Here is a 144,179-nt window from a genome sequence, read left to right as displayed (position 1 = left end):
ATAAGAAGAGGTAAGCCTGATAAACAAAATATTTATGCAGGGAAAGTAGATTAGTAATTAGCTGAAAAAGTATTTTTATATATGGTTTTTATATTTAAATATCACAAGTGTTGCTGTCATAACTAAACAAACAGATATCGATAAAATCTTCATTTTTGCAACTTTGATGTTGTTGCTGGTGCTGTGTGAATATTTTCTAGTAAGCTTTCTGGTGTATCTTTAGATCTGTTAGAATTATTCTTCTGACTTCATTTGCATCTTTTCTAGGCGTAGAAGAGGTATAAATAAGTCACGTAATCACGTCCCACAGACAAAGAGAAACTGGAGATTTACGGCTATGTTTCGTGATACATTATTTATACACACGCAATTTCTCGAGTACTCGGAACTGTTTTATTACCAAATATGCTTGTCTGATGAAACAAAGAGAGGGCCGTCTTTGCAGTGTGAACTATGAACAACGAGTACGTTATATTGCATCTATATAACATTTATTCTTAGTTTATGACCAGCTAGAAGTTCCGTTTGAGCTCTAAAAGTGTCATCAGTTTCACTTGAAAAATATACACTGTATGTAATTACACTATAAAAACCTCGGGCAATAGTACCGTTGCCTCAGTTACAGTCGATTTTGTACACAAAAGTTGGCTTCTTTCTCTGTCGTAATTTTACTTGTTAAAAAGAGAAAAAAAAGATTTGTTTGTTTTTGAATTTCGCACAAAGGTACTCGAGGGCTATATGTGCTAGTCGTCCCTAATTTAGCAGTGTAAGACTAGTAATCACCACCCACCGCCAACTCTTGGGCTACTCTTTTACCAACGAATAGTGGGATTGACCGTCACTTTACAACGCCCTCACGGTGGAAAGGGCGAGCATGTTTGGCGCCACGGGGATGCGAACCCGCGACCCTCAGATTACGAGTCGCACGCCTTAAAAAAAAGAAATATAATGATAAATATATGTCTTATACACAGTCACAAAAAATTCTAAGCTCAAAGTTACGAACGAAAAGTTCAATTTGTTCTTTTTTTTTCATTGAAATAATATTCTTGACGTCTCCCTATAGAACAATCAATTCTCAGATTATTATAAAACCTAGTAATTAATAGCCTGAGAAGATAAAAAACAGTTGTTTCTAATTGCATGCATCCTAGTTGTAAGTTCCAGAGCAGTTAATATTATAATTTTTTATATTATGTAAAAAAACAACTATTATTTTATTATAAAGCCCAGTGTCATCAGCTCTCTAGATACTGCTGAGGGTCGTTTGTAGTTAAATTTTGTTCATCATATTTATGAGAAAAATAATGTAAGGTCTAACAAAATATCATCACAAAACAGATAAAATCCTCAAACCTAGGATTCTCCCATGTTCAAAAAATTATAGTTATATTTAGAGCCCACGTTTACGAATGTCAAGGTCTGTCAAGGAAATACCTTGCAGGCTCGGGTTGGTAGAATAATGATACAAAAGCGAATCGCCACACCTTCTTCGGCAAGTTGCCAGCGTCAGCAGTAGAGTATGTGAAAGATAATCGTGTTATGGTGGTCACTTGTTTGAAGGATTTATCGCCTGTTTCTGCTTTTACTACACGGTTTAGCAAGAGTAACCAACAAGAATGCAGACCATTAGGAGACTGAGGGAAAATTCAGTTTCATGTGAGAGTGCCTACTTTCAGCAAAATGTTGGAGAGTATAAACATATAGGACTAAGTGTCTGAGTGTTTATGGATACGTAGCAACATCTGCCACATCTTGAGGGCATGTGCGTTCCCATAACAACGTCAGAAAATCAATATTTTTTTTCTGTTAGACACAAAGTCTGATACTCCTGAGAGAAAACAATGAAAGTCATTTGCAGGAATCATCTCTTTATATATATCCTGATGACTGTTATACGTGGAAGAAGAAATGAAGTAAACATCAGCTGTTATAAATTTCATTTCATAGGTAATTAATTAATAAAAATAATAATTGATGGCTTGTATTTCATCCGATGTCAATCCCCCTGATGGTGTCTTACAGAACTAGACAAATCGTGAGTACAATGATGCTTTCTGCTACTAAATTTCTAATCGAAGAAAATCTTAAAAAGTTTAAAAGGTATAATTCGTTCGTAAGATGAAGATTAAATGTTAAATATTTGATTCTATTAAAACTTAATACGTTTTAACCGTTGAGTCTGAACATAATACATAATACAAGTGTTTTATGGAAGACAAAAGCTTTTGAGCGTAATCATCAATCGTCAAGATGTTCATGGAAGAATAAAGGTTTTCGCGAAAAGTGTTTCGTTAATTTCACTATTAGAGAATAATCCAAGTATGTATATCCTGTCTATATATGGCGTTCATTCAAATCTAGAGTTACAAGGTTATCTTTTGATTGTTGAACGAATTTGTGGGTACCAGATGTCTCACGTAGAAACAGTATTTGTAAAAATGGTCTCTCCCACTTCCCCTGGTATACTGTCTGGTATATACAATGGAAAAATGTTGCTGTTTTAGGAAGAGTGAAGTTGATAAAAAAAACAAACTCCAAGAGTCTGTGTTAGCACAGTTATAGCTTTTCAAAAAACGTGTTTCATTTATTCCCAAATAAAAGAAGTATGATCAAAATCAAAACCAAAACCGAAAACCTGATCAATAGCAGGAAGCCTTAGTGAATTAACTTGAAAAGCACAGGTAGAAGAGCTAGAAGTAAATGACTCTTGTTAAATGTACTATGGCGAAGGTTATTTGACTCTTCATCAATCGTCAATGGATTTTAAACTTTAATATTTATCCATAAAGTGTTATTATTTATAAACAAATAAAAAGAAAGACTCAGTGCTACTACTTGAGTCTACACAGATACTCACGGAGTAAGTTTTACACATCTTAGTTTATCACTTCTTAAAGCAACCATTTTAAGTTTTATCATCATCTTCATCTTTTGGTTTATCCAACATGCACTTTATCTTAGCGATAACGTTATTTTTCTTAATTATATAATAATTATTAAATATACACTTAAAAGTAGTTTAATTATCGCTTTAGTTACCCAAGGCGTTTTATAACACATAAAATAGGTTTTTGATAAATAAAGTATAGAAATAAATAAATTATTCAGCTCTTCAATTGCTCGATGTTTTGAATTGTTGCAAAATAATAAACGCTTGGTATACTGATAGCATTTGATTATTGGAGGATTATATTTCTCTATATATTTAGCAATTATTTATTTACTCTCATATGTATATTATTTCTATAATAGACCCTGTATTTCGTAAAAATAATTTGACATTCCATCTTTCCACGTGCAAGTGAGAATTACATAAATTTTGATGTTCGTATTTTGGAACATTAATTTTTTGATAAATTGTTTTCTTCTATTGTATTCAAGTTGTAATAACTAGTTTTGAGTCTTGTCACAAAAAGTAAACTTTAGTAAAGTAGCTTTATCTTTTTTTTGATAATCAGTGGGTTAACTGAAAGTATCACGTAAGAAAAAGACGAGACAGTTTCCTACACGGTGGTTTGGTTTATACGTAGTGATTGGTGACTAAATGGTGATTGGATCCTACACGACTGTTTGGTATCTAAAAGATGGTTTGCTCCAACATGATACTTGTGGGCTACATGGTGATTAGTGATCACATGGTGACTACATAGTGATTGATTTTTATGGTGTTTGTGTACTAAATGGTGAATGCCTCCAACATAAATCTCCGTGAGTACATGATAATTAGTGACCCAATGTGTTGCACACATTGGAAAACGCTTACACTGAGTGAATGAAAATACTCATATAGTCAGAACATATCAATATGAAAAAGAAACGATAACTTACGAATAAAGTGCCACTTATCCTGGAAGACAGCGTTTTTATTATCTTGAACTAAAATAACTACTAAATCATTACGGTTGCTGATGGTTTTGATGGAATATTAATAATATATATTTTCCCTTAATCACCCATTTGTCACACAGTGGAACAGCGATAAGTTAAGGACTTATAACAATAAAATTCGACATTCGATTGTCGGTGATGTTTGTTTTAGAATTTCTTGCAAAGCGACAGGAGGGCTATCTGCGCTAGCCGTTCCTAATTTAGCAGCGTAAGACTAGAGGGAAGGCAGCTAGTCATCAACACCCGTCGCCAACTCTTGGACTATTTTACTAACATGACTGACCGTCACATAATAATGCCCCACTGCTGAAAGGGCGGTCATGTTTGATGTGATGGAAATTCGAACTCGCAACCCTCAAATTACGAGTCGAGCGCCCTAACCACCTGGCCATGTCGAGCTCTCTCCGTGATGAACACAGCAGATATGTTTTCCTGTAAACCAAACATCAGTCATACTTGTAATCTGACTTACAAATGATGTTATGCAGGAATATCCGCCACGAAGTTAGTGCTTTAAAAAAGTAGTCGGAAACACATTTAGCTTTTTAATTTTAAAACTGCATTAATTAAAGATTGGATTATTACAATGTCGTCATTTTCAACATCATTAACTCATATTTTGTCTATTTACTGAAAAACGAAGATTAAAATATTTTCCACAAAGAAAATAAACTCGATTTATACATTAACTTTTTTTATCTTATAACATAATTTATATTAACTGTGGGTTTCGTACCTCGTTATCGATTTGTTTTTGTGTAGAATTTGATCTTTGACAATCAATAGAAACGAAACCAACCAACCAGAGACTTCGTTTCGGATATGAAACGCATTATTTTTATTGTGCGACTCTCTTGTTTCTAATGGCACTAGTTTTCTGATAAAATACCAAATATCTCCTGCCTTCCAGACCTGTGTAACGTTAGAACATGTTTAGGTTCTGCGGGTATACAGTAACTGACACGTATCTGTGACGTGACTATTGTTTTTGAAGGGGATGTACCGACTGATGATTGTAACTACCTAGTGTATGAGGATTTAGTGGAAACAAAGCCACAAAACCAAAACAAAAACCAATAATGACCTCAGAAGCTGAGTCACTGACTTTAATTATTCAAGGCGAAGAAGCGGTTAGTTTATTTTATTCTCAGCTATTTCTGTTTCAAAAATAAAAGTATAAAAATTGATATTACACAGTTATGGTTTGTTTTTTGAATTTTTCGTAAAGCTACTCGAGGGCTATCTGCGCTAGCCGTCCCTAATTTAGCAGCGTAAGACTAGAGGAAAGGCAACTAGTCATTACCACCTATCGCCAACTCTTGGACTACTCTTTTACCAACATGAGTGATCGTCACATAATAATGCCCCACTGCTGAAAGGAGGGGCATGTTTGGTGTGATGGAAATTCGAACTCGCAACCCTCAAATTACGAGTCGAAAGCCTTAACCCATCTGCCCATGCCAGGCCCACAGTTATGGATTGACTGGTTTGCAATAAAAAGAATAAGTCGCAATAGGATATATGGCCAATTAAATTATAAGAGCAAAAACTCCTGATGTTACCTTCTTGTCCCCTACTAGGACAGCGGTTTTACAACGCTAAAATCAGGGGCTCGATTCCCCTCGGTGGACACAGCAGATAGCCCGCTGTGGCTTTGCTATGGAAAAAAAACATACACACACACACTCACACGTTACCTGTGTAAAGATATTATTGAATAGCAATATAAAAAAAAATGTTCATTTCAGTGGAACAATGCACTGTTATGTCGAGATGAAAAGAAAAGTTCCAAGTTGTTTTGTTGTTAAACAGAAAACTGTACGATGGACTATTAGTGCTCTGCTTACCACGGGTGTCGAAATTTGATTCTTAGCGTTGTCGTAGAGCCAATGAAGGGAAAATGTTACAACGATTTCAGGTTAAAAATATGGGAGTATAAAGAATGATGAGGAAGTGTTATTACAGCATTGTTCGTTTGTTTTCCTTGACTTCTAGTTCAATAAGTTTTAAAATCCAAGATAAGGAACATTACTTTGTGACAACTATTGGGTGGCTTCCGTAAGTTTTAAAACTACGTTGTAATAACTTTGTTCTCTCTTTTAACAATTTAAGTTAAAGAAGACACCTTTGACCTCATTTATGACATTTCTATCTGACAGCTTGCTAGGCCTGGATGTATATAAATAAGCATATTATTCATTCCCTTAGCCTTAAAACTGAACCATTCTTCACTACCGTTTCTCGAGGTTAATTAAGTGTATATTTAAAGCTACCGTTAACTCTATTTTTGCGCATGAAACTTTTCAGTAAACATAAACTATCTTGTGATTGGTAAGTATTTGAATAATTTGTTTGTTTGTTTTTGGAATTTCGCCTAAGGCTACACCAGGACTATCTGCGCTAGCATCCCTAATTTAGTAATGTAAGATACGAGTGTGAAGGCAGCTAGTCATCACCGCCAACTTTTGGGCTACTTTTTACCAACGAATAATGAGCTTCACTGTCACATTTTAATGCCCTCACGGCTGAAAGGGCGAGCATGTTTGATGTGACGGGAATTCGAAACCGCGACTCTCAGATTAGGAGTAGAGCGCCCTAACAACCTGGCTATGCCGGGCCTACTAGAATAGAGCTAATGAAAAATTCGGATTAATACAAAAGGGTCTGAGAATTCAATCATTTATTGGAGTAGTTTTTAATCTGTTCCACAGCTTTTCCACTTACTGGCAGAGTTATATTTTAGTGCATTCATGTTTTCATGTTGTGTTAGATATATGAATATTGCTATAAGGTTTAGGGATTTCTTTTAAACGGTACAGTTGTATTTAGTTATCTACAATGTGCCCACGACAAGGATTACATACCGGACTTTAGGGTTACAAGGCCTTTAAGTTTAACGCAAAATTACAATAAAGCATCATAAGTTATTATCTACATCACGTTTAACGGTAAATATTTCATTTAATATACGATATATTTATCGTGTCCTAGTTTACATTTTTTAATTTGTTTTGTAAATCCCAAGAGTTTTAATCAGTCTTACTTTTCTTTTCGTTATATTCCCTCTGGCCTGTGTTTTGTCTTCAGGTTGACTCTTAAATTTGGTTACATTTATTATTATGAATTCATTTATAAATTCTGCCTAAGCTTTTAGCTAATATTGCAATACACTTAAGAATATCCGTTTTGTTTTCAGTCCTAACTTAACATCAACTCATGTAAGAAAAACAGGACACATTTATGGTGATTTAAAGATAGATCTGAATAGTGAAAACAACACCTTACAATACAGTGATACCATTACAAGTTTAATGATAAAGCATTTCGATGCTTTGAGAAACTGTTATTTATCCAAATATATTTTCAGAATTTGGCAAAATTTTTTTGAAATGTAATTATTCTGTTTGCATTGCTTTCTGTCACCGCTTTTTAAAAATACACAAATACATATTCACCGTATATACTATATACTAAAGTTTGGATAACGCTTATATATATATAAGTGTTAATCTAAAAACACAAATAAATTATATAAAGTCATCTTTTGGTTTTAGCTTACTGTAAATGGACTGCCTTCGTAGTTATGTATAAAAACGGTTTATTCTGTATTTTCTGAGTGGTTTCAGTTTTGTACTTCATGATAACATTATCGATAACATTTTGAATTTATCGTCAGTCTAATCTGTATATGGTAATCTTTGAAAGTGATGACGTTAGAACATGATTGTTTCAGATTTTGATATAACCTTTTATCAACTCCAATGTAGAGGAAACAATTTTGAGTGTTTTCACGTCGCGTACGTTTAAAGCTAGGCAGGTCTATCTATCAAAAATGTTTTATTTTTGCCTAAAGACAACTTTTCGCCAGATATCACGACACTCCAGGCACTATCCAAAAATTCCGATCATCCGGAGTTATAATTCATCCTGCAATGACAGAAGAGAAATAAAATAAAACCGTCCCCAGTTGTCAGGATTTACACTTAGAAAGGCTCTTTGAAAGTCCATTCTAATCCAATGACGTAATTCACATTCTAGAGTCCCTCGTGTTTTTGTGACTTATAAAAACAAGTTAAAATAGGTTAAATAGAACATTTGTTTGAAGACCATGTGTTTGAATAATATAAAACTATCTGTCAAAATAACATCCTACATTATTCTATGTAGACATTTCTTGAGGTATTTGCCTTTCAGGAAAGTTTCATCTCAGGCTTTGAAAATGCATTTCCATCTTTTTCAAAATATGAATTTTCATTGGTCAACACAGAACGAAAATGCGGTGTTTAATATATCTTAATATTGTTCTCACGTTTCGCCATATTTTACGTATAATTGAAGCAAAAAGTCACAAAACACTTGCAAGTTTGGGGTTTGCTTTATAACTATGACCTTTCCCTTTTTTAATGAAATAAAACCTCTTTTTCTTTGCAACACAAACTATTGTTTATTTGATCTTAAAATGTGTTTAAAGGTGCATTAGTAACTGAGACGTAAATATGTTGTAGCATGTAAGTTTAATCTGTGTAATTGGTTTTGTTCTCTTAACCAACTGAACTAAGGGATTAAGCCACTAACGTTAGTTAGTAAGACAGTTTTATAAAAAGTCAAACCACTAAAACAGGAATAGGGTTCATGCTTATCTATTGCTCATCTACATGTTTCAAATCGAGATATTAAATAATGTAGCACGTTTATTTTATAATATATGTACAAAATGTAACATAAATAAAATATATGTGTTTTTAAACTTCAAACTTCGTTTATAAATTATTGATAAAAACATAAAAACTTTCATTTTATACTTTCAGTATATAGACTAACAACAATATTATGTTGTACTTTTGTTGGTAGAAAACGTGACATAAAAACCATTTTTGAACACATTGGTACAAAAACACACTGAAGTTTTTATATATTAGAAGTTTATAATCTAACTGACATACTTCAGGGTATATTATGGGGCAAGCATGTACGCATGAACCTAGATAACATAAGTAACAATACTCAGGTACACACCCTTAAGGTCCACTTAGTACACCTACAAAATTTCAAGTTTCTAGATTCCTTCCTCTTGGAGTTGTGGTGGTCACACAGAGAGAAACGCCCTTTTATTATTATAGATAACGCTTTGGTCGAAGTTAGCAATATTCTAACATTTAAAAAAATCTGTGGAATTACTGTATGTGAAGTCAGATGCCCAGATTTGATTCTGGGTATTTCTTTCAGAAAAAATAAAAAGTGTGCTATCAACTTATTTGAATCTCCCAGTGGCAGAGCGGTAAGATTACGGACTTGCAACGTTAAACTCTTGAGTTCGATTCTCGATTGTGAGTTTTCAATAAGAAGAACAAACAGAAAAATAAACCATTTACTCGAGCTCTCACTCCATGAGGACTTAAGTAAACTCACTATATCGAGGACTTAAGTAAACTCAATTTATAAATGGTTTCAAAAGGGGTATCTTGACTCACATGTTAAACTGACTAAGTTTATTATTATTTATAGATGTAGAGAGTCTCTTTTGTTTTTTCTCTTATGTGTTTCATATCTAGTTATTTTAGTATTCTTTGATTTTATTTCACAGGAGTTTTCTGTGACATGATGGAATATTGCAGTTAGATCGATATTACAGGGTTTTTAAAATTTGATATCATCTTAAGTTCTAACTTTTATTGGTATACTTTTTCCTAATACGCCGGAGTCCACATTTCCTTTTTTCTACATCGAAGTTTAAGCTGATTTATGGTAATTAAAATCGCACTCTGTTTTGGCTTCTGAGTTAAGTTATGAATTTGCTGGTTTGTAGTTAAGCAGAACGTTATACAATGGGGTATCTGTGCTCTGTTCACCACGGGTATCGAAACCGTGTTTCTAGCGTTGTACGTCCGCAGACATATTGCTGTGGCACTGGGGGATGCAACTTATGAATTTATACTTTTTCCATATCTTACATACACGATGTTAGCCGGATGTTAAATTAGTATGTAAGATTCCCGTTACGATAAAATAAAAGGAATAACAAGAAGACCCATATTAATACTAGGACTAAATAACTTTAGAACATCAAAATGTTGTTCTTATTTAATTAGACATTCAATATTTCGCTTTACTGCTTTTCCTGGATCTATCACTGTCCAGCTTTGTAATGTCAGCTTCGATTTGTCGTGAATGTTTCCGAAGAATCTGTAACGCGAAACTGTCTAATTAATTAAATAAAAACAACTTTTTGGTGTTATAAGATCGTTTATTCCTAGTATTAACATGGGTCTTCTATACACTAATATGCACTTCAGAAATGAAATATAAAAAACCTGTGTCGTCAAATAACATTCTTAAAATACTGAAGACTCATGTTATCATGACGCGCAATACAAAAGAAAAGGATGACACAATAGAACTATTTATATCATCATTATGAAAAATCAAAATAACATTTTACGTCTGAATGTATTACACTGAATAACATTTATCAAGCTTTATGTTAAGAAATAAAATACAATAAATGTGCATCAGTTTCGGTGTAATATAAAACGTATGGTTGATAATAAAAACACCTAAATTTGAATTGTAGATATTAATTGAAAGGTTCAAATCATTAACACGTGTGATTGGAAAGCCTTATCATACGACACTGAATACATACATGCTTTCTACAGTGTAACGTACATGTTCTGCGTGTTTGCTATTTCTAATCTGAACAGTACCTTATGATGGCATAGATAGCCCAGTTGCTTTGCGTCATCAAACGTCAACCAACCTTATATGACATATGAGATATACGGCAAAGTAAGAGATCTCGAAAGGTTAGGCATAATCCGTGTCTAATTTTGAATTGCCGGTACCTTACAGAGAGAAATCAAATAGTAACACTAGCTGTTAAGGCAGCTGCTTTTTATAGAATAGTGAGATTCATTATCATATTTCGTGATACAATCATAGCTGAGAATATCGTGTCTGTTCAGAGACATATCGAGGGTACAAACCTTGGGTTCTCCGACCCACAACTTGGGACGTAAAAAGAATTAAACAAAATACCAAAAAATATATGTGCTCTAATGTCAATTTATCTTTAACAAAATTATGTACTGTATTATAATATGCACATGCAAGTTTGTTTGTGGAAATCAAAGATAAGAACATATATATTCTTTATCAGCCAAAGTGCAAACACGAGCATCAATCGTAACCCATGCATGTTAAAACATTTGAAACAAATGATGGTAAAAGCAAAACATTTTATAAAGAAAAGAGATGTGTCATCATAGCGTTTTGTTTTTATCCGTGCTTTGTAGGTGGTGGTTACTTTTAAGGCAGCATATTATCATTTGTGAATAACAACTGTTATGTTAGTGTCTTACTACAAAGATATGCTGGAGAAACGACAGAGATTTCTCTTCCCATAAAACGTACATTGATCTTCAAATTCATTAAGGAGAAGAAAGACTGTAGGTTAGTGGAAAGAAGAGTATAGGTCGAAAGTGGCGCAAGCGCAGATCCTCATCAGCTTTGAAGCATAGTTAATACAACTTCGCTGCTAAAATAATTAAGAACTGCTTATTCTGGTTGGCGAAAAATATTTCTCTGAAGTGATAGGTTTAACACAGGAATTTTGAAAAATAAGTATATGCTCATGTATCGTAGCCCCAACGTTCTTTCCTTCTTAAGGAAAGAAATCTTTCGTTTTCTGATAGAGTAACGATTTCTGAGAAACTGTGAATAGTGAATGCTTTTTTTATTTAAATTGTTTAAAGTTATTTGTTTGTAACTGTCAAAGAAGAAGATTTTATTAAAAACGAAAGAGTTGAATAATAGTTTGGAGAATGACTGTTAAACTCGATTCTCTTAAAGCCTTTCAGTGACTTTTTTCTTTGTTTGTCAGATATATATTCCCTGTAAGATCCTGATGAAGGTCAGTAGCCAAAATGAGCTATTTTAACTTCTGTTTCCTTTTACAACGATTTTTTTGCTATCTCTGTGTATTTCAGATTTTATCGCGCAGCAGGTATCTTTGTTTGCTATGCATGTTTCATTAAAATAAGGTCAGATAATAATGAATGTTACTACTAGATCACTTACTATGGTGGTTTATGTTAGTTACGAATGAAATTTATAACTACGTTAGGCTTAGCAACGAGAGTTACACTGAGATTAGTTAAAATGAAAATGAAATCTAGGTTGGGCTTAGCAATGAACTAATGTAGCAGAAGGATTATATACGATAAATACCTTCGGAATACCACAAGTGTTTAGCAAACAGAAGCTACTGAATTAAAACGAAAAGTTAAAGTAACATTTCATTTCTTAAACGTCTCATATATTTTGCCTGTTTTTAATTTCAAATATTCCATAGGATGGAAAAAATCGGCCATTATTTGATAAACCTATAGTTAGTTTTCAAGGATATTTGACATTTCAGGTTTCTCATGACACTATTTGGTGTTTAACTGCATTAGAAATATATATTTTATATTAAGTAAGGAATCGCTATCGACTATTTAGCATAAGAAACGCAACAAAGTATTTAGTCGAAAAGTATTTTCATTCTTTGGTAGTGAATTAAATATAGGAAAATATTATTATTGAACCTCTGTTACCAATTACGATAGGTTCGGCATGGCCAGGTGATTAAGGCACTCGAGTGGTAATATGAAGATCGTGAGTTCGAATCCCTAGCACACCAAACATGCTCGCCCTTTACGCCGTGGTGGCGTTATAATGTGACGGTCACTCTCACTATTCTTTGGTAAAAGAGTAGCCCCAGAGTTAGTGATGACTAGCTGCCTTCCCTCTAGTTTTCCACTGCTAAATAAGGAACGGCTAGCGGATATAGCCCTCGTGTAACTTTGCGCGAAATTCAAAACACACCAAACCTCTTGAGTTAGCTTTTTTGGTGGTATTTCGGTCTCATTATCGAACTATTCCTTTTTGCTATCAACACGTTAAACAAACAAGAGTACCTTGAAACTTATTATTATCGTAGTTTCCCATTCACTCAGAAACACAAGGCTCAAGAAGGTTGTCTCAGTCTTCATTGACTTTAATAGGTCTCAGAACTGTGAAGAAAAAAACAAAGTTTTTTTTGTCTTGGAGTTTAAAAGCTCATCCACAACCTTTTTTTAAATAAACTTTACAAAACTATACTCGCTTGACTATATTGTCCTTATTAAATAGAGATATTGTCTTTATTTCAACTGCTTATGCGACGACTGTAAATTAATTGTGTTTTTTATCTTTGTCAACAGATGGCGATATAGGGATAGATAAATTAATAACTGTTTTCTTCCGAAGCGAAGAGGTAACATACAATGAACTATCTGCGCTATGCTCTCAGCAAATATCGAACCCCAGTATTAAGCGTTATAAACCGTTAAGCTTAACGCTGAACCACCTGTGTTAAAGACTCAGTAATTATAATATCCTGCACACGAAAAGTAAAAATATCGCACAACTTTTAGCACGGAACTATTAAGCTTCAAGGTGTAATAAAATCAGGAATATAATTGAAAAATCAAATTGAATTTGAATTACATTTTATAATTCGATAAATTTTCTGTTAGTTTCTATATTTATCACTATTACCTTTCAGTTGCTGGAATAATATAATTTTAGTTTCTGGTAATGTTTAACATGAAGAAAAGGCATTGGGAAAGCTTCCTAAATGAGATAAAATACATCGAGCTGCACCAGCTGGACGCAGTTTTATGTAATTTAAGCGCACTTCTTTGCTAATTGATATAAACAACATAATGCAAATCTCATTTTGTTTTCATTAATTCTGAAACAAAACTGAAAGCTTTTTTGTTTTGTTTTTTGCTGTTAAACACAAAGCTTCACAATGAGATATCCGAGCTGTGCCTACCATAGGTATCGAAATCTGGTTTTAGTGTTATAAGCATACCTTCATCATTAGCTTGTCACTTATATTAAAAGATTATATAAAACGTGGAGCTTGGAATCCACCAATTCAAGGGATCGACTCTCAGTATGAAAATATATTTTCGCAAGGAACAGAAACATCGTACTAATTTTTGCAGTGGACCAATGTCTTTTTTTTACTATATTAAACCTTTATAATAAAAAGTTATAAGATGAACGATAAAAAATATTTTCAGTTAATTTCTTTTATCGTAGGTGTGTGTTTTTCGTATAGCAAAGCCACAAATGGTTATTTGCTTAGCCCCTCGAGGGGAATCGAACCCACAATTTAAGCGTTGTGAATCCGGAAACATACCGCTGTACTAGAAGGGAGCTTGCGCTGATGTAGAAGATGTTTCTCTCTTATATGATACATATCATGAAGATTTATGATCATGAAATTCTGTGTTCCACAATACAGCTTAATAATTAATTTCGCGTACAACACAAATAATGTTGTAATTTGTTTGGTAAACAAGTAAGCATAATTTCTATGTCTTTAAGTTTTCTTTAAATACGATAACTGTTTTACCTCGTGGTGTACGGAAATAAGTTTTGGACTATTATTTGTTTGTTCGTTTTTGAATTAAGCACAAAGCTACACAAAGCTATCTGTGCTCTTCCCACCACTGGTATCGAAACCCTATTTTTAGTGTGTAAGTCTACAGACATACCACTGTGCCACTGAGGGACGTTTTGGACCATAAGGCTAAGTTATAGAAACATTGTCCTGTAAAGATTATAGTGACAACACATAGGAATAAACACGTGTTTAAAGCTATTATGATTAAATTTTAGTCACTTTTAAAGATTCGAATTCAACCTAGGGTCTTCTTCTAGGGTCAGCAGGGAATGTGAAACGTCATTTATCTACCTAAATGTGATTTTTTATTTAAAATAATATTTTATTTTTTATAAAATAAATATTTCTATTCGTTTTAAAAATAGTTGCATTGCTATCATTACGCTAAGTTTGATATGACATCAGTTAAAGAAAAATACAGACTTAACGGACATAAATTTTGGGTATTATATTTGAGTTCTATAGAAATATTTTTTACTACTTGAAATATAACCAAGAGTCATTTAACCCTAGGACTCACAGTTATCCTGCTGTTCTGATGATTGACTGTAATGAAAGCCATTAAACAATCGATACCAATGTGACCTACATACATTTGGCGTCGAGCCCTTCCCACCTTTGTCTCTTTTCCTTTCCATTTTCATCTTAATGGAGATTTCACATCTCTTATGAAACAATAAATCTGTTAGTCATTGTTAATGAAGTATAGAACTATGGGTACATGGTATTAGTTACTGACCTTTTGGACGGTTGACATCCCTGTAGTTCTAGCATATATACACCAAATATATTTGCAGTCACAGTCACGCGCCTTATTGGATTTTCTTTAGATAGGTTCTTGTTTTAATCGTTAATTATTTTTTAAGCTGCCGTATTTTAAACACTTTTTAAAGTATCTCGTTCTTAATTCAAAATAGTCTTTTTTCTAAGATCCTTGTTTTAAATTACAAATAGCCTTCTGTTTCAAAAATCTGCTTGTTTTAATTTGAAAATAGCCTTCTGTTTTAGAAATATGCTAGTTTTGAATTGAAAATAGCCTTTTGTTTTAGAATTGTGCTTGTTTTGAATTGAAAATAGCCTTCTGTTTTAGAAATCTGCTTGTTTTGAATTGAAAATAGCCTTCTGTTTTAGAAATCTGCTTGTTTTGAATTGAAAATAGCCTTCTGTTTTAGAAATCTGCTTGTTTTGAATTAAAAATACCCTTCCGTTTTAGAAATCTTTTTGTATTAAATTGAAAATAGCCTTTTGATTTTGGATTTTGCTTGTTTATAATTAAAAATAGCCTTCTGTTTCAGAAATCTGCTGGTTCTGAATTGAAATTAGCCTTCTGTTTTAGAAATTTGCTTGTTTTAAATTGAAAATAGCCTTTTGTTTTTGGATTTTGCTTGTTTATAATTAAAAAATAGCCTTCTGTTTTAGAAATCTTCTTGTATTAAGTTGAAAATAGCCTTTTGTTTTTGGATTTTGCTTGTTTATAATTGAAAATAGCCTTCTGTTTTAGAAATCTTGCTTTGAATTAAAAATACCTTCCGTTTTAGAAATATTTTTGTATTAAATTGAAAATCTGATTGTTTCAAATTAAAAATAGCCTTCTGTTTTAGAAATCTGCTGGTTCTGAATTGAAATTAGCCTTCTGTGTTAGAAATATGTTAGTTTTAAATTGAAAATAGCCTTCTGTGTTAGAAATACGTTTGTTTTAAATTGAAAATAGCCTTTTCATTGTGAGGCTTTTCGTTTTTATTCGAAATAATCTTTTAGTTTAAAAATATTTTTGTTTTTAATTACAAGTAGATGTTTCATTTTAAAAATCTTGTTTTGAATTGAAAAAGGCCTTTTCTTTTACTAATCTTCTTGATTTTAAATGAAAAAATAGTTTTTCTTTTACTAATCTTATTGTTTTAAATGGTAAAAAATATCCTCCTTTTGACAACTTCTTGGTTTATTCAAAATGAGACTTGATTTTGGAATAGGGCCAAGCGTGACCTAGTGGTTAGAATACCGGTCTATAAGACTCTAAGCTCTTTGTTCGAGTTTCGTTATTTCAAAATTATGAGTTATACGAATGGCGTTCTAATATCATTATTCGAACAGATGTGACTAATATGTTAGCGGTGGGTTTAGTTGACTACCCCCTTTCTTTCTAATCTATCAGTTAAAATTTGATGCGGCTAGTGTCGATAGCCCTTACTGAGCTTGGAATGAATATTCAATTAGACACCTTTTTTTTCTTTAGAAGGCTTCTTGTTTCTCTTCGAAAATAAGTTTTATCCTAACAACTTTCTTGTTTCTTACAGAAAATATTTTAAAAAGCTTTAGAGAATTTGCTATAATGTGTTTGCACATTTTGGTTTCCTGTTTTTGAGATAAAATGCCCTTAAAAAGATACGTATACAATGCAAAGTTCTTTACTAGTTTTCTCAAATGTTTTCTGAGGCATTATTTCATTTTATACTTTAAAAACAATCTGATTTTTATAAAGGTACAAAACTATCAGGTTATCCCATAAGTAATGTTCGAACATTTAATACAGAAAATACACCATCACTTCTGTCTGTATAAAAGGCTGTATTGACTAAAATATGTAGTAGGACGTGTACAAAAATGTTCAGACATATAAGAGAAACTAACCCAACTCCACTTTTTCAGATAATTAATCAAATAAAGCCTTATGAAGTTGGATGAGTCTGAGGAGCACATTAGACTTATTACACTTTATGAGTTTAAAAAAGGCGATAGTGCAGCAGAAACTACACGAAATATTCAAGATGTTTATGGTGCGGAGTCTCTCAATGAAAGAAAATGTCGAAGGTGGTTTCGAAAGTTCAGATCAGGTGACTACAGCTTAAATGATGCGCCAAGTTTAGGTTATCCTGTTGAGTTTAATGATGACTTGTTGCTGGCTGCATTTGATGAAGATTGTGCTGTAGCATTTGAAGAACTAGCACAGAAATGTAATTTAACCCATTCAACAATCCACTGTTATTTGCAACAACTTGGAAAGGTGTCAAAACTTGGAAAATGGGTCCTCCATGATTTGACAGAAGCCAACCTTAGAGCAAGAGTGACCATTTGCACTTTTTGAACTTTAATGAATGTAACTCATCTCTTTTGGACAGGTTATTGACTGGAGATGAAAAAAATGGACATTTTATAAAAATGTTTATCTCCGCAAACAAAGGCTCAGTGCAGGTAAATTAGCTAAAGCACAACCCCAAATGAACCTCCACCCAAGGAAAGCCTTGTTAAGTGTTTGGTGGGATATTGTTGATGTGATCCACTTTGAGCCACTGCCACTCTATGTAATGATTACACCAGACTTCTACTGTCAACAGTCAGAGCGTTTGAATGTTACACTGAAAGAAAAGAAGCCTGCTTTGATCAATCGTAAAGATCCATACAGCAAGGATCACATTTGCAAAAATTGAAGAGCAAGACTGGGAAAACTTGCACATCCTCCTTATTCTCCAGACCTTGCCCCATCTTATTATCATTTATTCCGAAGTTTGCAGAACTACCTTGATGGAAAAGAGATTGAAAGAAATGAAGATGTCAAAACTACCCTCTCTACATTCTTTTCCTCCATACCCCAAAAATGTCATAAAAGTGGCATTCAGAAGCTTGTGAATCGTTGATAGAAAGTAATTGATAACAATGGAACATACTTTATTGATTAAATAACATTAAAAGTGTTTTAAATCCTTTCCATTTTTCTGAACCTAAAATCGGATATTACTTAAGGGATGACCTTATAGTTCAAAGTTGACAATAAAGACATGCAAATAGCGGTTTCCACGCAATGTACACTTTAAGTTTTCTCTTTTAACGTGTAAACTGTATTAACAAGTGACATCTCTAGGCTCTATTATACAGAAAAATAATTTTGGTTTATTTTGTTTTGAATTTGGCGTAGTTATACGAGGGCAATCTGCACTAGCCGTCCCTAATTTTGCAGTATAAGACTAGAGGGAAGGTAGCTAGTCATCACCACCCACCAACTCTTAGGCTACTTATTTATCAACGAATAGTGGTATTGACCGTCATATTATAACACCCCACGGCTGAAAAGGCGAGCATATTTGGTGTGACAGGGATTCGAACTAGCGACCCTCAGATTACGAGTCGAGTGCCTTAACCACAGAGCAATAAGCATTACACAAAAAATTAAAACACCCATATGGTTCTTTGAGTTAGAATCAAAATAATGAGATTTAGTTTTGTTTTTACTTTCAAAACAAAAAAGGATAAAATATTTCATTGATTCAGTGGTGTTTCATTTAGAAGGAAAAAAATTGAATGTAACTTCAAAAAATTATGTTAAAATCAAAGATGGTCTGTTGTTTATTGTTTAACTGTGTACTAAGTATTCTCTTTGTCGTTAACTAACAGCTGTTTCTAATGCTTTGGAGAATGATTTTGGAATAAAGAAACAAAACACGTTTATTGAAACTTTATAAAAGGTTTGGAAAATTTTAGAAAACTTGTCCAGAAAGGGTAAAATAAAGATAAAAAAAAACAGCCGAAAATAGTGAAAGATAATCGACATCAAGAAAGAAAGAGGAACAGAAGCCTGAAACAAAATGAGTGAAAGTAACAATATTGGAGAAAATTGCATGTGTCAGTAGAGAAAGTAAAAACCTATAAACAACAAAAGTATTAAGGTAGAAAGTAAAAAGTGGTAAAACTGTAGCAAAAAACAACAACAGAGTAATGAAAAATTAAAACTATATGGTAGAGATAAAATTGATAGTTCAAGGACATCAAAGTGAGGTGATGAAAATGGTACACGCGAAATCGTGGAAGAAATGAGGCTGGGAAATATCTGAATGAAATCAATATGGACTCGAGAAGAATCTTAATTCTTGGAGAAATGATATTAATAAAAATAAAAAAAATATTAGAAAAGGAATGACTGTGAGCAGTAAAATGAGATATAAAACAAAATGATTTGAATTAATTATAAAGGTTGTAATTCCAAAATTAGAACTTAGAAACGATTAAACAGCACTGACTGAAAAAATAATTACCCAAAAACGACTGTTATTTATATTGCTTCATGATTGGCTAAAATGTTGAACAAACTTTTCTACTTTAAGCGTCATTCTAACTTTTATTTGGACTTAAATAATATTATTGTTAAACAACGCAATTAAACCTCAAAACTAGACGTGTAGTTAATGATATTTAGAACATAAAAAATACTGGGATATTATAAACAGTTATAGTGACGAAGGATGATTGGACCTCTAAAGAAGGTGAAAAACGAATGAAAGAAGTGCCATGAGATCGACAGGAAAAACTAAAGAAAAAATTATAGGGCAAAAAAAAGTAGTGGCGTTAAACGGACAGGAGGAAAACGGAAAAATTAGAGAAGAAAATTACCGATTACAAAATTGTATGAAATGCATCAAAATGGAAAAAGAGATTCATAGACAATAATACCTTTAACGGTGTTTGTGGAGACATCAAGTGTGGAAGCAAACGATAAAGAAGAAAATAACGATCTGAAATCATTTGTGTTCATAATAAAAGTACGCCCCCTAGCGGCGCAACGCTTTGTCTGCGGACTCGTACCGCTAGAAAGCGGGTGCCCCCCAGTGGCTCAGTGGTATGTACGCGGACTTACAACGCTAAAAACCAGGATTTGATACCTGTGGTGGGCAAAGCACAGATAGCCCATTGAGTAGCTTTGTGCTTAATTCAAACCAACAGAAAACCGGGTTTTAATACCCGTAGTAAACAGAGCATAGATAGCCTATTGTGTAGCTTTGTGTTTAATTCCAAACAAACAATAAAAGTACAAAAGTAATAAGGTATTGAAATATAGATTTGGTGAATGGAAACTATTTGCTAAAATGTATGTAATATTAAATACTCCTATATAATATGTGAAGACCATAAAATTAGTCTTTAAATATAAGTTATATTTAAAACGAGAATTTTTTAAAACGGCGTCTTATATAGAAGTTCAAAATAACACTGTGAAATTGTATAAAATAAATGATACAAAAGTAATTATTGCAATTACGTAATAGAATAATTTTGACATAATAAATTCGTAACTGTTAAAACTAACAATTTGAGACCATGGTTGAAAGTTCAAAATGCTGTTCTCCATCAAAGAATTTTATTAACTCATAATTATTGTATTTATTTTGCTACACTTGTTTCCAAATGTATTTTTTATCACTTCACAGTTATGGTCAGAAGACTACATAATAATATAACCTTTTATCTATTGTATATATGTCATAGAATTATGCTAATAATTGGACAAAACAGATAGATAGCTGAACAAACTTTAAACGGTTGGACATCGTAAAATACACAAACTTTGTCATCGTGTTTATATGAAAAACACAGAGATCGTTATTGTGTCTATTAAACCACCGCGGATAATGTGATTTTCAGTGGACCGCAAGGTACACTTTGTTATAAGAGATCGACATATAGTAACTTCAAAAGACATTTGAACATAAAGAAATATTATTGCTCAGAAGTCTAGAGGACATGATAAAAATTTCATAAAGACCACGTATCAACCTGCAACTGGATAACAATCCATTATACATATACGTGGGGAGAGAGAGAGTCTCGTCAGCATGTGACATTTATTGACTCACGAGCTAGATGTCACAATAAAGTTTTGTTTAGAAATAATTATAGGAATTAATGTATGTAATAATTCTGAGGTCTGCTTAAGTAAATGAAATGAGTTATTTTAGGCATGCATTTCTGCATACAGTTGGCCATCATTACTTTAGTTTAAAACAGGAGTGAAGCAGAGTAATATGCTGTGAATACAACTCAGCACACTGGCGGAGATGCAGTGTAAACGGTAAAAACTGTTTTCGTCGTGAGGCGAAGTTAACTGTGTATATATACACACACACACGCACATATATATATATATATATATACACACACACTAAGACCCATTCAATACATTAGTGAATGAGTGTGTATCGTTACCTATCAAAATCGAAAAGAGCTGTTGGGGAGATTTACGAGTCATTTCGTCCAGCACAACAGAGCTGACTAAAGCAACTGGACTACTCTCGATCCAGGTTTTCTCACATTGGTTTGACGTCAAGTATTCCGCGAAAGGAATCGATATATTGTCGAGTTGTTAAGTATGTTATTGATGTGCTGAGAAACATGCCTCTATCTGCGCACTCGTGTCTACTACATGAAACCAAAACCCAGATTAATAACATCGATTGATGTTCTCCGCCTAGATTTTTTAAAACTGTTTGTGTTTTTATAGTAATATTTATTTTTTTTTTGTAAAACGTACTGTTTCAATTGCAATAACAAAGTGTAATTGCTTCAAAATCGAAATCGACCAAACTATTTCCAATCAAATGATCTACAGTGATGTGCTGTAAGAAGTACTGAAACAGACTAATATAATCGATTCTCAATACGTTGAGTAAATTGTTAAGCCTAAAGTTCAGTACATGTGTCAATAAAGCATTTTTTTCCCGATGGTGACAGTAAATAACATTTAAAAGGCTGATACGAGTTTCAAAAATATTCCGCTTATGAACTATGAGACTATGTCATAATATGGATAATCCTAAAATATTGGTTAATAAGTATGAAACAAGAGTAGAAGCATATCATATTTATTTCATAGTGGAACGTAACGAAATAAGAACACAATTGAATAGAATATATTTTATTAACGTGGAAAAAACACGCTGAGAATAACAACAAGAGTAGAATAACAAAAATATATGTACTGCCATTAAAAACATCTAACATAAAAATCCTTCGAAGAAATTTAACTCGAAAATATTTAATATGTATAAGGTGTGCTTTCATAAATATTTAAATAGATCTTATGTGAAAATATTTTCAACGTTGCATTTCATACACTTCTTTTAAAATAATTTGAAGCTCGAAACTCTCTACTAAGTATGATATACCTCAAAACTTATTCTTACTTGAAGCGAGTGTGTAGAGGTCATAGGAATTATTTTCCACTACAGTGATTAAAATGAATACACATTTGGTTACTTAACATTTAGTCTTCTAACCACTTCTGTTACATAATTACCAACAATGCCAACGTAAAAACAATAAAATAAGTGTGAACTTGCTTTAAAATCCTTTTCGCAAAGAAAGTTTATGCATTATTAAACAGATATCATAGTGTTGATTTTAATATTTAAAATCAAGATACCTTAATTTTTCTAATATTTTTTGATAGAAAGGATTCTGCCATTATTTGTTAATATTGATTGTCTCTGTCCTGTCGGTATCCTATGCATTGATAACTCCTGTCCTGTTAATAAAATTACACTTTTCTAATCATTGATCGCTTTTTTATTAATTGTTATCAAAAGTTTTCATTGTTTTATCACGATTTATTTATTTGTTGTGGAATTAAAATTATACAAATAAATATTACCAGTTATCTCATTTACAATCAAAATTATCTTCATTACTGAACTACAGTTTTCTATAGTGAGTTGAGAAATGTATTTAAAAACATTGTCAACAACTGTGAATACTAAATATTATTCTGTGAAATTTGTGTATAGTAAATTGTAGGTTGTAAAAAACTAAACTCTTTGATGTAAAACAATCTACAGGTAATTTACTGAATTAAAATAACAATAGTATTAAAACAATTAACAATTATAGCTTTAATAAAACAATAATGATAATTTAAAAATCTACAAGTTATATGTCGGTAAAACAACAATAGTATTAAAATAAATCGCAAATTTTATCCGAAATGTTAACAAACTATTAACAGAGTTAAACAATATTAGTGTAATAGATCTGTAAAGTTATATAATATTATTAAAATCCAAATGGCATGTACTAAACAAAATAATAATGATATTAAATTAATTTATAGTTTACCAGTTGAATAAAACAACAATAGTATTGAAACAATTGGCAGATGGCTTTGTCCATACAAGGTAGTGCACTTAGTGACGTAAAGTTCACACTTCTTTAGCTGAATAAAAGCAACAATGACGCACAAGTAACCTGGAGATTATCTCGAAAATAGTAGTTATTTATAATGTACATGCTGTTTGTGTACGCATTTATTTGTTACAAATAGTTTGTGTGGGCTACCGCTGTAACTTTGTTTTCACATTGTAATTTGGTACTGCAAAAAACAGCATTTTACAGGGGATGATTTTGTCGTAACAGTATCAATGTGAAAATGACTAAAACTGAAATAATAAAAAATTATAATTGGGTTTGATTTCAGACACAAAACAAGACATAAAAATAAAAGTAATGGAAACAAAATATCAAAGAGCTATATTGGAAAATAAACACTTCAACATGAGAAACCAGAGTACCTCACACGTAAATATAATTATTCATTATAAATTAAAACAACCAAGACGTCTTACATACAAGTATGATCATTTATTCTAAACTAAAACAACCAGGATGTTTACATATAAATATGACAATTTATTTTAAATTGAGGCATCCAGGATGTCATAGACGTAAACATTATCATTTATTGTGAATTAAAACAATCAGGATATCTTACACGTAAACAAGCAAATTTACTCTAAATTAAAATGACAAGAACAACATCATAGATTAAGGATAAAGACTTTAACGTAGTTAAGTATTAGATCAAGTTAAATATAAGCCATGAAAATGATGCCAGAAGATTTATTTTTCATTTGTTCTTAAAATGTTATGCTTCGGAATTCAAAAAGTAATTTGTAAAGGATTAAAGTCTGTTAATACCTTTTTTATTTGTACCAGAAAAAAAACAACAAGGAAAAATCATTTAAAACTTATATGAAGTTTATATATTTTTCAGGGAAAAATTATAGTTCATTAGGTGGTGAAACAACCTGGAAATCAGCGAAGATAGATGTGTTCGTTTTAAATCAATTTACATCCTGGGCTTAAGTGCCTTATCTAGCTTCTCCTAACTTCATCCAGCCTCTGCATAGTGGACCAGGAGCTGCCGATCTAACCTTTCTTCTCTTCTATCTGTAAACTAATGCGAACGATCGCTCATCTACAGTATGAAATGCGATACATCTTATGGAGCCTGACGTTTATTCCTCTGAGAGTTCTCGCTTAAGGAAGGCTGATGGATTAAAGTAATGCGCCCAACCCTTTTCGCCCGCAATAAATAACATAGCTACCATTTGCTAGTAGGTATTAAATTTTGATAATTAGGGGCACTAATCTGAGAAGGTATGTGGGTTGAAAAAGGAGGTATAGCAGCTCTTCCCTCGTCATCTGGGTTGTCGGGTAATCTACTCCTGCCGCTTCCCTTTAGTCTAGGCTAGTAGGCAGTGCACAGCAGATCTATCCGTGTGTTCATACGCTGCTCGTGAGTTGCCTGAGAGGACGTGTTCTCGATAAGCTCGCAAAAGCGTGTGGCTTGATGCGCACGTGGAGGACCTTCGTATCACAGGTAAGATCCGTTAAAAATATCAACCTTTGAGAAGTTACATAGATTGTGATAAAATTACACTTTTTTTATATTAGCATGACGTAATAACTTGGGTTCCGAAGTACCCTCTAGGCGCACGAGGCTTAGCTTGCCTGTGAAAATGTTCCTTTAGACCGGGATGAGACCTGTTTGTTAAGCGGTCGCTAGGACTTATTATACGGCAGATGCGGTCGATTCATCTTCTGGATTGTGTTGCTGAAGGCAACTCTTAAACCCAACTTTGCCACTAACGAGTAGTAGTAGTAATAAAGCTAATACGAACCATGTACATCCTTCTGATACAATCTAATTTGAATTTTCTGGTAAGAGAAAATATAAAATTCCTACAGTTAAAACTCAAATAAATGTATCGATTTAAAAAAAACTCAATAACTTCGTGCGCAAATTATGTAAAAAAAATTAATCACAACTAAGCAAACGTTTCGAACACTAACAACGTAAAATATTTGGTTTGAATAAAGTTAAGCATTTTGATTAAAGTTAAACAAAAATTTATAATACGAAGCAGATGACATAGCTTGATCTCAGACAAGTAAAAGTTCACATTGGAATGCGACTCAAGTAACCTATTTTGATACAGAGACAACATAATATTCTAATAAGAATGAAGAAAAGATATCTGATGCCAATAAAGTGAAATATTTTTGGTTAAAAACTAGTAACATCTTTTGATACGAAAGTGAAATATTTTTTAAGATTAAAATGTTCAGAAGCGAATCAAATAATACATGTTGGTAAGAATCAAATAAACATGTTTATTAGATCCAAATATTTTCTGATAAGATTCAAATCAAAATGTTGTGACACAAACCAATTAAGGAAAAGTTCCTGCATTAATTAAGTATAAGTAAGTGATAATATTCAGATGAATGCGTGTTTTAAAATTTATTCAGAATATTTAAGATTTTCTGATAATCGGAATTATTATTTTCATTATATTTCATCTATAAAGATTTTCGCATAAATACCACATACATATATATATATATATATACATACATATATTCTTGTACGTGAAAGTAGTTATTGAGCTACAGAGATTCTAAACTGCTTTTACTATAAACATCCAGTTAAGGACTTGTTGTAGTTTGGATTCAAGGCTAATCTACAGATATTATCAATGCTAACTGACACCTAAGGCCATAGACCATTGACATTAATCCTTATCTGATGAGACTCCGAAGCGACTTTGTGTAGTATTAATCAACTGTTATTTAGTAAGGATCATTTATTTAGTCCTAAGTTAGAGTTCAAGTGTAATAATGCATATAATGCATGTATTGTGTTTGGTCTGTTATCTGTCATGTTCTAATTCGGTGGGTATTAAACTTCTACATTGTTCACTTGACTCTAAACTCCGGATAGAGTTGTTCTCTGAATGTTGTGACAGTTACAATAAAACGTCGCGACATTCGGAGTAGAAATCCTTACTTGGTTTTCAGCGTAGTTGTAGACTCAAAAACTGCAGTGCTCAATTTCGTGATGGTACCACTACGTTATTAACTCTGAGAATATTCCAGATGGCTACACCAACAACATACCAGTCAGACCTTGAGGAATATATATATTTTATTTCATATTCTACCTACATTGTAATGCTCTCTCAAACCATCGTTTCTTGAGTGATTTCCTTTCGGCCATTTATCAAACTTGCTATCGCCCATGTTATATTTTCTGTTTGTTTAAATCTCATGCCTTACAAATGATTGAGTGTTCAATTTCACAAACTAAAAACGTTATTTCTGTTAATATTCAAAAAATTTAAGGAAAAATCACCAAACTCATCGGTGTAAATATTGAATTTAAAGAGTAAAATAATTATTCAAACATATTTAACATCAGTGTTATGCTGAAAAGACCATTTTGAGGGTTTGGTTTGTTTTAAATTTCGCGCAAAGCTACACGAGGGCTATCTGCGCTAGCCGTCCCTAATTTAGCAGTGTAAGACTAAAGGGAAAGCAGGTAGTCATCACCACCCACCGCAACTCTTGGGCTACTCTTTTACCAATAAATATTGGGATTGATCATAACATCATAACGCCCTCACAGCAGAAAAGGCGAGCACGTTTGGTGGATTCGAATCTTTGGTGGAGTCTAGTGTCTTAACCACCTGGCCATGCCGCGCCTCCATTTTTGAGGGTGGAACTTATCTGCAGTTTTTGTAAATTAATTTAACGATTTAAAGATGTCTTTTCATGTACCGTTATGATGATCTTATTCAAATATCGTTTATTTTAAAAAATAATGATACAATACAATCAACCTTGACTGTTGAAACATTTGTTCGACGTAAATACGATTTTTATTATTGTAGCTTTTTTTTTGTAAAAAACAAAACAAAACACAGCTCTAGATAAACTTTAAAATACAGAGGTTTTGATTTCAATGAGTTTTTCATTCGATTTTAGCGCTAGTCTTTGTAAAAATATTTTGAACTTTATGAAATGTTTTCAGAATTAAGTTACTTTTTCTTCAGAGTCACTTTTTTGAGCGAACTTGCTCCAACAAAATATTTTGACAGAATTTGTTACTCTGTGTTCCCTTTTACCGTTTATTCTCAATAATTGTACTGTAGTAAACAACTGTTTTGGTTTTTAATGTTTGACTTTCAAATAATTTTACAATATAAAAATGTTAATATTTATAACACTAAAATAATTTTACAATATAAAGCAGTATTAATAATTATTACATCAAAATGAAAATATTACAATTTAAAAACAGTATTATTATAAATAACATCAAACGTAAGTAAATTTAATAAATTTGTTTGCCTACAAAGATAATTAACTTTAAATATTTCACTTGTCATTTCAACATTAAATATTTTCCATGTTGTTTACACAGGCAGGCGCGCACCTAACAGTGGGCCTTTATTCAAATATAACATCTCCTTGTTTATATTGCCGACCCTTTATTATTTCACTGTTTTTTCTTATTAGTCCTCTCACAGCTTTTTCTTATCTACCCAGTGCACACTGCCGTAAGCTTATTTTTACCTTTATATCTTTTGATATGCAATTTTATTGGTTTTTACTCTCTACTATTTTGTTTACAGCTATTGTTTTCTCTGTTAGTTTCTGTTAATAGTACGTTTTTGTCATCGTTGTTTTTTTACTTTCTTCTGAGAAGTTTCGTTATTAGTAAATGTAGACATATTATTGTGCTAATATGTTGTGACCCAGAATGGGCTCTCGTGTGATCTATCCTTCAGTTTTGGTAGGGATTCAGTGTTTGAACCAACGGAACCCATAAATCTAGTGTTTTTGTTTGTAGCTATGCAACCCTAAAGTCTCATCTTTTGTTATACTGACTTGTTTATAATAGAAAGTCAAAGAAATTGACAAAAGCTGTAAAGGTTTTTGATAACTTAATAAGCGATTCTTAAAGGCTAGAATAAATAAAATGTTACAGAAGGCTCTTTCCCTTATTTTCTGAAAAAATCGTAATTCTCAGGGTCTGAATCTTTTCAAGTAATTAGTATAAGATAGATATTAGTTTAATAATATATTGTACCCTTACCGTAAATGTACATATCAGATTGAAGTGGAAACTTTTAAGATCAGTTAATAAAAATCTATGTACTAACTACTTATCTGTCTTACTCACAAAACGTAAAATGTTTAAAAATTACAAGTCAGAACACACTGGAAATATTCATTGTTGCTTGATAAAGATATAACTTATATATGTAGTACTTCTACACGCAAACTCACTGAAAATTTAAAAAAATGATATAATGTTTTATCCTTTTATCAACCTCCCCATAATTCAGTGGTAAATTTGAGGGGATTATGTTAATTATGGGGATCGGTTCCTACCTTGTACAGTCTTGTGCTTAACAACAAAATAAACATTTCGATATTTTATTTTCTGAGGAAATGATTGTGGTTATAATAGTTTCTCTAGCTATTTCTCTGAGAAGCTAAACTCCAAAACATCTGTCATCTATGTTCATCTATGTATGGCTGAGAATAGCCACCACACGTAAAGAAATGTTCAAGTTTAAATATTCTAAGATAATAAGAACGGTAATCGAGGATATAATAAATGGATTTATATGGTATTTGGTATTATTAAGATTATGTTAGTTTCTAGTTTATTCCTTGTAAGTATATATTATATGGTATTATCAGGATTGTGATAATCTATAGTTTATTCCTTGCAACTATATGGTGTATGGTATTATTAGAATTGTGTTCGTTTCTAGTTTATTATCTGTAGAAAATAAAGTTATAGTTAATTAAAGTTTGTGTACTCGTAGTACTGAAACACAAATGATTGATTAAACCTCTCTGATAGATCTGTTTATTAATTATATCTCGCTTATCACACCTGAGTCAAATTATTCTAAGGCGAAATCTCCCTTCTCTTGTTAGGAAAACACTAACGGGTTGTTTGTATTTAGCGAAATGTCTTTTCAACGCCATTAAATTGACACATTATAGATGTGAACAAATTCAGCTAAGGCACGTGTGCTGTTCTATTTTCTTACACTCGGGGTCATGACATTTGATAAAAACAACTTCTTTTGACATTAAATTTTGAAATTTAGAGGTTTCAGGTTCTTATTTTAACGTAACGTTTTTAAATTTTACAAGTTCGCAAAGATTTTATATCTCATCAAACTAGTGTAATTAATGAAAACTATTCGAAGTAACTTTAATCTAGTCTCCAAACGTCGACCTTCTTCTCCGAATGTATTCTAATAGTTAGCGTCCAGGGATACAAACTGGAAGAACATGATATACCGCTAAACAAGATTCGCAAATTTCAACGTTAAAATGTGACAGTCTATCTTTTGTTTGGTTAGCCATATAAGCTGCTATTTTTCTGACTATTAGACCTGAACCTCACGCCACTCGGCCCTTCTGTGTATAAATTACCGTTCAGACTGAAAATAACAAAATTTCCCTGATATCTCCTAAATAAATCTATCTACGTGTTTTATAAATCTGTTTTTGCGTATTTAGTTAACAAAACGTTTTACGTTCTTCAACGAGATGACCATCTATAGAAATCATAGAATTAATTTTGGTTTTTTTCTATACGCTAGATTTCTGAAGAAGAAAAAAACCTTCACACATAGTATATCAAAGATGACCTTAATTAAACAGAATATGTCATAAACATAAGATCCAGAAACTGGAAAAAGTCAAGTTTCACCAACAACCTTAATCGCAGGAATAGAGATTGAATGGTAATCCTAATTAATCTTCTGAAATATAACTCAATATATTAAGCTTTCTTAAAATATAGATCAAGTCTCTTTACGGTCAACACAGGTCAAGTACTCTTACAATAATATAGTCCAAATCTCCTTACAAAGTATACTCGTATACCAAATTTCTTTGCGACGTGCATACAACAGTATTTCTTAGACCCAACTTTCACCAACTTCCCTTACAACCTGCTCCCCGCTAGTACAGCGGTATGTCTCCGGATTTACAACGCTAAAATCAGGGGTTCGATTCCCCTCGGTGGGCTGAGCAGATAGCCCTCTGTAGCTTTGCTATAACACGCACACACCCTTACAACCAATAAGGTACAAATCTTCTTGCGAAGTATATACCAAATTTTTTTGTGCATTAATACACCAGTCTTTCTTACGACAACTTACAACAAATATTTTAAGACTAGTTGCAAATAACATAAAGAAAACGTGTTTTTTTGTCATGTTGCGCCTAGCATACATAAAGTCTCTCAGTAACAATCGTGCATGTTAATATCGGTTAAAATATCTCTATGTGTCAATCAATATTTGTTAGCTTTGTGAGCGTTTAATCTTCTCTTCATACACATCTTGATAAACTAATGTGTTGTCAAGTTTATTAACACTGAATAATGTATTCATACACATTTTAAAGAATCAAAGTGTTTTCAAGTTTATTAACATCGATTAATGTATTCATACACATATTAAAGAATCAATGCGTTGTCAAATTTGTTAACATTGGTTACTGTATTCATACACGTCTGGATGAACCAAAGTGTTTTCAAGTTTATTAGCATCAATTAATGCATTCATATGCGTCTGGATGAACCAATGTGTTATCAAGTTTATTAATATCTATTAACGTATTCATACACATTTTGATGAATCGATGTGTTGTCAAGTTTGTCAATAATAATTAATGTGTTCATAGATATCTAGGGCCAGTTTTGACAAAGTATTTTAGTAAAGAAGTTTCCTTTATTTAAGACACAATTAGGGTAAGACCCCTTTCCCAAGGGTATTTCACGATATATTACATATCTTAAAACCTTCTTTAATTTTTTCTTATCCTTAAGAAAGATTAATAGGCGTCTTAAGGAAGAACTAAATGTGGCCACCGCCTAAAACGTAAATCAACATTTTTATCTTATTTTAATATAAGTCATTAAATTGATATATTGAAACTGTTTTTAATTAAAATATGTTTTGTAAGTTGAAAAACAAAGGAAAAAGTAAACGATTTTAGACACGACTGAAAAATATCGCGACCTGAAATAGTATTTGTAATAGTAAAAGAAATAATATTTTATAACTCTACAGTCTTGAAGATTATTACTTTTCCATAAGTAACGCCCCACCCACCCACACTACTCTTGTTATATAGCTTTGGGAAACATTTTAGAACATATTTTACAAAGCACTTAAGTTCAACTTCAAATATTGCCTTAGAAAATAACTTGAGAAATATCTTTAGGAGATATCGTGAAAGTGAGCCGTGGGTAAGTCAGTAAAGTTTAAAGTTGAATATCTTGGTGTGAAGCCAATCATGCAGTGTGCTGTTGCTATTGATAGGGCAAATAGGATTTTATCTTGTATCTACAAAAATGTGGAATATAAGTGTAAAGAGGTTATAACTTTATTTTATAAGCTATTGGTTAAGGTAGGTTTGAAATATTGTGTTCTGTCTTGGGCCCCTTACCCTTGGGAGAACATTGAATTGTTGGAAGAGGTTCAGAGAAGAATTACTAGAATGGTGCCTGAATGGATAGGTTTTCATATGAGAAGAGATTAAGGTCTCTGAAGTTGTTTTCTCTTGAGAAAAGATGGGTTACTGAGGATATGATTGAGGTGTTTAAGATTGTAAATGGAATTGAAAGTGTTGATGCGTTGTCGTTTTTCATACTTAAGATGAGTTAGAGAGGATCTTATTGAGGTGTTTAAGACTGTAAAGATACTTATAGGGTTGATGCATTATCGTTTTTCATACTTAGCAGTGTAAATAGTAAGACTAGGGAACATAACTGTAAATGTTGGTAGAGTAGAACTCATCTTCAGCTAAGACAGGTTTAATTTTTTAGCACGATGTTTAGTTTTAGAAATGTGTTGCATTCGGATGTTAATGAGGCATTAAATTAAGGTTTATTTTTAGAGAAAGCTCGATAACTATATGAAAGATAAAGTCTGGTTTTAAGAGTTTTTAATTTATTTATTTAATAGCTGTAGTTTATTTTAAAGGAGGGGATGGCCGAGTTAAACTGATAAGTCCTTTGTCTGAAAACATTATATTACGTTATTTATTATTGTTTTCATAGACATGTGTGTTGAGATTGTTACTTTTTTTCATAGACATATACGTATGAAAATAATAGGGCCATTGTTAACTTTGTTAAAACTGATTGTATTGTTTATAATATATAGTGAATTAGTATATTGTAAATTTATTAACATTGGTTAACGTTTTCACAGACATTTGTATGAATAAATTCGGTTCTTTGGTAACTTTATTGACATCTATTAAAGTGTTCGCTGACGTATGGTGAATCGGTGCATTGTTATGTTTGCTACCGATGGTTAAGTTATTAATCTATATTAAAAAGTGATACTTCTATCTTATACTTATCTAGTTTTGGAACTTTTTACTACATACGTTCTTATTTATAATAATCACAGAAATTTTCAGATACACGTCTTACTTAAACGAAATACCTAGAAAGTTTCTAATTTTACTCAGCTCCAAAATATGTCTGGGCAATTCGTTTTTAAAATACAACTAAGAGAAGTCTTTTTCCTAAGAAAAGCGTTTAAAGTACAGCATTTTATTACAGTGTAACTTGTATAAATATACAGATACACGTACTAACCGATGGACGTTTCCTTCCACTTATTTTTATTTAAATATAAAAGCGGAATGGATACTGTACGATTAATGAGTTTTTCTTTCTCCCTACATAATAAATGTGTGTTTGTGACTTCTTTTCACAGAGTGTTTGTCTGTAGTAACCACGGCGATGCTTTACTTACATAAAAAATAATTATTTCTTTTCCTAAGGGTATGTGAATCGTACTAGTTTCTATCTCATTATTCATACGAAAAGATAAGCTATTTTTAGTCTAGTTCGTAAAAAAAACCCGACATGGTTGGAGTTTTCCCTTGCTTAAGAGGATTTGAACACATAAAATATTTTGAAATAAAAACACCACAAGTTATAATTACAATAGTGTTTCAGTTACAGATTGGTGTTTTTTCACTTAATTTAAACGACAAACTTTAATTTTTTTAAATTCTTATTCGGTATTGTTTTTCTTAAACCGCATTATATTTAAACTTTGTAAAGTAGAAGTGGTTTAAGAATTGATAAATGAAAACCCGTTGATTTAAATTAAACTCTTTCTACTGTATGTGGTTCCAGCCAATCAATCCTTGGAGACTGCAATGACGCAGTAAGGAATATATTCATGTGTAGGCGGTTGGAATAATGGATCGGGTACGGTGGTAAATATTTAAGTGGAGAAAGTTGCATTTCGTTTATTCGTTAGTTACTACCAAATAATTTAATTGCTTCGCTAAGCACGCCTTTTCTGTGTTTCAACTTATTACCCCGACACTTCTTTTGTAGTGTTTCTCTTTGTTAAGTGTGAGAATGTCGTTTGTCTCGGAAATTGGCGCAAATGCCAACAACATGACAGTTTCATTATTACAACTTTGTACGTGTTAGTCTAAACTGATATTACTCACATGAAAAAAACCAACTGTCGTTTTCCTTATGTAGAATTTCTATTACTAGCTTGTTAGCGCTGAAATAAGATATAATTTTATTATGCTATGCTTTTTAGCACCCGTTCTACAGAAAGATAAAGTTATTGTAATACTTTATGCTGATGTAATTTATTTATTCATTGTTAACTAAGACATGAGTTATGAAATAACTCAATGGCCCAAACACACAAAACCCCTTAGTTTCTTCTTTTGGAATACGTAATTCAGTAGCAATGCAACACGAAGTAGGTCATTTTTCTGTGGTGTTGGAAAGGTGCACAACAATTTAGAATAGTGAATAATGTGGTGTAGATTGCAAACATTTTGTTTTCGGTTAATGGGCGTGTAGTTAGCTAAGGTAATTTTAATATCTTACTTCAGCCAGTGGAGTAGATGGTTAATGTTTTGAACACAAACATTTCCAGTTTGTTTCTTCCTGTCACACAATCATGAGATCAGCTAGACTGATTTCTTGTTAAATATTTTTTTACTTGAAATTAACCTTTACACCATGAGCTGTCAGATTTCGGATGATTTTAGCATGATTTCAGGTATATGCTGAAGAGTTAAATAAAGTTAAATTAAGTGACAAGATATTAAAAGTTTTAAATAGATGACTATTTGAAATCATCAAAACGTGTAGTTGAGAATATACATGTTTAACGAAATACAAACAAACATAGCCTAGTTAAAGTAACTCAGTATTAGAAATATCTTTTGTATAATGCAGACATGCAAGAACCGTGTATATTGAAGATGTGTGTGAACTGTGTTTGAATCAGATAAATGTATAGATACATGACCTAGAAATTGTTACCAAATAAAAAATATGTATGAAATATGTTTGAATAAGCAAATAAGTAAATGGATAGAAACATAACTTAGCGACTGTCACCTAGTAACAGGGTATTTCAAAATATCAATATGTATATAAAATATGTTTGAATAACCAAACAAATAAATGTATATAGAACATGGCATAGCAACAGTATCCTAGTAACAGTAAGATAACATTTGTCAAACAGATCGGAATAAGTTAAACATAAGAAATTGCTCATAACATATATATACTTATGAAAAATTCACATTGCAATAAATTTATGTGTCTCTCTGACATTCAGTTCTTGAGTCTTCACTTTAATATTGGTTATACCATTTAAAGTAAACAACCTACCAAAAATGTCTTTTAGAACAGATATAAAGATTGCATAGCACTAATCAAGGAATACACAACTTCATCAAATTCAAGTGGAATATTGTATAACGCTATTGATTTTTCGAATCACTTTTTCTTTTTTCCTGCTATAACGACGTGTGATTCAGGCGAAAAATTGTGTGATATATTTATTAAATGTCAAAAATGCCGTAATTTTCTGGTGGTTAAAGGTAGCAATTTTTAAAATAAAATTGTAAAGGATTCAAAACGTTATCTAACATTTCGGCTTCTATTTTGTGGATCTTAAAATCCAGAAGAACTAAAACTAAAGTTGGAAGGCTGTAATAACCTATGCTTGATAAAGTCAAGTCACGTCATTTGTATACCATCGACTACAAAATTATTTTTACTTTTCCAAAAAATCTACTCATTTTATATTTGTCGCGCTTGGTGCATTGAAGACTGGGTTGTTTTAATTTCCTATATCTATGTGAAACAAAATTGATTTTTTGTCTTGATGACGTCATAGAGTTTTGATAGTTTTCGTTCAGACGTTTCAATGAGTTGAATTTACTGATTTAATCGAACAGATAGATTAATTTCCAGATACCTGTTTAGAACGTGAACATGTTTGTGGCGTGTGGTGGGAAATCTACTAGTCTACCATAGTAACAAGGTTAGGCTGCTGTAGTTAAAGGCTGTGTAATGAAAAACTTACTAACGTTCCTTAGTAACGGGGTTAGGTTGCTGTAGTTAAAGGCTGTGCAATGAAAGACCTACTAACATTCCGTAGTAACGGAGTTAGGTTGCTCCAGTTAGAGAGTGTGTTATTAGAAACTCACTAATTCTCCTTAGTAACGAGTTCTGATTGCTGCAGTTAAAGGGTGTATGTTGAGAAACCTACCAACCTTTCGTAGTAATGAGTTAAAATGTGTGACAGCTTAAAACGAAGATAGCTCAAAATGAGTGATGCTCAGCACGTTTATACAGATAAAAGTTAATGTATTGCAAGAGTTCTACGTACCAATGCCATTCAACTTCCAGTATCTTGGTTCTAATGGCAAATGTCTCAAATAATACCATTTCCTGGGGACTGTTTTTAGTCTTATTAACGTCATACCAATGTGATTTATTATAACATTAAGACTGTCTATTATGATTTTTTTTCCAAAGAAAGAAACTCTGAACATTATTTCAACAGATTTTTAATTAATTAAATTACTTTTAGTTTCTAAATTATTTGCATATAATTTAAGTTGTTCATGATCCTGTTTTGAACATTTTTATAGGACGTGCTTTCAATCAGTGCTTTCAAATAGCATTACCAATCTGACTTTAAAAACACTGTAGACTCAAATATTTTATTTTATTTTATGATGTGTTATTTGAACAAAATAATGTGTCATGCCATTAAAGATAAAACTATAATAAGTACCTGCACTTCAAATCCATAACCCAATTATAGTTTTATGTTTAATGGCATGACACATTATTCTTTTCAAATAATTTTGAGTTTGTATTACTTTTTGTATTACTATTTGTATTACTTATGAAAATGTCTCACGGACATAGATATATAAAAGTAGCTGTCTAAAATAAACATCGTCACAATGGTTCAACAATTTTGCTCGGGAAATTAACTCTCAGGAATAGTTTCAAAAGTATTATTCATTAGTAGACGTTTAACCATTATTTCAAAAGTATTATGAATACAATCGGTTAAATTAGTGCTAGCTTTCCTTTATTAGTACATTATTTTGTGACAAATTAAGTTACCTCCATACTAACATTGCGTGTCGAAGAATTAGTTCTAACAATTGTCAGCTTTGTTTTCTTACATTTTTATATATAGTTTGACAAAATTATCGCGCTTATCTATAGTTATCATTAACTAACAACTACTGCCTGGAGAGAAAGTAGTAATAGCTAATCACAGGTAATCCACAGCTTAAATAGCAAAAAATGTTTTGTGATACTGCAGAGATTCTAAACCGGCCTACTAACTCCAAAATACAGAAGTTTATCACCACAGGACCAACTTGTGCTCATGATTCTTACAAGTAAAATCCTCTGAAAGATCAAATCAGTGTTACAAAATGGCGTTTTCTTGAGTGATAATAAATTATTTTATCTCTCCCTCCATTGTATATAAATACTAATACTATTTGAATTCTTGACATTTGGAGAAGATTAGACTCTTTTCTCCCCATCTTTGTTGTTCTATTTCACAATTAGGATCCCCGCTGGATTTCAACATTAAACTCAGGGTTTCGATTCCCTTAGTGGACACAGCAGATAGCTCAATGTGCCATTGCTATAAGAAAGACACAAAACACACACAATTAGGAAAAAATCCAAACTGTACAATACAAGCTTTTTAACATTGTGAAAATAGATTATACTGGTGGCAAATTTGAATAGCAAAATATTAAGCATGTTACCAGATCACGGGCTTCCAAACAGAAAGTCATCGAAAGTCATAGTAAAGCATAGTGGAATCTGTATATGGAATCTGTTTAGATACTCAGTATCCAAAGGTTCATTAATTGAGGAAGAAGGGGAAGGTTTTTAGTCAGAATTAGAGATGTTCTGAGCTACTTCGTGATGAAATCATTTAAAATTCCTTGACTTGGACTGATTAATAAAGAAATTATTCAATATTTTAATAATTTTTATTGTATTTTCTACTGCTATCTAACAAGTAATTACTGAGGTCAACTTTATTTCAATTTTCCACTTGTAAACGTCTTAGCATTCTACACTAATAGTTGTTATTACTTTGGAAATAAAATTGACCTTTTGTTTATACATAACTTAAATTGAAGATGAAAGTAATATTAATGGATAAAGCTACTCTTTCATGATGATCTGTGTTAACCTGAAGAGGACTTAAAACGGTCGAAACGTTGTTCTCTACTTTATTTTAAATTTTAGTACTCATGTCAGCCCACTTTATAATACAACGTCAGTCTTTGTTGACTAATTCTAAAAAAAAACCAAAAACAAACAGCATTATACACGAATTAAAAATGATTTCTAATATTCACTTCCACTGTGTCAACTTTCACTGGATCAAAAATGTTAAAAAATACATTGTGTTAAATACAATATATTAGAATAATTTTGAATACACAATAAGGCGCATGATAACAACTAATATAAAGTCACCGTAGAAACTCATATGAACTATATTTTAATATTGTTTGACGTTTTATTGACAGTGTGATGGCGCTGATATGTAACAGCCCTTTCTGAAACATTAGTTATGCACTCAGATCATAAAGATGTGCTCAGATAAGCAGTATTGCATTTTCGAAATGGGAACAAACTGCTGTATTTAATGGCATTGAAAAACAAATATATATAACTATTGTTGAGGCATCAGGATCATTCAGTCGTGTTTAGTAAAGTGTAGCATCTTCTAACAGGTGAGAATCCACGAATAAAAAGGACAGTGTGAAAGGCCGCCTGTATGTCCTGAGCAGCAGTATGCAACACAATCAATAAGGATTTCTATCTAGAAAAATGGTACATGCTACATATACACAAGATGCTTCCACGACACATTTCGTCAACTGTTGCATACCTCAAGCAGCTGGAAAATTAAACAAAGACACATCAACATATGGTCATGTTACCACACACAGCAGCTTTCATTTCTTTACGATCACACTAAAGGTGCTGGGAATCTATCATTCTCGTACACTAGATGGATTACGTAAAGCTTGCACGTAGGAGTGGTGTGCTTTTGGTATGACAGTCTACGACGGAGTCTTTTGTAGGAGAGAATATAATGCAGATCTATTAAGCACAGTCCCCAAAAGTGTTTTGTTTCAAGAATAAATAAATTCAAAATTAAGAATAACAAATATTTTCATTTCTTGCTTTGGAAGTTCGTATGCTATGCTGTGCTACGCATATAGAGTGCATAATTATTCTTTACTGATGTCATGACAGTACATACTGCAACGTTAAGCGACCCTTAGGTGACATCATTTTAATGTGCATTAACTGACTGACAACCAATGCACTACTGTACTGTGGTGTGAATAGTTAAAACAGATGAAGCATAAGCATCAGATAAAGCATGTTTAAATTTAATAAAGTGATCGTATGTTTCCGAATTGTTTTTTCAGATCTATATTCTTTCAGCATTTTCATAGCATGTGTTTAGCGTTTTAATGCTAGGACTTATACCAGATATTAGAAACTATAAAGCGCCTACTCATGGAAAATTTAACAAACAGTTAATAACCTCTATAAATGATAATAAACAACAGCTCTCGGAAGATACAGGAAGAAAGTGTTCTTGTCTCAACTGAATATAAACAACAACATTGTAGAACCAGTTAGCACATAAAGATGAACATAACGTGTCTGAGGAAGTTCGATTTATACATAGTTATTGTTAACAGTAGAATTGGATAACAAAACGTTTTCCTGCCTAACATAATTAAACCCATTCTTAGTCCTAGTACAAAGATGACGATTATCTCTGTTAAAGCACATGCTAACGATAGAACCTTCATTGTTGCGTGTACCACCTCTCCAGTTTTTGTAGAATCCTAAATTAAGTTTTGAAATTGAAACTTTTTCATCTAACATCTTTTAAAGTTCAAAGCAGCGTATAGTTTCTCCCTCTTCTCATGAAATACAACTCGAATGGGAATACGCAAGTTTTGAGTACACATATTGTTTACACTCTAATGCATATAAACATATGTATGTTTCTACATGTAGTTACAAAGATGGAACGTTTTGTTTTCCAGTTTATGTTTTTACTCAGCAGTTTATAAATATATAATATACAAAGATATAACGGTCTTCAGTGTTTGACGACGCTGCCATAACATAACACTTGGTTATTACTGGCATGCAGTTTTACTCGGGTCGTATTCGCTTTATTTCTTAGACACAGTGGTATACTTACTCTGGTTATTCTCATGTAACGTAGGTTATTGCATTAAATTGACAAATAAAACGCGTTTTGCAGATCGGCTCCGACTAGTTTAGAAACAATAAATTATTACCCGGGTTTCGACACGCCACACAAGTAATAAAATTTAATGATTTTATTCAAAATGCCATTACTATTAATATTACGAAAACCTGACTTAACGCTAATAAAACTGTCTAAACTAAAAGCAATAACAAGCTTAATAAATGGAGGTTTTTCGGTCTGGAATGTAACTTGTGTTATTGTATATTACTAAACGCTTAAGTTGATTTTGAATAACTACTTTGGTTATTTCTACTTTGTATTTCCAACTGTACAAAGTTGTTTATAAATATCATCCATTGGATAATTTGTATTTTTGAATGCAAAAGAAAAAGAGTTATGGTATATTTACTAATCCGTAAAGTGTTACGAGCAACTTTCTTAAGCTTAAATATGTGAATAAGTAACTTGTTGAACGTTACGTTGTATATCCTTAAGTCAATATCTGAGCTTAGGACTTTACCACAAAGTCGTGAAAAATGTTGTCGTATCGTTGATAGTTTTGTTCTCGCGACCGACTCTCAAGTCTTTAAAAAGCTGGTTCAGGTATTCAACGAAATCATTTATAAAAGTTGATTTACATGGTTTTGACGTTTTAACGCATTACATTTGAAAAAAAAAATCACCGAATAAATGTATATTACTAGAGACACACAGGTAAAATTATTGTTTCATTGTTTTTGTGCTTTCAGTTGAAATTTGATCAATAAAATACATCGAATTTTGAGGTCGATTACAATTTTTAAGAAAATAAATATCGGTTCTCTACCAATAAGATTAAAATCACATAAAAGTTTCATCGTCAACCCGACACAACGTGTATCCGCGGTTCCTGTACGATTAGCGTACGTTATGTGTATAAAACGTATTGTGACGTTAAAGAATCGATAAAAATATCTGCTCTACGCCTTTCAGTTTTTGTGCACTTTCATGTGATATTTGTAGATAATACCGCCTACAATTTAATAAGTCCCAAACTTACCTACACAATTGCGCGCGCTACTTTAATCGAAATTGACATAGAAAGAAAAAGACTTAAGAATTATAGGAATCGTAAACTAAAACAACACGTTTTAAAAATTCATAATAAAAAGTTTATATACAAGAGCTTGAGACTATATAAAAGTTTTTTTACATTGACGATAAAGTATTTGTAAAAATTATTTACGAAAACCACACTTTTCTTTTTTCTTCCTTTTTTGTTTAATACTATTTTAAAATTCAGTTTAAATAATACAGTTTGAAGCTTAAATATAGTTTCTCAAGTCTTGCAAGTTTCGCAAAAAACTATACTTATTACTATACTTATCAGCCCATTATCCGAGCTAGCTCTGACTAGGTCGGCCTTCTCTTGAGCATGTGGGTTTTGCCATTTTCTTCATGTATTGCTCTTGTTAATAAAATTCGAAAGTGGAAGCTTTAAAACTAAACGTAACAAAAAATGGAAAGTAAAAAACTGGATGTAGTTGAACAGTTCGAGATAACTTAGACATACATTTTAAAATTCTTAACATATATCACTAATTGTTCAATATCCTGTTTAGGTAACACAAATGTAAAGAGCATTGTAAGTTACATGCAAATATTATATAATTATTAAAGTTTGAAAGCTTAAAGAATAAAACCGTAAACAAGGTCTTCTTCCAGTGGTCCAGCAATATATATGTGGGCTTATAACACTAAAATCTGGTTTTGATATTCCCAATGGTTTGTTTGTTTTGTATTTAAGCACAAAGCTACACAAAGGCCTATCTCTCCTTTGTCCTCCACGGCTATCGAAAACCGGTTTCCAGCAGTGTAAGTCCGCAGACATCCGCTGGGGGTGGGGCGGATTCGGAATGGACACAGTACAGGTAAGTCAATAATGTAGCTTTGTGCTTAATAACAATAAAATAATTCTTGTTATAATACCAAGCGGTAACCATGAGAACTATTAGATTATGATCAGTATGGTATACCAGTTATAATTTACAGTAAGACAAATTAATTGATCTACAATAATTGTTCCAAACAAAAATAACCATGCTTTTCCCCTTGATTGTTATGTAATAGATTAATTGACGACTCTTCTTATCACATGGTTTCCATACAGTCATCCCTAGGAAACAAGTAAACGTCGTCACAATACCAATAGATGTTGTTTTAAAGTAAGCCCTAGATAAATGAATATTATTCAGTTTAAAAGGTATAACGAGTCTTAATTTACCTGAGTTAGAATAAATAACATTTCATCTGTCAATTTTGCTCATGATAAGGTCAAGTTTATCTTCGCTAAAATTTCCAAGAAATGTCATTTTATTGATGTTGTACTGAAAGAGTGGTCGCCCTCAGTATACTCAACGCCTGTCGCCTCTACTCGTATATGATATATGTCTCTTCTTTTTCTACAAACACTAGCGTGGAGAGAAGTCCCTTAAAGACATATTCTATACATATCCCTTATATAGGAAAGTTGACAACATCTTGTATGCTGGTCGTATTTATTTGACACAACATATTGTGAAGATAAAACAGATCCTTCATGTTATTTACAATGAACATTTATCACTTATGGCTCTGAAAACGAGTCACAAATGTTTCGTGATTTTACTAATCTTGATTTTGCTGGATAACAGTTTCTACCGAAGGGAGAGCTCCTTTGAATTATTCCAAAAAAAAACAAAAGAAAGCAAAAGTTCAGTTCGCTTACTGGTAACGAAACGTTTAATTTCTTCAGTTATAAGTTCCACAAGTTGTAGCAGTTCCACGTAATTAAGGGCAGGTCCAACTTTATAAATAACGCTCAAGAGTCATTTACTTGCTGGTTTATCTCGTAGGTACGCACTTACTGATATCTCTAGAATTGTTTTGAGAAAAAAAAAAAAACTTAAAATTTACAGGGCTGAAGTAACTTACTGGCTAACAAATAGACTGCCACACTCATAAAATCAGTGATGAACAATCAAATCAATATTCTGTCTCCTAATTTACGTTTTTATTACTTACAATTTCAAACCACGTGCTGATCTTCTGAATTTAAAAAAAAAGACAAACGATTAAACTGGAAAAATTTTTTTTACAATATTGCGTTTTAGGAGGAATTTGGTACTGTTGTAATTTTTCACTTAAATGGAAAATACAAGTCTATAAAACATGTAAAGAAAATCGAAACATTTTTAATATATTTATTAATGTGAAATTCTTAGAGTCTCGGCCAAGTACCCTGTAAACAATGTAGGTGTTGCGTGTGGCGTTGACATTTCTGACTCATTACAAGATGTATTTACCTCAACAGTGTTTTCCCTTGGGCATTACGTAAGTACACCAAGAAAGTACAACGCGGGCCTCTTCAGAACGCCTACTTATGCCGAACTTGGTGCCTTGAAGTTGGTAATCTAAAATGGAGATAATTTTTCCTTCAAAGTGGATAACATCTTTCCTGCAAAATATTTTAATCAATCGTCTGTATTATCTAGCGTAACCATTCCTTCCTTTATCTAGCGTAACCATTCCTTCCTTTCTCTAACGTAGCCGACTTTTGTTGGACTGGTGTGTGAAACGATAACCAACTTTGTGAACTACAATAGAAATATGCTGATACGTGGAAAACAGTAGGATGGAGAAAGTGGCTAACATACAATTATTTGAATGCCTTCAGGTAGTGTAGCTACTTCACACCAGAGGAAGCAGCTATTCAACAACATTAACATTTGTGTTGCTCTAATAGAATAGTAGGATCTAACCACACTTTTATAACAACGTTTTGTAACAATGTGTGCAAAACAAGGACTTCACATATAGTAGGATCTAACCCCACTTTTATAACAATGTTTTGTAGCAATGTGGTGCAAAAGAAGAACCTCGCATACAGTAGGATTTAACCCTACTTTTATAACAATGTTTTGTAGCAATGTGGCGCAAAACAAGAACCTCACATATAGTAGGATCTAACCCCAGTTTTATAATAATAAAAAAACCATACAAAACTGCTAATTTGTAGCAATGTGCTGCAAAATAAGGACCTCACATTCACAGTTTGTCGCGCTAAACATTAGCTTACTCTTCGTCCATATAATTTTGTTTTGAACTGACTTCATTAATATTGACTAATGTGAACACGAATGACATTTTTCTGGACGGTAAGAACTTAACCTATTTAACTTCTACTCTGTAAAGAGCCAAAATGCGACATATGTTTTTTAAGGATAGTAGAGAATTACTGCACACTTTAATATTTTTATCTTGAAGAGCTCACTGAAGTGTCTATAATATATTTTAGAACTTTATGTGATTACTGCTTTACAATAAAAAGAGGGGGGCCACGCGTACATCTGTATGAAAGTAATAAAATACATTCATTTTTCAAAACTTATATATTTATACAGCTTATAAATTGTTTCATAAGTTAAAAAGACGTTTTCGTTCTATTTTATAATTTAATCAACGTATATATACGAGTATGTATAAAACTTTAGACATACGTATGTTTTAAATTCATAAAGATATCCTACAAGCATTTTTCTTGGGTACCTTATTTAGTAATATTTATATAGAGAAGATGAAACTGAATTTCATTTTCATGCTCAGCACGCGTTTGTCAAGAGAAATCAGCAGGCCTCACGCGATTGTTACAGTGCAAATTCATATGTTATAATAACATGCTTGATGTTTCTCGAATTGTATGTGTGGTTTAATGTAAACAAAACAGTATAGCTAATCAAGATAAAAATATGAACTTTGTTTTAAAATTGTATTTATTTGGGCAAGGCTTGGCATGGCCATGTGGTTAAGACACTCGACTCATTATCTAGGGCCGGGGGTTTGAGTCCCCGACACACCAAACATGCTCGCCCTTTCAGCCGTGTGGGCGTTATAATATGAGGATCAATCCCATTATTCGTTAGTAAAAGGGTAGCCCAAGAGTTGGCGGTGGATGGTGATGGGTAGCTGCCTTACCTCTAGTCTTGCACTACTAAATTAGGGACAGTTAGCGCAGATAGCCCTCGTGTAGCTTTGCGCGATATTAAGAGAACAAAAACTATGTGTGGTTTAATGTAAACCAAACAATATGGTTAATGAAGAAAAAAAAATGTGAAATTTTTGAAAATTGTATTTCTTTGGTCAAAGTTCGAAATATAAAAGGTAACGCTATAAAGAACACATTGTAAAAAATAAACACATCATGTAGTTCAACAGTGTATTGTTAAAAGGCTACACTTCATTATAAGAAGAAAGTTACGATATCATTCTTGTAACTTTAAAAAACGATACAGTCACCTAATCATGCAAAGGATAAGAAATGAACTGCCCATTTTCTAAGGGGAGAATCTTAGCTTTTGTGAGATTAGTGTCACTTTAAACTTAAATCGTATTTAATATCACGGTTTCGAGAGCCTAGAGCCAAAATATTCGCCAACATAAGCTTTATTGCAAAAAAAACAACACACACTAAAAATCATTTTTACTTCTCTTATGTAGTTCATGAATTTTCAACAATGTTCGATTTCTAAGAGCCATTCCTGAGCAAGTGATTTTTGTCAGGGAAACGAATTGCCTTTCTAATTAAACTTGCCACACACCTGGTGCACTAGCGATGTTCCTTTCATTTTTTGTACCTGCTTCTCTCATCACTTTGTTAATCTTTGGAACCGTTTTTTTCTCGACTGAGATGAAAGACCACGAATTGCACTGCTGCTTTGCTCAGACCAATAAAATAAAAGTTTGATGTTTTTAGGCTAAAAAAAGAAAAATAATTATTTGACAGAATTTGTGAGGCTAAAAAAAAAGACACAAATTACTTTCAAACCTTTAAATATATCTGTATTTCATCTAAAATAATGATTATTATGTAAATGCCCTTACTGGCAAAACCTGTTTATAATAAATTATATTTGTCACAAAACATTAGTATTAGGTTTAGGTGTTTTTTTTTAAATCCTTTTTTTCGTTTTTTCCTAAAAGATGAGTGTAAATATTTCAATCACGCAATATGTTCATCATTTACATTGCCTCCCACTACCAAAGCTTGTCTGATCGTCTTGAACAAGAAAAAACAATGTGATAGAAACACAATATAAGCCATTTGCTGAAATAAAAATTATCTATCGTGATGTGAACTCACCTGCCTAATGAGCTCTGATATTGAGCAAAACGCGTCATCAGCAGTAGATATGATGGACATGGTGTCGTTGAAACACAACTCTTCTTTTGGAAGAAATGTTCTCCTGTTGGACAACGCTACGTTCACGGACTTACAACGCTAAACTTCGGAGTTCATTCTCCGTGGTGAACACAATAGGTGACTCAATGCGGTTTTGCTCTAAAACAAAATAAACAAACATGTAAAAAAATTTCTAAGGGAACATATACAAAATCCAATGCTAAAAATACACCTCAGGCTAACACTACTGTCATATGGGTGTGCGTTTTCTTACAGACAGCCACATCAAGCTATCTGCTCAGCCTACCAAGTGGAATCGGACGCCTGATTCAAGCGTTGTAACTCCGTAGCCATACCGCTATACCAGCGGGGGGCTGTTTTAAGGTGAAAGACATAAGTTATTTGAATTTTATTTAGCTTTACTTATCTAATTTTACGTGTAAGTTTGTTACAAAACTGTCTAATGTTAGGCTTGAAAGTAATTATATTGAACTACTTAATCCTTTGGCTGGATTTAATATCAGTTGTATTATTATTATTATACAATTCTGTTTCATTTTACTACTGACTCTTGTATTAGTCTGTTTTACCTTATGACTGAATTTTGCATTAATGTCTTCATAAACTATTATTATACTGTTTAAACTTATATTTAAATCTTAAACTAATCTTTTTTTTATTTTTTCTATGAATCTGATATCAATTTCTTCAGTATTATACTGAGATCTGATAAGAGTCTGTCTAATTTCGTTCTTGGATTCGTATTATTCCGTACTGCTATGCTTGTGTTGGATATCGATTTCTTCAATGATATCGTTGGATTTCATATTAATCTGTTTAATCGTATATAGAAATTTGATGCTAGTTTGTATTTGGTATCAGCTTTTTAAATTCATTCTTAAATTTAACATTAATCTGTTTTAATTTCGTACTTGGAATTAGTATTAGACTTTTTCATCTTATATTTATATTCTAGTACATTCAATTTCATGTTTAGTAGCTTCAGTCTTATGAATGATTTTTATATTAGTATGTATAACCTGACGGTTGAATTTGATATAAATGTTTTAATCTTACAGTTGAATATGACATCAGTCTATGTAATTTCATTCTTATTTTCGGTATTACTCTGCTCCATATTATGGATGAATTTGACGTCACTTCGTTTAATCTTATGGCTGAACTTGTGATTGAATTTACTGTTAGAATGGTCTGTCTTATGTTTATGTTTAGCACACAATGGTTGAGTTTTAAACTAAAGATTGAGTTCACTCCTTTTATCTTCTATTTCCAATTTTATTCAACGTTCTGAGTCTAAATCCCAGAGTTTGAGTTTAAAATGGCATAACAAATCAATAAAATCAATCTATCAGCACTCATTCTGAAGGACCTACTTGGAGGACTTTAAATGAAGTAAATTATCTGGAGAAACTAAAAGTGTCTTACTACTGTGGCTTGAAAATGTAGCGAAAACAAACTACAACACAAACAGACATTGAAAAAGAAATTAGAAATCAACAAAAACATCTTAAACTAATATGGAGAAAGAAAAGTGGTCAACGTAATTTTAACACAATTTTCTCCAGGTCACGGAATGTTGTAACGTTATTGATTACTACATTCGTGTACGTGGACGATGTTAGTCCAAGTGTGTGATTAGAACAAAAGAAAAAAAGTTCTGTTTTTCAAATAAAAAATCTAATCTAATGCATATATTGAAAATTAATTTCAGTTTTATTTTACTTTAACAGTATATTGAAAACTTACATTGTGAGAGTTTGTATGTATATTACCATTTTCCATTGGTCTTTATTTTATATCAGTAAGACTTTTCACTTTCAAGTTCAATGTTGAAAATGAGGAAACATCCAACTATTATACGATAACCGTGTTTCTCTTTCATACCAAAGTCATACAAACATAGATAAATCTTAAGAGTGTTTTAAATGAAATTATGACACGTGTCATTTGAATGCAAATAAACACGATGTGCACAGATACACACGCAAGAAAAAGAATTAAAGTTCCAGCTTTGCCATAGCAACATATAACCTATCATCTTGCACAAAAAGGACACTTTCAAGACTGACGTTGCTGTAGTAACACATAACCTATCATTTATCTGATTTAACCAGCTGTCTCTAGGAGTAATAGGAAGCCTTTATCTCTACCTGAAAGTGTAAAATGGACGTTATATTAACTTCCATCTGATAGTAAGCTGTGCCTAACCTTTTGTTTTCATAGTTTGTTTTGTTACTATAGAAATGTATGCTACAGTTGTGTTTTAATATCGCTATTGGCAGTTGATGTTAACCTACGCCTTTTTACTTTATTTAATGCCACGTTCCTCGGTTCCGTTGCGGTCAATATATTTCCGAGTTTACTGTGGTGTGTTTTCAGTCATGTTTTTGTCTATATGTTGTTTCACTTGTTATCACCCATTTTACTTAATCAAAGTGTTACCATTGTGGTATCAGTCGTGCTGTACTCTAGTTTTTTTTTAGCCGTAGTTGTTTACAATTACACTTAGTTACTGTGCTATCGTTGTTGTGTTCAGGAGTTGTTGTTCTAGTTGTCAGCCATCATACATAATAAGAACGTTAACGTTGCTGATTTCCTCATGTGGTACTGAACATGTTTTTGTTGTTAGCCATTCTACTTAGTCAGCGTGTTATCATTGTCGTATCAATCATGTTATACGCTACGTTTGTTGTTCCTCATGTCAACCATTCTATTTATTTCTTGTTATCATTGTTGTATCATTCATATTATACGCTACATTTGTTGTTTCCTGTATTAACCATTCTATTTATTTTTTGTTATCATTGTTGTATGATTCATGTTATACGCTACATTTATTGTTCCTCATGTCAACCATTCTATTTATTTCTTGTTATCATTGTTGTGCCACTGTTGTTAAAGTCCACGCGTTTTTCTTTTCTGTCAGCGATTCTACTTAACATATAATCGATTTGATTAACAGTAATATTACACAGTCAACGTTTTATTGTCGTCGTGTCGGCGATGTTACGTAATGTAAATCTTATGTCAGTGATTATATTTATTTAGCTTCTTATAGTTGCACTAGTGATGTCAAGTAATCAATGTCTTGTTGTAATCTCAATGCCTTATCTTTGTTATCGGTGATATTACACAATCAACATGTTATTATTGTTGTTATCAGTGATTTTACGTACTCAATGCCAAACACTTTATATTCCAGCAAAATTCGAAAAATATAGTTGCCTTCGAAAATATCGTAGTATTTTGTGGATTGGTGCTCACCCCTTGCTACAGCCTGCCAATATATGTTTTGTTAGTTTTTTAACATTCTTAGAAAAAGACATCTGTTTTTGTTAGACGATAACGCTAATGTATCGTATATCAATTTGAACGTCAATATCGTTAGGCTTAGATGAAAGTCATTATGTTTAATTTGTTCCACGCATAAGCGTAACCGAAAACTGGAGTTGAGTTTTATCGAAGTCATATGATGATACGACACACCGAGTGAGCCGTGAGATTTTAGATCTTTTGAATTGATAATGTTTGTTTAGCTAATTTCAGAACCGTTTAGTTAAACGAAAGAATAACCAAGCGCAACGACCAAGATGGAATTCAGGAAAAATGTGAATAGCACAACATTTAAGCTTCATTTACCTGCTGAAAACAAACTTTGTTTAACAGATTTTCGTCATCGCCTGTTCTCCACTAAGACTTATTTGTTATTGTGTTCCATACAATATTACAATGAAGCGTCTACGCAGCCTTAGTTAGTTCAGCTTTAACCCGAATAGCTGCACATCAGAATACGGCCGTTTCACCGAATATATCGCTGTATTCGGGGTAATGCAGTCTTCGTTCTTGGCATTTACAGAGATGATCCATGCAATATATTTTCTACATGTGTGTTAGACTCTCGTCCCTCCTGGAAACCCGGCCTGGAAAGGCAATTAGTCGTGAATCGATTTCGTAAAGGGGATCATTTGTGTGCGTGTAAAGAATACAGCAAGGAGAAAACAGTGATGTGTTTTCACAATAGATTCACCTTTGATCTCGATCTACGTTTAGGAATAAAAACTTTGTTTAAGCCAAATTTTCTTAGTTATATAGAGAAAAGATGGATTTATAGGTGAATGATTGATGGGTTTAAACCAACATTTGAGGGCAAATAAACCAAAAAGTATATTCTTACATAAAAAACCGGGTTGTCATACACTAAATAAAAATTTTAAAATATTTTCATTGATAATAATAAAACATGCTAAAAGCCCGATATTCAGGGTAATTTAATGTAATAGGACTTTATTATTTATTTTCGATATTTGCATATAGTTGATAGTTGTGACTGAAATAAACATGAAATTGTTAAGAAAAGAGCATCATTCCGGAACCTGAGCTTCATTTTCCTTATTTTTCTAAAATAATTTGCGAAAGAGACCAGCTAGCAATTAATTTTTGCATCATGTATGTTATCCTATAGGAAGTGGGGTATTCCAATGTACGTTAGATATTCTGTTTCCTTCAAATTCCCACTATTTTTTCCGAATTCTTTGATTATTTATCACATAACTACTCCAACTTAACATTGCGAATTTTACAATCTGAAATATCGCATGCTTTTATTGAAAGAAAAAAATGTATTCATTTTTTATTTTGCTTTCCTATTTAATTAGTTAAGGCTAATACTTTATGGATGATCTATGCCTAATTATGTATTCATTACGTGTAAACAGTGGCTATATTTAGATTTGTTGTAGCAACTGCGCTCAGCACAGAGTCATTCGACTGAAGTAAATTAACATCTGTTTTTATTATAAAACAAAATAAGAATTAATTAATGTTTCTAGAAAAATTGTTCAGAAAATAATGTTCATTTAAAGATACTACACAATTTATATATTTTATTCGGTATATTAAAAATGAATTTATATCGTCGGCTTAGAATGTAGACTTTTATTTCTTTGCAATAATCTTGAGTTCAATTTCATATTTCACTGAAGTAATACATTCAGTCTAACAGTGATTGTTACTAACAGGAAGGGTAACTATAGATCAATAATTGATGTTCGCAACAGTAACACACAAGTTGTATACATCTACAAAACTTGAAGATTTCAAGCAGGCCCTTTTCCCCTAAATCTCCATGACTGTACTAAGAAGACCCAGCATGGCCAGGTGGTTAAAGCACTCGATTCGTAATCCAAGGGTCAAGGGTTCGAATCCACGTCACACCAAACATGCTCGCTCTTTCAGCCGTGGGGGCGTTATAATGTTACGGTCAATCCCACTATTCGTTGATGAAAGAGTTGGCGGTTGATGGTGATGACTAGCTGCCCTCTCTCTAGCCTTACATTGCTAAATTAGGGACGGCTAGCGTAGATAGCCCTCGTGTAGCTTTGTGCGAAATTAAAAAAAACAAAAACTGTACTAAACTACTAGTAATATTTTAATTTTAATGAAAATGTATTCCAAGTATAGTGGTAGTTTAATTCACAATTATTTGTAGTAACTTACGTACGTCATGGAGTACAAACAATAAAAGTGAGTCGCAATTAAAAAAATAATAATTAGGCGTATTCAAAAACTAAGAAATGTTGATGTGTATTTACTGTTTCGGTTGAAAAAAAATTATTTCTCTCGTTTTTAAGATAGAACTCGTACGCCATTCTTTCTTTTGAAGCGAGTCAGCGTCACTAACCATTACTGTCTCGCTCCTAACTTGAATTTTGTAGTTACGTTTTGCAGTGTATTTACTTCTTTATTTATTTTTTATAGCTTGATATTAATCCAATATATTATTTTTTTCATATCTTCTACTAAAATTGCATGTACCTTACTGTAGTGACAGCATGAAGAACCTGATACTGTTTACGAGTACGATATCTTTATATGTTTTGCCTATGTTTTGGGTTTCTCTTTCACTAAAAGCATATTTACAACGTGTTATCAGACAAGTACTCATCCAGTTTGTTAAGCAGTATAATCATATTTCACAAAAATAATCACTTTTTTGCCAGCTTGAACACAGTCGTGGCGTACTACTTACTTGGTATTACAGTCGTGACATACTCCTTACTTGATATTACAATCGTAGCATACTCTTTACTTGATATTACAGTCGTAGCGTACTACTTACTTGATATTACAGTCGTAACGTTCTCTTTACTTGATATTACAGTCGTAGCGTACTACTTACTTGATATTACAGTCGTAACGTTCTCTTTACTTGATATTACAGTCGTAGCGTACTACTTACTTGATATTACAGTCGTAACGTTCTCTTTACTTGATATTACAGTCGTAGCGTACTACTAACTTGATATTACAGTCGTAACGTTCTCTTTACTTGATATTACAGTCGTAGCGTACTCTTTACTTCATATTACAGTCGTAGCGTACTTATTACTTGTTATTACAGTCGTAGCGTACTCGTTGCTTGATATAGCAATCAAGGCATTCTCCTTATTCGATATAGCAGGTGTGGTGTTTTCCTTATTCGATATAACAGGTGTGGTATTTTCCTTATTCGATATAACAGGTGTGGTATTTTCCTTATTCGATATAACACTTGTGGCATTCTCTTTACTTGCTATAGAAGCCATGGCAACTACTTACTTGATATGGCATTCGTGGCATTCTTCTTACATGATATAACAGTCGGGCATTTTCCTTACTTGATATAACAGTCGGGCATTTTCCTTGCTTGATATAACAGTCGTGACATTCTCCTTACTTGATATAACAGTTGTGGCGTTCTTCTTTTTTGCTATAGGAGTAATGGCAACTCCTTACTTGATATAGCAGTCGGGTATTCTCCTTAGTTGATGTAGCAATTGAGACTTTCTCCTTACTTGTATGTTCTTCCTAACTATATGTTAGTCGTGACGTTCTTCTTATTGATATAACAGTCGTCGCGTTCTCCTTACTTGACGTAATAATCGTAGAGTTCTTCTTACTTGACATAACATCCACCTACTTTATCTGTAACGTGTCTATTCTTGTGCTACTTATCACATCTATCTCATTAACAGTAGTGGCGTAATTATTTTATTTATAACATGCTGAGGTACCCGTCCTTTGTTCGGGTTATGAATGTGAGGTAGAATGCTATGATAAATAATAGAAAAATTCTAGATTTCACACAACTTATTTATAACATAATATATACTCTTCAAAAAAAGAAACGCAAAAGGCAAAATATGAGACAAATTGTTTACAAGTTTATTCCGGGTAGTGTTGTATGACATGTGTGAAACTTTCCACATTCACTGCTGAACATCCAAAGTCTGCAAAGGCGAAGTCCACGCTCACTAGGTGAAGTTTAACGTCACTCAACGTCAATAACGAGTATGCCCCCCGTGAGCATCAATAACTGCTTGGCATCTCCTGCCCATGGAAGCGATGAGATGACAAATCACATCCTGTGGAATGGCTGTCCACTCAGCCTGCAAAGCTGCTGCAAGCTGAGGTAGAGTCTGCGGTTGAGGTTATCGCCGTCGCAGACGTCGGTCCAACTCGTCCCAAAGATGTTCGATGGGGTTTAAATCTGGTGATCTGGAGGGCCAGGGAAGAACGTTGATGTTTTGGTGTCTCAAGAAGACAGTGGTGAGTCGGACTGGGTGAGGACGGGCGTTGTCATGTTGAAAAACGTCGTTGACGTTCACCATAATGGGTTGCAGATGGGGCCTAAAAATCTCGTCGACGGTTTCGTACGGTCTGATCGGAAATCCTACGCAGCTCTTGTATGGTTGAGGCAGTAGACGTCGTAGTGGTGGTTCTATCCCGAAGTTGACGTAACCGGATGTTGCGATCTTGTGCGGGCGTGGTCACACGAGGTCTGCCAGATCGTGGACGGTCACGAGTTGATTCATGTTGTTGATGACGATTCCATAGCCTTGTGATGGTGCTTGGGTGGACATTCACAGCTCTGGCAGCAACTGATCGAGATTCGCCTGCTTCCAAGCGACCAATGGCGTTGTTGCGTTGTGCTTCAGTCAGTCTTGGCGTAACTGTATTGCGTGTCGGTGGCTTAACACTGAGCTATGGAAACCGAGAACCCGTCACTTTTATAGGGATTTTGCACATGTTGCATTTGCAGAACATGCAGATCTCTCAAACAAATTTATTGGACACGCATGCGTTTTGGTGAAAAATCCGATATTTTCCTCCGTTTTCAAAGTGCACAACTTTTATTGTCATTTTGGTCTGACAATCAGTGCCTTAACACGTGTAACATCACATACTCTGAGCTTGTAACGTTATTACATATATTTCTCTTTAAAATAACAAAAATATCCCTTTTGCGTTTCTTGTTTTGAAGAGTATATTATTATAGTATTTATTATCACCTCACCGAATGTTCTGTATGTGTATATTTGAAACATAGTATACACCGTGCGATGGTCAAGGTGACTTTGTAGGAAGAGGTAGCGTCAAAAGTACTGGTGGTGGGAATGCTTTCTCTTACACTCTTTCAACACCCATCTCTTGATGTCTTTACACTGTATTTCTCCTGATTAATTATTTGATGGTCATTAGCTGAAGAAGTGTCTTACGAGCCAAAGCTGAAAAGTCGCGGGTAAAAATGAGAATTGGATATAACTCAAGAAAGTGTTCTCATATCAACCTTATGATGGCCTTTGAAATAAAAATTACAGCTGAATTTATGTATTGTTGCAATAGTGGGGTCCATTTTATCAATGCGTTCTTTCGTATAAGATGCTAGTGCACATTCTTTGATATATATAGAGGACATTTGTGTGACCTCTCCCTCCTCGCACTATGTGTATGTTGTGTTAGAGAAATGTTAATAGTTTTGTGTGTATGAGCACGTGGTGCCACCTATGAATATAGTTAAAGTTAACTTACGTCAGAGATGATAATTGCTCAGTCTCAGGAATTATGGAATGAAGCTATTTCGAACCACCGTTAACATGCCACTTTTTCAAAGCTATCATTCCGCAAAATTAAACTGAGATTGGTCCAGTGATCTAGACGTAGTTAACTAACGGACAAACAGACAAACACATAGATATCTAAGCTATTAACAATCGTGGCGTACTCATTATTTTTATAATATCTTCCTCATTAACAGCTGTGGTTTACTCCTTATTATATGTAATATCTAACTCATTTATTCCCTACTAGTTAAATTTTCTTTCTAAAATGCGTGACAATTGGTTTATTTTGCTATTCACAGGAAGGCTGCGTTTACTCGCTACAATATACAGGAAACATTTACTGAAAATAGGTTAGAATTTTTTAATAATTTACCATTTCGATTTCTCTTTGGGAGCGTAGTACACGAAAACTGAACACACTGTGGATTAAAGTTTATAAAAAAAAAATACGTTCTCATCTCTTTTACTGAATAAATAATGTTCTCGAAAAAATAATACTCAAATATTTAGTGCAATACTAGTTATGTCTACAGCTATATCAATACATCGGAAATTATTTTCCATGCGGTATAGTATATTAGTAAAACGCACTCAAACTCAAATTATCGTAGCATAACTGGAAACGTAAATAACTTCTCTATTCATGTAGATCTAAACACAATACACATAGATATTGTACGTTACTATTTACACCTCCCACTCACAGTCCCACGATACTTGATACTTAATATTTAGATTGAATGTAATTTTAATAAATTAAATCAAGAAACAAAAACAATAAATTTGTAATTAGCTTAGTTATATTAGAACCAACAGTTAAACTTTACACAAGTTCTATAAACATTGAATAAATGTTATTACAGTTACAGTAACAGAATAGATAAATATACAATGACTAAGTATTTGGCTTATGCTCTGAATTACGTTGAAACTTGAAATAAGTTTTAGTTTGAATTTTGCTGAAATGTCTGTTTTCTTCATTAATCATTCTTGGCTTTTTTAACCTATGTCCGTTAAAATGTTATGATCCTACAATACTATAAAGAAATACGTTTCTAATAATCGTTTTATAAACTTAATATATTAACTAAGTGGTCCTCTTACTAACCTTGTAATGCTAAAAGTGTGGTTCTCGTTGTTATAGTACAAACAAATATAACTGACCGAACTTCAATTTAACCTTGTTGTACTACAAATGTGGTCCTTATTTTAAAACTATATAACAAATGAAAAGTTGTTTGATTTTTTCGTGCCTTTTGAGATTAGGTCTTTGAAATATCGTGTTGAATGTAGTAAAATGAAAAAAAAAAAAATCAACAGTGTTGATAATCTCCAGAGAGGTACAATAGTCCATAACAAACCTTTTATTGTGTACTTATATTGTGTGTTAATAAAAGTGTATAAAACAAGAACTTACTAAAAAAAATTGTCACTTTGCTGCTAAACATTTCTGACTAATCTGTAATGTTAAGCTCGCGTGGTATTTCTCAACCGCGTGAAGTTTTTTTATTTTTTAATAGCTACTAATATATTCTATTAAAAAGAGAGAGAGAGCATTCATAATTGCGTGAATGTACTTGAGTTTCATCTGTCGAGGATTTCCGCTTCATACGCAACGAACCTCTTCAATTTATTCAAAAAGAAATTCTGAAATTGATCAGTGTGCGATGTCGCTGAATCAGTTTCATGATGAATGGCCGTAAGACAGTGTAAGGAAGTGTGGGGCGTGGCTGCTATAGCATATTCAAACGAGCTTTATGTTAGCAGATGAGAAGAGATTATGACAAAATTTGCATTCATCTTCGAAATATAAAGCAAAAAATCGAATATAAGTTAAAATTATTTCAGAAAAAAAGGAAATAAACTGAACTTTTCAATGTACCTGGCGTAAGCCTATTCTGTCTTTTGCGTATAAACAGTCTATTGTGATATTGAATAAGTGACTTCTGAAAGCGTATAATCTTACTTGAGAGTGGCAACTCAGTCGATGGCGTTCTCAAATAAAATATGTCTTCAGGACATTATAGTTGAAGGAGGTGTAAAAGAAAGAAAGAAACATAAACATGATATTTTGTGTGGTGTCAATGTGATTGTGCATCATGATAGAGCAACATAAAAAATCATACAAACCGGTCATCATATTATATTTATGAATAATCTCTTCTAACAAGGGCTAAAAGAAAACTATATTTCTTAAGGAAAGAGATTAATTCACCATAATAAAAATTGCCTGAAGGTTGTTATTATGCAAAGCATAGTTAGCTTGTTATAATGATCTACAGGTTTATTGATTTTAACTACAGATAAGTAGATTGAAGGTGAGTTAGTTATATTTGCTTAAACTATAAAAGAAGAACCATATTTATAGCATGACAAGGTTGAAATAAAGACGTGACAGTTACATTTTGTTATGCTATAAAAAAAGAGGATCACACTTGTAGAATTACAAGTTAAAATAAAAATATATCAGTTATATCTGCATATATTATAAAATGAGGACCACACTTGTAGCACAACTGAAGACCCGTTAGTTACACCTGTTTATGTTATAAAAGGAGAACCATATTTTTCCCGTTTCTAGATATAAACAAGGGCCACTCAAGTAGAATAACAAGGTTATAATTACGACCTTCATTTACATTGCATATACAACAAAATGGAAGAAAAAACTGGTTGGGTGGTATTACAGTCCTTAAATGGGGATCTAACAGTTATATTTACCTCTCATCAAACGAGGATTATTTGCTTAATACAACATTTATGAGGTAAAAGTGCTATTGATATTAAATGTTTTAATTTTGAATACTTTTACAATTTTACTGGTTCCAGCATTATACAAATATTAATAAATAAATTTATCTTTAAATAAAAATAATGTACGGCTGGCTGCTGAACTTGAGAAAAAGGAACCAAACAAGATAGTAATGGAAGTAGACATATCACTTAATCGGTTAATCATCACATACCAGATTAAGCTGTCTCGACTTTATATGAAGAATAAAATCCCTGTATTACTAGCTTCCTCACTTTGTCTATCGTGAGTTTGATTATTGAATAGAATCACAGTTTGTGTCATCATACTTTCCTTTAGTTAACTTTATAATACTAATTTTACAATAGAGCAATAGTAATTTACGATTGGAAATTCTGGTTCTGTTCGTTTTGTCAGTGAGGAATCCATTAATGTAGAGATTTTATTGTCAAAGTAAAGAAAGTCGATACAGTCTGCTATGTGATTATTAACCGGATGAACTGATATGCCAACTTTCATCCTTATCATGTTTCATTACCTTCTTTCAAGTACAGAAGCCAGCCGTACATAGCTATTTTATTTAGCGACGATTTTTCTTCCTAATACGTGTTTGTTTACTTTCTTATAACATGACGTACGTGGGTTACTAGGTTACAGATTGTATTCTTAAACTTTATATGTTTTGCATGTAATAATAAAATTGATAGGTGAATATCATGATTGTTCGAATGATGATAGAAATTATAGTTCCTCCTAGAACTAGGTAGGCGTTATGCCTACTGAATAGAGGCGATGATGAACAAAAATTAGAAATCTTGGTTTTAGCTATTCGGCAATTTTCGACTTTGGGACGCTCTGAATAGCTGAAAAGCGGCATGTGCACCAGAGATAGAGTGATTATGTCAGATAGCTCTTCATATCTAGCTGCAGATGACCTGCAGATAATAAAAAGAAAATCCAGGTGACTTTTGTTTTGATACAGGCGTCCGTGTTATTCCTATATATAGAGAAATAGTGCACTTTCACTTAAATGACGTACCTTTACTTTAAGAAGGAATATCCATATCACTGATTTAAACAATCACTTTATTATTAATAAGGATCACCATGATATCAGACTAACGTATTCATTTAACTCTTCCTTTTTTTCCTGAGTTTTTCCCGCGATTTCTAGCAGTTACTTTGATAAGACTACGTTAAGATTAAATGGAAGAGAACATTAATGGTTGAAGCGATTTTATCCTTTCTACCACAGACAACCGACTTTTAATAATTTCATTCAAGCCACACGTTTCGTTTCCCCATACACACACAAAACATTAGCATCCAGCTCAGACGAGGGTGTAGAATCCATTAACGTGGAGAATATAGGACAAAAACATTAATACATTAACTATTCTTGAACAATTTACACGAGTCTATATATCACATAGTATGGAAGAGACAGAGAAGCACTATATTTGCAAGGAAATATTGTTAATGATCCCAGATGGATTTCACTCTGTGTAATTTAGGAGCTCAATCAAGCTCGAAACCTGTCAGGGTTTATACTTCAGATGGTAGGCTTTATAGGATATCATCACAATAAAGTCTGCCTGTAAGCAGACAAAAACACGGGATAGACTCGTCATCAGTGAAAACCATTAACTCCTCCGCGCATATTCAGGATGAACTAATGGCATTCCACCAAATGGCATTAATAGATATCTTAAAAGTTCGTAGGATATAGCGTATTAGACAGTTGAAATCATTTAAATAGCTCTACTGACGGCTTCGTATGTAGTAAACATTATGAATAGTTATAGAATACTTCATTATAAGATATTTTTATTTAAGAATTTTATTAAGCCTAATCTGATGCAGATTCTAATAGAAAAATTTTTGTATGATTATTTTTTTCAGAAAAGGCAAAGATTTTATTAACTCGTTACGTGTCTGTATTGTCCACGTAATCTGTTTTGTTAAGTTCTGCTACTTCGTATGTTTTCTTCTAATAGAACATTACTTCCATCCAAATAAATATAATTAAAGGAAAATTCTTAAGAATGGGTAGACGGTTCAGCTTACAATTTATGGACTGCATAAGATAGATAGACAGAGAGAGGATATAATCTATCTATCTGACTTATCTATGAAATGAGTGTGATGAAAGTTATAGTTTTAGATTGTATTGTGTGCCCTGTTTGTTTCTTGTATGTTTCTTTAGAAGTAGATCCCATCGTATTATACAAAGTAGGAGTTTTCATGAGTGTTTGTTAAGGTTCTTGAGATAAAAAAATACTCACATTTGGCAATCTTTGCTGGCTTAGGATTAAGCTTAGTTCTTATGATGGAAGCAAATATGAAGCCATATTTTATAGTTTTATATAGATATCATTATCAAGGTATAATGCGAATTATTATATGTTAATTTCATCCATGTGTAATAATAAATTCTTTAGCTTTATGTTCTTTATGTTCGCTCAAAGCGAAACGAGCGTTATCTGCGCTAGCCGTTTCTAATTTAGTAATGTAAGACAAGAGGGAAGGCAACTAGTCATCACCACCCACCGCCAACTCTTGGGCTACTCTTTTACCAACGAATAGTGGAATTGACTGTAACATTATAACTTCCCCAAAGCTGAGAGGACGAGCATGTTTCATGTTTGATGTGACGAGGTTTGAACTCGCGGCCCTTAGATTACGAGTCGAGTACCTTGACCACCTGGCCATGCTGGGACCCTCTACTACGGTATTCAAAGTGAGCATTATATACATTTTTCTGGAATTATTTCTTTGTATTTATTTTGTTGTACGATTAATTAAAATATTACAGTATACAGCCGTAATCTGAGAGCCACAAGTTCGAATCCCCGTTCCATGAAATATGCTCGCCCTTTCAGCCATGAATGTGTTACAGTGTGAGGGTCAATTCCACTAATCGTTTGTAAAAGAGTAGCCCAAGAGTTTGAACTTTACTTCTGGCCATCACCAATCATTGTCAACTCTTGGGCTACTATTAACATGTAATAATTTGACTCCATTTAACGCCATTCCGCTTTAATCTGATTCTTTATAAAACACTTGTCTTCTTGAGAGATTTTTTTCATTAGAGATAAAAACAATAGTCAAAATCTATAACTCACTGAACACTACTTTTATATACTAATAGTTGTAGTGTAAAAAATAATTTTATTTAAAAAAATAATGCAAAAATAACTTAGAATAATAACATGCAAAAACAGACAATGTCCCGTAACTATCACAGCTTTTTCTGGGATTTCCAGAGACGCAATATGAACCAGTAAAACGTCATCCGTCTACACAATATAGTTCCCGCGTTAAAACATTTTCTTAGGAAGCGATCTACAGATCTCTGTACAGAAAACAATGTAATATAATATGTCATTTCATAGACGAAAACCTTACCTGTCTCTTGGTTATATCGAATATAATCGTAAACGTAAGATACAATTACATGTGTTAACAAATCCTGAAAGAGAGAATGTTGCAGGTGAGAGTGGTAGGTGCAGTCTGATTTCCCATTTGACGGCTCTGTAACCAACCAACGTCGATGGCTAATAAAAATTTGCTTTTTTTCAGCAAAGATGATATTATAGTGAGTAATTTATATTTATATATACTAGTACCTAATTAAAGCACTTATAAATGAAATAAATGTGAAAAAGAACAATGTCTTCAGTTACATAACTTCATATGTGTAGTGTTAAAATGACCCTGATTAGAGCTGATTCGTTTAAAGCTATGTTCTCAGGAACCATTCCTGAGCACGAAACGAGGTATTACTGTATCCTTATTTTATTATAAACAATGTTCAGACCTAAAGAAGTAAAAGTACATCTTTATTCTTTGATGTTTTTAGTCTCTCGTATAATAAATAATAATAATAAAATAAATAATAGAAAATTATATATTCAAACATCTAAGCACGCCCTCTAGATTCCGACACTCAGTTACACAACCCCTTTCAAACATGTGGTCAGCTTCCGCTCAGTTACCTCTTCCTTTCTTTGTGAACCTGACGATGACCGAAGAAGGTCGAAATGTTGTTCGATCATTTCGTAAAAAAATTTTCTCAACCCAAACGAGCCGTTTTTACATATATGTTTTTCTCGACATTACTGATTTATAGTCTCTTTGTTTCTTAAAGCTCCAAATCAATTGATCACAAGTCATGTTAGTCTGCACGATAGAGTAAATTAATAGTGGATTAGTCGAGCACCTTAATACTACACAGACGAACACATTCCTTCCACATTCGTAGCTTTATCTGTTATCAGTCTCGAGTAACGTTCTCCTAAACTTATGTTGTTGTTGTTCATTTAGTAAAAAAGTGAACTTTAAACATACCAAAATTATGTTTTGAATTTATGGTAATTAAAACCACAACCATGTGCAGTAGGGGTGCTTATTTCATAAACATCTTCTCTCTTTGACCATACCTCTTTGAGGGTGTTGTAAGTATTCTATAATTATTCTTTTTTAAGGCGTGAATTTGTTTTGTTTGTATTTTGTATTATAATACTTACTTCCTAAAAAGAAGGCAATATAATTAGACTCGATTTCTTTTAACAGCTTCAATACTGTACTGGGCCTGGCATGGCCTAGCGCGTTAAGGCGTGCGCTTCGTAATCTGAGGGTCGCGGGTTCACGCCCGAGTCGCGCCAAACATGCTCACCCTCCCAGCCGTGGGGGCGTTATAATGTGACGGTCAATCCCACTATTCGTTGGTAAAAGAGTAGCCCAAGAGTTGGCGGTGGGTGGTGATGACTAGCTGCCTTCCCTCTAGTCTTACACTGCTAAATTAGGGACGGCTAGCACAGATAGCCCTCGAGTAGCTTTGTGCGAAATTCCAAAACAAACAAATCAATACTGTACTCTCATTACGGCTCTTGAAAATATTTTTGTTTGATTACTACTTCTATTTCAATCACTTTAAGTGAATATTTTTTATAATAGATATAAGAGTATTAAAATTTAAGAATTTTAAAATGAAGTATAGGCCGTATTATAAAACATAAAGAAACGAGATTAAAACCATAATCACAAACTCAAACCAATTATTCCTTACTTTGGTCTACAGATAAGTGGATTAAAACTTATAAATTGTTTCACTACTTTTATGTTACATCTTTATAAGACATATATTTACAAACATCACGTATCTATCCATAAATGTGTATCTCCATCCTTTGGGTTTAAAAGATAGTGAAATGCGTGTATGATATGTTTACCATGTATATTATACCCGTATATCAAAAACGGATGCCATCAGACTATTCGGGTAAGCTGGAGGAATCTTGTAACGATAATTTGAACCATCTAGGTGCTAGCCCCGATGACGTGATTAGGTAGGTTGGTAGTATAAAAAAATGTTACTGTTTTAGAAATGTTTGAATTGTTAAATCGGAAGTTTTATCAACCTTTTTAGCGTATTATTAGTATGTATGCGTATAATATATGGTAACAGATACTTTAAATGATCAGTTTTTTTCCATTGCAGTTCGATAGGATAGTTTTTTTAGTGCGTGAATAATTTGGAATCTTTGTCGATCCTTACTATTATGTGCTGGTCTACTTAAACTATTGCAAAATACTTTGTGCTTCATATCAGAACTATAATTTTGAGAACAATTTGTTTTCCTACATGTTTTATATAAGAGTATACTCAAGCAAAGTTTTACCGAATATTTTTGAAAAACCTAGACCATCTTGAAAACCTGGAACATTGATTCCATCAACCTCCAAAGTTAGGAATGCCAAAAATAATTTGGCCTCAATACATTTCTTATCATCGAGATCAGAGTGCGTGATCTTTAACCTTTGGATTATAATAATCGTCATCTTTCATGCAAATCCTGTCCTGCCCTATAATGTAACATCTTGAAACTTGTAAGTCACAAAGAAAATATACTATCTACTTAGCAGATGTTGTTTTCTTCATGCAAAGACGCGCGATGGTTTATCTGCACTCTGTTCATTGCAGGTAATTTTATTCCCGATTTTAGTGTTGTAAATCCGTAAATTTACCATTGTCCCAGCAGAAGAAGGACAGATAAGTTTATTATAGTAACTGTTCAGTATCTTAGTTTTCTACGAAAAGCTAAAATGACTGTAGTTTGAAGTCTAAGTTTTATATGCGTGTTCTGTAGCTAGTAAGCGTGTACTTGTCTAACACATGTTTCTTACAGAAGACAGAAGTTGCAGTTCACATAGCTCACAATTTAAATATTTTTTCGCTACCCAGAGAAAGAGGTTTCGGTGTGTTACTTTTAGCTGATGAAAAGTAACAAAGGTTACATATTTCATACATTTGAAAATGTATTTAAAGAACGTATGCTTGTTCAGACTTTCTTTCTTACAAAAAGGACAAGACCCCACTGCCCATCTATTTTATCTTTGGAAGAATTTTTTTTTTGTTTTGGGCTAAGTCAGTGGACACGGAATATGAATTCAAGAGTTCATGGTTCACTTCCTGCTTTGTGCTTGTAGGAGTGCTATAGAAAGGAGTATCTATTCAGTTTGACAAAAATATCTCAAGAGTTGATGGGGATACTGTCGAATATCTACTTTTTTTTTTTTGGTCTACAAATTCAAAAGTCCCCCGCTAGTATAGCGGTAAGTATAATCAGTTATACATATTCACTAATCAAACAGTTCTTTATTAATGAAAATGATGAGAAGTCGAAGTGGCATACGAAAGAATGTTTTATAATGAACATCTTTAACATTTTTCTCTTATTATATATATATATATTTATCCTCAGGGTTTAATAAGTGAAAAATAAAGATAAATACTTATTGTAAAGAAGAAGATAACTGAAACTAGTTTGCCAAAACAAGGAAAACATAATGACTTTTTCCAAGACATAGATTTTTTATACTATAGCACTGCATCTTAATTTCCAGCCGAGATTACATATGTCTGTTTTAATTGGATCATTTATCTTTAACAGTTCTCTAACTCATTATCCCATGACCTTTCTTTAGAATAAAAGTTCTCCAAGCATTTCCTTAACATTTCTGTTAGCCACTTCTGAGAATATAACTTCTAAACTTGGTCCGTGATGGATGATAAAGTATTATTAGTTATTTTTCAGCTCATATTTTATTTTCTATAAATTATTTGCATGGTTGGTTTCGCTTTTTGCTGTTAAGGTCAAAGCTATGTAACAAGTTATCTGTGCTCTGCCCCAAAAGGTATCGGAACTAGACTTATACGACCTCATACTTACCATGAGCAAGTGGGGCATATTTGTATAAATGAGATTTTGCACGTGCTAACGAACGAAGGTTTTGTAAGATGTGTAGTATTCTTAATTAAAAGGAAAATATTAAATTAATAAAGAAATAGTTAACGAAGAGTTAATTTTATAATATGAAAACAACTGGAAAAAGGGTTAATAGAATTACCAAAACAATAAACTGTTTCGATGAATTAGTTTTCATCTTCATCAGGTTTAATGCTCGACATCGTTACTTCGTATGATGACGATGAGTTAACTCCTCTCTTACTCACAGCAAAGATTTACTTCTTACTATCAGGAAGAGTAGAGATGACGGTTTATTGGTTATTAGTAACAAGTAACTCGCCATCATTAGGTGTAATGCAGATAGCGATAGGTTAACTCGTAAGAACCTTATGTACTTTTATTATTTAATCCTACAAATTCAGTTTCAGTTATTTTTATGCTATAAATTCTACCCAACATGATCCCTTGATCTTCAGATCTTAAACTATGTTATTATTTTAGAGCAACTGAATGACATATTCCACGCCCAGTCGATGTGTAATCTTAAGTACAGTAGTAGTTAATAGTAGTGATGGACAAGGATTCGTGCGTCAAAAAAACAACACCCTATCCAATTCCTAAGCGAAAATTCGACTATTCAAAGTATTGGTTACGATATATTACGCGCACATATACTAATAATAAAAAATGGAAAAATCGACAGAAAGTAAGGTTCATTGGTTATTCCTAAAACTGACATAAGAAATATCCAAAATAGAAAATATAAAGTATACACAAACAAGTAAAGTGTTGCTAGTTGAATAGATTTAAAGATGATTTTTCAATCCCAACTTTGGTTGACAAATTTAAACTGCTTCATTTAACTATCTGGATCACAATCAGTTACGCCCTCCCAGCCGTGGGGGTGTATAATGTGACGGTCAATCCCACTATTCGTTGGTAAAGAGTAGCCCAAGAGTTGGCGGTGGGTGGTGATGACTAGCTACCTTCCCTCTAGTCTTACACTGCTAAATTAGGGACGGCTAGCACAGATAGCCCTCGAGTAGCTTTGTGCGAAATTTCCAAACAAACAAACAAACGAACAAACACAATTAGTTAAACAAAGACTAGGGATTGTCTATAGATTACAAGATTATTAAATATTATGAATTTTAAAATGATATAGGGATCTTGATATAAAATAGTAATGAAGTAAAAATTAAAACTACAAATACAAATGTATGAAACTTAATCCCTACTTTGGCTTACAGATAAGCGTATAAAGCTGCCAAAGTAGCGATTGAATTTTATAAATCTCTTTTTTGCGGTTTTAAATTTTGTTTCATTACTTTTTAGCAAGATGCCTGCTTTATTTTAAAATTAATTTCTAATACTCCTGTTCAATATAAGTTTAATGTATTTTCTGTTTAGATTTCACACAACGCTAAGAAAGTTAAGTTTTTTCACTGTCTAGTTTTGATTTAGTTAAAATTTAGTTAAAGATAATTAACATGAAAATTGTTATTCTTCTTGTTAAGCTCCAATCTAAACAAAGAACTATCTGTAGTATGCCTATTACACTATGTAACAAAATTTTTACTTTTTCTTGTTCCTGGTCAGAAAGTGTTATTTCTCAATTGCTTATGCCTAAAGTAAATGGAAAAGACCTATTTTTCTCTTCAAACTTTGCTTTTTTGACCTAGGTAATAAAATTTTCAAATTTACCCATTTTCCAGAGCATTCCAGGTAGATTTAGTGCTGAGTAGCTGATAAAGAATTTTCTCGAACTTACAAGAATTTTGAAGAGCCTTTTAGAATTTTTAAGAGCTTTCCATAGTAATATATATATATATAGGGACTCACCACTCACCACTTCAGTTTAGTTCTATCTGCCTAAGTGAACACATAGACCTATCTGATTTTATGAAAGGTGGCATCAAGAAGCTGCAAGCATTCTCCAGACGCATCCAGAAGCCTCAAAGCACTGGCCACAATGGACCGAGTTCTCTGTTGGGATGCACAATGTCCAGTGTGAGCTACTAGTGGACCTGCAGAAGGTGTTGTTCCCATCATTGTACACAAAATTGGGTCTTATGAAACAATTTGTCACGCAGTCTTCAAGTACCTTTGAGACTTCTTCCCTAAGCTGTCTGAGGCAAAGGTCGAAGAAGATCCTAAAGTGCACAGAATTCCCCAAGAAGCTCAGTAGGAAGGAAGAAAAAGCTTGAGGCAACTTTGTCACAGTGGTTTGGGGCTTTTTGGGCAATAACAAGACCGAATATTATGTAGAACTGGTTGAGGCTCTGGTGAAGAACTATGGTAAAATGGGCTGCACGATTTCCCTGAAAGTCCATATTCTTGACGATCCTCTTGATAAATTTAAGAAGAACATGGGAGAATATTCAGAGAAGCAAGGCGAGCGCTTCCACCATAATATACTGGACTTTGAACGCTGCTGCCAAGAGCGTATAATGAAAACATGATGAGAGACTATATTTTGGGGCTGATACGTGAAAGTGATTTACATTACAGTCGGAAATCTCGAAAAACTACTCACTTCTAAATATTTTTGTTCATTTTTGTATAATTTTAGTATAAATACTTGCAAATGTTGATTCTTATGTTGTTTTATTTAGACCTTATGTAAATGAAGATATGCAAATTTGCCTGTTTTTACATAGAAAATAAGTTAATTTCTAAATGTCATTATCCAGGTCACAAAAGCAAAGTTTGAAGGGAATAATGACCATTTTCTGTACTTTTACAACATAAGCAATTAAGAAATAACACATACTATCTAGGAACAAAATTTGTGTTACATAGTGTTATGAATATCGAAGCCAGATATTTGGCGTCATTACCCTTCAGTCTTATTGCTTACCCAACCTGAGAGAGGGGGAAACCATTGAATATTTGTAACATTATGGTGAAAATTTCTTGGAGATATTTGTAAACAGAACAGTTTATAATATAACTCAACAAATAACCCAGGTTATTGAAGGGATGATGAAGACAAATATTTATAGCTACAATAACCAATATAGGCTTGACCACCTGGACCTCATCATTTATCCTACTTGCCTTAGAAGTGACGTAATGCTGGACGTTTTCATTAGTAATTTCTAATTCTGATGGTCCAGTCAGTAGTTCTTATGGAAAGTTCTAGGGTTATGTTTATTGCTTTTGACTCTCAAGTTACTCGAATCAAAGTTTTTAGACCTTAATTTAGATCACATATAATTATCTCTATCCTTATATGTTTTTTTATTATGCTCACTATTGATACGATTAAAAGAAAATGTAAAACAATGCATTACTAACTCCCATGATAATAACGCGTTTTCAACAGAAGCAAACAAATTTGGCGTAAACAGACCTTGTAACTTCTAATTTTAGTTTTGGTGCCTAAACTGTTTTGATAATAAATATGTGTTATATGTACGAAAGTTGATGTGTTCTATTTTAATATATTCTACGAGATTTAATATTTAAAGAAAGTTAGTTTTAGGTTTGTGTATGAACGTGATGAAAGTTTCATATGGGGTATTCTTACCATTCGTTAGACCTGGTGCTTAAGGCGTAATCTTCTAGCTGTACGGTTGAATCCTCTTACCAAATATGCTCACCATTTCGACCTTAAGAGTATCAAAAGTAAATGGTCAGAGAACTGGTAAAGAGAACCCCATGAGTTGGCGGTGTATGGTGTTGACTAGCTGTATTCCCACTAGTCTGTTACTTCCAGATTAAATACGATTAGTGCTTAGTGCTGATATCACTTGATTAATTTTGCACGAAATTCAACAAACTTACCTTCTGTCTAGTTTTGGATCCTGTGTTAAGTCTAACATGCTTTGTGCAGACCTGAAGGAGAACTCAACATAGAGTTCGAAACGTCGTATCCAAGCTACACAGAATTCATAGGTTGTCCATATAAAACTATTCTATAGATTTGTTCTTTTGATAAAATGATCAATTTTTATTCTATATCTGCATAGTTTTCACTTTTCTTAACATACAACCGCGTTTCTCCAAAGCCTTGTAAGTTCTGAAACTTTTAGAGTTTATGTCGTCTGTCTATCAATGGCATCTATTTGTCTTTGCCATGTTTTTTATTTGCATTGAAACTTCAAGACATCAGTTTAGATTAAATATATCTAATTGGACTCTGATATTTTTGTCGTGTTTACAAAGATATGTGAATAAAATAAAATTTAAAACAGTGTTTTTATTACTTCCGAGGAAGTCCACTAGGTGAGTTAGCAGTTACGGATTTACAAAGCTAAAACCCATAATTCGATTCCCAGTGGTGGCCAGAGCGCAGATAGCCCATTTATAGCTTTGTACTAAAACATACAAACCTTTTGAGATGTCATGTGTACCCAACCAAGTTATAAAATCGTTAATTGTTACTAAAGCTGCTTCCTACAATTAATTTACTTTTGAATTGTATGCAATAACAGAAATATTCTATAGAATTTACATCATGACATACCTTTACGCATATTGATAAGAACAGTGATTTTTATTTTATTTTATAGATTGCTCCATATACAATAAAAACAACATAAAAAGGAGTATGTAAATTTACATCTAGGCGTTACAAGCTTAACATTTTTGTATTAATGTTTCATTAGAGTAGTAGTTCCCCAGCGGTATGTTATCGAACTTTCAACTCTAGAAACCATAGCACAGATAGTCCATTATGTAGCTTTGTGCTTACCTACATAAAATGAAAGAAATACTAAAAATCAAAACATTTTAAAGTATGAAAAATTAATACCACACACTCTTATATAAGAACAGTTCTTTTAAATGAAAGTATACAAAACAAACAAATTCACTAGAGTAAATGATCAGTCAATGAAGTTGGAGTGAATAGTATGTATAAGTGAATTCCTCAGTTTCGATTACTTTTCATTACATTTTTCATACAGTGATGTGCAAGTTCCTTTACGCTTGAAAGAAAGTGTAAACTGTCACACCAGTTCGCTGTTGCAAAATCTATGTGTGTATATTAAACCATATAACGTTTAGAATCTCTTCTTTTATCCAGCGTTAGAACGTCAAATATGCTTCTGGGCATTAACTTATACTTTATCCATGCAGGAGAGCAATTTTTTGTTATTTGCCAAAAGTTGAAAGGGGATGTCACTTTTTGAAAATGGATTGTTCTTTACATTAAGCCTACACTGTGACCTTTACCTGCGGCATTCTAATCTTAAACCATACACTCAGAGTCGTGGATTCATTAATCTTTAAGCTGGCTTCTCTTTATAGGAAGAAGGTCGTCCTCTTTAGTTATGCTTGTACGACAATTGATACGTTCAAGGCCTAACAAGAAATCAATATCCAGATTTCCAGTCTTTTCTTTAGGGACTAACGACTGTTGGGCATCAAGTCAAGTGTAGCTCTTCTACAAGAAATGTTTGTGTAATCATACATCGTGGTATCGTTACTCTAACTCATACAAACATAACCGAACAATTATGCTTTTTTATTACTGGATTTCAAACTTAATGCGTGAAATTTTAATATGACTTTTTTTCTATAACAAACATTTTCTTTAACGTTGCTTGTATTTCATCAAAACCCACTCAGTCTAAAGCCTATAAGCTACGTTGATGTAATATTATTCATTTTTACGTTACCGAAATAAAAAATTAAAATATATTTATGTGAATTAAATTAGATTAAGTAACATAAGATATCCAGGCACCATCAGGACGTTCAAAAGTTCCCCATTATGGTTTAGAGATGGTTTCAATGTGCATTAACTACAGTTGTTTTCGTAACTTCTTCAAGAGAAGTTTGTACCCTACAAAACTTATTAGAACACTCATTCTTAGTACCAGTACATGTTTTTTGCTTGCTTCCGCTAGTTTGTGACTGATGATATAAATACAATTTCAAATATGGCATCCCGAGACCTTGACTGGAAACATGAACACAAAATCTGATACCAGATTCAAGTTCAGACACCTTGTAAACCTGCTACTAATCCTCTTTCATGTCTTGGTGGCTTTTAGAACGTTTTAGTTTTGGTAACCAACATAAATACGGGTAAGGAGCTATGCCATATAAATAAGTAAACCCCTAACCATTTTTAGTTTTCCTGCTAAACTTGGTCGTTCTAGCTTCAAAACTCTTGGTGGAGTTCGCGGACAAACAAAATCACAAACCTGAAACACAAATTAACATAGGATGACTTATATTAATAAGAACGTAAAACGTTGACGCTTTGTAAAACCAGCAACTCGATATTCTGGTTTTTCTCCCTCTTTCAAACTTTGTGACTTTTCTTTCGTGCTTTATATTTCATGTTGAAAATTTTCTGCTGTGGTTTAGAATATGTTTATTATGTCGGCAATAGTGTTAAAGATTTTCTTACAGACATGACTTGCTTTTCTAAGAGGCTCACTTTGGAAACACTTTATTATAATAGCAGAACATGTTTATGTTTCATGAAACAAGTAACTTGGAATCCTTGTTGTTTTTCCCTTGGCAATGTTTCGTTCATTTTCTCTCTATGTATTTCCAGTTAATTAATTTTATCAGTAGTTTTAGAATGTGCTCTTTTACACAGTTAACATTCAACTGAAAAAAAAAGGATAAACAGTTGTCTCTAATAAACGATTCGAAACCAGCATATCAAAGCAACACCTGTAAAAACCAAAATATATGTTTACTTAGCGCTGTCAAGAGGTTCATCTGAGTGCTTTATTTCATTGAATATAGGTGTAGTTACAGAACAAGTGTCAGAAAGTGTCCATAAAATTTTTTAAATTTATTTTAAATTTTTCTTTATACTTCATAGCACCTGCTAGGGTAGATGTTAAACAATAATATGTTCTGTATTTTATCATTTCTATTCTTGGAATCTACGAAATACGTTTATCGATTTAAAAACAGTTGCCATTTCCTCTGCTTGTATACAGAATGTACAGAAATGTTTCTCTGTTTGTAATCTGTTTATACAGAAACTTTTGTTGAAAATTCCAAACAAAATAGCGAAGTGGTAAAACTAAATCCAAAGAAACGTTAGAACTGCAAATAACGTTCTTTGAAATGTTACTTAACCAGTTTTGCTGAAAACGTTTATTTTATTTCATTAAAATTTTAAAATGAAACAACCTGCTATATATTTATTAGCTTTAATAAGGAATAGTTTTAGAATAATTTTTCAATAATCGTAGCATTTGGAACAAATATAGCCTTTAGACAACAGTCTTAAAATAATATGGTAGTAAAACAAACCATAAAGTAAGATTATCGTAACAATTAACGTAAGACTAATATTTATAGTTAATTCGTTTGGACAATAAAATTATCATAAAACATTAATTTCTAAGTTTCCTTACAAGCGACACTGTAACGAAAATTATTCTTAAAAACAAAGCCTTAGAATAATGAGGCTGGAGGCCAAAAAACTATACTGTCACATGACATTTAGCACTCTGATGTCAACGCCAAAATACCTGTTAATGTCGTCATCGTTAAAGCAGTTGTATAGACAACATTTGGGACAGCATAGCCAAATTTATGTCATTAATAAATTTCACTACAACATAGTTAGTGTGCTTTGGTTCACCGTTTTATTTTTCAACGTCATTTGTTTAGATTTGTAACCTCCTTTCAATTTCAAGAGCTGTTACGTGTTTCGTTCTCTGTTTTCTATTTCATTATCCTATAATTATTTTGATTAACCATTATGATTTTTCAAATTTTCAATCATTTTTACTGACTTCTATTCATTATAACACTATTCATTTGCTATCTATTTGGAGTATTTTTTATTTATTTTGTTCACTGTTATCCTTGTTTGTTTTAACAGCCATTTGTTTTTGTTTTACGTTATCCATTAATATTGTTTCATTATTTTGTTTTTCTATAACCTTCCTATTATATTTTTCACTATTATCCTATTTCAACATCCTTTATGCAATTTAGTTCACAATATTCCGATTTATTATCCTTCATTTATTTGAACGTTATGAATTTGCCATTCATTCCAAAATTATTCATATTTAAATTTTAGGCTGGATTTACCTTTTCCAACTTTTAACATCCTTCATATGATGCTTTATGCGCTATGATTCACCGTTGTTAACTTCATAATTTTTCATTTTAACATACTTCATTTGTTTTTCATCACATTTATGAATTTCAACATCCTACATGTATTGCTGTTTACAGTTTTCTATATCAACATATTTCTATATTTTGGTTCTTCATTTAACATCTCAGTACCATTCACTAATTTTGTTCACTGTTACCCCTTTCAATATTCTTTATGTGTTTGTATTCATCATTATTCACTTTAACACCCTTTACATGCTTGAGTCATGTTTTTCATTTCAATATTCTTTCTGCTTGTTTTTGCTCAACATGATTTTCATTTCAACATAATTCATGTGTCTTAGCTCATTGTTTTCTAACATAACATCCTTAATTTGTACTGTTGACCGTTACTTGTGTTAAACACACTTTATGTGTTTTTTGAAAATTTACTACTGTAACATAAAATATATAAGTTCGCTATTGTAAGTAAAAGGTAACTCAAAATACATAACATTTTAATAACATCGTCAGGTTTTTATTCAATCATTATTCTACCTTCAATTAACTTTAAATCACCGAGAATATTTAATTTTGACCTAAACTCATACACTAAGCTAACAATGCAAAGCAATTTTTATAACATGAACATAATGACATAAATTAAAAAATAAAAATAGATGTATTAAATTTTCTAATCAGTGCTATTAATGAAAGTAATATTCAAGAAGAGTACACTTTACATACAGATTGCATAGCAAAGTTAATTAAATATGGTTGTACGAGTGGAGAGCTCTTTCAAATTACTAAGAGAACCAAAGCATATGAAAGACGTTTATATGGGAGATTTAGAACGACTATGTGAAGGGTATTGAAGTTCATAAACTTGAAAGAAGGCAAATTAATATACAAGAATCAGTAAACACAGTTTATATTGAAATAACATTAAACAGAGGAACTGACTTTATAGAGACCTTCATTATATCATATTATAAAGGCCTCATAAATGGGCTATCTATGCTACGCTCACTTCAGATATCGAATCCATGTTTTTAGCAATTTAAACCCCCAGTCTTACCCCATGACTCTAGATATGCAACCACATTTAGTTAACTTTGCTACGTGATCTATAAATAAAGTGTACTCTACCTTTTTAAATATTATTTTCATTAATAGTATTGGTCAGGACTATTTCTGTTAGCATAATTATGCTATATAAATTAATTTGCATTGTTTGCTTAGTATATGGATCATAGGGCTAAATAAAATATCCAAAGCTTGTGAGATGTTGTTGGGATTACAGGCGAAAAGATTGCCACTGGGAAGTTAGTTGACTAATGAAAAAAAAAATGTATCTTATATTTTATAGGCAGGAACATACAGTATGGTTTATTTTTAGTGGTAATTTACGTAGGTAGCTTAGTTGGAAGAGATGTTTATATTAATTTTATCATTATTCAAGTTATGTGGTTCAAAATTTTTCTGTTTCAGTATATCTGACGTTTTTGTTCCACATTTTCTGTTTTAACGTATTTCATTCGTCCCTTTGTTTAACTTTTTTTCCTTTTGTTTTTGTTTACCAGTATTTATTTTATTGCTCTTAATGTGCCATTTTCACCCCAATATCCTTTAGTAATCTTTGTGCACCAATATCCATGTTTAGTACAATTTACCGACCGTTATTAATGTTAAACATATATTTAACTTTCTTCTACCTTTGCCAGTTTCAATAATCTGTATATGATTTGGATTAGCTTGTACTGCTCCAACAACTGTTACGTGATCTGGTTCACTGTTTTTAATTTCAAATCTTTAATGTGTTTTCATTTAAGGTTTTCTATGTCACCATCCTTCATTTGGTTTTGTCGACAGTTTAACATCTTAACTTTCAACATGTGTTTTGTTTTCTATAATTCAGTTTACCCAGTTTCTTGTTTTTTTGTTCTTCATTACCCAATTTAACGTCCTTTATTTGATTTTGTTCACCAGCATATATTTTATCGTTGTTTACGAGACTGTTGCACCGTTTTCCACTTAAATATTTTTCATTATCCAATTGAATATACTTCCACTCTTTTTTCTTGTTTGTATCTCACATACTTTTGTAATCCAACAACGGTCATGCCATTCTTTAGTTGTTTTTAAAGTATTTATATTTAAACATTCATAACGTGCATTGTTTTATCTCTTTTTCTTTCAACAAACATAATCCTTTTTCCTGCTATTTTTTTAATATGCTTCATCTACTTTGGTTCATCATCTTCCATTTCAACATTATTCTTGTGTTGTGTTCACTATTATCTGCCTTACATTCTTCATATGATTTAGATTACACTTTTCCATTTAAATTTTTTTGTGTTCTTTATCTTTTTTATAGGCCCGGCATGGCCAGATGGTTAAGGTGCTCGACTCGTAATCTAAGGGTCGCGGATTAGAATCCCCGTCCCACCAAACATGCTCGCCCTCCCAGCCGTGGGGGCGTTATAATGTCACGGTCAATCCCACTATTCGTTGGTAAAATAGTAGCCCAAGAGTCGGCAGTTGGTGGGGATGACTAACTGCCTTCCCTCTAGTCTTACACTGCAAAATTAGGGACGGCTAGCTCAGACAGCCCTCGTGTCGCTTTGCGCTGAATTCAAAACCAAACCAAAACTTTTTTATATCAAAACCATTGATTGTTTTTTGTTCGTTGATGTTCATTTAAACACCCTTTGTGTGTTTTTTAGTTTTTCATTTCAAAACAGTTCGTAGTTTGTTCATCAATATAAATTTCGACATCCTTCATGTTTTTCCTTTTTTGTTCACCGTTACCCATATTAACGTCCTTTATGTGTTGTTATTCACCATTTGAATTTGAAGATTATCCTTTATTTATTACGGGTTTTCAGTTCATTATCCTTTTATCATAATTAATTTTCTTATGCTCACGATTTTTCACTTCGACAACTTTCGTATGGTTTTCTTAATCGGTGAAACTGCATATTATTTCAAAGTCCTTTTCATCTAGGTTACTCTTACATTTTTGGTCTAGACGTTTACAGATTTTTGAAGACTTGCCAGATCTAGGCTTTAGGTACTCTTTTGTGAGCTTTTTTTAACCGAAGCGTAGTTTATCTCACAGAAACTTTTCGGGGTCAAGTTAAGCATATCCATAAACAACATAACAGCATCTAAGTTTATTAATTTTATTCTATATATATTGAAAAAATATCATCTTTTTGCAACGCTTTAAAACAACACATACTAAAAGTTGTAGAAAGTTTGTTTCTTCAAGACATCATTGATTTCATTCCTCACAGTATAATGTCTTTACCTATTAGCGTGTAGTTGTTGTAGAATGACAGTTTAGAAAGATAGCTCACTTTACATCAAGACATTTTATAATGTTCATTGCAATGTTTTGAATTTCACGAAGTCTATTTGCGCTAGCCGTCCCTCATTCTACTGATAATATCATTTGTTTAGATACTCTAAGAAAAAATTCACGTGTTTTTTCCTTAACAATTGTATCATCAAAACATTTATATCTAACTAGTTTGACGATCTTTTATACAGTTATTCCAACGTTTCCAACGTGAAAGATTCGCCAGATAAGGTGCCGATTTTGAGCGACACCTTCTGTTTGATCATAAGTACTGTTGCTAAACTTAAAAACAATTTTATTTGTTGCGAAATTTAATAAGCAAATAAAAACCGATTTTATTAACACTTCTACCATTCTATAATTTTGAAAAATTAAAAATCTTCCTTTTTCTTTTTTAATTACCTCGTGCAATGAAATATTAGAATAATGGGACTGAATATCAAAACGCACGCAATAGAACTTGTTCATCAAATCTTAAATTTGCCAGAGGTTTAAAGATTTTAAAACTATTTCTAACTTGATATTTGCTTAAACATTTACAGACATAAAGACCAAGAATGTTATGAGACTATAGATCACAATAAACGAACACGATTTAAGAATCATAGACATTTTGGCCATCAAGACATTACAACCAAGGTTTAATTCTTATTCACCAGCAGACAAAATATTTCTAAAGTTTGCTCATAATTATCTACGCCATCTATTTTCATACGTTCTAATCATCCACCTTAACATCTTTCATGTACTTCTATTCATCTTTTCCCCTTCTGACGCCCTTCATTTGCTTCTATTCAACACTATCCATTTAATATCTTTTGTCCGTTTTTTAACTTTTATTCATCTCAGCATCTTTTATTTTTAATCTATTATCCATTTGTATATTCTTCGTGTGTGTTTTTCATGATTAACAGCCATAACATACTTTATGAAAATTTTCTCTTTCAACATCCTTCGTATGGTTTGGTTAACCATTTTTCATTTCAACATCTTTCATGTGAAATTTAACACAGTCACCCATTTAAATATATTTCATGTTCTTCCTTTTAATGCTATTATCTTATTCAATATCCTTCATGTTCTTTTCCTTAGTATTGTTTACTTCACTATCCTTTCTATCTATTATTTAACCCTCTTCGTTCGTAATTCCCTACCATTATCAATTTAAATATCTTTCATCTGGTTTTTCGCCACCCTTTATTTGTTTCTATTATGTATTGTCCACTTTAATATTTTTCAAGGATGTTTGGGCAATGTTTCCTCCTTCAAAATACATCCTATGTTTTGGTCCATGGTTTATGATTTTAACATTTTCAGTTATTTATATTTGTTGTCATACATCTTAACTTTCTTCTTCTAATTTCGTTCACCATTTTCCCCTTCAACATCCTTTTTCATCGCTGTTAATTTCAATATTCCTCGTGCAGTATTGTTGACTTTTTTTTTCAATTTTAGCAACCTTCATTTGTATTTGTTCTTTGTTTTCTAGTTATCCGGCACTATATGCTTTTTATTCTGCATTTTCATTCCGGAAATTTTAATAAGTTTTCACAATTTTTCAATTGTACATTCTTTATATACGTTGCTTCATCATTTTTACTTTTGAAATTCTTCATTTTTTATTATTTACTTTGTGTGTTTTTGTTTATGTTTTACTTATTCAATATCCCTCATCTGCTCTGGTTTGTATACTTCCATTTCAATATTCATCATGTACTTTTATGCACAACTATTTACTTCTTTTGCATTGGTTCAATATTTCACTTTTAACACTCATAACTTGTTTTCGTTCATTTTTTTTCAGTGATATCAAATTTAAGATCGCGCATGAATTTTGTTTCATCATTTTTTTATCTAATCATCTTTTAAATACTTGTGTTCACTTTTTCCAATTCAACATTCTTTATATGTGTTTGTAGATTATTATCTATTTTGTGCTGTGCTTTCCATTTTATATATCAGAATCATTCATTTGTTTTCATTCATGATTTTTCTTCTTAAGACGCATTTTATTCTCCTTTTCCGTTTCAACATTCTTCATATGTGTTGTTCATTGTTTTCCATATAGCGATGTTAAGCATTAAACATCTTTTATGTGTTTTTTTTCCTCATTTCAAAGCTTTTCCTTTGACCTTTAGCACCGTTATCCATTTTAACATTTTCCATATGCTTTTTCCCCTCAGGTTTCCATTTCAACATCATTATTGTATGCTTGTATCCAGTTAACCACTTTAACTTCCTGTGTTTTTATTCGCCATTTTCCATTTCAAATACCTTTATGTTTTTTTGTTTATTATTATACTCTTCAACATCCTTTTTATAATGTAGTTTATATTTATCTACCTTAGCATATTTATTTATTTTTGTTCATAAATATTCATTTCAAGTACTTCATGTAAGAAAACAATCTTCGTCGATATTCATTTAAACGTCTTTCATTTCCTTTTTTTCACTGTTTTACGTTTTAATATCTTATATGTATTTTGTTAAACATTTTCCTCTTCCATATACCTTTTGTGCTCTGGACCACAATAGTTTCTTTCACCATCCATCATTTGTTTTTGTTTACCGCTATTCATTTTAAAATCTTTCTTCTGTTTATTTCACTATTTTCCATCTTATCATCCTAAATTTTTGTAATAAATTATCCACTTTAACCTTCTTTTCGTACTTTTGTTCTACGTTTTTCATTTTATAATATTTCATTTATATCCATTTCAATATTCTTTATTTGTTTTCTTTAGAAATATTCATTTTAACGTCTTTAATTTCTTTCTTTTACCTGATTTACACCTTATTATCCTTCTCTTTCTTTTCTAATAAATATTTCATTTTAACATCCTTTATGCGTTTTGTTCAACATTTTCCATTTCAACATATTGCTTTTGCATTGATTCAGTATTTCACTTTTAACACTCATTAGTTGTTTCTGTTCATTTTTTACAGTAATATCAAATTCGAGATTGCGCATGAATTTTGGTTCATCGTTTTCCATTTAATCATCTGTTAAATAGTTGTGTTTACTTTTTCCAGTTTAGCATTATTTATATGTGTTTGTAGACTATTATCTATTTTGTGTTGTGTTTTCCATTTCATTTGTTTTCATTCATGACTTTCCTTCTTAAGACGCTTTTTATTCTCCTTTTCCATTTCAACATTGTTCATGTATTTTGTTCATTGTTTTCCATATAGCAATGTTGAGCATTAAACATCTTTTATGTATTTTGTTCATTGTTTTGCATTTCAGCATTCTTTATGTATTTTGTTTATTGTTTTATATTTCAACATTCATTACATGTTTTTCATTGTTTTCTATTTCAATATTTTTTACGTATTTTGTTCATTGTTTTATATTTCTACGTCATTTGTTTTTCTTCGACCTTATTTATTTTAACACTTTTCGTGTGTGTTTTCATCGTTTTTCATTTTAACATGATTTATATGATTTGGTCTCTTTAAACTTGCTTTGGCCGACTCGCAATCTGAGGTTTGCGGGTTCGAATCCTCGTTCCACCAAGCATGATCGCTATTTCAACCGTTGGGATGTTATCATGTGACGGTCAATACCACTATTCGTTGGTACAAGAGTAGCCCAATAGTTAGCAGTAAGTAGTGATGACTAGTTGCTTTAACCCTAGTCTTTCATTGCTAAATTAAGGATGGCTAGGACAGATAGCTTTCGTGTATCTTTGCACGAAATTCTAAACAAATAAACGATATTTTTCATTTCAACAGCATTCCGGTGTTCTGTTTATGGTATATTGTGTTATTCTATTAAGCACTGTGTGGTCAAACACGCGAATGTACGAGGAAATATAGATTAAATATTACCACATCTATGAGGTACCATGTTAACTTTTTAACTGAATAATTTTGTTTTCACAACAAGGGTCATCCTTCCTATTCCGTCAAAGATAGTTCTAATTTTTAGTGAATTTGTTTAATTCAAATACATATTTCATATATTCAGGACAACGCCATCATTGAGAGTGTTTGTAAGTAATTATTTTTTCTTTCTTTTGTTCATCTTTTGAAACGAAACGTCGTTAGATGATTTATATGTTCCTCAATAACATCTCGTTTTGACCTATAACCTAAATCACTAATATAGCAATACTGAAAGTCTGACAAAAACAATGATTTTATAATAATACAATTATCAGGTAATGATAGGTTATGTTGAACCACATGCGTAAGTTAGTGCTTTATAGAACATTTTATATTTTATCCAATCACCGATACAGTGTATAGACTTAATCGTAAATAATTTCATAGTTCACAGCTCGGCATGGCCAGGTGGTTAGGGCGCTCGACTCGTCATCTTAGGGTGGCGGGTTCGAATCCCCGTAACACCAAACATGTTCACACTTTCAGCCATGGGAGCGTCATATTGGAACGGTCAATCCCACTATTCGTTGGTAAAAAAGTAACCCAAGAGTTGGCGGTGGGTGTTGATGACTAGTTGCTTTCCCTCTAGTCTTATACTGCTAAATTAGGGACGACTAGCGCAGGTAGCCCACGTGTAGCTTTGCGTTAAATTCGAAACAAACGAAACCAAATATAATATTTTCAAATATACAAAAATCCTTTGAAAGTACTAATTGTATGCAGTTTGTTTAATAAAAGGAATTATGGAAATTCAAAAAACAAACAAACAAACTTTCATAGTTCGTAAACCATACAAACTTCTGATCGATTTCACTGTAATTAGTGGAAAATGTTTAGGAGCTTCTTGTGGAAGGCAATCAATAGCAAACGTTTACTTACTATGACCCTTTGGAAGAGAAGTTTGCCTGTATCTGCTTTCATCAGACAAGTAGAATATATAAAAAGTATTCTTAAACAGGAATTTACTGGAAAGCTTTTACCCAGTTCTTTTATACTGTATGAGTGTCTTTTCTATCACCCAATATCAATAATACGAAAATATCTGAAACGTTTTCTGATAACTTTGTTTTGTACTGCACACTCCACTTACTGTTTCATGTTTTAATACTCAACTTTATGGGTAATAATCATTTTTGTACACTTTTAATACTCTTAGAAACAATTTAACAGTATTTCTGTCGCAATAGCATTACAAAAATCAATAAATATCTTGCTAAAATTAGAAAGTTATGCTGACGAATAAATCCACTATATATTTGCTTTCTTCTTTGAAACTGGAATTTTTCAGCTTTGATGACACATTACTGTTGCTCCCCGCTGATACAGCGGTAAGTATACGGACTTACAACTCTAAAATCAGGGGTTCGATATCCCTCGGTGGACTCAGCAGATAGCCCGATGTGGCTGTGTTATAACAAAACACACACATACACACATTATGCTCTGTGATTCAGCTATAGCCGTTCATTTAGTACAAACATTTTTTTTTCAAACATTATGATATTATAAAGATGTTTCAATAGTGTCTTAAAGTAAAATTTATTGAATAAGTTTGCATTATTTTGCATGACAAAGATAACAGTTTATTAAAACTATTTCATAGAAACTGACTTATTTCAGGTAATTCCAAATATCATAGTTTTCCACTTTCTGATATTGCAGAAATGAGCGACTTACCATGATATAATATGAAGCTGAATTCCCCGAAATGGACAAAGTTCTTATAGCCAACTGTGTAACTTTGAGTTAAAGAAACAAACAAGGTCTCTTATAATCAACTTTCCTGTCAAACTGTTCAAATGCCATTATTTCATAATTCTCCCAAATGAAGTAATTAATTTAAAAAAGCACTCGTCCCTCTTCATGAAGGTTTTAAGATACTTATTTATTAAACCTCAAATCGAAATCAATTGTACAGAAATTAGTGGCTATTTTGGTAAGCACAATTTTCGGAAAGCGACGAAGAATCACTAAAAATTCGTCATTCTACGATAACTTAGGACAATTTTTTTTCCTTTTAAAATGACCTTCCCTCACTTCCGTCAGTGTCAATATTTTAATGAAAGTTCATTGCTTTCTATAAAGTAATTTATTTTTAGAAGACCTATTATCAGTGCCTAAGCTAGTCAATACATATTGGAAGAATCTTCGAAAGTCATATGTTTATCTTTCAATTGCATGTGCAAAGTTGGAAGATGGGGTGTTTACATGAAATGCAAATGCTGTAGATATAGTCACAATTGGTTCCTGTTAAAGATAATTCGACCAGAAAGAGATGTCTTCCAAATAGGTAAGAATACAATCAAAAGAAAAAAAAAAACTGCGAAACAGAAGGAATGATAAGAACCAAGTTATTTGTTCTTCTCAGTGATTGGCAGACTTAGATAGGATTAATCAGGCCTCAACCTGAGAAAGTAATAAGACATAGTTGAGCAGCATACATATACAGAGCGCCTTAGGGGCCACAAACAGGATGCAAACCATTTTTACAGCTCAAATCAAGGCCAAAATGGAATAGCTTTGAGGAAAATCAGCCTTGCTTTCGAAAACAAAATATCAACACCAAAGCAACATTTTTTCCAAATCAATAATTCAAAAGAACTTCAGTTTATGCAGATCTTTGTGTGAAAAACTGGTCTACCTGATTCAATTTTCTCTTATTCAAATCTGCCACCAAAATTTGACAATTTCTGTAAATACCATCGACTTAGGATTGTTTTAGTTACTTGCATAGATATTTATCATGTGTTCTCCTCTCCATTTGAAGTAATTGTCAGACACTATTCTTACAATTTGTTCTTTAGCTTTTTTTCAAGCAGTCTTCGAAAACAAATTATTTATCAATTTAAACGTATCGCTAACTGGCTTTAGAAGCACAAGATTAGTATTGGTGAAACAAAAGTTATTTTAAGAAATGTTAGTGTTACCAAGGCAGTCAGTTTCTCCCATTTGCCTACGTTAACTAAATTTTCTATCTGATGAGTTATCGAATAGAAACTTCAACTTCAGCAATTCAGAAGAAAACGAACTAAATTGAAATTCAAATAAACTGAAATTGTCAGTCAAATGTGAAGCCAAAAAAACAGTCTTTCAACGCATGATTATTGTTGATGTGACGATTTGCTTATAGGAACACTTTTTGTTTTTACAAATGGATTTTTAATCCTGATATCTAAGCAAACAATCAAGTGTGGATAACATAGAGAATAAGGTTCTGTTGATAAACGTAAAATAAATTGTGTATCATCTGCATAGTGCAGATGAATTTAACTCATGTTCTGTAACTCCTTCTAGCTGTACTTCCTTACCACGTATGATCAGATAACTCATGTCCTCTAACTCCTTCTTGGCCCGGCATGGCCAAGCTTGTTAAGGCGTGCGACTCGTAATCTGAGGGTCGCGCCAAACATGCTCGCCCTTTCAGCCGTGGGGGCGTTATAATGTTACGGTCAATCCCACTATTCGTTGGTAAAAGAGTAGCCCAAGAGTTGGCGGTGGGTGGTGATGACTAGCTGCCTTTTCTCTAGTCTTACACTGCTAAATTAGGGACGGCTAGCACAGATAGCCCTCGAGTAGCTTTGTGCGAAATTCCAAAACAAACAAACAAAAATCCTCCTTGCTATAGTTCCTTACCAAGTATGATCAGATAACTCATGTCCTCTAACTCCTTCTTGCTATACTTCCTTACCAAGTATGATCAGATTTAAAATATCAGTAGGATTATAAAAGAATGAAAACCCTTATAGTATATTTTATCCATTTACAAATTATATTTCAAAATTAACTGAAGTCAAAGTAAGTGTTCACAAAAACCCAAGACACACATTCTATAATTTCTTCCACGTTACTTAATAATAAACAAAGTCTATCTTTTCTTATCCATTAAATACAGTAATGCATGAGTTATCGTTTAAAAGTACTCCCTGTATAAACATATGGACGTATACATATCAAACTTTGATATAAACAATTTGATTTCCACAAACCTTCAAAAATATTTACAGGAAAAGCACAATAAAGAAACTCGGCTTCAATTATTTCAAAAACCACTAGTGCTCTCGTCTTTAGAAAGCAAAGGGTAACTATGATTCTGTTTCTTTGCTTCTTTAGTTATTATTCTTATTTTTAATGCATACATCAAAGAGCTAAATCTCCAAAATAATTTTATAAAACTCAACTTATAACTCACCTGCGCCTACACTTTTCGTCATTAGCAAAAATGTTAACTGTATACTATTTTCCTACTGTGACATTCAAATGAAATAATTATATATTTCAAAAGTTTAAAGGCCTTTACTCATTTTCAGCAATAGATAATGAACTCTAGAGAACAGTTCTTCAAAGAATATAAGGTTTTGTAATAAGTATGTATGACGAGTACACTGGGAATGGGTGGAAACCGTCTGTTGAAGAAAAACTCAAGTGTAGCGGACGACGTTCCGAAAGTCTTCCAGTGTACTCCTCATGAATACCCTTCCTAACCAATCTACCAAAGCATGTGTGATGTAACTTGAAGCAGCAAAACTAACGTAAGATGGCTTTACTAACGAGTAATGCTATAACATGTATATAATATTATACAAATCTTTTGTAAGAGTATGTGAACAAATTTAAATCTGTTTTAAATGTTCACATTACCTTCAGACTTCATGTGATTAAACATTATTTTATATTCTGTGAATCTGGCTCCTCAGTGGCTCAGCGGTGGTTTGTAACGAAAATACTCTAGGGTCAATCCCAGTGGTACTTACAGCTCATACATCCCATTGTACGGCTTTTGAATCTGAAACAAAACACAAAACTGGTTTACAAAACTCTGAAAATGCTAATAACGTACAACTTTTAACGATAAAACAAACAAGTTAATTCATACTAGCACAACTTTCACATTATAACGTTATTTAAATAGATTGATAGATGTATTGGTAGATGATTGATTGATACATCTAAAAAGGTGTGAACTAGGTTTATAGATCTATATACGTCTGGATGTGTGTTCTTATAGCTCGTGCGAGAGAAAAACAAAGATATCGTTAAAAATTTCCGTAAAGCTAAAAAAAACAATTGTGTGGTCGACGTTTTTGCAAGCAGACTTCATTGATTTTATTTTTGTTTGTTATTTATATAACTTCATCTCAGATTGTCATACTGGTACTAAACTGATGATGCTAACTATAATAATAAGTTACGTGAATAATCTAGGGTTCAGCTATAAAAACTTTAAGAGTAACACACTCTCTGAAGAGGGAGAAGTTTGGGGGGGGGAAATAAGAATACTGGATTTGATTTATTTGTTTTGAATTTTGCGCAAAGCTTTTGTTTTTGTTTTTGAATTACTCGCAAATCTACTTGAGGGCTATCTGCGCTAGGCGTCCCTAATTTAGCAGTGTAAGACTAGAGGGAAGGCAGCTAGTCATCATTACCCACCGCCAACTCTTGGGTTACTCTTTTACTAACGAATAGTGGGATTGACCGTCACTTTATAACGCCCCCACGGTTGAAAGGGCGAACATGTTTAGTGCGACGGGGGTTCGAATCCGCGACCTTCGGATTATAAGTCGAGTGCTTTAACCACCTGGCTCTGCCGATCCTACTCGATTTGGACTCGCGACTCTGTTTATCACGTAGATGATTTCACCAACTAAACTATTGCACCTGAAATCTAACCTTTCTTACTCTTCACTTCGAAAACAGACAATCACAGGACTTTGATGTAAAGTGATTTATGAAGATTGAAATTATTTAATTTATCTGCTTATTCGAATACCAGTTTTAATCTTTTAAGTTTAGTATGAAATAAGTAATAATATTTCTTTCTGTAGTTTTATTTGGACTTACGACAATTGTCTTAAGATATTATTATGATAACTACTAGTTGGTATTAATGTTATATTTATTCATGCTTCATTACTGTTCAATATCATACGATTTTGAAATTAGATATAAGTTTGGATTAACCTGTTAGAGCATTTGATCAGCAAGAAGAAAATCAGGGTACGTATACTGTCCAGGAGACTTATAATATAAGGCTGAAAATACTAGAACAGGTTAATGAAACAGCAGAAGTCACGAATGAAAATTAAAATGTTTTAATAAGGAAAGTCTTGTCGTAGATCGTTCCATGGAGAAGCAGCCCTCAATGAGACATTTATATATTACTATATGTACTTGATTTGAAGCTGTATATAAACCAAGTTCAGCAGCATTGTTGAAACTCAAGCTGTGGCAGATTATAAGCAAATGTCAACTTTTCTTCTTTCTCACAAGTTTAACATGTGTAAAAAAAATACTCGTAGTCATCGAGGAAATTATCATTCGAACGTTGAATATTGAGAACATAGAAAACAATTAGTAGCAAAACACTCGCCTTTGTAGTACGCGTATAGAGCTGACATGACTGCAAGGAGGAAAATGACTTGAATGATATGTTTGTCGAATATCATGCTCGTTTCTTTAAAAGCGTCACCGTGAACCGTTGTTTTTACTTTCAAATATTCTCGGTATTTTTTTTTGTTTACAGGTGCAGTGAAAAAAAACCTTCTGATATTTGGAAGAGAAAAAAGTAGAATAAATATACGGTAAACTGGCTGTTTCGTATGAAAAAAAACGTGTTAGCTTCTCTTGTCTTCTCGAGACTCTCAATCAGACCAAACATAAAAAATAGAAGAGGAAATAAAATACACGATCAGAACATGTCTACACGCATGAGTAAGGATTGTAAACATTTTAAACGATCAGAACATACCTACACGCATGAGTAAGGATTGTAAACATTTTAAACTCCATTGATATGTTATTGTGACGTTATCGTTTCAACAACAATGTGTTGGGTGGTAAGAAAAATATCGTGTGAGGGCGTTAGATTCTTGTGTACACACAGGAAAAGCTAAAAATACTTGCATATATCGATCGTTGAAACATCCATAAAAAGGTTCTTTTTAGTTGCCTATAGAAAATAATTTATTTTATTTAGCATCTTGGCATCTACTTCTGCTTCTAAATAAAGCTTAACTAGCGACAATTAAATCAGTCAGTGCTGCCGTCTAATTACATCCTTCAGTTCTGAATTTTTTCTTTGATTTTTTTACATAAGGCTTCTGCCGTTTTCTCGGGAATCTAAAGTACCGTCAGAAATAGAAAAAAAACCAGCATGTTCTTTGTATTCTCTCTAAGTACATATGACTAAGTTGACAGGCAGTTGATTGCGTCACGTGGTTTTCTGTAGAGTAACTCTTGCTACGTCTGTACGATCGATAGTAACTACTGAGAGGAATGTGCTCCAGAAAACTCTATGGCTGCTCTTTCAGCAGGTCTTACTCCCCCATCTGAGACTACATTCTGGATGGGTTGGAAAATCTCTTTCTCGAAACTATTTACTCCTTTCCCGATTGCGCATTGCACGTGGTTGCAAGGTATCTTTCTATAGACTATCTACTCCTGTATTTTAAAAATTCTGTGGTTCACGCAGTTGTAAAATGTTTGTCTGGAAATTATTTACTCTCAAAATTGCGCGTTTCACACGCGGTCGTAAAATGTCTTTTATTGAACTATTTACCCCTTTCCACATTGGGTGTTGCACGCGGTTGGGAAGTGTTATTCTAGAAAATCTTGACCCCCTTTATAAATGGAATATTGCATCACTGGAAAGGTTGTTGTTGTTGTTGTTTTTTCTACAGATCCCTTACCACTCTTCGAATTGTCTTTCTTTTCGTTATTTAGCCTTTCACAATAACACTCTGAATGTGACTTGAAACACTTTTTCAACTGACATATTTCCTCTTTCAGAATAAACTATTGTTCTCAATTCGAAATACTTATTCTATCGATACAACGTATTGCATATTGTTAAAAAATTACTATGCAATTAATAAAACAGATTTACATTAACCTCAAATACTTTTGGCATATTGTCACTTATCCATTGATGTAGCTATATTTCAATTAAAAATGTTTTCGTTTTTGAAGAAAAATAACGTCTTCTCATATCAACTTTATTATGAAACTTCACAGTTATGTGTGATACACACAACTGAAAATTGAAGTCGAGCAAGTTGAAAACGCGAATATTCTAAAACGAGTACTTTTTATCCAAGATAACTTTATCTGTGTGTATTAATTTCTCGTTGTACTCGATTTATTCAAACACACTATGTTGTAGCCAAGGGTTCTGAGTTTTACTTGAAAAGGCCCTTGCAGGCATAGTGATTAAGACACTCCATTCACAGTTGAAAGGAGCGAGTCCATATATCACGTTGTGTTCTTGCCTACAGTGTGCATAACTTCTGTCGTGATTCCTGGCAGGCACACGTTTTACTGACTTCACGACAGTACAAATTGCAAAGTTAAGCGTCCCTTATGTAATGTCATTTTAATACCTACTGGCTGACTAACAGACAACTTACTACTGTACAGCAGAGCGAGTGATTAAAACAGGTGGTCCACTTGAAGCAGCCTTCTACCCCATTTCGTGGAAACAAGATTGTCATGAAAGTTGGTCCTTAGGGCTTAGCTTTGTGACGTAATCACTATACAGAAACTATATTGCCACAACGAAAGTTACAGTATTTAACAACTGAGTACTTGCCGAAAATGACATAAGCGAACTGGCCTACTAGAATGGCCTCTCAGTGGCACAGCGGAATGTCTGCGGACTCACACCGCTTGAAACCAGATTTCTGTACCCGTGGTGGGCAGAGCACAGATAGCTAATTGTGTAGCTTTGTGGTTAATTCCAAACAAACCTGGAATGGCCAGGTGGTTAAGGTACTTGACTCGTAACCTGATGGTCGCGGACTCCAATCCCAGTCACACTAAACATGCTCGCCGTTTCATCAGTGGGACATTATTATGTTCCGATTAATCCCACTATTCGTTTACTAAAAAAGTAGCCCAAGAGTTGGCGATGGGTAGTGATGACTAGCTGCCTTCACTCTAGTCTGACACTGTAAAATTAAGAACGGCTAGCGCAGATAGCCCTCGTGTAGCTTTGCGCAAAATTCAAAACAAACTAAACCAAACCTACTGGCATGAAATAACGTGAAGATGATGAATGACTCAAGGATTTGAGAAAGAGTATCAGGCATGAAAAAATACACATTCAACAAGAAATACTCTGAGTATGTCAGGTATGAAAATATACACATTCAACAAGAAATACTTTGAGTATGTCAGGTATGAAAATATACACATTCAACAAGAAATACTTTGAGTATGTCAGGCATGAAAAAATACACATTCAACAAGAAATACTTTGAGTATGTCAGGCATGAAAAAATACACATTAAACAAGAAATACTCTGAGTATGTCGACTTCCCAAACGATATTGTTTCACTATTTGTTTGTTCGAGCAACTCTGCTCAGGAGGTATCATCACTTGTCATCTCTAATTTTGAATTTTCAGATTTGAGGAAAGGAAGCTAATCAATAACACCCCTCCCTCCCGCCAACATTTTACCTACTCTTATAACACACTGGGGATTGCAATGTGCAAAGCATGATTTTTATGAGTTTGGTTTGTTTTGAATTTCTCGCAAAGCTACACAAGGGCTATCTGCGCTAGCTGTCCCCAATTTTGCAGTGTAAGACTAGAAGCAAAGCAGTTAGTCATCACCACCCACCGCCAACTCTTGGGCTAGTCTTTTACCAACGAATAGTGGGATTGACCGTCAAAATATAACGCCCCCACGGCATAAAGAGCGAGCGTGTTTGGTGTGACGGGAATTCGAACCTGCGACCCTCAGATTACGAGTCGAGTGCCTTAACCACCTGGCCGTGCCGGGCTTTTTATGAGTTAACAGATCCCAGTTGAGCACCCTTACTTTGGGCCATGCTCGGGCCCCTTCACTGGCTGGTCAACAAAAACTGTTGCTCTTAACTTAGTGCGTAGCAGAAAAAAAAAGTAGTTGATGAGAGATTCGAATTACATGAAAGAAGTAGGTTTACGTTTGTGCAGGATACAACATTAGAGAATGTGACACATTAATAAAATATAATAAAGCAGATTTAATAAAAAAACACTTTGTTTTATGATATTTTCAGGTTTTTGGTCGAGAATTTTATTTATATGATTGAACGGATTAAAATATAATCATCAAGCGAGGGGACACGAAAGCATTTTTAACACTATTACTGAATGAACTCGTTTATCATATAATAAAATACTTATTCACGTTTTTATTTCTAAGCCAACAAAAGGTTTCAGCTCTTAGCTGAGATTGTTAGTTTTGTGAAAATACAGAATTAATCGGGTTACTCACAGCGCCATCACACCGATGCTTTATTAAATCAACACTTCAAGTTGCAATCATCTTCCAGCACAAGAAACGTTTATAAAATGCACCATTCTCAACATTTTACAATTATCTTACATGATACTTTCAGTGTTTTAAACGATTCACGCGATTATTTTATCTTCAGGTTAGCAAAGAAAAGTTCAAAAAGTAAACATTACGATCTATTATTTTTTCTTCATTTATGGCAAAATAATAAATAAATAAAGTTCCACCTTTCGAAAGCGAACTAGTTAAATATGTCTTTAAGTGATTCTTTTGTAAATGTATGCGTGTTCCTAAAATCATGAATGATCTAATCTTCATATTCGACAACACGAATTAGGGTTCTGTAACAGATTCGAAATAGTTACAAAACGATTGCTTTAGTCTCGTAAATACATTCATGCTAACACTGATCCGTAATTTAGGGTTAGTGAGCAGAAACCAGATATAGTCTTATATTCTTCTACTTATTTTTTTGCTGGCTCGCTCTTTCATGTGTTGATACTGGCAAGGGAAAATCTTAACTGATCTTCAACATTAGACTGCTGGATATCATACGCTCTTATGGTCATTAGACTAAAGTTAGTAAAGAAACGTCACTTTGCTCTTTAATAACGTTACGATTTTCACATAGCTGTTCGAAGTACAAGGGTTATTGTAGAAAAATATTGTTTTGGTATAAGCGAGCACAATATTTGTGTAAACGCATATTTACGTCTAAAATATATAAAATCTAAAAAGGGGACATTTTTTTTCATAAGTAAATACTGTCGCATACGTATTTATTCATATCTGTGTTGTGAAGGGACCCTTTGTCACAACACGAGTGGGTATATTCATACATGTTCATGTTTAAGTTACACATCTAGTACGTTGATTTATTTTATCATGAGAAATACGAACTAAGTGCGTAACATGACAAACTGCTTTGTCTACACCCTTGAACTTTGCGACTATTCGGGAAATGTTCGAACTTTCTTCTACACTGAGAGAAGAACGGTCAATCGTAATTTTTTTTTTTTCATGTTTGGTTCCGCCGGCGATCGCTTGTGAACAGTACTAACGACTTTCTAAAAATTGACATTATTTGTTTTCATCTTTAGGTCGCCATGACAACGTTAAGGACACTAAGTGCACAAACCGAAATCTATATCTGTTTACTGAGAAGCTTTTGTAACATTTGAAACAGGAAATATTTGTTGCTGTTTTTTTTTTTATCCATGCGTTCAAAATGATAAAATGCATGTTAATCACTCAAAATATTGAAAACAAACAAACAGTTTTCATGCATTATGTGATATTATCATGTATTATATAACATTATCATGTACTATATGATATTATCGTCTATTATATGATATTATCGTGTATTATATGATATTATTGTGTATTATATGACATTATCATGTATTATATAACATTACCGTGTATTATGACATTATCATGTATTATATGATATTACCGTGTATTATATGATATTATCATATATTATATTATATTATCATATAATATATAATATTATCATGTATTATATTATATTATCATATATTATATAATATTATCATGTATTATATTAAATTATCGCTGAAATAAAGTTAATGATCTGTCTATTTTACAACTAAAAGTAGCGTTTTGCTTCCTTAATGATATATCACAGTGTAATCGGTAGATTTGCAAAATTATGTTGTGATCACTGAATAAACGACACTGCTGTCACTTTATGGAAAAATTTCACGCACATACCTGTCAGTAGGCTTAACACCTGCGATAATAGTTGTGGGTTAGTAGGCTTAACATCTGTGATAATAGTCGTGGGTCAGTAGGCTTAACATCTGTGATAATAGTCGTGGGACAGTAGGCTTAACATCTGTGATAATAGTCGTGGGTCAATAGGCTTAACACCTGTGATAATAGTCGTGGGTCAATAGGCTTAACATCTGTGATAATAGTCGTGGGTCAATAGGCTTAACACCTGTGATAATAGTCGTGGGCAAAATCATTTCTTTTATTAACATTCTCTTCCTTTCTCTTTTTCGGATTTCAAATGTAAAATCAGTATTCAAATCTTTGTTTTGTTCCCTATAATTCATGCCTAACAGGGAAAATATAGATTAAGAATAAAAATCATATAATTAACATAAAAGCATGCACTAACTAAAAATTTTATACGCCATTTTTTATGATTTTTTTCAAGAACTTTATCTAAATCTATTTAATGTTTCTGTCAATTTACCAGGAAAACATTTCTTCCCAAAGTTTTGTTGAGCTTATAATATGATATAATTGCATTATTTCTTTGAGATTTTTAGTAAACATCTCTTTTAATTATTCCAGAAATTATTATTTCTTGAATTTGTTTTAGAATTTTTGAAGGATTATTCACAAGAACTATCTTTACAAAGTCATCTGTGATGGACAAGAGAGAATTCAATGAGTCACCACTAACTACCTGCCATTAACCAATGGCTTGTTATAGTCGAGTTTCATATTTCACCAACACCTTTACATAACTTCAAGTGCAAACATCTTTATGAGGTAACGGGACGCTAACAATGAAGCCTCAGATACGCTAAACATGAAGTTACACCATGTGTATCATAGACATAAAACTGGATTATACCAAGATAATAAGGACAGAAAATTTTATAAATGTTGGAACTTCTAAAAATTTCAATTCAGTTAATATTTTATTTATTAGGTCTCGTATTGAATCTTTCGAAAATTAGCATCATTCAGGTAAACGCTCGGAGCTAGAAAACATAAATTAACTTTCTTCTGTGTACCTAAAGCTAGAAGAACGTTTTCTATGATAGATTGTTTAAGTATATGTAGCACGTTTTTTCCAAGAATGCGCTGTTATAGCACTTAAACTCAAGTTAGCATCATGAGTTCGTTGACAAATTTCCTTGGGTAAAAATTATCGATATGAGACCTTATTCTGATTCTAACATTTGAAAATGATAGTAAAATTTGCTTTTACAAATTATTCCGAAAAAAACTACTAAAGTGTAAGATATTTTACTGAAACATTTCCAAACAGGTTTTCTGCATCTTTTAAGTTTAACGTTATATATGTATATACGACCAGGCATGGCCAGATAGACTTCTAATCTACAGGTCGCGGGTTCGAATTTCCATCGCACCAAACATGCGGACACCAGCCATGGGAGCATTATAATGTGACGGTCAATCCCACTATTCGTTGGTAAAAGAGCAGCTCAAGAGTCGGCGGTGGGTGGTGATAACTAGCTGCCTTCCCTCTAGTCTTACACTGCTAAATTAGGGTCGGCTAGTGCAAATAGCCCCTTTGTAGCTTTGCGCGAAATTCAAAAACAAACAATATATCTTTATATACATATATGATGTATGTTAAGGTAGAAAGACAAATCGTAACGACTTTCTCTAATTAATAGCCGTATTTTCAAGCATTAATATAGTTAATCTGCACAAGATGAGCCACGCAGGACCAGAGAAAACTAACATACTGTCCTAACTGGATTTGAATATCCTATTCAGAAACATTGTTGAAATCTGTTGGAGACAAATCTCACCAAACCATACTCTTCCGCTGAGTGAAATAGCGCAAGGGCAATACATCATTTATGAGACATACCGACAAACCCGTGTTAGGTCTAATGTTAGAATTTACCATGTATCGATACACTGTGCTGATTGTTCTGTTTTTGATAGTTGGGGGGAAAGTGATAGATAATTCCTTGAAGGTCTGTGTCGGCAGGGGAAGTCAAAAGGGGTAATTATTAAGTAACCAAGCTTAATGTTGCACAGCTCGGAACGATGGTCGTGACCTTTCTGCCGATTTAATTACCTGACTTTACTAATATATAAAAATAATTACTCGCTCAAAGTCCTCCATTAATTAAAATCGAAATGGTGTGCATTAACTAATCTGACAGAGGGGTAGGTTGTAAGTAGTGCCGTAATGATGCTTATGTTATAAGAGTAATCTAACTACGGGAAATTCATTTGGTGGGTCCGCCAATACATGTAGGTCTTTTTACGTTGTTTATTAATAATGATTTACTAGTGTGATTTTCTGACTTTACCTTTAAATAGCAAGAGTATTTTTTTCTCTAAAAACAGTTTGCTAGCACTAAAAGTCAAAAAAGCTTATACTACTAAAATGCTTACTTAGACACTCAATGTTCGGCTTTACAGTTTCTTCAGAAGCTTTAATTAAAACACAAATCGCAACTAACAGTACAAAAATTTAAATGAAGAGTATAAGTTATAATCTTTCAAGTCGATACCTATTTTTAGTTAATTTTTTCATGACTTTTAAATTAGAAAGAAGTTCGGAAAATACAAAAACTTGGTTATATTACCTGTTCCAAAGTTGATTAAAATTGGTTAAAAATAGATATACCTTAAAGCGGTAATATTAAATTATAAGGCCCCGCATGGCCAGATGGGTTAAGGCGTTCGACTCGTAATCTGAGGGTCACGGGCTCGAATCCCGGTCGCACCAAACATGCTTGCCCTTTCAGCCGTGGGGGCGATATAAAGTGACAGTCAATCCCATTATTCGTTGGTAAAAGAGTAGCCCAAGAGTTAGCGGTGGATAGTGATTACTAGTTGCCTTTCCTCTAGCCTTACACTGCTAAATTAGGGACGGCTAGCGCAGTTAGCCCTTGAGTAGCTTTGTGCGAAGTTAAAAAAACCAATAAACCTATACATAGACTGCCTTACGCTTATTTTCCGTTGATTCAGCAGGTCGTTCATCAGTTATTGTTCAGTATCGTCGCTTTTTGACGTTAAATCTGGCGTAATCCTAATCAATGTCTTCTTTTGTATCGGCACTTTCTCTCAAACTACTGATTAGATGGACAGGTCAGCATGTCCAGTAATATCAGCTGACATGACACTTTTATACCTTTACTGACGTACAAATAACTAACATCCACGGTTTCTCGGGGAGAATTAACTTTAGATCATTAGTGATCTACCTCTACAAGTAGATATTTAAAGGTGTATGCGAGTGTAGTTATCCGAAAAATGTATTATAATTTTCCTTGATTTTTTCCACGATCTAGTGGGTTGATTTTATAGAATTTAATTATTTATTTTGTTTCACTTCAGGTGAACGGCTGATGCCGGCCATGCTCAAAAGGGCGTTTCTCACGGCTAGTGTTGACCAGTTTGGCTCGTTATCGCTGGCTTACCGAAGAATTCAGCGAGATTTCCGTGGAAACCAGGCTGACCAAGGCCAGTGGTGTCATATTCCGTGGTACACAGTCGGTGGACACGGCAGTCGTCGCTCTTTGAAGATAGTCTCCTTTTATTCTAGTCCAGGTGATCGACAAGGTAACAGATCGGAACTAACACGTGAACGGCGATATGTCGTACCTGTTACGCTTCCACGACCTGATCGGAGGTCTTCATGTCCCCATCGACGACGGGATCGACAAGTTAAACAGAAAGTACACGTCCATCGTCTTCCTCTTTCTTGCTCTGCCCATTTTCACCAAGCAGTACATTGGAGAGCCTATCGAATGTTTTACTCCCACCTACTTTACCGATGCCCAGGCTCGTTACGTCAACAGCTACTGCTGGACAGCGTCCACTTACTACCTGGTCGCAGCCGATGACGAAGAGGACTTGGTTAATCCTCCCGTGCAGCCCCCCGATCCCCGAGTTATCCCAGAAGAGTTGGATTATAGCGGTTTTGACATGTTCTCGATACAGAAAGATAAGTTACGGCGAGTACACGTCAGTTACTACCAATGGTCGCCATTAATTCTGATGGTACAAGGAGTGTGCTTTCATTTACCTTTCATCATGTGGAGTGCCTGTGCTCATAACGCTGGGGTGAAACTACGTCGTCTCCTCAAGCGAGCTTCTGACATCGCGGCCATACCCCCTGGCTGCCAACAGCGGGAATCTTTGCTGGCAGAATTCGTGGAGCAGTTCCACACACTGGTGAATGGAAGTGCCGGCTGGTGCACGGACCCATCGTGTCGATTGCCTGTCGTGGGTTGTCGCTATTCTCCTGGCCCGAGCCGTTACTTGTGCCTCTTGTACATACTTGTGAAATTCCTCTATGTCCTCAATGTGGGCTTACAGTTCTTGCTTCTCAGCTCCTTTATGGGAAAAGGATATTTCCGACACGGTTTCGAGATCTTCAGCCGCCTGATAGAAGATGGTAATTGGTGGGTTTCCCCACGTTTCCCATTACAGACTTTATGCCAGGTACGCGCAGCCATGCAAGGAGGCCTGAGGACTTACATATGCCGCTGTGTTTTGCCCATCAATGTGTTTAACGAGAAAATCTACTCCGTCGTGTGGTTTTACTTAGCTATCATTCTTCCACTAAACACAATTAGCTTGTTATTGTGGGTGTGGAGGACCTTTTCTTGCAATCGTCTGGCCTTCATCCGACTTTGTCTCTGGCGTTCTCGAATGATCAGCATGAGTAACGTAGCGCGTGCCTCCAAAAAGATCTCTTCAAGCTATTTAGGCTGGGATGGCACCTTCGTGCTACGCCTAGTGGAGCACAATCAAGGCAGCGCCATGGCAACTGTGGTCGTCGGCAAGCTGTGGGAATTTTACTCGAGCCAACTAAAGGCTCAAGACGAAGGTGGTGGAGATGTGGAGATGGCATCTATGCCTACAGCAATGCCATCAGCACCATCTTCTTCGTGGCATTCTTGTCATGCAGGGGCGTGCCATGGAGGACAATACAGCAACCAGACAATGCCATCTGCAAAGCGAGCGGCTCCTGGAGGATATTGGGGTAAATGCTCATAACCAGAGTACAGACATATGCACTAATTTGTAGAAGTTTTGACTTTTCCGGGGTTTAGAGCATCTAGATTCGAGTGTAGAATGTAAAAAAAAAAAACACGAGAAACATAAAAAATTGCAACTGGAATCACTTGTAGAGCCTCAATGAGTATAAAGAAAAAGTATATAATATTGGTCTTGGTGTTGTGCTGAAGTTTAGTATAGGGACAATCCCCAAATTTCTAATTGAATGATTGAACGAACAATAATTAGATAAACTTGAACGTTTGTTTTATTAACGAATTCTCTACTACTCTCAGAGTGTATTATTCTGTGTGAACATATTTTTATCAGATAGCTGATATTCTTCAATACAGCTACTAAACACTAAATTTTACAACAAATCAGAATCATTTTTGGGCTAGGGCCCTTAGGATACTATAAAATTATTCATGACCTTTGCTTCCAATTACGGACATTTTCTCATCAGAAAGGAGTGGTTTTAGCTAAAAGTATCTGGAGCAAACATTGATTGATAACTTAAGATGCCCTTGATAATTTTAAGACAAATATTTTCTATCCATGGAATCTTCTGATAAATCTAAAAAATAACTTTACTATTTTACTTTTGCTCCTGAAGAGGGCACTTGTGGTGCCTAAATGTGTAGACAAATTAACGACGTAAGAAATATACAAGCTGAAGAGTATTTGAGGAAGAAGTAAAGTGTGTGACGCCTAAAATGCCTAATTTATTTTTTAAGAAAATATGAGGGTTATAGTTACTTTGCGTCACAAGATCTAGGTTGTATTAGAGGATTTATAAGCACTAAACTATTGGGAGTGTTAGCTCACGTTTATTCACTATTTGAAGAAAAAACATTTGTAATATCTATATATTTAGTTTACTGTTAGTGCATCTATCTTTCCGAAATGTAAACAGTTTTTAAATGTATACAAACGCGTTCCAGAGTATCTTAGAATGATATTTAAATTAAAATGCATACGAAATACTTATACATCAACACGATGTCGGATTTAATCTTATTTAGAAGTCATAGCCTAATGTCATTATAAAACTTGATCATATCTGAGCTATAGCACAACTTTTATATTTATCCGTGTTTCATATGTAGGGATGCGTTGTTTGATTTATTGCGCACCCAAGTATTAAGATGTGTACTATTAACCAAGAACTCAGAACCCACTTTAACCAAAACAGTTTGAATATATGTAACCAAGTTGTTCGGGAAAATACATTTCATAATCCTCCCAATTTTGAATTTTGTCATGCAAATCAGTTGGTGAACAAAACGTTCAAATAAATCTTAATTTTAGTAAAGTACATAACACTGGTTTGATTTGTGTTTATGGCAGTTCTTTCTACCCTAAAATATTATTCGACTCAGAGAAACGAAAATTTTTGTGGTACTAAAAACACAATTCTCCTAAGATTACCTAAGATGAACAGTAGTAGTTATTGGGACCTTGAAAGAAAATGCTTTATTATATTTCTGTATAATAAAAAAATGAAAGAAAAATAAGACTTAAGTAGACATATATAAACCCTGTAACGCTCGCTAGATCGAAACTCTTGTGTAATGGATTAAATGGTCATTATAGAAAACCTGACGTGTGAACCGAACAGATTATACGTTCTACAAATAAAAGCCCCGTTTAAAACGTTTTTCAACAAATTCAAAAGCCTTACAAGTGTAACAGACGAACAATAAATCGGAAATTACATTTTCTCAAAGCATGTTAATGAAATATATGTGCAATTATTTGTCTACAATGTATAATGAGACTTTTTCATAGTAAGAGTCCGATAAAGATATGCACATATGTATTTCAAAACTATGCCTGGAAAATGGAGTTCTTTACCAAGAAAATTCTAAGAATATTTGGAAGCTTTTTGGGATTTATTTTGAAAAATATGGTTGTGTTGTAATCTTTATTTTAGTTTTTGTATGATCCATTCATAGCAAGTGCTGTTGTTATTTGCATTTGATTATTTTGTTATGTATTGGCAATATGTACAGAAGGGGCGGAGCAGTATTAAGAACGAGCCTAACAGGTATGTTTGTTTGTTTTTCGAGTATTCTTAGAAATAACTTGAGTTTGTTGTTATGAGCTTGACAAAGTGGAGTAGGTTTGTATCAAAAGAACGTCCATGAAACGTGGTTCCTCATAAGTAACATGCCCAATATGTATTTAGTTTGTCTTTACAGAGGCTTATCTCCAGAAAACATGGTTCTTTGTAGTGTGCGGACTTTTACAAGATTTTCAGAAAATCTGGCTCTTAGTAAAGAACATGTCTAGCGTGTATAAATTTTAGTATATTATGTCCAGAAAATGTGTGTTATTTTTAAAAGAGTGTGCCTGGGAAATATTATTATTTCAGAGGAAATTGCACAAGTGTTGGCTTTTACAATGAGAATGACCAGAAGAAGTGTTGCTTTGTTGAGAACATTTCTAACAAGTGTTTCCATTTACCAAGAGTAGGTCAAGAAAATTCGAATATTAGTAAAGCGATACCACATAAAGTATAGGCTTTTACTAAGAATATGCCCATCAAATGTGGTTATTTTGTAAGAACATGTTTATTAAATATTAGATTTTATAAGGAGAAGGTCGAGAAATTGTGGAAATTATTGGGAAAATGCTAAGAAACTGATTTTTCCTTAAGATCTGAAATACTAGTCACTGCGGTTCTTTGTCAGCAACAGCAAATGTATAACAATATGTTTAGTGTACGTCCCCAAACTGTTTGTGTTTATCTCAAGTTAGCACAGAAAGGGTTTGTTTATTTTCCTTCTTTGAAGTTTACCTAGAATTGTTGAGCTCGCTTGCAATTTGCAAAGCAACTGCTTACGCTCGCCTGAACTCTTTGTACTCGTCTTAGTCTACTCGTATGAAACATTCCCCAAATCTGCTTGCGCTAACTTGAAACGTGCCCAGCAACTATTTGTGCTCGTCTAAACTGTGCTTAGAAGCATTTATATTTGTGTAAAGTGCGCTCATATGCTGTTTGTACTAATGTGAAGTGTGCCCAGAAATTGCTTGTGTTCGTCTGAAGTGTGTCCAGAAACTGTTTGTGCTCGTCTGGAGTCTACTCAGGATTTGTTTGTGCACGAATGAAGTGTGGCCAGCGATAGTTTGTGCTTGTTTGAAGTGTACCTAAAAAGAGTTTCCAGAAAGCATAACGTTTGAGAATCTGATAACGTGGCAGTGTGACTCTATACATATCTTAAGAACAAAAATAAACAGGTTCTTTTCTCGTCTAGGTTTGGTCGGATTTCAAACAATCACCTATCATCTTATATAACTGAATCATATATTATAATCAAAGTTTCTAGTTAATCAAATTATAAAGAGTGACTATTCCATCTCTGTTTATGTCACTGTAATATGTCGCCTTAATAGATAGTTACGAGGCAAAGAACAACAAATGGATAATAGGATATTTATGCCTGAATATGCTGGTGAATAAAAAGTTCAACAGAAAAATATCTACTATAAAACCAAATTAGTAAGACATTGCTTATTTAGTATCTGCTGAGCTTTTATAGATCTTTTAAAAACTTGTTTATATATATATATATATATTCACAATTGTGTGCGTGTTGTTAGAACACAAACGTAGATCGGAAGACTTGGGATATTTCTAAGCATTAAGATCGCTTTCTAATATGTATGAAATATATTATAATAATTTACTTAAAACTATTACAAGCTAAAAACCTTGACAAACTGCGTTATTTGTGAATTCACGAGGTGCAGATGTCAAGGCAAGAAATGTTTTCTGATTTTTTTTAAAAACAGAGCTGTGTAATTTGGTGTAATTAACAAAAAATAATCAAATAATTCAATAAGCTGTAAAATAAAACAATGTTGCTAAAATGACTTGTAGTAACACAAGTCAAGACTATTGACTTAGACTTGAAATGCAATTTAATATTTAAATATATAACGATATAAATAAGTAATTTTCTTTATTAGTAGATTTATAAAACACATGCGCAGTTATCTAAGAAGAAATAATATTCAGTACATTTTTAGGCTGTCTTTGACACTTTTTTTACTTAATTAATTTGCATATGTCTTCGATTACTTCTGCGTTTAAGGTGTAATTCTGAATATAATATACGTTCGAGGTTTTATCAACAGAGTTGATTAACCTACTGCTGTACACTGCCATCTAACTAGAAGATTGTAAATAATATATTGATGCTTCTATAGTGCTTTAAGGTTTTATTTCTGTTAGTCAAACAAATCCCTCCTTTTAACTTCTTAAAAATCAGTTAGTACAATTGTATTGGACTAAATAAAGAAACTCAACAGTCTTATAAAAGAAATATATATCTATTCTCACAAAACAAGAATTCTTGGTCTCCTTTAGACTCAGTTTCTTTAAGCTGAGAAACTTTTCTCAATTTGTCAAAACAATTTGTCAGAGATTCGTTTTTTATTCGATTAAAAAAAATGTTTAGAGCGTGTTTTCTCATTAATAGCTATTCTAGCTCTAATATCTTTAAAAAAACTCTAAATTTTTCACAAAGTTTTTAATGTGATTGTTAAAATTAGTTGTCTGACGTTTGTAGTCTTTAGAAAAATTATGAACAATTTCCTCGTGCTAGTTACAAATTTTTTGATCTAATTTTTATGTACTTATGCATTCCAATTAAATTATTAAGAAATTATTCATATAACATTTTTGAACTTCTAAAATGTTAACAAATACATAACTTAAATATTATACTTCTTAAGGGAATATCTGTTGAATGATTTCATTCAATTTTTCGAAATATATTTTTCGAACATTTTGAGTGAAATGGACGTTTTTTTACTTACAGATCGTTACAAGTTTCAATAAAAAATACGTTTAATTCAAAATGTTATTTTCCATCAAATTTCTGCTATATAAGAATAAAAAATCTGAGGGATTGGAAGTGAATCATGTTTGTCATATTTGCACCTGCTAAAGGAAAGCTCGGAGGCATACACCACTGGAAAAGTTTTGTAATTGGATTAGCAATTTGGGACAATTTTCATTCAGTGGGTTCAAAAATGTTACGAAAATAAAAAAACAATTAAAATTAACGGGAAGATTAAAGTTTGATGACCAACCAACATGACCTCTTACTTACCTTATTCTCTTTGTCCTATGCTTTCAGCTTTTCATTTTTAGTTGCAATATTCCCTTTAGAATCTTTATTGACTTATAGCGAGTTCTTATTATTCTGAGTCAAAAATTCAATTCAATTTAGGAAAATCGTAAACACGCTGAAATTTACGCTAAGGCCAAAATAGTAGCTACCACCCCTCCCTATATCTGAAGTAAAACTTCTGTTCCCACACCCAATTCTGTTTTCCTATGACATATCACACATGTTTACTGCTGTTGAAAGTACGGCAAACGCTTTCGATGAACCTAAGAACTGCTTAAGACTATATATTAATGGTATAGTCAAATCTCATCTAGTCTAGTTAACGCTAAAAGCCATGTATATATAATATAAATATTATATTTCAGCTTTTTCGTATGTTTACCAATCCCGATGTGTTTCATCGGGCAGATTAATAGTTTACGTTTTCTCAAACGGTCACAAATCCGTTGGATATTCGTATACCTTACTGACTAGTAAAAATATAAAGCTCTTGTTTAATTTTTGGCGAAACAAATAGTCAAACCCAAAACAATAAAACTGTGAAACTCTCTAAGAATCATATTGTAAAGAAATAATTGTTAAGTGTTTAAGCAGGAACAAACCGAGGTTTCTCTAAACTATTCATGCTACGTTGGAACCTTAAATACATTTACACTAGAATTTTGTTTGACCTTAAGAGGTTATTTGAGATTTTGTGAAATAGAGTTTTCAGTTTATACTTATTAGCAACACTTAATTTGAACAAACGATCTAGAACTTAACTATTATTACCGTAGATAAACGGTTTATTTATTCGACAACATAATCATAGCTCTAAAAGTACATAGTTGTCGAGAAAAGAATTTTGAAGTTAAATTATCGTTTTCTTCGTGATTTGGGGGGAAATAAAGTAATTAAGTATTTAAGCTGGGAGGTATTAAAGTGTTTAAAAGACGTTGATTTATGTCATATATTGATTTAGTGTACTCTGATAAAAATGGTTTATGATTATTCTAAAATACATTGTGTGCTAATAGAACCTATTTTGTGATCATAATAAGATAAGCAATTGTTCATTGAAATAAATTTCAGTTTCCCTATTGTGTTATGACGTCTTATAGTTTTGCATTGAGTTGATTACTTATGTCAAATAATTCTATAAAAAACGAATGTATTAATAGTTTCATGTGAATGTTTGTATTAAGCAGCAAAGTTTTTGGACACTTATAATTTTTGTTATTGACACATCAATTTTCATGATGTGGTTAATTAATAGAAGGAACTATGTTGGTTATCTGTGTAATATTTAGTATTTATGAATTAATTTTAAAGACGCTGAAACTTACTCGTTCAGCTAACATTTACTGAGACAAACGGTTTAGGTTCAAGTCCTTTCGTCAAGTATGTAAAGTTTTTTGCAAACGCCCACAAGTGTAAAAATTCGTTCGCCAAACAGACTAGAAGAGACCGATCAAAATAAAGTAAATATATATATTTCAACATTCTTTGTCTACACCTGAACTCAAATTATGCTTCTTCAATAACCATTCATTAATAAAATGTCGCATATAAGTTGTAGAAAAAAAACATCTCTTTTTATTTTAGTACAGGTATTACCCTAAAATATAAATAAACATTAATAACTTTACTTCAAATGTTTTTATGTAATTATATCAAGCAAACCGTTCGAACCTGACCCTTGGAATACTTACAGGCATAATGAAACAGCTGATGTAAAGCGTATATCAGTCAGCTGCAAGGAATTTTTTCGTACACCTTTCTGAATCGTGCGCTCTTTTCCGAAGCATGGTTAACTATATCAAACAACCTTATCTATTACAGGAATTATTTAAGTACATATAACACATAATTGTCTATTAAAAGTCAAATGAATCATGACTTCTCCAACAGTTTATTTGCGACTCGAAATCTCAGTGGGCAGTTCGCGAATCGCATTTCATATTGAACTTACTCAATGACAACATAAAAAGTGTTTTTATAGAGGTGCTAAGTTCTATGCAAAAACACTGTCACGCATACACGGTTTTAGAATTCTAAATACTCGTTAATAATGTGGACATTTTCATCTAGTTATGAAGTACCAATTGAATCCACTCTGAAACGGCCTTAATATTTTAGCCAATCTTCAAACTAAGGGGAAATACTTGGTAGAGGGACCATTCTTACGTATATTTACAGATGCTGTAATATCTTATGCAACCTGCGGCTAAGCTCTCTAACTTTTCTCCTGTTGTAGCTTTAGTTTTTAGTGTAGGTATTCTTAACCTTTAATACCAGCCTCAGTGTTTATCAAAACGCTGTTTATTAAGGATAATTTTCTTATACTGGAAAGCACGTTGTGTACTTTACCTGTTGCAGAATGTATTCATAACTTACATACAAAATTTAATAAAGAATCAATTTGCTTTGTCAAATGTTTGTTTCTTTCGCATTTTTTACTGTTTTATGACAAACATTACTGTTTCTCAGTAAAACTATGAAGACGTATTTCAGTCCTAGTGATGTCGATACGTATAAAGAGACGGTATTATATAATAATTGGGTTACATGAAATTTTATGGACCGAAACTTCTTTATAATGTACGGAGTTTTCAGGACAACTCCAAAGACTGGTTATGCTTAAATAAACTTTTAGATAGTAATCTAAATAACATGAACGAACATAAGTGCTTCTTCAATGAAATTGTGACTCCAAAGAGATGTGTAAAGATTATTTGATAAGTTTAAACACACAGATATTAAATACAATAAATAATTTTGTCAATGCAAAATATCATTGTGGTAACTCATCGTATTTCATCTCATATTAATCATATTAAACTACACAGTGGCAAGATGTATTGGATTTGGTTCTAAATAAACCCTCTTTGATGTAATTCAAACAGTGTTAGAAATTGTACGTGATTTCGTGTGTGAAAAAAAGTTTGATGACTTAACATACACTTGTATTTTTAATCCTGGAAACAAATAATTAAACTTACGTCTAATTATTCACTCAAAACATCTGAATAGAATAGTAAATATAAAATTGGCGTATAAGAATGAAGAAGTGTCCACCTTTCTTTTTAAATAATTACTCTTACCAAACGTAAAATAATGATTAAGGAATTTCTTGACACCAAAACGCCGAACGCAATCCATCATTGCTATTGTAATTGTGTTACTTAGAGGCTATAAGAGATAATACCTTATCCCAGTTTTGGGGCCAAAAATAATGAGTTGAAAGCAATCTCTGACAATATTCCAACCCTGTCTAATACTAGAAGTTTTCTTACAGAAGCAAAATTTAGTAAAAATCCTGATATAGTTGGCTGTAAAAATATTTGCACTATTTCTTAATTTCATCTGCGCCCTCTGCATGTTTATGTACTGAAGCTTTCTATGTCCGCACAAAATGTTTCTGTTTAAAGACTTCAGTTCAAAATAAGAATATTACCAGATAGCAAAACACTAAAAACTGATTTAGGCTTTGTACCTAAAAGTAGTAACTAACGCAATTAATTTTAATATGAAGTGAAATTCCATTCGTAAAAATACTGAAAAATGACGATTTATAACGGTTTGTGACCTTGACTACATATATATATGCATATATTCATACATATACTTTAAACACATGGTAAATAATTTACTTTCTTTAATGAAAAGGTAAAATAATTAAAAGGAAAACAGATTCTTCTTTTCTGGGGTCTTTTATTGAAACAAAAAATATCAAACAGTGGACATAAAGTTCAGACTTCTCGAAGAGGAACTATGTTATCTGTGCAAAAAGGCAAAAAAATATTGTTTTCCAGTTTAGCTCCGTTTTAAGAAGAGAAAATGAATTTAAAATACAATTATGTCTGTATGCAGTTTCGATTTTGTTTTTGTTTTCACAGAAGGAACAAGTTGCTACAAACTCAAAACTACGTGATCTAAGTCCAGTTGGTTGTCAAATCTTTAATTTCTGAAACTTAGAAAAAGTATTTGAGCAAGTTTAATTTTGTGTTTATTTACTGAGAGAATATTTTAAAGTTTGTAGATAGTGAATAATATTTATTAAAAGTCATCGTGCTGTTAAGATTTGAGACTAATAATAAAAAGCTTTGGAACTATATTAAAATCGTACAAGCCATTGATTTTATTTCACGTTTTATACAAATAAAATCCGTCTATTTCTCTACCCGACTAATTTTTAAAATGAAATACGTCTAGTTAATTCTTCAAACTGCTTAAACTCCTTTCTAGTCTATGCAACCATCTTTGTATAACGTGCAAAACTTCTTTCAAAGAGGACAGGGAATTAACTTGAGATACGTAAAGTGGAATCAAACCTGAATCTTATGAGAAACGCTTTTCTTTGGGGCATCAGGATGAACGTTATTTCAAGTTAAAACCTTTTTCAACTAATAACTACTTGAAAATGAAGTACATCCTAGTACTGTGTATATTATTACCAGTAGAGATTATTAAAATGCTTCACGTCCACTAGTTTTGGAAACTAATGCCAAATATTACCAAACATTGTTACAAAGAGAAACCAGGAAATGTGAAAAAACTGGGCCGAAATTTGGACAAGATATTTGCAGTAAAGCTCTTTACGAACAGTCACATAAAGACTCTAGAGAAATCATTCATTGCTCATACTAGTTTATTCATTCATATTTTCCAAGCTGTAAAATACAGCTTTTTACACTCTACATACCTGTCTAAATAGAAGTGTATCTTTTCTTTGATAGTGTGTAAAAGCATTATAAAGACCACATATTTTGTAATGTAATTTATCTTGTCTTATAGAAAAACATAAACCACCAAACCTCTCTCAAGTATTGAACTTTATTCATCTGGAGTCCTAGGTTTTCCATGAAAATGATCACTTGCTCCCAAACATGAATGAGCATCAGAATCGATTAGAGTTTTTCTCTACAATATTCTGCTCATTTTTAGAAACGTACACACATAAAAATTCTTTTGTATACCAACAGTTTTCAGAGTCAACACTTTTTTATTTGCTTTTCAGAGACAGCAACCGACAGAAACTACCAATTACTCATGAGGCAGGAAATTGGTATTGCAAACTCAAGTAGAAATGCAGTAATTCTCTCGAGTAATGTGGTCTTCAAGGCTACACTAATATTATTTCTATCTGTCTTCAAAAGTATGTATTTGTCAATAAAAACGCTTGTCACGTTTATGTAGTAAATGTTACGTTTTCTCTGCCGACATCTTTGAAGAAATTTTCTATATACTTTAATTTTAAGCGTTTTGTAACTTTTAACAAAATAAAACTTCATTTACTTTAAATGTTTCAAATTGCAGTTAATGTACCCGTTTGATTATTTTGTACGCTAACTGGGATAAAAGATCTAAAAATCTACAGGAGGTGCACAACACTTTTTATGAGGAAGTATAACTAAAATCATGAAAAGTTCAGGTATTTACAAAAGTCAGTTTTAAACTTAAGATTTGAGATCATATTTGAACAGATCTCGTCGAGTGCTTTCGAAAAACATGCACTTTTACTTATTTTTACTTAATCTAATAAAATGTGTAACAAATTAAGAACATTTTCGGGGGGACACTTTTTGATCCATTCTCTATATTTGTACGGCCTGGCATGGCCAAGCGCGTAAGGCGTGCGACTCGTAATCCGAGGGTCGCGGGTTCGCGCCCGCGTCGCGCTAAACATGCTCGCCCTCCCAGCCGTGGGGGTGTATAATGTTACGGTCAATCCCACTATTCGTTGGTAAAAGAGTAGCCCAAGAGTTGGCGGTGGGTGGTGATGACTAGCTGCCTTCCCTCTAGTCTTACACTGCTAAATTAGGGACGGCTAGCATAGATAGCCCTCGTGTAGCTTTGTGCGAAATTCCAAAAAACAAACAAACAATCTCTATATTTGTTATTCATTTGAATTGTATCAGAGAAAATGTATTTTATCGAACAAGCTAGGCCCGGCATGGCCAAGTAGGTTAAGGCGTTCGACTCGTAATCCGAGGGTCGTGGGTTCGAATCCCGGTCGCACCAAACATGCTCGCCCTTTCAGCCGTGGGAGCGTTATAATGTGACGGTCAATCCCACTATTCGTTGGAAAAAGAGTAGCCCAAGAGTTGGCGGTGGGCGGTAATGACTATCTTTCTTCCCTCTAGTCTTACATTACTAAATTAGGGACGGCTAGCGCAGATAGCCCTTGAGTAGCTTTACGCGAAATCCAAAACAAACAAACGAACAAGCTAAGTTATCTTAAACAATATATGTTATTTAAATAATGATCTAAGAAATGAAATTTTCTTTTATAAGTGGCCTTAAAGAACGCGTTGGCTGGAGGTATAAACTCAGTATAGTGATACTCTTTGTTTATACCTTTATATATCGATATCGGTATGCCTAAGAAAGGAATATTACAGCCAGGTTTAGTTTACATTTCTTTTCTGAAAGGGCACCAGCTGGTCTCTGTGTTTGCCCCTCCTCGGTGGTGTTTATCGTGAGGGGTGTAACCGCATCACAATCTCTAAGAATAAGAGGTTAGAGAAAAAGAAACAACTTAGATCTTCCATTAGTGTAAAAGTCTTGCGGTGGTCATCGGCCGCCCTTCAACTTGATCGTCTATCTTTACTTTCGGGTCTATTGTGTGTGGTTATGTGCGTATGTCTGTGCAAAAGGAAAAAAATATATGTATATACTAGGGGGCTTTTATATATGTGTACCTTTATCGGCTAATCAATACTGTTTTTATGTGTGTGTGTGTATGAACGGTGGACAGTGAAAGGCGAACTTATAGGTTTCTATATATGTTGTGAAGAGAGTAAATGTGACCAGATTTTCCTAGAATTATTTCATAAGGTATAAGACGCAACGTGCTAAATTCTTACTAAATGTTTTATCTCTTCTCTTTTCCTGGTAGTTAAACAAGTAGCCACTAAAGAGCTTTCACGAAATTGTCCTCAAATGTCAGTTTTTCTAACAAAAAACGACTTCAAAAAGAAACTTGAAGAGAGCAATTCATTGTTTTGATACACAAAGGTAGCCGAACAAAACAGTGTTCTTAATACAAAACCTTGAAAGGCATTCGTATTACTTTTATTGCTACGTGTAGAGACAGTTGGAACTTTTTGAAACTTAAGTATGACCTTAACAATACAGTTTTACAACCCAAAAAGATTAAAGTTGTGAAAATTACAGAAAAAGAAAACTTGCAGGACAAAGTTGTTTTATTTTTAAAAAACAACAAAAACTTGTGAAAAAAAATGGTGAAAACCAAATAAGAAAGTTATTTCAAAAATCAGTTAATTTATCGTACAAATATTAACAAGACTAAAGAAGTACTGTAGCTATGACTATTTAAGAAAGTTAATGAATTAAAGCTTTTTTTTTTTTTAGTTTTGCAGTGTGCAGTTAAGCCTAGCAAACAAATATTGTCTAAAAACAGATATTTAGCTATGCTTTGGAAACACTATCGATTGGTATTTTAAATGTTTTCTGTCATGTAATTAGAAATTAAAAATACAAACTGAAATTCTTCTCGCACTGATTTTAACTTATTCACACAATAACTTTTAAATATACATAAGATTTTACTTTCAACAGTTATTGTTAGATTCGATGCTACAGCTGTTTAGATTACTCATATAGTTATTCTTTTGGGGAGGCCTCACGCTAGTGCAGCGGTAAGTCTACGGATTTATAACGCTACAATCAGGGGTTTGATTACCTTCATTGGGCTCCGCAGATAGCCCGATGTGGCTTTGCAATGAGAAAAACTCTTACAGTCTTTGGATTCGGTAATAATAACCCTTACTATTAAATCGCTTGTTAAAAAGATCGCTTTGTATCTTTTGAGTAAAAATATTACACTGACGTTTATTTTCTATCAACAGAGGAAGATTTTACAAAAGGCAGCGGCGAGGATACGTCAGAAATCTTCAGTGAAAGGTTTGGTTTGTTTTGAATTTCGCGCAAAGCTACACGAGGGCTATCTACGTTAGCCGTCCCTAATTTAGCAGTGTAAAACTAAAAGGAAGGCAGCTAGTCATCGCCAACCACCACAACTTTAGGTTACGCTTTTACCAACGAAGAGTGGGATTAACCGTCACTACCTCACGGCTGAAAGGGCCAGGTTGTTTGGTGTAACAGGGATTCGAACCCCTGACCCTCAGATTACGAGTTGAGTGCCTTAACCATCTGGGCCAATCCTCAATGATTTTTAATAATTAGATAGTTTAATTTTCTGGTATGAGTTAGGACATAAAGTGTTCTAATAAAGTTATTAAAGAGAATTCACTTCATTCATTTATAAACTACTTTTTATTCTTGTCTGTGCAGTTAGTTTACTTTGATCATTAATTTACTAATAATTCACACAAAGAAAGTCAACATAATTGGCTCTATTTTGTTTAAACCGGATATGTTAACAATAAATCGTCCTTTCATAGACGAAGATAATTTATCCTAGATAATTTTCTTATTTTGATATTCGTCATTGTCGTTACCTAATTTTTAAATTACTAATTTAACGTACAGGATATGTAAAATAAACTATGCATTTCAATTAAAATCAAACTGTATTTCGCTCCTGTTTAGAATAAGAATCTTTTAACATTTACTCACGTGACGCCACCTATAATATGAACGTCAAGCTCCATTTGCCATTAGTCCAAATGATTTTCAAACAAGTTTGCAAAAAATGGCCGACCTACTTTGTTTAAAAAATTTTGTTGTTTTTGTTTTTATACAAAAATTGTCTTTTAGTATTTTATATTGCCTACCAACAACCACACTGTGATACTCAAATGATCAAACAATGAGAGGTGAATACTAGATCATTAACTTGTATGGTCACTCTGTCTTCAGTGATTGTTTGGCATTGTCATTGTTAGCGGTAATTTAGGCCCATACCCCAAAATCACCTAATAAGGTTGGGCCTGCTTAACAAATTAATAAGTATGGTCACATGTAAATCTTGATATACCATGCGTATTACATCTGGACAATGTAATTACTACTAGTTAAGATAATTGGTGTTATATATTAAGCCTATCTATTACTCTAAACAATTAGGTTACATTTTGGATTGGTTAAAGTTAATACTACAAATTACGTAAAATACTTGAATTTTGGCCTAATCAGTAGTCTTCCTTCAGAAACAATAAACAAGCATACTTAATCTGAATTAAGCAGTATAAATATAATCAAAAATAATGATAACTGAATAATTTGGTTATAGCAAAATATTTCATATAAATTTTGTGGTTTTGCTATACCACAAAGTTTAACATTCATGAAAAAATTAAGTATGTATTTTATTATCAATATTCACCTACTCCTCTTGAAATATGCTTCCTACGTCTCAGAATAATAATATATATTTTTGTACCAATTTATATATAAATATATGAGTTATTTATTAAGATATTTCATGAACACAAAGATAGTAAAACCTATTATTACAATAGTTCTTCGTGTTAATAAAAGCCGAAGTAACCAAAACTGGCATCGCCTGCTCATTATGGTGCTCAGCTTGCAATGAGCGGAATCGAAAGTTCGAATTCCTGTTGCAGAACATTCTCAACCTTTAACCTGTTGACTGCCAGGTATTTCAGCTGCTATAATACTACTCTAATGCTTCTTTATTTTGTAATTTTTTTTCGTGACGCCATTTTGGATCGAAAGTGAAACAACTTGTAAGTAGGTCAAATGCATATATGGTGCTGACATCTAGCGTTAAAATTAGGTATTATTGAGAACGAATTAACTCGTCCGTGGCACTGTGTTACCGATTGGCTTGGCCGAGTTATCGCGTCTACGGCACTGAACAGGTTAAGCTGTGGGAGCATTATAATTTGACATTTAACCCCTACATTTCGGTGGTAAGAAAGTAGCCCAAGAGTTGGCGGTGGGCAGTCTTGACTACATAAGTCTATCGCCTAAAAATTAGGGTTGGCTATCACAAAAATCCCTCTTTTAGCTTTGCACTAAATTCAAACCGAAGTGATACAAAAGCCCTTGATATTAGTCATGATATCCAGGTTAGTTGCTGGTTGTCAGTTTTTGAATAAAAAATATTTTTGATTAAACTACTACAAGCACTAAACATGTTTTTTATAAACACTAAAATAATGGTGTGGATAAGATGCTTATTTCAACAATTAAAATAAAAACTAAGATTGATAGCCCAGTCACTCATCAAAGTGTTCTTTAAAATGTGAAACTAATATAGTTTACTTGATACACATAACAATAAGTAAGCATCCGACTCATTAGTAGTAACGTTGAGGTGGGACAATGTGGCCAAGATTAGGTAGGTAAATATAAGTACAAGTGTAAATCAGCTACAAACTTGAAAATTATACGAAATGTATGACACGTTTGTTAAAAAGTAAATACTGAAACTTCTGAATAATATTAAGTTAAACCTTATATTATTCAGTGTATTTGTTTTGCCATACACAAAATAGTCAAATGCTGATGAAAGTTTGTGTTTGTAACAAATAACAAATTACCTTGACAATAGAAGTGAGGTTATCACTTCTCTATTTGATCAAAGTCCTCATTATGAAAATAATTTAAACCGATATTTTTACATGTATGACGCATTCCTACGGTTGAAAATATCCGATAAAGAGTATTAGAAGAAGAAAAAAGGAATTATTCTTTTATAGTAAATCCTACTTCAAGGCTAGCATAGTCCAAACAGTTTGTTATGATATTATACAATTTATCTCAGGATATCCATGTTAAAAGGGGGCGTCTCTATGTGCTCTAGAACTTAATTAAAGAAAATCAGACGCAGCCGTCTAATGTGCTATTTTACGACTTAAGCTACAACGCACGCATTTAGACATTCGAGAAAAGGGTTTCATTATCAAATAAATGATAAGTAATTCAGAAAGAGGCACAGCTAGAACGTCATGATACAGTTAGCTACAGTTTAGGTAACTAGGGAACTCAAAATAATACTTTTTGTTTTATTTCTTCTCAGCCTCCATGTTTGTTTGTATTTTCATTCGAGTTACTAACAGATTTTTTTATGTATTGATGTCGATCTTAAATTGTTATCAATGAACAGAAGTTTCGAGAAAAATTACATTAATGTAGGTATACGTACTTTTATATTTAATGGAACAATAATTTATAAGAATAGAAAAGTCGATAGTACTGTGACAATCTAGCTGTATGGCATGATTTTATGAAACACTTTATAAAAGTATTATTTTCTTTAACGATAAAAAAGCAATTGTCTGTTTTGAATTTTTGCGCAAAGGTACACTAGGGCTATCTGCGCCAGCAGTCCCGTAGTTAGCAGTGTAAGTCTAGAGGGAAAGCAGCTAGTCATCACCACCCACCACCAACTCTTAGGCTACACATTTACCATCGAATAATGGGATTGACCATCACATTACAAAGCTCTCACAACTGAAAAGGTGAGCATATTTGGTGTGACGGGTATTCGATTCCGCTACCATCATATTACGAGTCGAGTGCTTTAAGCACCTGACCATGCCGGGCCGAAAAAAAGAAGCAAACAAACAATTTAAACCAAATATAACTAAACATAGCATAATGTTTTGAGTACAACAGAATACAAATAAATTGTCTTCTAATAGATTAGCGATAAACTTTAAGGCTTACGTAATAAAAATCAAGAATCGATAACCATAGTGGACACAGATAAAGTATTCCATTATATAGCTTTGCGCTTAAACATATACAAAATACATATATATTTAATGTACCAAATAATGATAGTCTTTCAATTCGTTTTATGATTTTCTGTCAATACAGTTTTGCTTTATAAACAGTGTAAAACCTTTTAATGCTGAAAAACGCAATAAGTGAAATCAAGTTTCGTTAAGTTTTATCATCATATCTTTAGGCCTAAATGGTTTTATAACATAATTTATCAATACGCGTGCTAGAAATGTGAATACCTAGTGTTTTTTTTTCTTCTCTGTTATTTGAGTATGAGAAAATATATAGAAATAACCGATTTATAATTTTCCTTAACTTAGTTCATGTTTATGCCAGTAGGTTGGTATTCGCCGAAAAAAAACAACACTTTTTTAACTTTAAAGTTGATGAACGTTTTTACGTTTTTGTTTCTTACCAGACGTAAAAGTTTTGTGAACAAATCCTGGAAATAAAAATTGGTGCACGCATTTATTTTTCTAATTTGAATACATTTTACAACTAATAATACAGTTTCAATTTAATGTCTGTAACTACAGTTTTTGGAATCTCATTTTTCAACGAGGCTGCTGCGTATATATTTTTAATACTGGATATGTATGTATGAAAAATATGTAAGTCTAACTTTGTTGTATACGTATTCTAATATTGAAGTCTGTCTAATAATTATGTAAATGTTTGTATATATATATATATAAGCATTATTTTCTATAACACATCTATCTATCAGATTAGCCAACTACCTTTTTGTCTATCACTTTGTGCCTAAATATATGTTTACACAAGTCGAAACCAATGACAACTGTAGCACGAAATCAAAAGAAATAAGACAGCTGAACATGCTACGATTCAGTCATTCTGTGAAAACTCTTAATGACTGTAATTTACCTTGGGTAGACACTAAAAATAACTTTTTCTCACTTCAACTAAAAAGTCCGGGATATAAGCGAAACTAGATACGATTATATCGATCTGGTTGTCATAATTTTAAATATATATATATACATGTTTACTTATGGATCCTCTTTATGTGAACAAGCCACTCATGAACTGACTGTGTAGTTGGTTGTCTGAGTTTTCCATACCACTACTGATGATAGTGTTAAAGACTATTACCAAAATCGACAAAAGAAAAAGTTCAAATCCTAAACATATTTCATCTTGGACACAATTTTTTTAAAATAATTTTCTGCACATGTATAAGAGATGAATAAGTAACTCAATTAAGCTCGTGTTTATTTTGTTAACACTAGTACGAAATCACTGCAGTTAATTGTTTGTTTATTTGGAATTAAACAGGAAAATAAACAGAGAGTTATTAGTTTTCGCCCCCAGTTTATAACGGGGTGTGTGCGCCGACATACCGCTATGCCACCATATTTTACGTAACTAATGCAAAACTAATATCTAAATTGAGAAAGATCATTGACAATGCAAAGATCACAGATTCCTTTCGTCTTGACGAGTTATGAGATATTTTGCAATAAATTACCCACGTGCATAGTTTTTGAATTTATTTTTATTCACTAGAAATAGCTTATATTCATACCTGTGTGTGTTATATAACCAAATCAAATTTGCTTATTCGCATTTAACTTTAAATATTTAGAAACTTTTATACATTAACCACCATGTCACTTAAACATTTTATAAATACAAATATTGCTCAATTTTTAATGTTATTGGAACGAGATCGCCCACTGCTGAATCAATTCGTACTTTTCATATAGTTTTATTCCCGATCGAAATTGTAGCCAATCCAACAATGTTGTTTACGTCATGGGTGACCTCCGACAGATTTGTAATCAATTAGAGTTTGGAAGAGCTTCCTTCTTCACTAGCAACGCTGATGGGCAAAATCGACAGACTCAGTGTAACATGTGTTTGTCGGGGAATGGTGTTAAGTCTGTCCATATACAAGTTTTCCAATAGACTTATCAAAGTCATTGTAGTCATTCTCCGTGAGAGGGCGTTAATTTTCTTACAAGTTCTTTTACACTAGCTTCAGATGCCTCACCATTTGATAAGCCGATTTTGAAGATCTAGGCAGTGTTTCGGCAAATCCTCTAAGCTCGTTTTCGACAAGTTAGCGACGAAGTACAGGAAACGGAACAATGAAATGTTTTATTGTAGTTTCTAATACCTCTCTTCTTCCACGGATTTAACAGCTTTGTCGATAAGTTTATAAAAGTAACTGACCTTGAAGAAATATCATGGATCAGATATATCACAACTTTTATATGAAAAATGGCACCTTCTTTTTCCGTGAGCAAATGTTTTGTTGAAATGTTCCAAAGTTTTCTGGGTTTTTTCTTATAAGTTCCTTTATATCTTCCCCACTTTATTCTACTAGCTCCTATTAGGATGTTGTTGTCTGCAGTAGTGGTAAGATTACTGTTGCAAATTTCTCCTTGATGGTATCAGCGTGCATTAAGATGACCATTTGTATTTTCCACTGCATGTCATTCAGTAGCTTGACAGCTAATTGGGAGATATATTACTACAATATATTCGAACGCTGAGATGAAGCAGAAAGTAGAGGTCTGTGTTTTGAATCAAGTGAAAGAAGTGTAACATCTGATTGCTTCGTATAGCATGAGATTTAGAAAGCACAGAATTTAACTCTCATTTTGGTCTTGCCTTTTCTGTTGGCTCTATCATTGGCTATAGAGAAATTTCAAAAAAGAAGTGAGTAAATATTTGGACAAATACAAGAAACTGGAATTACCTTTAACTGTAACTGCAAATGAGACAGTCGAGGAACGTGACATAAACATGGAGCAAGTCATGGATAAAGAAATAAAAGTCACATCTGCTTAAAAACAAATTTAGATTTGAGTAAATTAACTTAAGCATTTGAGTTATATAATCTGAACTTATGGTTTTAAGCTATAGAAATAGAAGATTCAAGCAATGTTACACCTGCCCGATTCAAAGAACAAAGAGTTGCATTACCTACCGACATTATTTTCAAGTATTTCGACAAAAACAGAATAATTATGAGTAATTTTAAACAGGGGATTCTAATAGATTCAAGGTTCAAAACGGAATAAAGTACTTGAGAAGCTTGAGGATATTTTTGCTAGAAACATTCAAGTTGTTTGATGTTTAAACATTGGTGTGTCAAGCCTATCCACCCAAAACAGGATTAATTATTTGCATAGTACGCAAAATATGCCCTATTATACATCAATGATATTAAATGAAGCTTAGAAGAATTAGCTTTGTAGTCAGACGTAAAAGTAGTTAGTAACCATAGTATTTGTTTGTAAATAATTTTCAACTAGTTTGTTTATATCAGACCAGTAAAATGCTAAACAAATCATGAGCCCTTCTTGCCAACTGTCAAGCTTGCTAGATTGCCAAAATTCTAAGTATGGTAACCTCCTTATAAAATATTCCGTTGTTCACTGCAAAGTTAATGTACATAGCTTATACCCGTTTGAAATCTTATCCACCAGTAGTTCAAGAAGGTGAAACAATGGCAGAGACAGATATGTTGTTATATAGTTGGTGTGAATTCTATTTGTAAATGAAACTAAACGAGCTCAGAAAAACTACTCACACAGGAGTATAAATAAATCAACATATTAGTGAAAATAAATAACATAAATGACCAACCTACAAATAAAATATTTCTAACCCGACCAGGTTCTAATGGAATATCAGAGAAGTTATTCTTGAAACAAAAGACTGTTCAATTTTGGTGATACACTGATTATTTCATGCAAGATTAGGGTAGAAATGGTCGATATTATTCCTGAAGGTCACCCTGAAATAAACAAATGCAAGAAAAGAGCTAGTATATTAGAATAGATTGGTAGCCAATTGCTTATTTGTCAAATTTCTACGACGTGACTAAAAGGATTCATTATGAATGCATCTATATCAAATATACAATGGAAGAAAATAACTATTGAGAAATTTAAATTTCAGGTAAAAGTCAAATAAAAGCAATGACTTACGTTTTAAATCCTTCTTTAATTTCTTCCTTGAAACTGATTTTAATATTGTTCATTTTTGAAGGACGCGGGGTGGTTAATAAAATAACATCAGATAAAATGATTTTCCGTATCAAATAATTTAATAGAAAATATCAATTAGACATTAAAACCAACAGAAGTAGTTATGCATAGATCAATTGTATCAATAAGCTTTTCGTTCAAATCATAAAGAAGCTATTCAAAAAAATCAGTTACAGTAATGAGGGATCTTTATCCGGCCTTATTTGCGTACAGGAGTACATATGTATTGGGAATGTCATATTCATCGGTACAATTATTGTTATATAAACAGCTAATGATAACATTCTCAGTATAAGAAGAAATACTGGCATCAAAATTTACAGTGAATTGTAGAACGGAATTAATACAACTCCAAGAGTAACAAAATTATTATGAAAGAGAGAAACAAACATCGCCTGAGTTGAATACAAAATTATTTGCTTAGCATAACCGATGATATCTGGAGGCCAATAATGAATGTTTAGTGCCACAGTGATCCTAGATCTTATATTACGGCAACCTCAGATGATCAGACACAACACAATAATTATGACTATGTAAAAAAACATCGTTGTTCCAGATATAGAACCCAGTTTCTAAGCTTCCCGAGGATTGCTTTGTCTTTGTCTGTATTTATTGAATTTCGCACAGTGATACTCGAGTACTATATGCGTTATCCGTCCCTGGTTTTGAAATGACAGACTAGAGGTAAGACAACTAGTCATTATTACCTAATGTCAATTCTTGAGCTACTCTTTACCAACGAATAGTGGGATACGATCTTGACATCCAAGATTGCAAGTCGAGTGTCCTAACCATAAGGCTGTGTCAGCCCTCAGAAGATTGTCTGTCCGTTGATGTTCGATAGTGTTTAGCTTGCACGTAGTCAGATATTTGGCTTGGATGTTTTCCTGACAACGTAAGTTTTTAAATAACAAACATTTTCTATGGTGTTACTATTGGTAGGTACAAAATGGGCCCCAACTTTTCCAACCCCTTCATTGGAAAAGAAACCCGCCTGACCTAAGATTTAAAAAAAAATTGTTACACTAGTATGGAAGGAATTAGCTTGCATTTAAACTAAAAGAGAATATATTACATTAGTATGGAAGGAACTAGCTTAAATTTAAACTAAAAGAGAATATATTACATTAGTATGGAACGAACTAGCTTAAATTTAAACTAAAAAAGAATATATTACATTAGTATGGAAGGAACTAGCTTAAATTTAAACTAAAATAGAATATATTACATTAGTATGGAACGAACTACCTCAAATTTAAACTAAAAGAGAATATACTACATTACTATGGAAGGAACTAGCTTAAATTTAAACTAAAAGAGAATATATTACATTAGTATGGAACGAACTACCTCAAATTTAAACTAAAAGAGAATATATTATATTAGTATGGAACGAACTAGCTTAAATTTAAACTAAAGGAGAATATATTACATTAGTATGGAAGAAATAAAAATAATTTTGGGTTACAGAAGGTCATGCTACATTACTATGGAAACAACAAGTCTAATATTTAGTCATAATTATATTTTTTATCAAACAAAATTGTATATATTTATCCAGAAAGGACATGAGATTATATATTTTCAATAAAAGAACTAGAGTGTATTTGTAGAAAGGACTCAAGCGTATGTTTTAATAGAAATAACTATTGTGTATTTCTCTAGAAATAACTTCAGAGTATATTGTGACAGAAATAATTAGTGTGTATTTACATAGAAAGGACTACAGAGTATATTGCGACAGAAATAATTAGTGTGCATTTACATAGAAAGGACTACAGAGTATATTGCGACAGAAATAATTAGTGTGTATTTCTCTAGAAATAACTTCAGAGTATATTGTGACAGAAATAATTAGTGTGTATTTACATAGAAAGGACTACAGAGTATATTGCGACAGAAATAATTAGTGTGTATTTACATAGAAAGGACTACAGAGTATATTGCGACAGAAATAATTAGTGTGTATTTACATAGAAAGGACTACAGAGTATATTGCGACAGAAATAATTAGTGTGTATTTACATAAAAAGGACTACAGAGTATATTGCGACAGAAATAGTGAGATGTGTATTTCTTTAGAAAGGGGCCAAGGTGGTTAAGGCGCTGAACTCCTAATCTGAGGGTCGCGTGTTCGAATCCCCGTCCTACCAAACATGCTCCCTCTTTCAGCCGTGGGAGCGTTATAATGTTCGGTCAATCCCACTATTCGTTGGTAAAAGAGTAGCGCAAGGGTTGTCAGTGAGTAGTGATGACTAGCTGCCTTCCTTCTAGTCTTACACGGATAAATTAGGGACGGTTAGACCAGATAGCCCTCGTGTAGCTTTGCGCGAAATTTATAACAAACAAACAATTGTTTAGAAAGGACTTCAGAGTATATTGTGACAGAAATAATTAGTGTGTATTTGTTTAGAAAGTGTATATATTTTGTAAAAAGAATAAATACGTATTTGTCTAAAAAACTTGAGAGTATATTTTGACAGAAACAACTAATGCATACTTGTCTAAAAATACTTGAACGTATATGTAAAATTATTTAACCTGTAAATTTTTGAAAACGAAACTAGTGTAAACTTGTTTGTATGCGGCCAGTGTATAAATTGTTTTAAAAACTCCCCTATTTTGCTCTTGAAAAGATTGCATTTTTACTTTATATACAAAGAAGTGGAGTTTGTATTTTAGAAAACAAACTGGCTTATACTTGTCTAGAATAAACTGGCATACATTTATCTACAATAAATTGACCTTCATTTGTCTCGAGACTACTTGGATGTAATTGTGTAGAATGATTTACACCAAACTTCAGTGGGAAAGTCTGAACAGCCTTCACCTGTCAAGAGAAAACTGGATTATAGTTGTATAGAAACAATTGCGCCAACATTTTCTTCAAATAACTGAAATTTTATTTATAGAAAAGGAACTACTGAAATGGCTTAGAAAGTACCAATATACGTTCGTGGAGATGGAACTAGGCTGTTGTTGTCTAGAGGGTTAGAATGACTTTCTACAGAATGTAATTACTAATACATCTATAGAATAGTCTTTGCCTTTCTTAAGACTAGTAAACGTTTAGTAAAATGAACTGGACTGTATTTATTTGTTTGTTTGTTTTAGAATTAAGCAGAAAGCTACACAATGGGCTTATAAAAAAAACGAAGATGTTTCTTTGTAAAATGTACAGATCTACAATCGTCCAGAGAAAACTGAGATTCTTTTTTCTCATTATTGTTGTTTTTGTAGAAGAAAGCGGCCTATCGGTGTCTAGAAAAGACTAGGATGTTTCTATGTAGAAGGCGGATCCTATACGTACCTTGTGCTATTTGTGCTCTTCCCACCACCGGTATCGAATACCGGTTTCTAGCGATGTGCTTGTTTTTGAGTTTTGCACAAAGCTACTCGAGGGCTATCTGTGCTAGCCATCCCTAATTTAGCAGTGTAAGACTAGAGGGAAGGTAGCTAGTCATCACCACCCACCGCCAACTCTTGGGCTACTCCTTTACCAACGAATAGTGGGATTGACCGTCACAATATAACGCCCCCACGGCTGAAAGGGCGAGCGTGTTTGGTGTGACGGGGATTCGAACCCACGATCCTCGGATTACGAGTCGAGTGTCTTAACCATTTGGCTATTCCGGGCTGTATCCAAAGGAATAAGCCTACACTCGTCTAGAAAAGCACTGGATAAACTTTTTAAGTGAAACACCCTTGAACATTCTAGACATATTTCATAAAACGACTTAGCCTACACTTGTTTACAAGAAACGGAAGTGTGTATGTGTAGAAAGAAGTAGCTGAATCGTTTATTTTTGTCCAGTACAACAAAACTTTTGTCACTGAAAATAATCCACAACATTTTCCTTCTCTTTAGTGAGTTTTGGCAAATTTCGTAAGTGTTAAATTGATATAACTTGATCCGTAAAATTTTGCAATCGTTTTTAAATCTCGTGTTCTTTTTTAGTTGCAATTAAACAAAATTCGTGGTTTTAGATGGATGTGAACTTATTACAAGAACATGAACTGAGGAATGTCACTTTTCCTTTGCTGATCACCTCAGAATTGACAAATAAAACATTTTCTAATTTTAATTATTTTTTGCTTTATTATTTGATAGATTGTTCAGACAGAGTATTCATGATGAAACTTTGTAGAATGGACGCTTTACCTGAAGACGAAAGGCAGAAGGCTTTGAAAACATCGTCCTCTACACTTGTGTCTCCACAACCGGCAGTTGCCATCCATTCTACAAAGTTTCGTCAGCTATTTACTCTATGTCTCGTCAGGACAAACGTTCCTCTGGACAAAAACGAACATTTTCTGTTTAACGCCTTTATTCTTCGTGTATAAGCGACTTATATTATTATCGATTAGTAAGCGATTTATATTATTATCGATTAGTAAGCGATTTATATAAAACAAACAAAAAGAAATAATTATGTTAGTAGCTTTTCCGTCCAAAAGAGAGTTAAGTCATTTAGGCTATTTGAATTAACAGATTATTTATCTAAAAAAAACTTAGAGAATATTTGAAACAATAGATTTGGTAATTTTTATTCCTTTTTATTTAAATTGCTTTAGTTCAGTTTTTTTTTCTTTGAATAGATCTCATACATAACTAGCTTTGTACCTAACTCAGCTATTGAAGAACTGGTTTCTTTAGTATGTGGGGGAAGTGAACAGACACTACAAGTAAAACCATCCGTCACTGACATTGATCGTCGATTACGATAGCGGGAGCTATTTTTAGTAACACGTTCTACACATGCACTTGAATTAGAACAGTCCATAGCAAAATTTCATTTGTTATTTGTTACAAGGTTTATACTCTTTCTTTTTTTATATAACAATGCGAAAAAATAGGCACATTTTCAACACTTTTAAGCCATTGAAATGACGTATGTATAACAGAAACCTAATTCTTTCCGTGAAATCTGTGTTCTATATGGTAGTTATTTCGCATGTGCAATTTGCATAATTCAAACATACTTAGGGTAGTTAGAGAATAAAATTACTTGAATTCAATTTTATACGTTAATGTTGGATAAAGATCAAAGTTTTACATTAGTTATTTATAAGAGAACCGAGTTAAAGTATAGAGTAATATGTTCATCTGGCAAGAAGCATTTGAAAAGGAATAATCTAAAATATTTGTTATGCAAATAAGAAAAAGTCAACATAAGATAGTTATTATACAAATATTGTAAAGACGACTGAAAATGTCAAGTTAATTAATTAATTAATGATAATTCTGAATATGTTAAATCAGCATACATTAACAATTATAAAATTAAAATTTTTGCTTTAAATTTAATGAGAGTAATTTGAAAAACCGTGCATTGTCCATTCCGGAGAAGCAAAAACAAGCGGACTAGCTAATAAAAACTAAACTATTTGTGACTTAATAAAATATCATATAAAAATATATATAAATAAGTACTGAGAGTTAAATTCAAGTTTTATAACTGCAAGACAAAAATGTGTTATAGAGCAAACACTGTATTTATAAGTATAATGCCTTATCAAAACAATTAACATTAAATATTTAAGTGAAAATCTAATAAGTAAATGGGCTGGCTGAACCAGTAACTTCTGGTTAACATGGCTGCAAGTCAGTTTTCAGTTCTATTTGTATGATTGATACAAATACCAAATCATATAAAATCTACCACAGATTTACAAATACACTTACGACTGAAAGTGTTCGTACCCCTGCATCCCGAGTAGTTTTTTGCTCAAAACATAAAAAGTATCACGATTAGGCTAATAGACGTTATATTATAAATATTATACTAATACACATCTATATACATTTTTATTTAAATTTAACGACAAATAAACGCAGGGGTACGAAAACTGTCTGTCATAACTGTATATTTTTAAAATTTCTCTACAGAAGGATAATCCGAAAAGTAGGATAGTTCTGTGATAGAACCGTGTTAACCATGGTTTCAGGTTCAAATCTTTGTCCCTGAGTTATGACTTTTTTCGTATTGGGTTTTACATTTATTTTGTATATACAATTATTAAGATATAATATTATTGCTAATTAGCTATTTCATGAAAGAAAACAATGGTAGAGCAACCTGTTTAATATTGTAACAGAAAGAAATACAAATAAAGAACTTAGAAATGTACATTTCATTGTAAAAATATTGTAAAAAAAATGAATAACCATAGATCACGTAACTTTCATTTTGTTGAATCTGGAGTTCTATTCATATATTTTTTTATTAGCATCAGTGGACTTTGATTCAGTTGTAACCTGAGACTATATCATATTTGCTCCAATGTTTTAAAAGAACTTTCAAAGATTAAGATATCATTTAAGATTTAAAATTAAATCTTAAAATTAAATTCAAAGATTTAAGATATCATTGATGTATTTATTTTTGGGCACAATACTTTGGGTTCAAAATTTTCTTATATCCATTATATGTTCAACAGTGCCATATAGTTTTTATTTCTGTTGAAGTTCTAAGAATTTATGTGATATTTATTTTATTATTTTCACCATTAACATTATCATTACTTAAAGTTCAAAGATAAAAATGTTATTCTGAATAAATTACACCAGAAGATTAACTACGTCATACATCATAAGCGATTTATTACTTCTTCACCAGTTATAACTGTATCAAAGCAACAAATGAGACGCAAACGCTAGTGCCTGTGCAAGTTATAATAGATTATTCATAAGCTAGTTTTATGTTATATGTTGTATGAAACGTCCAAATACTCTATACCGTAAAATAAACGATGTACATTTTGTCCGACTTTAATTAAATTTTTGACCTTACGTTTCGCTACATTAAAACTTCACTGTTTGTGAATTTCTAGCTGAAAAGAATTAGAGATGTTTTATTCTGATTGAAAGTTTCCTGGTTAATCCCCTAATATTGATTTCTTTAAAGCATTCGTGAATATATGACAACGTTAGTTTAGTGAAATTAATTGTAATATACGAATCGATACGGAGAAGAAAACTTTTCTTTATGTTCTTGACAATAAATCAAGATATAATTCGTATCTATTTTCTTATTAAGTCGAGTTAACTAGACAAGCAGAAAAACGCAAGGTGGTACAGCTACATGGTTTCTGTCAAACTTGCTTATTTTCAAATTTATAACTATTAGCTTAGTGCCCGTTCGTTGGACAAGAGAAATCAAAACTCCTTTGTAACAAAAGATAGGAAATTGTGCATTTAAATTACAATAAACACTCGTCAAGGTATCAATACTTATAAGACAAACAGATTGTTTCCAATAATTCTGACAATAGTGGTTACATAGTTCATTCTCATACTGAGGGAAGACAACATCAATAGTTTTCCGAAATTAAATGGGGCCGAACATCCCAATGACCTTCTTCATGTCACCATGTATTATTGCGTCAAGTTTGGTGCTAACTGATCAAGAAATGTAAAAACATACCAGAAACAGGTCCACATACACACACACGTATGTGTGTTTATTGAAGTTTATTTTTGCAGATAAAAATATATAAAGGTAGCAAAACTGAAAAGAAAGACATACTGTTTTCAAGAATTCTAACAGTAATAGTGGGAACATAGTTCATTCTAATACTGAGGGATATTTGTCCGAAATTAGATATGAACAAAGAGGAGGTCCAATCCCCCTTGACTTTCCTCATGTCATCCTGTCCAACTGTGCTAAAAGACCAAGAAATGTGGAAACGTATGAGGAACTGATACAAACGCACGCATACACACATTGACGCTAAGATATATATATATATATCCACAAATTATAAATCTTGAAATATGTCAAATACATGTCCCTCAGTGGCATAGCAGTATGTCTGTTGACTCATACCGCTAAAAACCGGGTTTTGATACCCATTGTGGGCAGACTACAGATAGCCCATTGTGCAGTTTTGTGCTTAATTACAAACAAACAAACAATACCAAATATAAAACGTACATAATATAGTTTAACTAATTAATAAGTTACAGCTAATACGGTAAAAACATTACTGATAAAGCTATTGAACTAAAACGTTTAGTTATGTCAACATTTATGTTAATCTTTAAAATACAAAAATAGGCTAAGAAATATTGTTAACAGACAAAAGTTTTTAAACAAAGCAACGTTCATACCCAATATATTTATTTAGTAAGTTAACAAAATCATTGGTTAAATGTATTTCGTATTGTATTTGGTTTTTACCGAAACTTTATTAAATATCTGTGTTGCTAGTTAAAGTTAGCAATTCATTGGAATTGAAAGGAAACATTGATAATATTTATAAATGTGTTAGTTACGATAGAATTTTAGAACAGAAAGTATGTAACGTCTTTGATGGTTGGCTGAAGGTTTTGTTTCACTTACACTTTCAAAACTATTCAAATGAAGATAAGCATTGACTCGTGTTTCTGAGTCCTCCTGGTCTTTTTCCAGCAAATAAAAATTCAACGAGAAATAGTTATTGGTTGTTGGGGTAAATGGTATTGGAGATTAGTTGTTACTAAACAAAGAAAAACTGTTATTTGGTGTGAAATTCCAAAACAAGCCTTTTTTATTCTAAATAATTCTTTACAGCTTCCGATTCTCTTTGCACGTTATTATATTCAAGATAGATTACAACCTTAAACTCTATTTATCATTATTATCTATAGACTATGTTTATGGCCAAGCGTGTTAAGGCGTGCGACTCGTAATCTAAGGGTCGCGGGTTCGCATCCCCGTCGCGCCAAATATGCTCGCCCTTTCAGCCGTGGAGGCGTTATAAAGTGATGGTCAATCCCACTATTCGTTGGTAAAAGGGTAGCCCAAGAGTTGGTGATGGGTGGTGATGACTAGTTGCCTTCCCTCTAGTCTTACACTGCTAAACTAGGGACGGCTAGCGCAGATAGTCCTCGAGTAGCTTTGTGCGAAATTCAAAAACAAACAAAGATTATGTTTATCTTTCTAAAAATATTTCGCTAATTTCATATCATGTACTTATTTTTTACAGTGGGTTACAACTTTCAACTCTATGAAATGTTTGTTAACACACGGATATAGTTTAATGTTTGAACTGGTAGATTTATTCTCTCTAGCAGGTAAATAATTTTAATTAATTATAAAGAGTTCTTTCAACTTAATGTTTGAACACTCACGGAGATGAAAATGTAACAATTTTCACTAGGACAGTAATAATCTTAGTGCTACGAGTATGTTTTTATGTATGCTTTCTCATGGAAAAGCCATACCAGGCTATATGCTGTCTCCACCGAGTGGAATCGAACTCTTGATTCTATCGTTGTAAATTCTTACACTTAAACTGTTTTTTAAACTGTTCAATAGCTTTTATTCAAACAGCAACAAAGAACACACTAAATTCGTTAAAACGAGTTGAATAGCCTAGGAAGCCGTTGTCAGCATGAACTTAAACTGACCACGTGTTTATAATTTCTATGATTATACAGTTAAATTATTTAATATGCCGGTAGAACGTGCCGAAATGTGACAAAACATGTAGAGTAGTAGTATTTCACTCAATTTGCATTCCTATCTAACCAGACAAAGTCGAATTTTGGTTCGTTTGTTTTTGAATTTCGCACAAAGCTACTCGAGGGCTATCTGTGCTAGCCGTCCCTAATTTACTAGTGTAAGACAAGAGAAAAGGCAGCTAGTCATCACCACCCTCCGCCAATCTTGGGCTACTCTTTTACCAACGAATAGTGGGGTTGACCGTCACATTATAACGCCCCCACGGCTGGGAGGGCGAGTATGTCGAATTTTTGGGCACTAAAATGTGCTTCTCCTAAAACTTATTTTGAAATTTAAAAAAACATTTGCGGCAATGTTGATACTGTGAGTAAACACCCCCACCTTCAAAGATTTAAATTAGCGGTTAATAAAATTTTCAGAACTGGACAAAACACTGAATTTGTAAAAACTATTTAAAATTACACAGCAAACCTATCCGAAATTCAAATAACAAACATGTTCAAATATGTTTATTGCACGAGTACTCTCTTTGAAATATAAAATAATTAACATATTTTCATTCACATAAAACAATATAAACAATGCTTTGAAAATAATCTTTTAAAAATCATTTAATTCTAAAACATTACATAATTTTAACAGTTATAGTTTTAAACTTTTTCCTTCTTGTTGGTTCTTTTCTCTCTACCCGTGTTCTTTCCTCCTTTCTCTTTCTTTCTCACCAAACTCTAGTTGCTGTTATAATTTTCATATCTCTGTTATTTTATTTTCTCCTCTTGCTAAATGTGTATTTATTTCCATTTTTCACTTATTTTGTTTTTCGGACTTTTTATCTCTCTTTTTCATGACTCATGATATATCTTAACTTTATTGGGTTTTTTGTCTCATTACCATTTTTCTCTCTCTCCACTTTTTTATCTTCTTTTTTCCTCTGGTACCAAAAAAGTAGTAGTATTTCTTCGTAAAGACCATTCCAGTCAAATAGACTCTATATCTTTGTGACGTTTTTAACTTGGCTAACTGCCAAACTTCTATGAGCAGAGTCATGCATGAGTTAGGATCTTAAAGTAAAATTTTTCTTCTGGATATTACCCATCACTTCTGTACACATCCCCAGAAAGAGAAGATGTAAGCTATGAGTTTATGACCATCATCCTGAACCATTTATGAATAGTTGATTGTTGTAATCTAGGCTGTACAACATGATGATAAGGTAGTGGAGATAGTGTAGTAAAACTCTAACATACATCTACTTGGCACAGAAAAGCTACATCTTTAATTAGAGTTCGCACAATAAATTGGTTTTTCAAAGGCCAATCATTAGCTGGAGAACAATGAAAAATAAGAGCTCTTGTAATGGCAAACATTCTCGAAGAATTTTTAAATATATTCTTTTCTAAGTGCTTTTAACTTTATAATTAATTTGTCTTTGTTTTATGTTATATCAGTACCATGAAACTCCAAAGTTTGTTTTCTCATAACAATTTTATTTTGAACTCAACGCAGTTCCTTCGATTGTTTTCTTAGTTCCAGTCAGTTGTCATTCGTGATGCTGTCTTTTCACGCACTTCTGAATCAAAACGCAATTTTTTTTCTTATACCCTAACTGAGAGATTGGTTAATTTGATTCAAAACATAGCAGAGATTTAGGGCAAAAAAGTACATTCAGCTTCAATCTTAAAAGTATGTCCGATCCAATTAGTTAAAAATGTTAGTGCGATCATTGTAGGAATGTAACACGACGTAAAGCCTAGAAAGGATATTTTCTAGATTGATTAACAGTGAAAATCTACGCTGATTTAAAGAATACGCTCTTTACCGGAAGGTGCTCTGGTATTTGTAAAACAAAACTAAAAATCTATAATCCAATAATAAGACCATTATTCTAAACATTCACAAACTGTTGATTAGAGCACATTCATTTCCTATGCCGATATTGCTGTAGCTATGCAACTTTAAACAAATGACTTTTAAAAAAATACATGAATATTATTATTGTTATATTTCGATATAACAATATATTTTAACAAAAGCTAAAAGAGCACCGGTGTATTAAATGTTAACTTTGAATCGAGTGCACATTTCTAGTATAATTGCATTTGTATCAAAACTCATATGACAATCACATATAAAATTTTGATAGGTATGCAAAGTTGTCCTTAAGACACAGCCTCCTAATCTATCTCACACATGTTTTAAACCTATTTGTGTGTGAATAATTTGAATATGAAAAGCTAATAAATCAACGATAAATAGAATTTATTTTATGCGTTTAAATTTACATATTCATCTAAAACAAGATAATTCCACATTATTTAAATAACTCTGTAAGGAAACGAATAATATTATTCTACCTCTGAAAATTGAAGCACACTGTAACGTCAGATGATAAAAGTTAAAATAGGCACTATAAATGGATTTTTTGCTTTAAGGAACAACAAATTTAAGGACAGTTGCATCTTGAAATAAGTAGGTTTTAATAACATTGTAAATCAATGTGCACCAAACTTTTGTGTATTTGAATAAATTACAAGCTCCATGTTCTATAGCGCACGAAGTAAACATATCTTGGATATTTAAGTTTTTCATTCACCACTGGGGTAGTTATTGTTAAAAGTTTATAGATTAATTATTTCTGAAGCTCTGCTTCACATGATCTGTTTTCATACATCACTTCCTACAGTTTCTAATGTTTTTCTTCGTAACATCAGGCTTCGATTTCCCATGGCTCTTCTGATCTGATTCAGTTTTGGTACATTTTGATCGAGATTGAACGTAGCAACGTCTTTAAGGAAATAATAAAGGTGAGTCGAGGGTAATAAAAGGTTTCAAGTTTTATAAATTGATAAATATAAAAAACAAGGCCTCTACTGTAAAATGTAAAGACACAACATGACACTTAACGAATCAAAGTTACATCTTCATTTGAAGTGACAACGTCAGTGGGAAGTTTTCCATCTCTGCTTTACATAGTAATAAACTGAAACTTTGAGAAATTACACTACTGAGCTCATACTTTACATTTGTTGATATTATGTTTAAATGTAATGATTTTGCATTTATGTTTGAGTCTTAGTATGTCACATAACGACATTTGCAGTATTCGCAATTTGACTTAAAAATAAAGATACTTAATATCCGTTTCGTTAACAAAATGAAACGTTTTTGCGTTGCAATTAGTACTTGATCCTTGAAAATATAAGGAATTTTGTTTTGTTTGTTTGTTTGTTTTGGAATTTCGCACAAAGCTACTGGAGGGCTATCTGTGCTAGCCGTCCCTAATTTAGCAGTGTAAGACTAGAGGGAAGGCAGCTAGTCATCACCACCCACCGCCAACGCTTGGGCTACTATTTTACCAACGAATAGTGGGATTGACCGTAACATTATAACGCCCCCACGGCTGGGAGGGCGAGCATGTTTGTCGCGACTCGGGCGCGAAACCGCGACCCTCAGATTACGAAGTGCACGCCTTAACGCGCTAGGCCATGCCAGGCCCCAAATATAAGGAATAAATATTGAACGAGGTTTATTATTTGCATTCTTTCCTCCACTCTAGCTCAAGCTTTGTAAGAAATATTTTGTAGCACACTGGTGATAATCCAGTTTATATTTCCCTAGTGATTTATTGTTTTTTGTGCGTTTGTTTTTTACCATAAGAGTAAACAAATGCATTATCTGAGTATGATGGAACATCGAAATTTCTTTTGGTTGCGGTAAACTAAATATCAAGTTACTGGAAAATAATGAAGTGCATATTGTAACGTGAGATTTCTTAATTAAGTTTGGTCTTTGTTTTTTGTTTTCTAATTTCGACAGAAAAAAATAATGATAATGACTTACCTATGAATTTCTTACCGATTCGCTGCAGAATTTAATAATCTGGTTATGGAAAAACAACTGTATTGTTTTTATCCTCATTTTTAACTCTAGCTTTGTTTTAAAGTAGTGTTACTTGTACAGTGAACGGATCGAACTCGTTTAAATCGCGACAGATGACTTGTGTTCCTAATACGCCTGATACCCGTACATAGACGTTTATAGTAGGAGGGTCCCTGTCACGTCATTCAGTACTTACTAAATACAAATCTTTAAACCATGTTACAAAGTACATGAATATGATAGCCAATGCCAGTAGTTTTATCTACAATAGCCTAATTTACCGAGAAGCAATCGTTCTGTATGATGAACAGAAAATTTTGAATTTTATAATGTCTAACTCTAGATATAATTCTTTCGTTAAACCTTAAACATTTGATGAAACGTCGCTTTGGATCATAAGCGATTTGAGATAGATTACACACTTCTCATTTGAAATTGATAGTGATCTTTCTAAATGTATTGTCAGAAAAAAAAAATCTTACGTACAACCTGGGGTGGTTCTTAATTACGTAAAAGTTACCTTTAGCTAAGCTTAACTCATGCTGTAATAAAATATTATGTTTATCCACAGACAGCCAGTGTTGTTATAAGTCTAAATTTGCTCATTCTTCCTTACCTGTTAAACAACTAAGCAGATGAAAGCTTTTGTTTTGTTTTTCTCGATAATCTTCTTGATTAGTAGATAAAACGTAATTTTAGACCAATTATTTGCCTGACAGTTAGACATCAGTAGCGTTTAGATTACATAATGATGCATAAGTAGTATTTAGCCGTAGCAATGAAGACTATCTGATGATTTCTGCTAACAAGCTAAAAACTTTTGAAGCAAATTAATAAATGATGTAACACATCGTTCTAACTCGTATCAAAATCCGTAATGGGCGGATTAAGCGGATTATCAGAAAATTAGTTATAGTCTAATGTAAACTTTTTACATTTTTCAAAATCTTTATACCTTGCCATCTTGGACGTTCAACACCATAAAATGCCTTTTTAACACTATATATATAAAACACCTAATCGTTTTTGTTTTTTTCTTTTGCAAAACAAACAAATACAGCATAAAAGATTTTCCAGCGAGTATGGCTTAGCTTTGCTCAAAAAGAACCTGTCTCTTTAAATGCGACTAATTGTAAGTTACTATTATGTCTAGATTACTGTTATTTTTTGCATACCAATGTGGTCCAGCATGGTCAAATGGTTAGGGCGCTTGACTCGTAATTTGAGGGTCGCGGGTGCGAATCACAGTCACACGAATATGCTCGCCCTTTCAGCTGTAGGGGAGTTATATTGTAACGATCAATCCCACTATTCGTTGGTAAAAGAGTAACAGCAGAATTGACGATGGATGGTGATGACTAACTGCCTTCCATTTGATCTTACACTGCTAAATTAGGCAAAGCTAGCACAGATAACCCTCGTGTAGTTTTGCGCGAAACTAAAAAAAACATACCAATTCTTATCTCACTTATTGTGTATATCTCATTCCTACAAAAATACGTGTTTCTCTAAGTACTTGTTTAGAACTTGCTTAACTCGTCTGAGGTCATGTATTAAGTTTAGCATTAGGCGTTATTTCTGTAACTTGTCCAAGGAGAGATATTTAGTAACTGTTTTCATTGCCCCACAACATGCTGTAAAACCCCTGTCTCTGTTCTACTGTATTCTTCAGTTTAGTCGTAACGCCTTTCCATTACTCGTTAATTATTTTAAATACAAGCATTCAATCATTTTATTAAAAGTTTTGGTCTATATAATTTACCAATTGAGGAAGTTTCCTTAAAGAACTGAAACGTTGTGCTCTTAAATTTCGTTTCAGTTGCCCGAGAGAAGCTGAAATTTCTTAGAAGTATTTAGTTACTTTGCTTTTAGCTTCAACACTCATTACTTCACAAGGCAATAATCCACTTTTATGTAGATAACCCGTTCTTCTCTGTTCATTGTGAATAAAGTGTTTTGTTTTATTGTAATATTAACAACGAGTCTTGTCTTTTCAATCCTCTTATGAAGAACTATTGCAGTCGTCTTTCCACAAATTAAACCGACTTTTTGCAGAGGAAAGATAATTGCGTTCTTGTTTTACGACTGAGTTACCACAAAGATATCACGGTAACAAAATACCTCAAAAGTCTAATATGTGTTTCATCGTGTTTGTTAGGCCTATATAATGTTTATAAGTTAACTTGTCCCTTAGTAAAAATTTATGTTACTCTATAAAATTCTATAATAATAAAAATAATACAATAGTATGTTGTGTGTTAAAACAATACAGTTCTTAAAAATGTTTGTGTCTCTTATGTTTGGCAACGTAACTCTTTTAGCACGTGTCATTCTAAGAAAAAGATTTGGAGAAAGTTAATATGACAGTCGCGCGTTTGCTCTCCAGTTATTTTCTATCTTCTACATGCACAATACATGCACTTGTTTTATTACATCTGAAATTAATTATAATATCACAAGTTAAACAATACCAGTTTCAATAGCATGCAGTTTATGTACACAATAAACCATAAGAAATACAAATAAACGCAGACACATTTTGTATATAAATCATTTTCTGACGTTCAACATTACGCAAATGTACTTATATATTTAAAAGGTTATGTTTCTTAATGTTTAAATGATTTATGGCTTGCTATCGGTTTCAAATCCTACTGAATACAGTTGAATATAGTGTACAAAACATTTAAGATATCTGGCTTTCCTTTATCCATATCTCGTGTGCATATTTCAATATGTGAATAAAGCCAGATGCTCTTAATTACTTGTTTTTATTTGAATAATGTGTGTGTGTTTTTTTTCAGAAAATAGTTATTACAATAGACATTTCTACTTTATTATTCAATGTGTTTTAATATAAAAGTATTGATTTTCCAAATATCACAAATTCATGAAACTATTTTTTTGCAATAGATTGAAACATGTATAGTTTTAAATGAATTCACGATCAATGATTTTATTATGCTTAATAGTTCATTTGGATGTATTGTAAATAAACCAATGTGTTTGAATAAGTTGTTAGCTCTGATAACATCTTTCTACATTTTGTGACATTTTTCTGTCCACAGCCATCATTTACGGCCCGATTTTAGTATCTAATTCATTGTTAATATCAACAAGCAGGTTCGTGTCAAACCATTAAAGTTAATGAAACACACAAAAACTAACTGATCAATATACATATGCATTAACGCCTATGGCGGTACCTAAAGGAAGAAGGTTGAACAAAAATCAGTAGAGGCAGTCTAGATCAGACAATTAGAAAACATTATACCCTTGCATATAAACAGAGCAATCAGATATTTTGGTTTGTTCTATAGTAGCTAGGTAAAAGTTTTATTAGATTGTCAATGTTCCCTTTTCTGATGGTTTTTCTTTGGTATAAAATTCTGGTTTGTTAGTGACTAGAGCCAAAAATCCTGAATTATTTTTATTATGTTATTTTCAATGATCATAAACTGAAATTCTCACTGGGCAGTTGATAATGGTTGTGTTTTTAAGAATAATTGAAATAATTACTAGTTTAATTAATGTTTATGTTTTTGTTTGTATGTGCTTTTTTTAACCAACACTTTCTGACTTACGACTAAAGCGAGTACTCCATCAATAACACCATCATTTCTCTAATAAACATTTCAGTTAATTGACGAGAAGTCAACACCCCAAATACCTTTGTTAATGATTCCAAACAGAGCCTAAAGAAAGTGAGTATTAAACAAATACATTTGTTGAATACTCATTTATGAATATAACAAATCCTACACACTAGTGACTTCTGATTCTCAATTTTCACTTCCCAGTTCTTAATATGTTGAGCTTCTATAACTCCCAAACTCATTTCTTTTAGCTGTTACTTAGAAAAAAAAAAACTTTTGTTAAATTAACCTACAGTGTTGTTATATAGTGAACCCCGTGTATAAGGTCTGGCATAGCCTGGTGGTTAGATCGCTTAATTCGTAATCTGCATGTTTTATTATCATTTGAAAATAAAGAAGATCCCTGTTGAAAGAAAAGCTTCTTTTAAGTTCATCCTCAATTTAACAATTAACTCATTGATTATTTCCTGTACTATATTCTAATGAATCAACAATAAATGACTAGTAAATAAAAACATGCTTTTAATTCTTAATTGAGTAACAGAGTTAATAGCAGTATGTAACACTAGTTTGATCTGTGAAAATAAAAATGTATAATCAGAAAAAAATAGAGTAATCAAGGGACCGTCCAGTGTCCAATAAACGAAAACACTTTGTATTAATACGTCGCAATTTTAATTTGGGCTAAAACCACAAATTAATATAACAGCGTAGCCAGTTATATTTTTAATTGCTTCAATTTTAATTGCAAAATGATTAACAGATAACGAATAACTTTTGAAAATGTGTTTTTATAATTAATAATCATAGGTTTAGTGTGGCTAAAATTGGTAAATCCAGCGATCAGTTTCATCCTTTCTTCCTGTGTACTCATGATGTTCCAAAGACTTTTGACGAACACTCGGTCACGAAGCTTTCTAAATTGATTGTTTCATTGAAACCTCAGCTGCTGCTTGTATACAATGAGATTTCTAAATCTAATGACCTTTTTATCTTAGTCACGCATAGCTTTGTATAATGACGAACAGACACGCCATCACATAAGTTACTGAAATCCTGTTCCCAGCTTCATGAATCTTTATTTCGATAGACACCGCTTCTGCCACAAGTGCAAGAGTGTAATTGAAATAGAACGACGACTTTATGGAGACAATTACTCAAAGAATGCCAGTTCAGAGTTATTTGGTGTTAGTAAATGATGCTTGAGTGACCACGTGATTTTAGTGAACGACTGAACTGATTAACGGATTACACACGAACGTTTCCTTCATTAAGACTCTAAACTCTGTATCTTAAGAAATTAAATCAACAACAAAAGCCTCGCTTTACCTTAGTTTTCTAAAGAAATATAGAACTGTAATAGTCCAAATTAGTTAATGTATCAGAAAGAACGTGTTATTGGTATTATACAGCGCATCCTATAATGTGTATTAAAACACTTCAAAAACTAGTATATTGTAGGCTGTCACCTAATAAATGTATAACGGTATCTGTTATTCTGGTGTTATGTTTATTCAAGCCTAATAAAACTCATTTACAGTTCTATGGAACAAACCTGTGACTTACATCTATGTTTTTAATTACCCTATTCTAACAGTAGATTTGCTAAGATGCTATTATAATAAAAATTCGTCCGTTCTAAGAGAAGTAAATCCTATGTGCAAGATCTCATGAATCTGACAAGGTTTTTCTTCTTCCATACACAATAAAAAGCACATAATGGTTGGATATAGCGAAAAGTCATAGAAAAGTGGTTGATGACAGTGAGAATTCATAGAAAAATGGTTGATGGTAGTGATAATGCATAGGAAAATGGTTGATAATAGTGATAATGCATAGGAAAATGGTTGATGGTAGTGATAATGCAGTAGGAAAATGGTTGATAATAGTGATAATGCATAGGAAAATGGTTGATGGTAGTGATAATGCAGTAGGAAAATGGTTGATGGTAGTGATAATGCATAGAAAAATGGTTGATGGTAGTGATAATGCATAGGAAAATGGTTGGTGGTAGTGATAATGCATAATAAAATGGTTGATGGTAGTGATAATGCATAGGAAAATGGTTGATGGTAGTGATAATGCATAGGAAAATGGTTGATAATAGTGATAATGCATAGGAAAATGGTTGATGGTAGTGATAATGCAGTAGGAAAATGGTTGATGGTAGTGATAATGCATAGAAAAATGGTTGATGGTAGTGATAATGCATAGGAAAATGGTTGGTGGTAGTGATAATGCATAGGAAAATGGTTGATGGTAGTGATAATGCATAGGAAAATGACTGAATCGGTGACAATCGAGAAAAAAATAATTTATAGTAATAAAAGAAATGTATAAGAAAACGGTTGGTGATAATAAGAATGTATACGTAAACGGCTGACTTGTAATGGGAATGCATAGAGATTCTTTTGATGATAGCATGTTATTTCTTTCCCTGTTTTTGGTTCTTCATTAACCCGTTTGTTAAAGATTTTCAGTTGAGCAACGGGAACAGTTATGGCTTCTATCCTAATTTATTATAAGTAACTGTAAAGTGACGTTCACGGTTGTTCTTAAGGGACTGTGAATATCGTACAGATTACGATTCGTTAGGCGTTTTGTGCGTATCAGCGTCGGGGTGGGGCTGTTATCGATTTTCAGTAAACTAGAGTATCCCTGTGAATCCAACACAACCACAATAGTAGAACGTTGAGGAAACTGGGTTTGGGGCGGAGGATTCTGATGCAGAGAAAGTGAGAAGAATACAATTCTAGTGGAACAGATTTGCATCTCTAGGAAAGCGCAGTTAAGCATATCGAGCGCCCCTGCAGTGGGCGCTGTTAAATGTTCTAACGCGTGCATCTATCAGAGTCCGTCTGAGTATTTGGTGTGATTCGTACTTTCTAGCAAACAATATGCATTAGTTAGTCAAGGAAAGGTCTCTCATATATCCTTCCAATTAATGATCTAAAGAGGAACTACACAACAGACAAACAATTATTCCACTTTTACGATGCCGGTTGAAAATATGTTAATAAAAATTTATTATCAATTAGCAAAGGTTAACAAGAATGAACAAAAAAAATGCTAGAAAATATTTATTTAAACAAAAATTTGGTTTCAGCTTATTTGCAAATTATTTGTGCACAGTTATTCTAGAGTACAAAATCGTTTTTATTTTTAACTGTGTCCGTGATGTTATAACGTGCGATACTTTCTTTATTCTATAGAATGCTGGAATGAAAAGGGATTTCTATTGAATTTGTGACTATCGTATGACACTATATACGTCCCTCATAGGTTTCGAATAATAACTAGGAGTTATAAGTCGGATTGATGCTTTTCTCCTGCAAGAGTTTGAAGCGAAAGAAAAAAACGAGCAGACTCAATGATACCAACGTGGCACGTTCTTTTTATCCCAACATGTCGTGGAAGTTTTCTAGCGCGATTTCATAATTTATATATATGTGTGTGGGCGTGTATAGATACAATTTACGTAATTAAATTTTGTGGTGTAAACGTAAGTTTCTCAGTAGTATTTCATATCTCGCCGAGGTTAAAAAACAAAACTCGTGTTTATAAAGCATCATTGTGTATTAAAAAATATCTTAATGTGCAAGCTGTACATATACATGTCCTTTTTTGCGGTTTGTAGTTTGTTTTTTTAGCTTGTATATTTTAATATTTAAGAAAATAACAATAAATTATAATATATTGATTTTATAAGCCTGTATTTTCTAGATAAATTTTCTTTGTTTCTAACTGTCATTGGCTCAAAAAATAAAATTATCCCATTGAATGTTGGAGGCATGTTAGATTTTACGCCCAATGTACACAAGTATGTGTACAATCACACATTAGTTTTCAACAAATGTTCTGTTAAATACGATGTATTTTCTTTCAACATTTCATGCGTTTTGCCACAGACCTCCCAGTGGGACCGGTATGGCCAGCTGGTTAGAGCACTCGACTCGTAATCTGAGGGCCGCGGGTTCGAATCCTCATTACACCAAACATGTTCACCCTTTCAGCTGTGAGGGCGTTATAAAATTACAGTAAATCCCACTATTCGTTGGTAAAAGAACAGCCCAAGAGTTGGCGGTGGGTGGTGATGACTAGCTGCCTTCCCTCTGCTAAATTAGAGATGGCGAGCGCAGATAGTTCTGCTGTGGCTTTGCGCGAAATAAAAAAAAAACCATACCAAACCTCCAAGTGTAACAGCAGCACATCTGTGGAAACCTAGATCCCTAGTTTCGATATGCGTAGTGATGGGTAGAACACAGATATTCTATTGTGTAATTTTGTGCTTAAGTTCAAACAAACAAAGAAATAATATTATTTCGCCATACCTGCAGGCTTACTTACTGAATGAGTGAAGTCACTTTAAAAATATCATTTGGATAAAAATATTAGCTGAGCATACAATTCGTAAGAGAATCAAAATGACGAAATCATCAACACATACTGGCCTGTCATGGCCAAGCGCGTAATGCGTGCGACTCGTAATCCGAGGGTCGCGGGTTCGCGCCCGCGTCGCGCTAAATATGCTCGCCCTCCCAGCCGTGGGGGCGTTATAATGTTACGATCAATCCCACTATTCGTTGGTAAAAGAGTAGCCCAAGAGTTGGCGGTGGGTGGTGATGACTAGCTGCCTTCCCTCTAGTCTTACACTGCTAAATTAGGGACGGCTAGCACAGATAGCCCTCGAGTAGCTTTGTGCGAAATTCCAAAAACAAACAAACAAACAAAACCAACACATACGTTTATAATAACTTGTGTATATATGTAAAGTTTGATCATAACTTAAGATTTTGATTCAGCAAATTGCTCAAAACCAATATCATCAATATTTCCATAGCTGTGGAGGCTATCTATAATGATAGCATATTACACCTGATGCTGCTAACAACGGAAGGATATTAACCTATTATCAGACGCGATTTATTCATATCCAATGTATGAAAAAGAAAATCACGTTTCTTCCTTAACGTTTTTGTATATAAAACAAATGTTTTATTAATTTTTGCACACCTTATGAAATAAATTTGTATTTTTTAGGATCGATATTAGGAGAAATAGGCAACTTCTGCTCCCACAGTTCTGTTTGTATACATTCTACTTTAGAAATGACAGTTATGGTTCATTTTATTTTTTTTCATGAAATTAAAGAGCAGTGCTCGGTCATATCACTATATATTCCTATTAAATAAAACAATAAAGGCAGTAGAAAAACAATATCTTGCTTCACACTTGGGATAGCCGAATGTTCATTGGAGTAAAAATATCTTAATGAAATAAACTGAAATAAATAATCCAGTACCTAAATTTAACGTGCCTATGAAAAGTCGTGCCCACGAAGTTTAAATGAGGGTTTAATGTGGGTCGCAACATCATATAGTCATATAATGGGATTTGATGGCCATTATTATAATCTAAGTTGCACAATCAGTCTTGATACCAACAGAACCGAGCTTAGCCCAATATCAACTCTTGTCATTCTTTCATATAAGTAATACCTTCAATCATTAATATATTCACTGTCAGCTCTATCCTTAACCAACACAATTTCATAAGTTATGTAACGAGCTAAAGGTTAATATGTAATATATTATTGTATATTAAGCAAGCAGATCATCATTTCTGTATTAAAGAAGAAAGTGTTAGGCAAGAATAGCTTTAAATATCATGATCCGTGATGACGTGAAAACCCACTTGTAGAGAAAATTATATATTTAAAAACGACTACAAACACGTGGTCAGCTACCGGTCAGTAACCCTTCCTTTTTTTGTGAACCTAACGATGACCGAAGAAGATCGAAACGTTGTTCTCTCCTCTACTAGTGCTTTCTCTACCCATACCAACCGTTTTTAAATATACAATTTAAATATCATGGTTATATTTCTCATATTGTTCGCTGGATATGTTGTGTTTATTCTATAATTAAAGTGCTTAGTTTGAAGATTTGAGAACTATGGTGGATCAATTATTTCATTATTGAGTTATCAAAGTCTTAAAATACGTTAGTTTTATTTTTCTCTCTCATAACTGGACAAAAACAACGACTACGTAACGAAATCTGAAAGAATTTTAAGTGGTTTAAAATCTGCAAAAGAAGGAGAAAACAAAAAGTTCAACATTTATTTAAGCCTAAGCGTTTTTCATGTGGTTCTGATAAAAAACAATTACTCGCTAGGCGTTGGTCAAATGGTCATTCATTGCAATTCTTTATATTATTTTGCACTTAAAGAAAATAGAAAATATAGTTCTTTTCATGAAATACTTTTAACCAACACCCTTTACTAAGCGTTCTCCTTGTTAAAGAAGTTTTCCATCGCTATGTTCATGTTCATCACACATCATTGTTTCAAAATCACAGAGTAACAAAATTTAATTCAATTTCTTTTGTCTTAAAATATGTTGGGTGAAGAAACAGAAATTAGATTATCGATCACAGCATGGTGGATCAAGTGTAAAAAACATTGATTTATTACTTTTATCTTTTCTTCAGTTAAAGTCCCATTACTGATGTCGTAATTCATGCCAACAATGCTTCTTATGAAACATTTCAAAATTTCCAGAAAGTAAGGGCCACTTTGTTAGAATAATATTTAATAACCCCCTGAAAAAAAACAACTTATATTTGTGCCAACTCAAGCATAAGCAGCGGTATAGTTTAAGCATGTTGGTTAGTACCGATTGAAATCGTGCTCTGATATCAATAGAAGAGCAAATCTTTCCTTTTTTTATTATCTTATGTAACAAGTATGAGCAACGACGCCTACGATCTTTATGGTCAGTAAAATGTAACAATCTCACTTCGCTACAATGATTCCGAGAAAAAGAAGAGAATGAATGAGCTCATGCATTGGATTTCAAACTATTCTTTATATTTCATTCTTGTGTCGTCGTTGTATTTGATGAGTATGTGTGTGTGTGTTTTTCACGGAGAAATCTTGGCACGGACTTAGCTACTCTATTGATTGAACACAAAAGAAAAAAGTTCGTTTTCTAGAGTGCAATTGCAAGTAGCAAAGACAAGGAATTTCTTTAAAATAAATAAAAATTTTAGTGAACCATTTCTACTCGTGGTACTTTTAACTTTATGTACAAAATTTATATGCATGGCGTTTGATCTGTAATGTACTCGTGAATGTGAACCGAGTTTGGCATAAACACATTACATGACAAATAATGGTGGTGTGTAATAAAAAGAAAACTCGCTTTGAATTTTTTTTAAACTTTCAGCACATTGGTTATCGTTGAATATCGATTTGCTGACTTATATAACTAAATCGATAGTTCAAATTCCTTTGATTTGTTTATTTATATCAGAAAACTGATATAACTGATGGTTTTGATTTTAATATAGATTTCTTCACTTATTTCATTACAAATATATGGTTTACAGAATTAAATTTTTTGGCTTATATCAGAATTAGAAATAGAATTTTGAACCTTGTCAGTGAATACCTTAAATTTAGTTTAGGTTACTGGCCAGAGGAAAGGCAACTAGTTAGCAGTACACGTCGACATAAGGATTTTGTCTGGGTCTTTTGAACCAATAACGAGTTTGACTGTCACTTTTATTTCATATGTATCAGTAAAATTATATTTCTTCACATTGCTTAGAGTTACTAATCAACATAAGTAAGTCTATATTTCATAGTGCTAAAGTTTGTTGAAATACATCAGTAGATCCATAATTTATACTGCTTATGTTATTTGACATATATATCAGTAAATTTATATTGCTTACTGCTTAGGTTTGTTGACATAAATCAGTAGATCCATATCTACACTATTAGTTTTCTTGGTAAACATCAGTAAATTCATGTTTAACATTGGTTGCATTTGTTGTCTTGTATTAGGAAGTAGCAATAAATGTTTGCTTATTTGTTTTTTGAATTTCACGCAAAGCTACACGAGGGCTATCTGCGCTAATTAGCCGTCCCTAATTTAGCAGTGTAAGACTAGAGGGAAGGCAGCTAGCCATCACCACCCTTCGCCTACTCTTGGGCTATTCTGTTATCAACGAATAATGAAATTGAGTGTCACCTTACACTCAATGAGTAACACCTTCACGCCTGAAAGGACGAGCATGTTTGGTATGACAGGGATTTGAATCCGTAAACCTCAGACTGTGAATCGAGCGCCTAAGCCACAGGAACAGTAGAAACAGTAAAAGAAAAATTCCTGTACGTATATATACTACATGGTCAAAATTATATGGACACCCGACCATCACATCTCTATGTGCTTGTTGAAAATCTCATTCCAAAACCATGGGCATTAATGGGAGTTGGGTCCCCCTTTGCTGCTATCACAGACTCCACTATTTTGGTAAGGCTTTTCACTAGATTTTGGAACATGGCTGGGGAATTCGCTCCTATTTAATCACAAGAGCATTAATGAGGTCGGGCACTGATGTCGGAAGAGAAGGCCTGGCTCGCAGTCGGCGTTCCAGTTCATCCCAAAGACGTTCGATGGAGTTGAGATCAGGGCTCTGTGCAGACCAGTCAAGTTCTTCCACACCAACCTCGGCAAACCATGTCTTTATGGATCTTGCTTTGTGCACGGCGATATTGTCATGCTGAAATAAAAAAGGACCTTCCCCAAACTGTTGCCACAAAGTTGAAAGCACACAATTCTCTAGAATATCATTAAATTCTGTAGCATTGAGATTTTCCTTCATTGGAACTAAAAAGCCTAGTTACATGAAAAACAGCCCCAGACCATTATTCCTCCTCCACAAAACTTTACATTTGGTACTATGCATTCAGGCAGAGAGCCTTCTTCTGGCATCCACCAAACTCAGGTTCGTCCGTCAGGCTGCTAGATAGCGAAGCGTGATTCATCACTCCAGAGAATGCGTTTCCACTGCTCGAGAGTCAATGGCGGTGTGTTTTACACCACTCCAGCCGACGTATTGCACATGATGATCTTAGGCTTGCATGAGGCTGCTCGGCCACGAAAATCTATCTCATGAAGCTCTCGACTAACAGTTCTTGTTCTGAATTTGCTTCCAGAGGCAGTTTAGAACTCGGTAGTGAGTGTTGCGACTGTGGACAGACAATTTTTACGCGCTTCAGCACGC

The 144,179-nt window shown here is 32.9% G+C and overlaps 1 protein-coding gene across 1 annotated transcript; it reads left to right on the top strand.

The window, feature by feature from the left end:
• The first annotated feature begins 24,206 nt into the window (after window positions 1-24,206).
• LOC143229503 (innexin unc-9-like) lies at window positions 24,207-105,315 on the top strand. The gene is made up of 2 exons (XM_076461931.1): window positions 24,207-24,806; window positions 95,678-105,315. Exon 2 carries the CDS (start codon window positions 95,936-95,938, stop codon window positions 97,343-97,345), a length of 1,410 nt encoding a protein of 469 aa, XP_076318046.1. The 5' UTR covers window positions 24,207-24,806; window positions 95,678-95,935; the 3' UTR covers window positions 97,346-105,315.
• Window positions 105,316-144,179: the final 38,864 nt, after the last annotated feature.

The sequence above is a fragment of the Tachypleus tridentatus genome, chromosome 10, assembly GCF_004210375.1.
Source record: "Tachypleus tridentatus isolate NWPU-2018 chromosome 10, ASM421037v1, whole genome shotgun sequence".
Classification (NCBI taxonomy): domain Eukaryota; kingdom Metazoa; phylum Arthropoda; class Merostomata; order Xiphosura; family Limulidae; genus Tachypleus; species Tachypleus tridentatus.
The sequence above is the reverse complement of the archived record's forward strand: the minus strand, read 5'-3'. Positions and strand labels throughout refer to the sequence as shown.

What these genes read in the sequence shown, in the direction of transcription:
- LOC143229503 (XM_076461931.1), top strand. Translation starts at nt 95,936, where the DNA reads ATGTCGTACCTGTTACGCTTCCACGACCTGATCGGAGGTCTTCATGTC.